Source organism: Convolutriloba macropyga, chromosome 2 (genome assembly GCF_964194025.1).
Source record: "Convolutriloba macropyga chromosome 2, txConMacr16.3, whole genome shotgun sequence".
NCBI lineage: Eukaryota > Metazoa > Xenacoelomorpha > Acoela > Convolutidae > Convolutriloba > Convolutriloba macropyga.
Genome location: NC_134469.1, coordinates 77,916,451 through 78,060,629, shown reverse-complemented (window position 1 = coordinate 78,060,629; position 144,179 = coordinate 77,916,451). Strand labels below are relative to the sequence as shown.

The 144,179-nt window shown below is 34.6% G+C and overlaps 3 protein-coding genes across 4 annotated transcripts; 2 read left to right on the top strand and 1 right to left on the bottom strand.

The window, feature by feature from the left end:
* The first annotated feature begins 32,791 nt into the window (after positions 1 to 32,791).
* Positions 32,792 to 65,698, top strand: LOC142334731 (alpha-mannosidase 2-like). The gene is made up of 13 exons (XM_075382992.1): positions 32,792 to 33,101; positions 40,002 to 40,282; positions 43,899 to 44,442; positions 45,603 to 45,718; positions 46,121 to 46,294; positions 49,149 to 49,422; positions 49,832 to 50,137; positions 50,690 to 50,971; positions 53,987 to 54,260; positions 54,873 to 55,093; positions 57,183 to 57,327; positions 63,823 to 64,136; positions 65,015 to 65,698. Exons 1-13 carry the CDS (start codon positions 32,796 to 32,798, stop codon positions 65,246 to 65,248), a joined length of 3,471 nt encoding a protein of 1,156 aa, XP_075239107.1. The 5' UTR covers positions 32,792 to 32,795; the 3' UTR covers positions 65,249 to 65,698.
* A 283-nt stretch (positions 65,699 to 65,981) lies between these two features.
* Positions 65,982 to 91,235, top strand: LOC142335486 (splicing factor U2AF 50 kDa subunit-like). Of its 2 annotated transcripts, none has more exons than XM_075384012.1 (4): positions 65,982 to 66,304; positions 66,682 to 67,290; positions 90,257 to 90,496; positions 90,657 to 91,235. In XM_075384012.1, exons 1-4 carry the CDS (start codon positions 66,029 to 66,031, stop codon positions 90,990 to 90,992), a joined length of 1,461 nt encoding a protein of 486 aa, XP_075240127.1. In that variant the 5' UTR covers positions 65,982 to 66,028; the 3' UTR covers positions 90,993 to 91,235. The 2 variants fall into 2 exon arrangements, with proteins under 2 accessions (XP_075240127.1, XP_075240128.1); XM_075384013.1 differs by having other exon boundaries at positions 66,191 to 66,304; positions 66,659 to 67,290.
* A 6,318-nt stretch (positions 91,236 to 97,553) lies between these two features.
* LOC142335485 (uncharacterized) lies at positions 97,554 to 143,493 on the bottom strand. Its single transcript, XM_075384011.1, has 2 exons — positions 143,011 to 143,493; positions 97,554 to 98,227 (listed from the first exon to the last, which is right to left on the bottom strand). The coding sequence occupies exons 1-2, from the start codon at positions 143,018 to 143,020 to the stop codon at positions 97,764 to 97,766; spliced, it is 474 nt and encodes a 157-aa protein (XP_075240126.1). The 5' UTR covers positions 143,021 to 143,493; the 3' UTR covers positions 97,554 to 97,763.
* Positions 143,494 to 144,179: the final 686 nt, after the last annotated feature.

The following is a 144,179-nucleotide window of genomic DNA, read 5'->3' as shown; positions in this document are numbered from 1 at the left end:
TCGCTGGTTATTACAGTTTTTACGATAACACTGAACTATTTTGGCACCTTTGAATTCGGGATCCAGAGAATATTTCACTGACGTGTTTATTATTAAAAAAATGATAAATAAATCAATATTAGGTTTTAAATTTTTATTATTGAATAACTACCATAACATGAAAAGAAACTGAAAATATTTTAAGACACTCATTGAGTAATTTGGAGGTTTCAAAACTAATGAAACTATAAAAGCGCCGAAGTCTGAAGTCAGTCTGAAAGCAACATTTGAAACAAGACAGTGCACTCACTGTATAGGCAAATAAGGAGGCTCGGTAAAATGCGTACGCACATAAGGTTCCGACCCCGCTCATCCACATTCCTGATTTAATTGGCTACCAAATGATGAAGAGATAGAAAACTTTTAAAGACATACATATCTTTCGACATAATACCAAAGGAATAGCATAATGCCACCCTAAAGGGCCAATGAACGTTGTTGATAATTGGACTACTAGAAAGGACAATGATAAATATCAAAAAACAAACCTTATTTTCGACCGAAACTCGATGTCTATAAAAATAATGTGTATATGGTGACCTCCGCAACATAGAGTCGCTATACAGTCACCATATACACATTACTCTAATTCCCTTTATATATCCACTACTCTATATTCACTTCTTTTATATTTAAAATCTATCATTTCTTGTCTCACTTAGTGCAAGCCACTAGTACGGAGTTAAGATGGTAATTATCCATTACCAGACGGATAGTTCGGGTTCTATCTCCACCAACTCCGGTGGACGTATCCCAGATACTAGTATAAAACTAGTGAGACCGTTTAACAAACACGTAAAAACAACTTGCGAAAATTGTTGTAACCACTTTGTGGATAACTTGAATAAAAAACCAGCTTAACTCTTTTATAAATTTTAACTTTTTGCTAATATTTTGCGAATCACTCTTTAAGAGCGATTCACTCTTTTCGGGGCAGTTCCTCAGTAGGGAAATCGCTCTTTTTCACTCTTTAAGAGCGAATCACTCTTTCTGATGTTTTTTTTTATTTTTTAATACTTTTATTTCAAATGATCTATACTCTTCAATAAACTTATATTTTCTTTTACTTTTTCTATATTTAACCATTATTAATAAGAAATGATAGAAAATTATATTATTTACACGAAGGACTTTCAGTCTTGTTACACGAACAACTTTCCTCTGTTTGGACAATAACTAAAGGACTTACAGCTCTAAGACTTTGTCTTTTATCTAATAAGCTTCTACTAAATCCTCTAGTTATTTCTACATCTGGTTGTTGTTTCTTTACATGAGCCCGTATCCCATCATATCTCAGAACAGAAGCACAATATGGACAATTAACTTTAGTTGAAGTACAACTTCTACATGTATACTTACTCTCATCAAAATCAGTTAGTGGTTTTACATAATTACATTTATTACAACTTCTAATTAAGACTTCTGGGCTGAGGTTAGGGTTAGGGTTGGGGTTAAAGTTAAGGTTAGGGTTAGGGTTAGGGTCAAGGTTAGGGTTAGGGTTGGGGTTAGGGTTAAGGTTAAGGTTAGGGTTAAGGTTAGGGTTAGGCTCTGAGTTGGAGTTAGAGTCATAGATAGAACCAGAACCAGAACCAGAACTAGAACTAGAGCTAGAGCTAGAACTAGAACTAGAACTAGAGCTAGAACTAGGATTAGAGCTAGAACTAGAACTAGATTCATGTTTTAAAGAACAACCCCATGGAGAAAGATTAATAGCACAAATACCACTTAGTTTTATATTACCACACATACAATTATCAGTTTTATCTTTATGACATGATTCAGGATGATATTTTAAAACAGCAATGTTTCCATAATTATAGTTACACTCTAAACATTTTAAAAGCATTTATAATAGGGTAAACTATAATATTTACCTAATCATTTCACTGATAGGACTTTGTCCATCAGTGGAACTGCTTCGCAGATATTTCACCATCGGTGTAAACGCTTCGCGGATAATACTTAGCTTTGATTTCAGTTAAATCTTTAGTATTATCTTCAGATGTGATACACTCTGCTAAATATTTATTTCCTAACGTATTGAGTGTATTAGTTTTACATCTGTTATCTAAAATAAATTCAAGGTCTAATTCTTTTTTTATCTCTAAGAAAATTTATAATCTTTTCTTTAAATTCTTCATTGTTTCCATATAGTCTGGTTAAAAACGTTGCTCCCTTTCTATTTAAAGTCCCATCCTCGTCGTTTATCTTGTATTGCATTTCGTAGATTGGGCTTTGCCCATGTTTCACTATCAGCAAAGCTACTCAACGAAGTTGTTTTGCAAATTCGCAGATCATTATCCAACTCTTCTCCATATCCAACATTAACCAATGTATTTACTCTACTCAACATTGTGCTTGCTCCCATTGCTACACTCCCAGCATTTCTTGATATTATATCAGGATTAATATAACTAAATATAATTAAACCTGAGCTTATAATTCCACCAATAATTGATAAACTTTTTATACCCTTTCCTATAATCATTTCTTTAGTTAAAACATCATTCTGTATTTTAATATTATTTAATTTAAGAAGTTTATTCAAATAGAATATATAGTTATTGTGATTAATAACATTTCTATCTGTTGCATTTATCATGAGTGGTTTCATATATGCTATAAGTTTATTTATATCTTCTCTTTCTAATTCATCTTTTAAACTAAGAGCTTTTAAATCAAGGAAACCAACTCTTGAATCAAATATCATTGTTCTATTACTATGAATAATAATGAAAGTATTTTCTTTCTTATAATATTTAATTATATCATAACGAAGTTCATATGACATTCCATCTGTACGATTATAATGGTTACTATTAAACCGACTAATTATTTTACTAAAGTCATGTTCACATTTATATATCTCATTAAAGTTTTTAAATAGATCAGGTCCATTATAATTTGTTAGATAAATATATCACAACTCATTCTTGCTGTATTAATTATTTGAGCTGTTTATGTTTATTTGTTTATGACACATTACAATCATTTGAATAATATATTGTCCACCTTCAGTAAAATAATAAGCTATATCCTTATTTAACCTATCACCCATATCATCATGTACTATCACACATTTTTGAAATTTATGCATATTTTTTTTTGTGATAATATTTATATCACTTTTATTAAACCCAGTATAAAACTTATTAGATTCAGGATCAATCCAGTCTCTGTCATCTTTACACACTATAATTAATTTTTTAGCTTGGTCTTGGTTTTGGATTTGGTTTTGGTCTTGGTTTTGGTTTTGGTTTTGGTCTTGGTTTTGGTTTTGGTCTTGGTTTTGGTTTTGGTCTTGTTTTTTGTTTTGTTCCCAGTTTTGGTCTTGGCCTAAGTCTAAATATAATTTTAAGTATTGTCTAGTAAAATATGTTTTGCCTGTACCAGTTCCACTATAAACAATAGTATAAAATGGTGACTTTTCATGTTCAAGTCAACTAGATTCCTATTCATATATCAACCAAAGCTTTGTTTTGGTTGATATATGAATAGGAGTTTTGTATATTTACTCGGTACTGAATCATTTATTATATAACAAATTCCAATTATAATAATAAGAAAAAAAGTATACCACTTTTAACCATTTTTGTATATAAAATATAGACTTGATTTAGACTTAGACTTAGACTTATTAAATTTATTATATAAAAATGCTTATCCTAACTTTCGAGAAATTCAATAATGAATTTAATATTGATAATAGTGCTATGAGTGATATCAGAATAAAAGATATAGGTAAAGATATAAGTCTAACACCAATTGAAATAGTAATGAGAGATGAGACTCCAGATAATATCTGCGAAGCAGGTTCCCTGATTAATGAACCTAACTTCAACATTACTGTCAATCTACACCCAACTGAAGGTACACATTGGGTTTTAGTTATGAGAAGAGAATGTGGTCCTGTGTATTACTTTGATAGTTTTGGTGTAGAAACCCCATCATTATTCCTAGAAGAATATGTTGATCTAGGCTCTAATGAAAGAATAAAACAATATGATGAATCTTATTGTGGGGCTTATTGTTTATATATGATCTATCTTATCGATAGAGGATTTAGAAAAGTGCTTTAAATATTCTAGTTAATCAATGTAAATATCTAGGAATATATACTGAGTGTTTTTGTTTAGGTTCTAATGTTAATGATAATGTTAATGATAATGATAATATAGAAGATAATGATAATGATCTATGAAGTAGCTTTGCTAATAATGTTAATGATAATGATAATGTTAATGATAATGTTAATGATAATGATAATGTTAAGGATAAAGATAATGTTAATGATAATGATCTACAAAATAGCCTTGCTAATAATGTTAATGATAATGATAATTATGATGTTAATGATAATGTTAATGATAATGATAATGATAATGTTAATGATAATGTTATATATCAATTTGATGAAAAACTTGGCTAAGCATGGACGAAGTCCTATCAAAAGGGTAAACCTAAAAACAAAGAATGTCTTAGTAACAATATTTCTATTAACATAAATGAAGATCTACACTAATGACTAATTGATGATTATATAAATACTGAAGCCACATTCCCAGATAACTTTAGATGTATAATATCTGGTCCTAGTGAATGTGGTAAGACATTCTTATTAAAAAACTAATTCTAGCTAGTATATATTTTGATAAGCTATACATCATTGGACCTACTGGTGATCAATACAATGGATTAGAAAGAATAAACCCAAAAGCAATTATAGAATTTATTAAAGATATAAAAGATTTACTATCCCCTGATACACTACCCAAAGACTTAAAGAAACTAATGATAATCGATGATTTTAGAGCCAAAGAACCAGTTGTTAATGAATACTTTTGTAGAGGTAGACATAATAATTGCTGTATCTTTCACTTGTCTGTCTTAATAGGTAAGTGAAAACAATTGTCACGAAATAAGTTAAATAGAGCAACTGATTGCGAGATGCAAAACGAAAAGAACGAAACTGATTACAAAGTGGGTCTGCAGAAGTCACAATAGGTATGAACAAATAATTCCCGATGCGCGAATTAGGATAACAGGCAAAGCGTATAAAATAATGAATGGTAGACAATGAACTTAAGTTGACTTTATAACATGCCCCTCAGGATTAGGTACTATCAACAAAAAAGTACATCGTATCGGAATTTTACTGCACCAAATAAAATGACTATGTATAACATTTCTCCCCCTTTAGCCGATTTTTAGAATTGCATACATTGATATTTCAATAACAATATTGTTTATAATAAAACTTTTCACCGGTTAAATAGTTATCTATATTATATTTACTGGTTATCATAGCTAGTCGTAAATAATAATGTATCGAGTTTCAAGCAATTCAAAATTGAAATTACATATTTTCCTCATCAATATTCAATTCGTCAATGGGGCTCCGATTTGCTGGTCGGACACAAGGATCAGTGGTTGAAACCTTTCCTATGACTGGCGACGTGTACGGATTATGGATTGGTTCTACTTAAGCTGCTGTATTGGCTATAGTCTGTACAACTGAGGGCTGCACAGATTCGATAGCACCAGCTCGGCGTTTGCTGCGGGGCTGTGTTGGGTTTGGCGGGCATGATTTCGTTGATTCCCCAGACAAATCATCATTATCGAATCCAAAATACCTTGGGTTTTTCCGTACCCTCTTTGTAGTTCGTGGAAGTATTTGTTGTAAGGCCTCCATAGGTGCAGAAGTAGAGGTTATCATCAATTCTGCGGTCAGATTTGTGGTTGGGGTTAAATTATTAATTCTGAACTTTCTGGAGCTGAGATTTACGGTGCGGACGTTGGGGCAGATTATATCGCAGTCGCCGGTGGCGGGAAATTCGATGATACTTTCGGCATTCTTACTACCATTGTGCGAGCAATATTCGAACGATTAGACGAGATACCGAGGTGTCCCGTTTTCTGTGTTTCATTTTGCGGTCACCCTTCTGAATTCATGTAAATTCCTTAGTGTGGCTGAGTATCTTAGCCTCTGTCGATTTTTAGAAAATTCTTGGTCTCCTTCTATTGATATACTCTGAGAGCTTTGTTTTACGCTCATCCCTCGTGCCGAATTTCGCGATGTCACCATTTCGAACGGTGACGTCCAAATTGCCTGGTTCGCAAATTACTGATGTGTGCTGGTCCATTTTCCGGACTACCGAGCCAGGGGCTATCACCCCGTACAGAACATCGAGGTTCTTTTTGGAGCGCTTGTTCGGATGTCTATTCTGGCGATGTTTAGTTGGACTGTTGGTTCTCTGAGTGGGGTTGCTTGATGTATCTTTGTCGAGCGAAGGAACCGAAATTCATTGTCATCCACGAGCAGTTCACGTGAGAGAGCTTCTTGTCTTGCCTTGCACATGTTTTTCTCCATTTCCTCATCGCTGCGGTAATTGCCCCAATGATCCTCTGGTAACAGTTCATTGGGTCTTACAATCTGTTCGTCTTCATCGGAACAAAATTTTGAGTAATTGATATCCCAAGGGCCTCGAATAGATCTCTTACCGATAACTGGCTTCAATTCATACTTAACGAACACAAATTCTGCATCTTCAATCCGCCAACCATTGCTTTCTACCGGCGTCTGCATCATTCCAATGATAGGTTTAGGTTCATTAATAAAACTCTTGAGTTCATGTGAAGGTACAGTTGTTAACCATTGTGCAAGTCTAGAATTGTTGATGAATTCAGTGGCAGTTGATTCACTTAAGATGCTGCACACACTCCCGAAGTCAATGAGGAGTCCTACTTTTGTATTTCCGATCTGTAGGATTGTGTTTTTGGGTTCGATTTGTACTGTAGTGCTAGCTATGCTAGCTACCATGTTGTCATCTAAACTGTCATAATCCGATCCACATTCTGGATTATAATTTTTGCTTTGAATCGCAATAACAGATTTTTCGGTTGTACCTTCTTCGATTGAGTTTACTTTAGGTACAGCTGATTTGGAGAAAGTAGATTTTGGTTTACGACATACACATGAGAAATGGTTTTCTAGGCCACAATTATTGCACGTCTTGAATTTTGCAATACTTTTTCCTTGTGATTCGCTGACCATAAAATGCCGCAGTTCCGGCTTAGCTGATTCGTTTTTCGATTGGAGGCTGCAACATTTTGTCGTTAATTCCGTCGCCAAAAAGGCCGTAGTGAAGCTACTGCATTCACCTGTAACTCAGGTTGATTGAAATGTGTAACTGATTCCGCCGTCCGAGTTCCATATTAATGGCTATCGGTAATGGTTGTGTGGGTTCAACAGTTTCTCTGAGCAATTCTCTCCGAATTTCAGGATCCTGCTTGTTGGCAATGAAGATATTTCTGATAGGAGTAACTTCCTGATTTTCAAGGTCGCATTTTTGGACAGCTCCTTTAATTTGAAAAAGAAGTGTTCAATAGATTCCCCTTTTGATTGTTTGGTGGTGAGAAGCTGTCAGAAATATTATTGCGCGGGCAAAAAAATGTGTCTTCCATGATTTTGCAGAGTTCTACAGTTGTTAGTGTATCCATTTTGAGGTGCGGGTTCCTACTAGATATAAGTCGTCTCCCTTCGGTGACCAAACTAAGATACAACATAGAGACAGTTTTGCGATCAGCTTAAATTTATGGTTTATCTCCACACATGACTACTATCTCTATTTGTTTCTGAGCTCAATTCTCCCAGCTCATTTTCAGTTTTGCATTTCTAGGAGGGCGTTCTCGTTCTAAATGGGCTGAAGAACCGGTAATGTATTTTCGTAGATCGGTTCAAGAGGAAGTTGAACAATCTCGGGCTTTGGTTCGAGAAGTGTATTTATTTCGATGCCAAGTGGGGTCCGCTTTTGCGTTGCTGGCTGCGCCATGTCGCAAAAATCAATATTGTGTAATTGTTTCGAGATTCAAATCACTATTAGATTTTTTGTTAAGCTATCTTGTGCGTTGAGTGCACTTGACACAATTTTATATTTGAATTTGCTTAGCGAATCGCCTATCTCTCACTTGTCTGTCTTATTAGGTAAGTGCATACGTTTTTCATGAAATAATTTAAGTTGAGCAACTGATCGCGAGATGAAAAACAAAAAAAGTGGAAACTGATTACAAAGTGGTTCCACAGAATTCAAAATAGGTATGAACAAATAATTCCCAATGCGGGAATTAGGGTAACAGAGAAAACGCATGAAACAATAAACGGTAGACAATAAACTTAAGTTGACTTTATAACATGACCTTCACGATTGGGTACAATCATTAAATAAGTGTATCCTATAGGATGTTTACTGCACCAAATTAAATGTCGATGTACAACAGAGTAGAATAAAATTTCAGCGAAAAGCTGCTTATCAATTCGGCCTCAATGCTGTTTTGCATGAGAACAGTTTGACTTTTTAATTAGTCCCCTTATTCGTAATGAGCTCGTAGTCCTTTTATTTAGTCTCAATAAAGATAACTCTCTAGGCTGTAAAAAAACCCAAACGTTCCATTTAACTACTTTTAACCATTCTAAGTCATGAGAGAGCTTGCGTCCTGTTTCAAGTGAGTAACAATTTAGTCGACATTGCTGTTTTGTCTTTTAAGTAACGCTTTTATGGCTTTTGCACTACGAGTTCTTATACATATACATATATATATATATATATATATATATATATATATATATATATTTACATATATATATATATATATATATATATATATATATATATATATATAAATATAAATTCGATTGTCAACTTTTTTTTGATTTTGGTCATTGCTCCCTTGTGCGATAACCAAAATGACAATCTGCGTATCACACTGATGTCTATGAAACTGTTTTAAAGTTTGTGCAATTGATTTTTTTAATGCTTTTAGTAAATAGATTATAATTTCAAATTATTCTGCATTTTTCCCTAAAATGAATTATTTTATAGCTTTTCTCTTGCCATTGTTTCTTCTTTCTGTAGTTTTCTCTTGAAGGGCAGTTTTAAATGGATTCCCGGAGAGGAATAAATAATGATGTTTTATGTTTTCAGTTGATGGTTTTCAAAAAGTAAAAGCGCATTCTTTATGTCCACTTTTTGTTTTTGTCTACTTGTTATTATTACTAAATAATGACAGGTTCCAAGTTTTTTCTGGTGAAATGTCAATTGGTTTAGTTTAGTTTTTATCTGATGCTATTTTGTTTTTACAATTAATTCTTTTTAAATGAACATTGATGTTTCCTTGTAATTATTGCTTGTTGTTTTATTTAATTTTTTTGTCGTGTATTCTAGTGTATTGAATGACAGGTATCATCGGCCCTCAAATAAGGAACTATTTAGTTTTTTTAGTGGTTTTGTTATTGCAGCAATTTTTAATTGGATTTACCAGTTAGTTTCGAACGATAAATGAATTTTTGAAAAAGTTCTATCTCTTCCTCATTTGGTGGACAATTAAGTCAAAAATGCGGTTGAGCTGGGTGTGACCATTTTGAGCCAACGCAAATTACCGAGCCTCGTTTATTACCTTGTTTATACTTCGCGGAATTATTTTTCTATGATTTAATTCTCTTGATCAGTGTAGTCTACCTATGCGTTCCAAGTGATCATTTTAATGTTATAGAAACAAATTAGAAACAAAGCTAGTTGCGAGTTGCAAAATGATCAAAAAATTAGTGAACTTAGGTTTATTTTTTTTGCATTGACTGATCTTGTACAATTTTTGCGAAAACAAAATTTTGTTAAAATTGACCCATAAAACGAAAAACTACGTCACAACTAAAGCAAACATAGTAAATAAGGTGTCAATGAATTAAATTTCATAAAAACTTTACAGCATTTTATTTGTTTGCTGAGATACAGAAGCAAAGCCTCTAAAATTTACCGTCCTTCAGCAACACCAACCTGACAAAACTGAGATAGTTCGCTGGTTATTACAGTTTTTACGATAACACTGAACTATTTTGGCACCTTTGAATTCGGGATCCAGAGAATCTTTCACTGACGTGTTTATTATTAAAAAAATGATAAATAAATCAATATTAGGTTTTAAATTTTTATTATTGAATAACTACCATAACATGAAAAGAAACTGAAAATTTTTTAAGACACTCATTGAGTAATTTGGAGGTTTCAAAACTAATGAAACTATAAAAGCGCCGAAGTCTGAAGTCAGTCTGAAATCAACATTTGAAACAAGACAGTGCACTCACTGTATAGGCAAACAAGGAGGCTCGGTAAAATGCGTACGCACATAAGGTTCCGACCCCGCTCATCCACATTCCTGATTTAATTGGCTACCAAATGATGAAGAGATAGAAAACTTTTAAAGACATACATATCTTTCGACATAATACCAAAGGAAGACCATAATGCCACCCTAAAGGGCCGATGAACGTTGTTGATAATTGGACTACTAGAAAGGACAATGATAAATACCAAAAAACAAACCTTATTTACGACCAAAACTCGATGTCTATAAAAGTATTGTGTATATGGTGACCTCCGCAACATAGAGTCGCTATACAGTCACCATATACACATTACTCTAATTCCCTTTATATATCCACTACTCTATATTCACTTCTTTTATATTTAAAATCTATCATTTCTTGTCTCACTTAGTGCAAGCCACTAGTACGGAGTTAAGATGGTAATTATCCATTATCAGACGGATAGTTCGGGTTCTATATCCACCAACTCCGGTGGACGTATCCAAGATACTAGTATAATACTAGTGAGACCGTTTAACAAGCACGTAAAACCAACTTGCGAAAATTGTTGTAACCACTTTGTGGATAACTTGAATAAAAAAACCAGCTTAACTCTTTTATAAATTTTAACTTTTTGCTAATATTTTGCGAATCACTTTTTAAGAGCGATTCACTCTTTTCGGGGCAGTTCCTCAGTAGGGAAATTGCTCTTTTTCACTTTTTAAGAGCGAATCACTCTTTTTGATGTTTTTTTATTTTTTTATACTTTTATTTCAAATTATCTATACTCTTCAATAAACTTATATTTTCTTTTACTTTTTCTATATTCAACCATTATTAATAAGAAATGATAGAAAATTATATTATTTACACGAAGGACCTTCAGTCTTGTTACACGAACAACTTTCCTCTGTTTGGACAATAACTAAAGGACTTACGGCTCTAAGACTTTGTCTTTTATCTAATAAGCTTCTACTAAATCCTCTAGTTATTTCTACATCTGGATGTTGTTTCTTTACATGAGCCCGTATCCCATCATATCTCAGAACACAAGCACAATATGGACAATTAACTTTAGTTGAAGTACAACTTCTACATGTATACTTACTCTCATCAAAATCAGTTAGTGGTTTTACATAATTACATTTATTACAACTTCTAATTAAGACTTCTGGGCTGAGGTTAGGGTTAGGGTTGGGGTTAAGGTTAAGGTTAGGGTTAGGGTTAGGGTTAAGGTTAGGGTTGGGGTTGGGGTTAGGGTTAAGGTTAAGGTTAGGGTTAAGGTTAAGGTTAGGGTTAAGGTTAGGGTTAGGGTCTGAGTTGGAGTTAGAGTCATAGATAGAACTAGAACCAGAACCAGAACTAGAACTAGAGCTAGAACTAGAACTAGATTCATGTTTTAAAGAACAACCCCATGGAGAAAGATTAATAGCACAAATACCACTTAGTTTTATATTACCACACATACAATTATCAGTTTTATCTTTATGACATGATTCAGGATGATATTTTAAAACAGCAATGTTTCCATAATTATAGTTACACTCTAAACATTTTAAAAGCATTTATAATAGGGTAAACTATAATATTTACCTAATCATTTCACTGATAGGACTTTGTCCATCAGTGGAACTGCTTCGCAGATATTTCACCATCGGTGTAAACGCTTCGCGGATAATACTTAGCTTTGATTTCAGTTAAATCTTTAGTATTATCTTCAGATGTGATACACTCTGCTAAATATTTATTTCCTAACGTATTGAGTGTATTAGTTTTACATCTGTTATCTAAAATAAATTCAAGGTCTAATTCTTTTTTTATCTCTAAGAAAATTTATAATCTTTTCTTTAAATTCTTCATTGTTTCCATATAGTCTGGTTAAAAACGTTGCTCCCTTTCTATTTAAAGTCCCATCCTCGTCGTTTATCTTGTATTGCATTTCGTAGATTGGGCTTTGCCCATGTTTCACTATCAGCAAAGCTACTCAACGAAGTTGTTTTGCAAATTCGCAGATCATTATCCAACTCTTCTCCATATCCAACATTAACCAATGTATTTACTCTACTCAACATTGTGCTTGCTCCCATTGCTACACTCCCAGCATTTCTTGATATTATATCAGGATTAATATAACTAAATATAATTAAACCTGAGCTTATAATTCCACCAATAATTGATAAACTTTTTATACCCTTTCCTATAATCATTTCTTTAGTTAAAACATCATTCTGTATTTTAATATTATTTAATTTAAGAAGTTTATTCAAATAGAATATATAGTTATTGTGATTAATAACATTTCTATCTGTTGCATTTATCATGAGTGGTTTCATATATGCTATAAATTTATTTGTATCTTCTCTTTCTAATTCATCTTTTAAACTAAGAGCTTTTAAATCAAGGAAACCAACTCTTGAATCATATATCATTGTTCTATTACTATTAATAATAATGAAAGTATTTTCTTTCTTATTATATTTAATTATATCATAACGAAGTTCATATGACATTCCATCTGTACGATTATAATGGTTACAATTAAACCGACTAATTATTTTTACTAAAGTCATGTTCACATTTATATATCTCATTAAAATTTTTAAATAGATCAGGTCCATTATAATTTGTTAGATAAATAGTATCACAACTCATTCTTGCTGTATTAATTATTTGAGCTGTTTATGTTTATTTGTTTATGACACGTTACAATCATTTGAATAATATAATGTCCACCTTCAGTAAAATAATAAGCTATATCCTTATTTAAACTATCACCCATATCATTAAGTACTATTACACATTTTTGAAATTTATGCATACTATTTTTTGTGATCATATTTATATCACTTTTATTAAACCCAGTATAAAACTTTTTAGATTCAGGATCAATCCAGTCTCTGTCATCTTTACACACTATAATTATATTTTTAGCTTGGTCTTGGTTTTGGTTTTGGTTTTGGTCTTGGTTTTGGTTTTGGTCTTGTTTTTTGTTTTGTTCCCAGTTTTGGTCTCGGTCTAAGTCTATATAAAATTTTAAGTATTGTCTAGTAAAATATGTTTTACCTGTACCAGTTCCACCATAAACAATAGTATAAAATGGTGACTTTTCATATTCAAGTCAACTAGACTCCTATTCATATATCCACCAAAGCTTTCTTCTAGTTTTGTATATTTACTCGGTACTGAATCATTTATTATATAACAAATTCCAATTATAATAATAAGAAAAAAAGTATACCACCTTTAACCATTTTTGTATATAAAATATAGACTTGATCTAGACTTAGACTTATTAAATTTATTATATAAAAATGCTTATCCTAACTTTCGAGGAATTCAATAATAAATTTAATATTGATAATAGTGCTATGAGTGATATCAGAATAAAAGATATAGGTAAAGATATAAGTCTAACACCAATTGAAATAGTAATGAGAGAGGAGACTCCAGATAATATCTGCGAAGCAGGTTCCCTGATTATTGAACCTAACTTCAACATTACTGTCAATCTACACCCAACTGAAGGTACAAATTGGGTTTTAGTTATAAGAAGAGAATGTGGTCCTGTGTATTACTTTGATAGTTTTGGTGTAGAAACCCCATCATTATTCCTAGAAGAATATGTTGATCTAGGCTCTAATGAAAGAATACAACAATATGATGAATCTTATTGTGGGGCTTATTGTTTATATATGATCTATCTTATCGATAGAGGATTTAGAAAAGCGCTTTAAATATTCTAGTTAATCAATGTAAATATCTAGGAATATATAATAAGTGTTTTTGTTTAGGTTCTAATGTTAATGATAATGTTAATGATAATGATAATATTAAAGATAATGATAATGATCTATGAAGTAGCTTTGCTAATAATGTTAATGATAATGATAATGTTAATGATAATGTTAATGATAATGATAATGTTAAGGATAAAGATAATGTTAATGATAATGATCTACAAAGTAGCCTTGCTAATAATGTTAATGATAATGATAATTATGATGTTAATGATAATGATAATGATAATGTTAATGATAAGGTTATATATCAATTTGATGAAAAACTTGGCGAAGGATGGACGAAGTCCTATCAAAAGGGTAAACCTAAAAACAAAGAATGTCTTAGTAACAATATTTCTATTAACATAAATGAAGATCTACACTCATGGCTAATTGATGATTATATAATTACTGAAGCCACATTCCCAGATAACTTTAGATGTATAATATCTGGTCCTAGTGAATGTGGTAAGACATTCTTATTAAAAAACTAATTCTAGCTAGTATATAATTTGATAAGCTATACATCATTGGACCTACTGGTGATCAATACAATGGATTAGAAAGAATAAACCCAAAAGCAATTATAGAATTTATTAAAGATATAAAAGATTTACTATCCCCTGATAAACTACCCAAAGACTTAAAGAAACTAATGATATTCGATGATGTTAGAGCCAAAGAACCAGTTGTTAATGAATACTTTTGTAGAGGTAGACATAATAATTGCTATATATGTATATATATATATATATATATATATATATATATATATCGGTATATTATATATATATATATATATATATTGATATATCTTAATCGAAACCTGTTCTCTCTGGATAGGCAGAGTGTTAGAGAGAACTGTAATCTATTTATTTTATTTGAACAGAGAGGTAAAGTCCTAGCATTTATATATCAAGATTTCTTTAATAATGTTGAAACTTAGTTATAATGATTTTGCATATATATGTAATAAGGTATGAAAAGAGCCTTATTAAAGAAAGCCAAAGACTTAAAGAAACTAATGATATTCGATGATGTTAGAGCCAAAGAACCAGTTATTAATGAATACTTTTGTAGAGGTAGACATAATAATTGATATATATATATATATATATATATATATATTTATATATATCGGTATATTATATATATATATATATATATATATATATATATATATATATTGATATATCTTAATCGAAACCTGTTCTCTCTGGATAGGCAGAGTGTTAGAGAGAACTGTAATCTATTTATTTTATTTGAACAGAGAGGTAAAGTCCTACCATTGATATATCAAGATTTCTTTAATAATGTTGAAACTTAGTTATAATGATTTTGCATATAAATGTAATAAGGTATGAAAAGAGCCTTATAATTATAATGTCATTGATATAACTAAAAATTAAAATATTAATGTTAAACTAAGAATTAATTGGGATCGGATAGTTTTGTAGTTTAGTTTAAGTTTAAGTTTATATCTACACCAGATCAACGAAGTTGCTGACTACGTCAGATGTAAAGTGAAACTTAATACATCACCATTAAAGTCTATAGGTCTTCCATACTCATCTTTAATATGAAAATCTATATATTCAATTAGATCTTTAGTTACATTTTGATATAAGATATTAGTTGGTATAAAATTTATTAGATAGCCTGGTGGTTCTGTTAGAGTAAAAGTATGTAGTATGTCTGTGTTATTCCCATTATCTTTAACACCAGATATCACATTAAAATGAGTGTTAATAGTACTAAAACCCATAATATCAACAATTTTCTGAGATGTATATTTACCTTGTTCATACACTATTTTTCTAAAGCCTAGTAATGGGGCTATTGAATTTTCTATGTCAAAGTTAATTGCACCTTGTTTTACTTCCATTAAATTTTCATTGTATTCTTATCAGATTGTATTATAACATTACCATTAGTTTCTTCTTTTATTAATTCTGCTATTTCGAATAATTCATATGCTCCTGTTATAATAGCTAAAATACGGGTATCTGACCGTGTTTCACCCTTGATATCATATATGAATTGATTGTTCCTTCTATTCACATTAAACACCGACTTATAAACAGATAATCTAATTAAACCTAATTTTGATGAGTTAAGTATAGGTTCACTAAAGTTGAACTTTTCTGTTGGTTTTATCAATCTAAAGTTAATTGTATGTTCTTTTTTAGTTTTAGTAAAAGCTTCATGTATATTTTGTAGTCCCCTTAAGATTAAATTGTTTGTCATTTTTTATCTAATAAAAATGGATTTTAATTTGGACACAACTTATGGTTATAATAATGATATACACAAAAGTAAGATTATAAAATATAAACCAAATAATCTAGCAACAATGAATACAATCAACACTAACATTAATATCATACTCAACAGAGAAGAGAATCATTTAAAATCACATGATTCATATCTAGAGATAGAGTTTGTTGTATCAGATGATGTTGGTGGTGTATTTCCTAATGATGCTAATATCAGATTAGTTAATTATAGTATGTTGGCATTGTTTAGTTCAATTAAGCTTGAAACCAGTGGTGGTAGGACTATTGAATATATAGATCATTGTCATCCTAATCTATTGATGTATAAGTTATTAACTAGTATTGGTGATGAATATGAGAGTGGTTTTGTTAGAAATCAAGGCAATAGAGATAGTCAACTTAAAGGTGACCATATTGCTGCACAACGAGGTCATATGTATATGATGATTAAGATGAGTGATCTATTTGGTTTCGTAAATGATTTAGAAAAGATTATATATGGTTTAGGATTTAAACTAATATTAAAAAGAAATAATAATGATAGAGCTCTCTATAGAGTTAATGCTAATCCTGGTGCATTTGTTAATGATGGTAATATAGAAATTAGAGATATATCATGGTGTGTGCCCAGTGTTAATCCTAGTAATGATAATAGAATTATTTTGCAAAAGGTTTTAAGTAAAAAGAATACTGTAGACTTTAGCTATTATGAAAGAAAGACGTTTTGTAAGAATTTACCCAATGCTAATAACTTCTTGTTTGATCTAGGTATGGAAAGTGGATGGAAAGACCACAATATATATGATAGTTGGTTTTGAAAATAATAATGTTAATGAACAAACTCGTGATGCAAGTACATTTGATATAATGAATGTTACTGAATGTTATTGTAAGATTGGTAGCGAGTTTTATCCTGAGGATAAAATGAATATTAATTATGGTACCAATAAATATAATGAGGCTTTTAAGGAGATTGTTTGCTTTAATAAAGGTTATAATGGGTTACCACATAATATAAATCCATATATAAATCATAGAACATTCAAAAGTAGTTGTAAAATATATGTATTCGATACCAGATATCAAAGTGATCATGTAGGTCCACAACCAATACAACTCAATTTTTAATTTATTGCTGCAGTTGCAGATGTTTTATGTCATGCATTAGTATTAACTAGAAAGGTTATTATAGTGTTGGTAACAGTGATGGTAATAAAATGGTTGATATAGTCTCATAATTATAATTATAACTATGGCCCTAGTCATTATTTTAGATATATCTCTAGCTATAATCATCTGCGAAACAGTTCCTGATAATTATAATTATAACTATTTTTTACTTGTCTTAACAAAACCCCCAGCATAAATATTATCTAGTTTCTTTTTAATCTCTAGAGATAAGCCTCCAGCTTCAAGCTTAATCTTAGCCTTGGGCCTAACCTTGGGCTTAGACTTAGGTTTAATAACAACAAAGGAATTATACCTTTTAACTTCCATTATTTTTTATATACAGAAATGAGTCTTTTAAATAAGTTCAAAACTAATTCATATTGTGTTGGTGGTAGACATTATAGTGGTACTAATAATATAAGTGGAGCTATCACTTCAAAACGTACTAAAATGTTAAGAGGATCCTGCACTAAATGTAGAAGGAATAAATCAATGACAGTATCTGATGCAACAATAGAAGCTGAATGATTGAAAGATTTCTTCAAAAGTGTTGGTGAAGCTACAGTTATCTTCGGAAAGAAAGTTGCTAATAATCCAGTGAGAGCATTAGAAATAGCAAGTAAAATAGGAAATGCGGCTGCAAGTAGAAACCCTAGAGCTGCTTTATCAGCCACACCTGATTTAATTAAATTTGCAACTACTGGTGAAGTTATAAAGGTAGTACAAAAAGGAAGAGGGTTATGCTTAGGTACTAAGAAGAGATAACTATTTGATTATGATTATGATTAAATTATGTTATTGATTATGATTATTTTATATTTATGATTAAGATTATGATTATGATTATGATTATATTTATATTATGTTTATGATTATCGATAAGTTTTAATACTAATATTATTATTACTAAACATACTATTATTACTAAACACTATTAATTTAGTTTAAAAAAATACTCAGCTTGTTTTTCTTGTTCTTCTTATAATCCTCATATACATTAACAAATTCATTATTTTCATCATTGACTATTATGTTTTCATTCATTGATTTAGTATATAGTCGAATAAACTTGTCGCTAAACTGTTTACTTAAAATATACATTTGTGAATACTTTATAATTTTATTTCTTGTTTTAGTATTAATTGTTTTTCATAATGAACCACAAACAGTTGCTCTAGCAAAAGCTGTTGGTATAGAATAAGGTAATCCTATACCTGTTTATGCAACTGATGTTGTTGTTGCCGTTGTTGCAATTGATGATAATACAATTTCTGTTATCTCAGCTACGTTAATATGATTTTTATATCTACTTAACTTCTTAATATAGTTATTAGTTTCAGTTTCATAATAATTTCTAATATCTTTATAATGTTAATATTGCTGTTAAATTTATTATTAGCTTGAATCTTTTCATTTATCAGTCTTTCTGATACTGATGACAGATCTGGATATAGTAATCTCTCACTCGGTGCTGTTGGATTGGTCATGGACTCCATCATAGCTTTACTTATTTTCATTAGTAAAATCTTCTATTTCTTTCGTTATATCTTCTTGTTTAAAACCATAATGCTTCTCTAGTCTTTCTTGTTCTTTATTATCGAGTAACGTACTTCGTAAAAGTATAGCAATTATATATTGTACTATTGGCCTTTTATTCTTTAAAAGGGCTTCATCTATAAAAGAATTAGTCTTTTTATTAACTTCTTTAAATTATTTTAGCCCGGTAGTAAACATTTCATCTAGTTGTATGTTAGTGATATTCTGATTAAACTTATTATTATCATCAAATTCTTGTTTTAATTGATTATATTTAGAGATAGTATCAGCAGCAACTTTATTACAAAACTTAACAGTATTTGTGACTTCATTTGCTGATTTAATAAACTCATTAATTACTTCATCATTTACTTGTGTTTCTTTTAGTTGTAATGTTTTAGTTGTGACTTTATCAAATTCACCTTTTCTTAGTTCAGTTATTTTTCTACGTAAATTGTCTATTTTATTAGAAGAGGATAATAAGTTATTGGCACAATACTCTTTATTAACAACATCTTTTTCATCTATCGGAGTATGTTTATTTGTAATTTTATAGGTATCCTTCATATCAATATTATCATTGTCTTCTAGGAATAACCCACGAGCCTTACTTAGTGTTAAGTTGTTTGTTGATGTTGATCATGATCCGAGAAGCGGGTTCCCCGATGGACCTCCGGTCATGCTTCGCCATTGATGTTTAGCTTGATTGAATCTATTTTTTGTCATTGTTGTATTTGTTTACAGAAATTACAGAATTATACCTAATGATTCCAAAACCTTATTATTAGACTCAAAGTCAAGCTCGGATTTTAATAATTCATGTTCGTAATTTTTGCCTTCTATTATCTCTCCATTAATATCTTCTATTTTATATGTTGTTGGTTGGGTTTTTAGAACTTCATTAACTTTAAGCAATTCTCTATTCCAATTAGAAGTGTAACCTTTAGAGAAGATATTACGTTTATCTACGTTTCTAACATAATCTCCAATTTTTAGTTTGGGTGTTGCTTTGGTAGAATTAACATAGTATCTAACTTTATCAGGATTATTAGAACCGTCAACTGGTGTCATATTAATTTTTGAGTGAACGCTTTTGTTATATTTTACAACAGCATCATTTAATATATTTACCAAATTACCATCGCCATTGATGAAAATAGGATTATTTATTATGTGTAATAATGTTCTATTAAATCTCTCTATGAATACAGCCTGTAAACCACTATAAGTAGAATATAGTTTTGTTTCATATTCTTTAGATAAATATTTAAATATTTTATTGTAAAACTCACTACCGCTATCTACCCATAACTTTTCTGGTTCTCTATGTTCAGAGTCACCTTGTAGATGTTCACCTAATACTATTTTAAAACCATTAGTTATAGATAAACCAGATTTATTCTTTAATGGAATAGCCCAAGCATATTTTGTGATTATATCTATAACAGTTAGTATAAATATATAATTATTATTGTGTTTACTTAGAGATGACTTATCAATTAAATCAGCTGACCATGTTTCATCTTTATATAATGGTATTATTCTTTCTCTTCTCAACTTTGTTATTTGAGGACTGAATACTTCTTTAGCTAATAAGTGTGGTTGTTGTTTGTTTTTCCATCCTTATTTATTTACCATATTTAAAAACAAAATTATCTAGTTGCTCTTGATTAATAATATTCATAGATAATAGTTGCTTAGATATATCTAGCATTTCATCATATAATCCATCATGACCAGCTTTTGTTTCTAATAAATCCAGTCTTTCTACTAAACCATTGACGAAGTCTCAGCTACGCTGATTTAAATGGCAACTTCGTTGATTATTTGGGATAGGGTTGCTATTTAAACCACTGCCAAATACATCATCTTTTACTCCCATTAAACGTTTTATTGTTCTATATCTAACGCTTTTCTTATCCCCTTTTCCTAAACCATATCTAATATTCTTTAAAAATCTTTTAACTTTGTTTTCATCTTCCTCAATTTTATCATCATATCTTACATTTGATTTAGTAAGAATGTTAATAAATCCAACTGAAAATTCATATATGTTATCCTAACTAAAAATGCACCCTGCTCTAGGGTTATATCAACATCATTCATTTAATATCTTCTAGTAGGCAAATCTACAAGATTTAATTTTAATTGAGGATTAGTTTGAGCCCTCATGTCATGAAGAAGTTTGGCTGTTTTTGTATCAACATAAACTGGTGCTATATCTTGAGTTTCCTCCACGGCTTCATTGGACAAATCGAGCTTCTTTAAGGCCCAGTTTGCTTTATCATCTTAGTTTGTTTATCTAACTCTTGATTTTGCCAATCAATTGCTCTTAATGTTTGTCCACTTAATGCTAGATTGTGTTCATTGTTTGCATTTAGTGTTTTAGTTAAAGGATCAAATAATTCTTCTATTTCACCATAATATTCTTGTTGTTTTTATTTATCTTCTAATCTCTTCTTTCTGTTTTGTTTTTCTAGATTGTTTAATTCTATGAGTGTTTCTAGTTTAGTCATTTTATAAAAGTAGTTATCACAATTCATTATATAATCTAATAGCGGCTTCAATAAACTTTCTATCATCACTAATTGTTAATTCTTTAATAAACTTATTATAATTAATTATAGATTTACTTCAAAATTATATTTCTTTGCATGTTCTAAGAATCTTTCTTTTGTATGATGAAACCTATATCTATGGAGATTTATGCATAACCTACAATAGAAATGTTTAAATCTATACTGAGAGATGTGTTTATTTACTTTACACATTCTGCATACTAAATATTGATTGGGATTATTAAAGTGCACTTGCAAATGATTATGTCTGTCTCTATATGTTATAATCTTATTACATAAAAAACATTGGAATGTTTACTTTGACACTCATCACAACTCCAACACCAAGGCTTATTTTTACATTTATCACCTTTGGTACTAATCATTTTCATAGTATTGAAAAGGTATATTAATAATATTATTTCAAAATTTGGCATATGAAAATGAATCAACAAGATTATACCGGTTACATTCATTCCACGAGTGAACAAGCTCAATCTCATGGACAAGTCCAATCTGGAGGTGAGCGAGCTCAATCTCATGGCCAAGTCCAAATTGGAAGTGGACAAGTCCAATCTGGAAGTGAGAAAGCTCAATCTAGTTCTACTAGCATGGCGGTCCAAATGTTAAAAAATAAAAACAAACCAAGGGAAAAAATGAAACCAGCAGATAAGAAAAGACAAAATATAGAATTAGAAAAATCTTTAGAATCAATCAGCAGGTTTAATCAAATAAATGAAGAAATAAAAGAATCAGATGATAAACTGGATGCAAAATTAAAACAAAGAGAAAAAGATATGCGTGAGTCATTGCGAAAGGCAGAATCAAAATACTTTCCAGATTTAGATCTGCGAAGCAGTTTCACTGATCAATCTAAAGACTTAGATCAATCTAAAGACTTAGATCAATCTAATGACTTAGATCAATCTAAAGATTCAGATTTAGACTCAGATTCATCTGAGGATTTTGTTTATGTCCAAACGCCTAAAACTAATAGGATTAGATGTGAAGAATTTGATGAAGACACATACAGACATAATTAGATAACAGACACATACAATCACTTAAACAAAAAAAAGAATGAGCGGTTATATAATAGAAATAAAATTATTGAAAGTGCTAATGAGGATGAAATAAAAGTTCCTAATGAAGATATAGAACAAAAATTGGATGAGCAGTATCCTGAACTAGATGGAATAAAGTTTTTTGTGATAGTTGTGATATGTATCTTGATAAAAATACTGCTTTTGATAATCATGTGAAAACATTAAAACATAGGAATAATGTGAGATTGGTTAATGGGGAAATAGTAAAGAAGGGGAGTAAGTTTGATTGTGTAACATGCAAGACTACTCTGAGTCAATATAGTGTGGATCAACATTTAAAAACAAAGATGCATCTAGATAATGTTGAGGGTAAAGATCTGCGAAGCAGTTTAACTGATAAGAATATAGATAAGGATATAACTAATGATAACATGGCCGATGGATATTGTGATGGATGTAATACTAGATATAACAATAAAAAGGAACACAGTGGATCAGATGAACATAAACAAAATGTTAAACAGAAAAAACTTGTTGATAAGAAGTGGATAGATAAAGTTAGTGAGTTAGGATTAGATCATAACATGAAGCATAATCAAATAATAATAACTAGTAGTAATTATAAAGATCCTAAATTCTTGAATATACTGGAGTCATTGCACAATATACATCCCCATATTAAGTTTAACACCTTTGATGTAGTTAAGTATACAAAACCTACAGATGATAAGTTAGAAGAATACGAATTCAGGTTAATGACTAGGCAATTTAATGGTGCACATGACTTGGATTTTTTGAATGGGGAACTTGAGTCGAGAATGCAGGAGCAAGAGATGAAACAATCTGGATGGAGCATGCAACGATTTGGTAAAAGGACAATGTATATTCATAGGTTTTATCCAAGTGGTGGATGTGATACTGAGTTACCATTCACGTCTAGATATATGCTTATTATACATGATACTGATAATAAGTGTTTGCTATAGTAACTAATTGCTTATCTACATCCTGCACCACATAATCCCAGTAGAGTTAGTAAATATAATAAACCAGAATATATTAGTGAGATAAAATTACCAAATGGAGTTACACCTCCATATGATTATTATCATTTAGAGAAAATACAAGAACTAAATAAAGACAAAGTATTATTTAATGTATTTAATCTAAATAAAAATAAAACTATTAATCCTCTATTAATTAATCATAATGATCCGGTTGGGTGAAATATATTATATTGGGATAATCATTACTTCCTATGTAAAAATGTATCATTCCTATTGGGACCGTCAGCTAAACATAAATGTTATCCATGTCTTAAATTTTGTGTATCATTTAGAACAGAAGATGCATTAAATAAACATTTGGATTTATGTAATACACAAAAACATGTTGGAAGAAGAACATTCCATTAAGATAAATATCTAAAGTTTGATAAGTTCCATTATAAAAACAGAGTACCATTTGCTATGTATTTTGATTTTGAATGTATAATAAAAGATGCTAAACACATTCCTATTGCTTGTGGTTTATATATAAAAAGTGACTATCCTGATATACTAGAAGATAAGTATGAATGTAACTGTGGTGATAAAGTAGTTGATTGGTTTGTGTATAGAGTAGATCATTATAATAAATTATTTAAAGATATAATTAGTATAAATATTCCATTGAAAGAAGATAGTATTACTCCATCCGCGAAGCGGCTTCACCGATTATATAGTAGATGTTACTATTGTAATGAGGACTTGGGTGAAGACGTCGTTAGAGATCATGATCATCTAAATGGTAAATTTAGAGGATATGCTCACAATAAATGTAACCTCCAAGCTAAGAGTACATTCGTACCAATATATGCATTTAATTCTTCTAATCATGATAATCATCTATTTATAACTAAACTAGCAAAGAAGATTAGACTTAAAGTATTAACTAAAACTGATGAGAATTATATTAGTATTGATATGGGTTATGCTAATCATTAGATATGTTTAGGTTCTTCCATCCACTTAGCTTAGATGCTATAAGTAAAACATTGAGTAATGAAGAATGTACAACATTAAATAAATATGGCTTAGAAAGACGTAAAGGTATATTCCCATATGAATGGTTTGATAGTATAGATAAAATACATGAAACAACATTACCACCTAAGGAAGCATTCTATTCTAAGTTGAAACAAAGTGTTATTACAGATAAAGAATATAAGCAAGCAATTGATTGTTGGAAAGATACTAAATGTGAGACAATAAAAGATTATATGATGTTATATCTTAAAACAGATGTATTGTTATCAGTTGATGTATTTGAGAAATTTAGAGCTATGTGTTTAGAATGTTATGAGATGGATCCATGTTACACATATTCTACTCCTGGGTTAACCTGGTTGTGTGGGTTGAAATATACTAATGTTAGACTTAAGTATTATAAAAAAAACAGTTAATATTTATGATACAATACAACATGTTATTAGAGGTGGGTTAACTTCAGTATTAGGTGATTGTCATGTAAATTGTATGATTAGTATACGATGAACAGATAGATCCTGAGTATGCTGGGAAAGAGAATTATTTAAAGTATTTAGACTTCAACTCATTGTATGGTTCTGCTATCTCAGTAGACAATTGGGGTTTGCTTTCAAAGCTAACGTCTGCAAATCACTGAGAGGACCTTTTTGTTTTTCTAACACTTCTAATTTCTCGTTACAATGTTTTTCGGAAGTTTTTACAGTCCCATCATTTTTTTTCTAGTGCCCTCCGAAAGGGTACAATAGAAATCAATAGTTGACTGTTGTAACTTGAGCGCAAAATAATGCAGCTTTTTATAAGATTCGTTTTCAGCACCGTTTAATGTTTTTTTTTGTTTCCGTTTTTGTGCCCTTTTGCCATACATGTGATCAAATTGTGCAACGAGCGCAGTCCTATTGGCAGTGTTGAAATAAAATACGAGGTTGATTGGCAGTTTTTCGAAACAAAATATCAAAATATCTCAAATGAAAAGCAGATGGATTCCTAAACGCTATTTTATTATTCAAAAAACATGTATGAACCGATTCTTGATAATCGATTATTTGGGGGTATTTACTTGAAAATTTGATGAATCGAGTCTTTTTTGGCAAGTCCCGACAACAATTCACTATTCCTCTTTCTGGTTGGAATGTTGATACGTAAAAGTTGAGTTAAAATTTGATTATCAAGCACAAAAAGCGGTTTTTCTCTAATCAGTACAACGCTCATTATACTTGGATGAAAACTTTCTATTTGACTTTCTTATATGTCGCCATTATAGCAGTCAATCGTGCACAAAATTTTGTACTTTTAATGAAAGCAGGTTACTAGTTTATGTAATGAAAAAATTGTTAGTTTGTATTAAATTCAATAGAGTGAATAGCTCGTCTGGTGGGATTGGTGCTCACTGTATGAATAAATTTCTCTTTTTTGTCGATTCCAGATATCGGTTCTATCACAGTAGTAAAATAACTTTGCCAACAATAATTTGTCAATTTCCGTTGATTTTTCTCGAAACTCGAGCTGTGTCTAATCAAATGTCTATTTTTTTTCTTGACACCAGCATCCTTGTGTCAGCCATAAATCAGGTAATAAACTAATTTTTATGCTAAACTCATTGACCTTGAAGCCCAAGGTTTTTAATATCTTTTTTTTATACGTGAGATACTTTCCTGTCGACTCTCGACAGCAATTCTCAATTCCTCTTCCTCGTCGCAATGTTGATACGTCCAATTTGAGTTAAAAAAAACAACTTTCAATCACAAAAATTGCTTTTTTGTTTCACTGTATTGCAAAGTAAACTTGGTTGGTGGCTTTCAATTTACGTTTAATCTCTATCGAGAGTAGAACATGTTTTTTTTGTGTGTTAGTTTTTCTATCTTTGCTTTGGACGTAAATTTCAAGAAATGAAAACAAAGTACACGGGATTATAAGTAACTACGGATTGGAGGTATGCAGAGACGTATGCCTGCACCTTCCACGCACTTGTGTAAAAAAATAGCACGTTCGTTCAAAAGTTGCAAATAATATGCATCCAATATGCGGGGGGCAACAAGGGAAAAAGTAGCAGCCACTCGTGCACAATACATTGCTTCTTTAGTTAATAGATTGTAATAATAGTAAAAATACGAGGATAAATTTCAATTAATAAAGAGGTTATACTGATAAATAAATTTTTAAGAGTGAAATAAGTTTCTGTAGAGGGGTTAGTTCGTCTGTTGGGATCGATGTTTACTGTGTGAATTGAATTTTTTATTTGTTTATTACCAAATATCGGTTCTATAACCGTGGTAAAATAAACAATTAAAAAATATGTCAATTTTGTTGATATTGCTGGAAGCCCAAGCTTTGTCTAATCAAAAGTATACTTTGTTTTCTTGGCAACCATCAATTTTGTTTCAGCCATAAATTAGTTACTAAAAAATTTTTAAGCTAACTCTGTGATATTAAATCTCAAGTTTTTTTTGATTTTTTTCCTTTTCTGTCCCCCATTTTAGTGGATGCATATTATTAGCAACCCCTGGTCGCTCGTGCCCAATTATAACGTAATTATTTAGCATGGAACGACAAGTGCTCTGTATTTGGGGGAACATAACGTACTGTGGGGGTACAAGCGCGAAAGAACGGGTTTTTTTTATTACTTTTTGTGTATACGTGTGACACTCACAAATGATCCGTAAAGCATTTAATATGTCTACGGCTGGAATTATTAGCAAGCAGGCATGCTGAAAGCTTAGCTTGTTTTTTGTACTTAATCTTTTCTAACATTTTCTCTCTTTACATTCTGACATCACCATTTTGAGATCTAATTTGTTTCGCCTACTCTGACGAATAAGTTCAGTAGGGCTTGCTGTATTTTTGTCTCCTTAAATACTTGTCCTCCTTTTTGATGTAAAGAGGCCATTCGTCTGCAGGACATGAAAACAAACTACCTGAGATTTTCAATAAATTCCGGAACAAAGATAATAATTTTTCGGTGTATTGAGCGAAAAATATATTGCTAGTGTAATTATACATGTAATTTTTTTGATGATCGCAAAGTTCGAAAATGTTCGTTTTTAAAATTTGCTTAAAAATGACTTTCGTTTGTTTTTAAAATGAATTTTTAATTGAAACACTCTCCGAAAGGGAAACAGTTCCGTTAGGGGAAACAGTCCGATGATAACTAGTTTATTTTCCATGATAGTTGATGTTTCACGAAACATGATTATTCTATTATGGCTTTTATAACATCGTTTACGTCTGTGCAACATCAACCCAAGCTCAGTGAGTGCATACTTTTTGAAACCCGCACCACCCCCCCCCCCAGCGTTGACGACATTTCTTTGTATTTCTACGGTAATTCTGAAATTATCGTAACCCTAAGTATCTCTCCTGGTGATTTTTGCAAAATTCATATTGTCATGCAAAAAACTCTTTTGCCCTGTTCTTTATTTTCCCAAGTGAAATTTATGATTTGAACCAATATTCTAGCGTAAGTTTCGGCCCCAATTTTTATCGCCTGTTAAGTCGCGGCTTTAACTTGCTGATTTATATTGTTTTCGATGGTCATGAGTTTCTCGATTGTACAACTGTCATCTAGATTTTTCCAATCAAAATTATTCTTTGAGCCACAGCTCTCAACCAGATGTTAACCCACCTGTGAATCCTTCTTTTGATGTTCTGATAGCCTAGTGCTAAGATTCCTGCTTGTGCGCCAAAAAAGATGGATCCGCATTCATTAAATTTTTTTCATAAACCACGTAGGAATTCAGGTTTCTATAGAAGGAAAGTTTTAGGGTGGGAATTCATGATCTTAATTTTTGCTTTATGAATTCCACTTGCCAGTCAAATATTTTGTTCTATTTGTCTGTGAAGTGTTATGTAAGTTTGCTTCTGTATTGTAAAAAAATTGTTGTTTTATCATAAATTCCGTTCTTGCTTTTTTGATGCTCTTTTGGTGTTGTCTTCAATTGATCTTCACCGCCAAATATTTTCGTTTCTAGGGTCTGGGCTAACTATTTTTTAGCACCATTAAACTGGATGATGACTTTTGGTTCAGCATGTCTGGTTCTTTCCAAGCACCTGATTGAAGGCCAAGCATTTAGATGTTGCGTTGAAAACCCGGTGAGCCGTCGCTTGAATTGCATTTTTCTAATGCTGAAACAGTGTTCAGCTGCAAAAATTCAGTATTATTTCAGTGTCAGTTGGTTTTTGATACCAATGACAGATGATATTTTTTTCAATACTGGAATTTTATCTTGAATTTACAAATTTAAAAACTTGACCGGGTCACCACGGAAGGTGCAGATGATGTCATCCAATAAGTTGTGAACAATTTCACTTCAACCTTACCCTTTGTCTATTGATTGCAACAATACATACGGATCCAAACAACATCCTCCAAATTGGCGTATTCCTCAATTGTTTTTTTGGCCTTCTGCACGAAACCAGTTGTTGCAAGACTCACATTTTCTCCCTTTTCCTCGGAAACTCACTCCCGGTTGCAATCTTTGTAATTCCCGTTTTGATCAAGAGGTGTTGTTAATTAGCCCTAGATTTTGCAGTGATGCCTTGAAATATTCCACAAATACGTCTTCTAGTAATACAGCCAGTGATATATCTATATCTGGACCATCTGATTGTATATACCAGATCCCGTTACATTTTGCACCCGTGCCTTAGACTGCAGCAGGTCCTGAAAAATATTTTCTTTGCCAATCTGTCGACAGTTAACAATGGCACTGAAGTGGTCTTTGTTCGGTCTCAAGAACGTTGTCAAATCCGGCATGCTGAGGGGTAGGTATTTGTTTGACTTGTGACTTGAGATCATGTTAGTTTTCAGATCGTTCCAAACCAACAAGTCTTTCCAAACCAATCAAATATTATTTCAAACTCTTTTCTCGGTTGCAAATTGAAACTCGTCGAGTAATACTTCTATTAAATATCAGATTAAACTAAAGAATTAACTGATTGGATAGAAACTACGCAATTGATTCTTACGGCAATCTGAATAACTTATTAATTTACAACTTGGAACAAGGTTTACATTATAAGTGAACAACAGCATAAAATTTAACAATTTGGTTTTTGGATTATCAAACATTTTTAAATTCTAAAAAACTCATTTTGTGAATGAAAAAAATACCCAAAATAACATTAGCCATAATAACCATTTAAAGCGTATAGGTTGAAGAAACATACCTAAAAATGCAAATAATCTTTATAAAGTTGAACAAAATTATAAATGTCAAGTTGATTGAGGCAATAAGGAGGCCAATAGTAAATGTCAAACGCCGGAAACTGACATTTAAATCTTGGAACAATTGACCGTGACATTTTAGCACTGGCTAAGCTCAATAGAATGATTTGAGAATAAATAAACTTAGCTTCGTAACTAAATACTACAAAATTTTGCTGAATTTTAGTATTTTCGCATACGCGTTCTTCTCAAAAATTTTTGCCGGATTTTGGTCAACCCAATGATACTGTTGTACAGCTCGTCGCAAATAAAGGTCGAAGAATGCCCCCCCCTTTGCTGCTATCTCCGACTTCACTTTCGAGGTCAAATTTCACTTTGAAGAAAGGGTTAGTGTAACATATGTAAAGAAACAGCACATTTCGGAAAAAAATAACAACTGAAAATAATATCTAATCGGGTGAAGACTACTCATAAATGATAAACACCTAAACACCTAATTGTACCCTGGTCGGAACAAAAATTAGAATAACATAATGAAACAAGTTCTGACCGTAACAGTTCTCGAACCAGTTTTTGGAGTTTGTTCAAGGAGAATCCGGGAACCAATGTCACTCCCCTTAAAAACTGTTTTTTGCTTGAGCATTGGAGACTATTTACAGCTTGGTGCAGCGAGCTGGTAGCCAAAATGTGCATCATCTATGAAAATCAATAGAATGCATACCTGCTAAAACGCTGAGACAGTGAAAAATTCACTGATTATTTTGCCGTTAGCTTTGTTTTCTTAGGCTTTGTTCTCAAACAATTGACAAAGTAAATGATGTAGAAGAAACTAATTTGCCAAATTAAGATCAATTCTGATATTTTAAACAAATTTTTTGGACTTTACGTTCATCGTCAGTCTAAAAAAAATTCACAAATTCTTAAAGAGCCTTTTGAGACTAGCCGTAACTAATGTTCAATTTAAGTTTAGTAAAATATGGCAAACTCAATCGGACGGTTTAGCAATGTGTGCTTCGATGATTGTATTTTTGGAAAATTTGTGGATCAAATCTTTTGAAAAATCCTCAAAGAAACCAAATGAGGGAAGGGAGAACAAAACTCCTGACACAAAGGTGATATGCATTGACTGTAACGGACGCGTTACTTTCCGAGGAAAAGGGGTCGAGTGCGAATCATGCAAAAACTGGTTTCAAGCAAAATGCCAAGATATCACTGACACAGAGTATAAGACCATGCAGGACATTGTTTGGATTTGTTTCAATTGTGCGGAAAAAGGTACAAAAGAGGACACATATGAAATGAAATTATTCAAGAGGTATGTAGATGACATAGTGTTCATGCTCAAGGGGAAATCTCTTGATTATCTTGAGTATGCAAATTCGCTTCACATGAATTTACAATTCACTTTTGAGACACCAAACGGTAGTGGACACCTGGCATTTCTATATCTAAACATAAACGAAAACGAAGATAGGAAAATTAGTTGTTATTGCTATCAAAAATCCACCGATACTGGCGTAATCTTAATTTTTTGTAGCTGTGCTCCGTTACAACATAACAAAAATGTGATTCAAGGTAATGTGCATAGGATTTTTAATGTGACCAATGACTGGCAACCCTTTGATGTAGCTCTCAAGAAAAATGAAGAGATCTGGACTAAAAATCAATATCCAACAGAGTGGTCCTCCAGTATTGTTAGCAAGACGTTGGATAAAATAGTCACGTGCAAAAAGGTCAACGCAAAACCCACCCAAAAAGAACAACATCACAAAAAATTTGAAAGTCTCAACAATGAAGAGCCTAAACCGACTTTTTTTGTACAATACAGAGGAATTATTACTCGAAAGTCTGCAAGTAGACTGAAAAAATTGTGTGATATTCAAATCATTTTCACAACAAGAAAACTAAGAAATTGCTTGCCCACCCTGAAGTCATCTTTTGATAAGAATCTGAAATCCCATGTGGTATAAAAAGTGGTATCCCATGTAATGGATGCATTTCCATCTATTTTGGCCAAACCAGCCGACATGTTACCACTAGAATTTTGGAGCATCAAAAGAAAGATTCCGCAGTCGGACAGCAACTCGTTGAATGTTGTGGTACAGCGCATAATATTGAATGAGAGTTTCTTGATTCATGTCGCAGGGTTGAAAAACTAATGACAATAGAAGCGATCTACATCAAAAAGCTGAAACCGCAATTAAATACGCGCAATGAGTACCGGGGGCGGGAATTGACATTGAAGTATTAGTTCAAATGCAAAAAATTTGACTTTTGAAAATCAAAAATTATTCTGGTACATGTTAATTCGAAATTTTGTCAACCCCAACAAGTAAAAATAAAAACAGATAGATAGGAATGAAAGTAAAAATCCCTTTTCAGGAATAGAAAGCAATATACCCAGCATTTTCAAAAACTCCGGAATAAAAATTCAATTGTTTTTAGTGGAATAAGTGTAAATAAAATGTTGTAAATGTGATTTTAACTGTAAAAGTCTCAAAAATTCGATGTTATTTTAACCCATTTCTTAGAATTAGAGTCAAAGACAAGTTTATATACTTTGTAAATGATTCATTTACTTTTTAAACCTGACGATGAACGCAATGTTCGAAAACGTTCGTTTTTAAACAATTTAGTTTTAATTGACAATTACTTCTTCTCTACATTGATAAAATGAATATTTACGTTTGTCTGAGTCCACTAGCTAAACAATTTAGGAAATCTAAATCTTACAATTTGATTTACTATGACATATTTTTACAAGATGATTTTCTATGTAACGACACGTGCTGTAACGGGGATGCATAACGTACTAGGGGTGGGGGGCACAAACGAAGTTTGTAGCAATTAAATCAAGCCTGTCGGTTTTTTTAATGCCTTGACCGATTTTTCGTCCGATCAATTTGATTTTTTGTCCACAGAAACTGTTTTGGGTGATTTATTCTTATTATGTGAAGGGCGGTTCTAAGAAGTTGACACCCCCCCCCCACACACACACACATATATATACATCGCTATTGATTCATGTCCTGTTTTCATTCACTCTAGTTTTTTCAGAGGCAGGTATGAAACGACGCTGTTTCAGTCGAGCTAAATTTACCCTCTGGGCTATTGCTGTTATAGTTGTTCTCTCATACGTTGGAAAGTTGCAGGATAACAACGAGCAAAACCAAAAACAAATTTCTGCCTTGAAAAAGGTTGTAGCCGATACCCAGTCTATGCTATCACGCGCTGGGCTATCTGTTGTCGAAATGCAAGTTATTATTGAGTCTACAGGTGCAATGGATTTCCTCTCAATGAGTTCCGAGTTGGATAAAGTGGAAGAACGGAGAAAATTAGTTGCACCAAATATTCTTGCTGCAATGGGAAATGTAATTCATCTTTTCTTTTTCGCTTCAAAATAAATGAGTGCATATAAACTAAAAAAATTATTTTTCTGAATTTGTTAATGTTCAAGTTTCGCTCTTGTGTAGCTCATCTTATGTAAATCATTTTTGAGGTTGAATCGTTAGGAATTATCTGTGAAAAAACTGGAAAAAAATGAAATTAAAAATTATCTTAAGTGCGCCTCAATATGGCAAAGCTCATATGGAGTTCAAAATAGTTTCTGAACTCTGCGCTGTTCGATTGCACACATGGGAATGAAGCTTAGTAATAAAATTAAGCTTCTGGTTTGGCATCATTTAAGAAAAGAGCAGATTTTTAAATCTCATAGTCGGCCTGAGAACCGTAATAAAAGGTTACAGGTTTTTATCAAGAATTAAACTTTATTCGTTAAATTCTTGTTTTTGCCATTATAATGAATTCGCTTTATTTTAAATTTTGATTTTAAAAAAAGTAAAATTTTTTTTAGTTTGCTTGGAGGTTTGACGTTGCGTGTTTGTGCGGTTTGGTCAAATGCTATTGCTTTTGAAATATTTATTGAACGAAAATTTAAGGTTTTCTGAGCTTTTAAACTTTGTAATTTCTGTTTGGTCGGTTTTCTTGTGCAGAGTTTTATCTTAGCAAAATTTTTTGATTAGTGGTCCGATGTATTGATTAGTGGTCTGATTGTGTTGTATTATTTTTTGAAAAGTTCTTATAGTTTTTCTGCTTTTGACACATATGGTTGAAAAAATCATTTGAAACATAATATTAATAAAGATTTAATTGTTGTCAGAAACTCATTAAATAGTGATCAGAAGACATGAATTTCTGAACGCGCAGGGGTGCGTTCCATAGACTATCTTGAAGGGCACAGTGATCACACTGCTGGAGAACAGACACTATGAAGAGGGAAAGATCAAAAAAGAAGACGACCAAAAGCCCATGCTGTAAAGTTCAAAAAACTGTGTTGCATGTTATTGTAAGTGTGGAACGTGGCTTCATCAAAATTTTTCAGGGTTCTTGCATCAATTATAACACACATAAGCGAAGTGAAAGGAGCGGCCTGGATATGCGAACCATGTCTTATTGATTCTGACAACGAGAAAAACGGTTTTCCGGCTGGAATACAGTGAATAATCGAGGAAATATCCGAACAGCTTCAAAACCTCACAAAAAGAATGACAACGATGCTCAATAAAAACGATGGTCAACCCGCTACAACTGATATCGACACCGTGCGCCGATTTATTATAGTCAGTGGTCTCCCAGAAAGCAAAGAAACTGACTTTTGCAAACGAAGTAAAGCGCAAGATTTAGGTTTCAACGACATCAAAACAAACGGAATAGTGAGGGCAGGAAAATTTGACGAAAAAGCTACTAAAACAGAATGCTTCTGGTGGAGCTGTCATGTAATATTGAAACTGAGCTTTTAGTGACCAAAGCTATCCCAGACAAGTTGGTAACGACAAAGAAAATATTTATATCGCCTGACTTAACGAAACCTGAACGGGAAAAAGTCTTGAAGCGGCGCGAGTTGATTGCTTGTTGAGCAAACCCGAAGAACTTGAAGGTTAGAAACTTGGTTCTGTATCAAAACGAAGAGCCAGTTAACATCTGACTAGCATCGGCACCGTCGACACTAAAAAATGTCAGAAGTCTGAAAATGAAAAATGGACCTTCAAATCTGTCCACTGACATGGCAACCCTTAAACCAGATCTATGCTTGGTAACAGAAACGTGGCTTGATGATAATGTGGAAAGCATTTCAATTAATGTGCAAAATTACACAGTCTTCCTCAGCAATAAATTTTGCAAAAACAGGCAAAATACGAGCTGGAGGGGTTTGCATATTCGTCAACAAAGTATAATGCCGAGTTTTATGTTGAATACAGCCCGGTGGCTCAGATATGTGAGTTGTTTTTTAAAAGTTACATTTAGCGATCCTCAATTTTTTCTTGGATGTCTACTATCCGCCGGATATCTCGAAGAGTGAACATTTAACGGAATACCTTGACAACATATTCTCTGCCGTTGCTGCTGAGTGCCCAAATAGTCTAATTCTGTTCGGCGGAGATTGTAATCATAATGATTTTAAGCTTTCAACGAGCCTCAGCAATCTATCAGTTATTGAATCTGACGCAACGAGGGGAAAAACACTCGACAGAATTCTAACAAAAAACTTCATCTGTATAATGAAACCGCGGTTGTCAACACTCATTTGAAGTCAGATCGCCATGGCGTTATGTGTTATCCAGAGAAACAATGCCTCCACAGAACAAGATTTGTGTCGAAGCACAAGCAAAGCAAATCGCATACGTTTTGGTTTAGCACTAGATGGAATGGACCTAAGTTTCCTAAACAACTTCAGAGATTCGGGCATTGCGCTGGATTGCTTACTTGAGATGCTGCAAATCGCATCAGACGTGACTTGTCCCAAATTAGTTGAGAATACTAACGAAGATCCGAATTATATCACACCAGAAGTAAAGCTTTCACTGAAGAAAAAGTAGAAAATGAAGAATAAATGCCGGGACACCAGTGGGTTTGAAGGTCAGATTGCGAGGAAAATACAAAAAATTGACTTCAGGCAGAAAAGGAAGCAAAATTTGGTGGAAAGAATCGCATGCCTTACTGCCAGACAAAAAAGAGGAAACATATCTTAGAAAAACCCCAAATTTTTAACGACTACTTTGCACCAATCAACACAACGAAGTGCTATAAGGTCCCGCCAAATGTAGACAGCAGCAACTCAGAAGTGCCATTAGTACCACTGCGACAAGTGTATGAAGAGATCCGAAGAATTAAAAGCACCAGCATAGGACCAGATGGCAATCACTATCGGGTTTGGTCAGAATGCGCACTCTTTGGCAGAACCGACATGGAACTTTTTCAACACTTTGCTTCAGTTGGGTGTTGTACCTGAACAAATGCAAATCGCCCGAGTCGTCCCTCTGCCAAAAGTGAACAATCCAAAGAGCACGAATGACTATAGACCTATATCTGTAATGTCAGTTAAGAAAACAAAAAGTGCGCTTTTGAAGATTCAACACCGTATTTCGAATTGTAGAGAAAGTTGAGCAATATGTCATGCAAAATCGATTTTGGAAAAACCTTTGATCGAACCAAACATTCAAAAATTTTTGATAGTCTGCTGAAAATCGACCCAATGTCAATCGTTATTTTATACGATGAGTGTCTGACTTCCTCAAAGGTCAGAGAATGTACACTGAATGTAATGGAATCCCATTCTCAATTGAAACAATCAACCAAGGCGTCCCCCAAGGTTCAGTATTGGGAGCTGTATTTTCAATATTGCAACCGATCTCAATGCCTCCAACATGCCTAGCACTTACGTGAAGAAGTTTGCTGACGATGCTACTTTCATTGATCGTGGAGTTAATGAAACAGACAATAACGAAGAAGTTCTTCGTGATGTTAGAGAATGGTGCCTTATTAATCAAAGTGTTCTCAATGAAGATAAAACGAAGATTTTGACAATACCGCTCAACGATAACTCAAACATCGGCGAAACACAATACGACGAGGAAGCCCTGAAAGTACTGGGACTGACACTTGACAAGAAATATATATTTAGTAAGCATGTCATGACAGTAACGAAGAAAATGACGAGAGAAATAACAAATGTCTACCTCGTCAACCGCCTTAAGATTTTTGGAATGGTCAAAACAGATCTCTCATATGTTTACAATACACTAGTGAAAACACAATTTGAGTATGCCGTTTCCGCTTGGGCTAGTACTAATGAGCAATACCTTGTTACCATCGGCAGCATACAAAAACTATCAGTCAGACTGAGCAATTTTGACGAATTCGAAACAGTCAAAGACATTATGCGAACAAGAGATAAAAAAACTGCTAAGCAAATTGCAAAATTTTCCTCACTCTATATGATATGGTCAATTAAAGCAGCAGACAGTTACGCAGACGAAAAATTACGCCACAGACGTGTCTTACCTCTCAAAAAATATGAAGCAACCTTGAAACTTTTCCCCTTACGAGTGTTTAGAATAAACCATTTTTAATATCTAAATACTTTTCAAGATCTTTCTGTACATCATTAAGTTTGTTTGATTGATTCTTTCGTTATTTTAAAAGCAGAAATCTCGAGGGTTCTTAGAAACTCAGTGTTAGATGTTCACGGTTTTTTTCCACTTATTACTACATCTTACAAATATTTCTCCAGGAACATGACATATTCTCATCGCATTTTTTGTGGAATTCCAGAAAGTAGATCAAGTAGAGATCAAGAGTTTATTCTTGTGGTCTTGTTCAAAGGGAATTTCATGTTTCGAAATAATCCTTTAATACGTTTGCCAACCTACAAGCTGGCATTCAAAAATTGGACTCGCATTTCTGGGAACCAAAATTTTAGCTATCAAAAAATCGAGTTGTCTGCGTACTTGTTCCCAATTTCCGTAGCTGACGTATGTCAAATTTTCTAGGTAGTATGTCGGCAAACAGTAGGATGACGTTTAACTCTTGATAAAGCAATTTTGGTAAAACCTATGCTACTGCTTTCCTCTGCACGCTCTCAATTATGGTAAAATCCGCTTCGTTTGGTTTCCATAACTGAAAAGAGGCACAATTTAGCTCCTATAGAATTTTTTCTTAAGGTTGTGTTTACCCAAAATGCGTTTAATGAATTTCGCTTCTTTGCATGCTTTGACAAGGCTAGGTTTTCTGAAACAGAGACCGAAGTCCTTCATGAAAGATGTGCCGTCAAATAAAAAGTCGTGAACTTTCAGTCAGTTCCTTTCAGCTAGATTTACTTTGTTCTCGCAAAACTTTGGGTCATGAAGTTGCTATCACACCGTTTGATAATTTCTCTTAGGTTTAGTCCAATAGTAATGGGATCCATTCCAATCAGTTTGAAATCGTACTCATATCCGTATTTATCTGACATCATGCAGCCTGGCAAATCATTTGTAAAAAAATAAACAGTAGGGGCCCTAAAGTCGAACATTGTGGTACTCCATTTAATACTGTCCTCTTGATATAGTGTCCTCAATTCTAAGAGTTTGTCTTCTGTTGTTCAAATAACTTTGCATTAGTTTATGGCAGTTCCCTCCAAATCCGTTCTGAGTTAGTTTCTCCAATATTACCGATTGATTAACGTTATCAAAAGCCTGAATGTCAACAGAGCTACCGGGCATTGATATATAGCAGAAAGCCGATATATAGCAGATGGAGGCCTATCAGAAAGCCGATATATAGCAGATGGAGGCCTCTATAAAATTAGTGACGGTTTAGTGTCTTCTGTGGAAGCTGAGTTGTCGAAGAGAGAAACGTGGACTTTCTTTAAAAAACTCACTTTAATCTTTTCTTCTTTGCTTGAGAAGACTGACTTAAAGTATCGGTTGAAATGGTGAGCCTTCTCATCGTCCGTCCTCGCTGTAGGATCTTCTAGAAAGACTTCACTTGGTATGTAGTTGTTATAACTTGAACGCGGTAAGTCAATATCGCGTGCTCTTCAACACAAGGCTTTTGGTTAGTGTACACCTCTTTTTATTGAGTACTGTATGTCAGAAAGTGGCAGATATTGAGCAAGTTTCTGGCAACAGATTTTTGGACCCGTAAGGCAAGCTTCTTGTTACCATTTAAGGGAAAAGATGTTCTAATTAAGTTTTAAGCAATTATTGTAAACTTGTATGCAAGGTTTTGCAATTTTCTTGAACTTATCACTCACTTAAGTAATTTGACTTCTCGAGCTCTCAGCTTCATGGTTAACATCTCATTCTGCTGCTCAGTAGACCGCGGTTTTGAACCCCAATTAGATTGGAAAGTTTGTCACCCTTTAAATTCTATATATTGTTCCAAATGTTTTTGACTTTTCAATTAGGCCAAGCGCCTGTCGTTCGAGAACAATTTGTCCGAAGGTTGTCGGTTTGTTTTTGCGAGATGGCCCTACTCCGGAACTTATCTGGGGTACTCCATATTGTGAGTGCTTCCATTTATGGTTATTCGTTTCAAAGAGAATTAGAAGAAATAAAATGTTTGTTTTTAGCCAGAGCTGTTTTGTCAAAATCGGTAAACAAAATACCTCAAAGCAGCACATCTAGGACCTTAATAAGTTAGCAATTAGTTCGTCAAATTTTTCGGAAATTCGAGCTCGGCCTACATTCTTTCCAAAACTCTAATCTTACAAATTCAGACGTCATTAGTATAAATGCTGTTTTAAATACTAATTTTATAATAAGAATACCTCATGTTTACCTTATCCTACTAAAATTGTGCCTTTTAGGATACCTTTGGCACCTCGATGTTTCCGCAAGTTCGATGCGAAGTTTGCAAAGGAAGTAGGCTGTTCCTTTCCCCTTTTCAGTACGAGTTAATGGTATAGGGTTAAAAGTTTGGCCGTGAGGCGGCAATTCTCATCTATTTTTGCTCGCTCTGAATTATCTGATCTTGCCTCATCTTTGCGCTTGTCGAGCGTCTTATCTTCTCAATTTTGGAAACGCTGAAGATTTGGATCATTTTTAAAAATCATGTTGAACATTTCTGATGAATCTTTTAAAATTGGCATCAATTACTTTTTGTTTGTTTTAACAGTATTGGCAGTTGATAGTATGTCAGAAGACAGGAGAAAGCTGGGACAAGAGCTCAACTTAGGCAGATAAAGATGAACAAGAAACTGTGAATTGAGTAAATTTTTCAGACAAAGCAATATGAAATGAGAAATCATCTTCGTCATTTGAGAAATAAGTACTCTTATGCAGGACGAAATGTTTCAGCCGAGTCTGTTTAATTTTCTGAACTTTGTTATAGATCAAAGTGCGTGCATCGAAAACAATCGTCCACGTGTTTTGCGTTACGTTTCAGTAAATGCAACCTGTTGAAATTTCTATTTTTGTTTTTAATTTTTGAAGAACTATTTATTTCCACAGGAAGAGTGTCTTTCCGGCAGCACGGGAAATGGGGCCGATATCCAAATGGTGGACTTGTATTCGGATATGACTATAAAAAAAGTGAAGACGGGAGAGTGGATGGACGGTGTGATAAATTGGACATACCCTGAAGAGTCATACAAGGGTCAGCCTCTGGAAGTTATCTTGATGCCTCACTCACACAATGATCCGGGATGGCTCAAGACATTCGAGCAGTATTTTGAGCAGGACACGAATGCTATCCTTAACAATGTGGTGGAGTTTCTGGAGCAGAATAAAAAGTATGTCTGCATTCCGTGTATAAATCTACGAAAAATTGGGACCTCGAATTTTAACTCAGATTGACCGTACCGGATGTATTGAGTATCGATTTGATCTTAATAGGTTAATAAACCTTAGTAAAATTTAGGTAATCCGGAGGAAGAACTTTGTAAGAAGGCGTCACACACTCAATAACCATGACCGTTGCCTTCGTTGCTTGTTCTAAGTTCTTAAAGGCTGAAAAAAGTGGAAAACCATTCATTATCTGACTCAATATGAGCCAGTAGATACACTATTTGATGAATTTAATAAAGTACCACTGTCTACGGCCCATTCCAGAGCAATTGGATTGATAAAAAACTCAAAGAAACGATGAAAAAGCAAGACAAATTGTTTCAAAATTGGATCAACCGTCTGCTATAACACACCAAGCTTACAAAATAATTAATTTGGTTACTAGAACATTTATAAATATAACAAAATTGCGTGCTATGAAAACCGAGTAAGGGATACAAACGGGAAGACTTTGTTCAATAAATTTAGCCACTTCTCAAAAGCAGAAAAAGCTGATGATAACTGGTGTGAATGCTTTTAATAATTTTTTCTCTAGCATGGGTCAGATTTTTCTTTAATGAGAGTAATAGAAAGCAAGTAAGGATATTTAAACTAACAATTATTCAAAATAGTTGTTTTTGCTAGTGGTTTTTGTTCACATGCGATATTTTGACTTTGATTTTCTGTTTTTTTGTTCAATTTTTTACCTGATTTTCTGGGGAAATGGTTTTGCCAATTCACTCATAGTCCGTTTTAGGTCTAGTTTTTTGTTTAGTCAAAGAAAATTCTTTGAATTGTACGCCAGGACTTGTCCTGCTATGTTTTTTTTTCGTTTCGTCGTCTGACGCTTTTTCCTTTTACATTTGTTTACACAGCAAAGCTGAAAAAGTCAAGTTTTCTTAATTACTTCTTCCTCTCACTAATGGCATTTGCGCGAATGACGTCATTTCTCACTACCTTGGGCCAACGTCTTGAGCTCATTTGCGTGATTGAATTTGGATCTTACGTGACTTAACTCACTCAATAAAATGACTTTTGCACTTTAAAACTGAAGTTCAATTTGAATTAGTTTAAGGTCAAAGGAACCCATATGGGCAATGAATTGTACCAAGCTTGAGTAATTTATCGCTGACTGTTTTTTACATAGTCTTTTGAGCGGCGTCGATAACTTTTTCAATTTTATCTGTATCTGTTTCTCTCTATTATACGGCACTCAAGTCTATTCTTTCGCACTTATTCTGGCATTCTGCTGGCTATGTTTGAGATGTTAGCTCATTTTTAGTTCTGGTTCTGAAGAAAACTGTTTTCTGAAGCAACTCATACTTGCGAAAATAGGCAGCAAAATTCTATTAGATGAACTAAACAATTAATATTTTTGCGGTAACTTTGGAGAATTTTTCAATAGTTATTTGACAATTAGAGTTCAATATATCTCTTAGAATGAACAACAATAAAACTAAAAACTTGTTCTTTTTGTGCAACTCCACGTTCTTTTAGGATCTTCGTTGTTTCCCCTTCACTTCAATCTTCATGGATTCTGAATGACCATCAATAACAATATAATTCACTTACCATCAATCCAAAAAGGAATTGCAGTATCCATTGGAAATCCAATATAACAAAAATTATTTTTAAGATATGAAAATATTGATAGTGATCGAATCAAAACCTAAATTTTATAATTTAGAACTACCCAAGCCTTACGTTGTTGCTTACAGTGCTCAATTTTTTTTCGCAAGGCAAGAAATGCCGATTTTATAATAATTTATTGAATCATGCTTCTCAGCACGGAAATGCTTAATAACATGCCGTTTAGATATCCAAAAAGTTCAAAAGCGCAAAATTTGATAGAAACTATTAAAAAGTTTTCAGCAATGATTTGAGTCCTGTCAGTCTTTTGTCATACGATTTTTGCTTTTTTGTCTGGCCGTTATTCGTCCTCAAAAACTGGATAAATAGTTAAAGTGCAGAGTGCATTCGTGATGATTATAATTCAAACCACAGTTATCATTGAAAGCGCAACCTCTAATAGCTTTTCATTAATCAGTTTAAATTAGCATCAAAAGATAGCGCAAACAAGAGTTAGCGCCCTAGAGTTTTAATCATGATTGATTGCTCATGTTAATCTTTACTGATGATCCGAGTTAATGTTCAGTTTTCGAGTTTAAGTGTTCTGTAAATTCACAGATTTTTCTGAAAAAGTGAAAATACATTGTTGAAGAGTTTTTTTGTGGTTATGATTCACTTTTTTGTGCAGTTTTTGGACACTATATTGGCTTTTTTCCTCAAATTAAAACCCCGCTCTCATTGACAGTCCAGAGCGCCGGTTAATTCAGAGAAATTTGTCTGATATAAACTAGATGTGTTTTCATCTTTTTAATCAGCCAAAAATTTGCTTATTCTATTCATTGGAAAGACGCCCCTGTTATTTCTCTACTCTAGTATTTAGAGAGAAATAATGTTTGTATGTGAGTAGTTTAGCTTTTTGGCGAGGAAAATTCGCACTGAGACCACATTGGCAAGGAAAGTACTTTTTTAGACCATATGGAAATCTCCCATAAGCGAAAAAAAGTTTGAGCATGCCTTAGTCCACAGAATTTTTCTTTGTAGGGAAAATTCGATTTTTCTCCCTCACAAATTTAGTAATTTTACATGAAAGTTTGACCACAAGACACATTGTCATTCAGGAAAATTTGAACCTATTTTTTTCGTTTTTCCCTTAGTGAGGTGATTACTACTGGCAAATAAAAACAATTGAATGACAAAATCTGTCTAATAATTTTCCATCGAAATATTCCTCATTCTGTAAAAGTTTTTTGAATGGTGAGGTGTTCAAGCTGCTGTTTATAGATTTAAAAAAGCACTTTTCAGGCCGATAATAGTGTCATTGATGAAGTAGGTGCTATTTGGTTAATTTAAAAGTGATAGAATTATTTTTTATTTGATATATTCAAAAAATCACATTTATACCGACGTGCTCGGACTTGTTAATGTCAGAGGAACAAACCATAACGATGCGAAGTTTTTAATTGTTCTTGAACGTAGTTAATAGCAATTATTGTAAACGTGTGTGTCTTTTTTATGCAAAATTTTTGCTTGACAATTTTGACTTTTCGAGTGACTTTTGCGCCCTTGACTTTTTGCATTTCGCGTGATCTAAAATTCCCTCTCAATCACAATTTCAAGCAGCTGAACTCAATTGGCGGCAATTTAATACTAAAAGTCAAATGAAAAGTGCGCCGAAACTGGTGTCATTTTTTACTTTAAATCTTAATAGTGGTATATGTTAACCTCTAATGTGGTTATTTGAAGCCCACTATAGAACTTCTTAGTCCCATTTAGGCTCCCCCCCCGACTGAAGCAGGCTGCAATTGATTAGAGCTCCCACTAGTCGTTCAAGAGCAATTCTTCCGACGTTTAGTCGGTTATGTTTAGTTGGTGGTACTATTATGATAGAGCTTGATTTTTTTAATCGTTAGCAGAACTTAGCAAGTAATGATTGTGAGCATATAAGTCATGAGATTATCTCATGACTAGGCAAGGACCCGGATTAGAAGTTTTAAGAGTAAGGTGTTGTTTCAGGCGGAAATTTGTGTGGGCCGAGATATCATTCTTTTCCGTGTGGTGGGAACGAGCTTCGAGCAGTATGAGAAATCGAATGAAGGCTCTTGTTGATGAAGGTCGAGTGGAGTTTGTGACTGCTGGATGGGTAATGGAGGATGAGGCTAACACGTACCTCTATGCGATGGTCGATCAAATAATAGAGGGAAACCATTTCATCAAAAACAACTTGGGAGCTATGGCCAAGGCAGCCTGGTCTATTGACCCGTTTGGGCAAAGCTCAACTGTGGCATATTTGAGAAAGAGAATGGGGTTTAAGAACATGATAGTCCAAAGGACGCATTATTTGGTGAAGAAGTATCTGGCCAATCATAGGAGTCTGGAGTTCAACTGGAGACAGAATTGGGATTTGGCTGGTTCAACTGACATGTTCACTCACATGTTAACCTTTAACTCGTACTGTACGCTGGACCAGTGTGGACCTGATAAGCAAGTGTGCTGCCAGTTTGATTTTGCCAGACTTAATACTGGACAGGCATGGGGGTGCTATGGCAAGCGACCAATAGTAAGCATAGCCTTAAAGATGGCAGAAAGTTGATCAACTTCGAAAATGAGGGATCTCCGTGTGCCCCCCCCCCCCCCCCCACTACATTATGCGCCCCCCAGATACAGAGCCCGTACCATTACATAGTAAATCATTTTGTAAATATATGGTATTTGCGTCTGGGGTGCAAATAATATGCGCCCACTAAGCTGGGGGAACAAACGGAAAAGATCCAAAATGAGACGAGATCAGAAATCTCTGGACCAATTTTTGCGAACAGAAATCTGTTTGCGATGGCTGGCTGATTTGAGCAACAGCCTGGGATTTTTTTGAAAAACATTTTTGAATGTCTGAAGTCTTTTGGATTCATGATAGACTTGCAAAAATTGAGTATGAATCGAGGAACGAATTATCATTGTGTACTTTTGTGAAAAAACGCATTTATCAGCGCTTGACTGGTTATTCAGACTGTTCTTAACACAAAACAAAATTTTTGTCAAACTTTTTCATTACTGATACTAACTTGAATTGATCTATCTATCTGAAATTACAAGAATTGAAGCTTAATTTGACTAGCGTTGACGTAAGCTAACAAATGTTGACTTGATCTATTAATGATTTACGTATATTTAATCTATTCTTCTTTCAGTGACTGAGAAATCTCTACCGTAAGTTGCAATGTGTGCGCTTTTATTCTGTTTTGACTGTTGTTGTGTTTCCTGCTCTTAACATCAAAAATACTGACTGTTTTCATTGTTACCAATACCTCAAATATTTTCAGTTCAGTAAAGATTGAAATGCTTGTCACGCAAACTCGCAAGCTATTAATGATCACCACTGTACTGTACACGAAACACGAGTAATTGTCATAAGTTTTCTCAGTTTGAATGAATTCAGTGATCTATTATAGCCTTTATGCCCATAATTGGAAACCCCTTGTGAAATGTAACACCACCCCCCCTCCCCCCCTTATATCCATAATTGGAAACTCTTGTTAAATGTAACCCCCTCCCCTCACCTACCTCGCCCGACTTGTCCTTTTAGAGAAACTACGCAAATATTAGTCAGTTGTGTTTGATTTTAAGGTGTTGTTTATTACTGTGTAGTTTTCTTGGTGTTAACAATTGTTAAAAACAATTGATGTACTGTTATTAAATGAGGGTAATGATATTCTTTCCTAGGTGGTGACGACTGAGAATGTGAGGGAGAGAGCAACCAGTGTAGTGAGTCAGTACAAAAAGAAGGCCAGCATCTACAAGTCCAATGTCATCCTCGTCGCCATAGGACAAGACTTCTCGTAAGAATGCATAATCCTGGAAATTGTCAATTCTTGTATCCGTGGAACCATAGCGAAGTTACCGTTTTATGAACCAAACAGAATCAGTTTTTTATTGGACTTTATTGATTTGATATGACAGAATCTCATTTTCATGACGTATGCTTCCATTGTCTTGGGGAGTTTTAAATATCTTTGCCGTTATGTCAAGTTTTTTGAGGATTTAAACATTCAACTTGACCCTTATCGATTTTATTTGAACCCACCCACCTTTAAGGTTTAGCAAGACAATAATACATCAGAATGTTAATAGTATAACAAACATAGTTAGGAATTGATTTGGATCTGAGAGCAACAGACCCTATGAAACTTTCAGCGTCTTGAGTCTGCTATCACGTCTTAAGTGGATGTGGGTTATTTCAGCTATCGATTATCATCCGAATGTCGATCTGTGTTCGAGAACAATGAGAAGATAATGGAGTATGTGAATTCGCACCCCGAGTTCAACACCCACATTCGTTGGGGAACTCTAAGTGAATACTTCCAATTGGCACATGATCGACTGCAGCAATCATCGCAAAAGATATCTACTTTGAGGTTCCAAACATTTTCTATTTTCCTTCAATATATATTTTGATCGTGCTTAGTTGTTGTTCATCTTTGGCGAGCGTGGGACGTGTGGGTTATTTAGCATGCACTGTCCTCGTCCTTCGATGCTAGTTATAGCTGAGCTGAGCGTAGCAATGTTGCGGTCTTCTTTTTAATAGCTCCGAAGCAATAGTGAGGCTATTTTGATTTGATCGTAGTTTTTAATAGCCGCCCTCATCTTCTCAGCCGGCTATTATAGCGCTCCTATTTTTTTTTTACAAAATCAAAGAATTTGAATTGTATTGGGGCGCTGTCTTTTTTTTTCAAGATCTGTTCACACATTTTCATGATTTTTGAAGTCAAATTGGAGTAGTGATTTTGGTCACGCCCAAAACAGGAATTAGAGCGAAAAAGCGCGTGGTTTTGCGGCGTGAAATTTTTGCGCTCCAATTTTAAAGTAGTGAGAAAACAGTGTTTGAACAAAAATTCGCTTTCTCACTAGTGGTTTTTTGTTCACATGCGGCAATTTCACTTTGATTTTTACTTTTTTCGATTTTTTGGATCGGATTTTTTTCTAAATGGTTTTCCCAATCCATTCATAGTCCGTTCTATGTCTAAATTTCTGTTCTAGTTTAGAAAATTCTTTGAACTGTACGTCAGGACTTGTCCTGCTATGTTTTTTTACTTCATCGAACAAAAAAATGTTTCGCTTTACCTCATTTTGCCGCTTTTTCAACATTTTGCGTGAAATCTTTTTGACTTCTCTAGGCTAGTTTCTCTCTTCTCTCACTTTGCTAAAAATGATTTTCATCATCAGTTGCTCAGCGAAGCAATTCAAAATGAACAGAGTCAGTATAAAAAATTGAAGTCAGATATAGAAACGGGATAAATCCATAAAGCCCAATTTTAGATGCCCGCTGTTTGAACGTCGTTCCTATAAGTCTTAGTTACCATCTCTTATACTTATTGGTATTGATAGTAGCCCCTGTAGCCTCTCTCTATGAAACAGAAGTATGTTCAACGACGAAATGCCATCAAAATAAATTGGACTTAAAAAATGTCTTTGTACAAAAATCTTTTTTTTAAAAAATCTTTATTCTTTCAATCCCAATCATGCTTAATGGAATCAATGGCGGCTATTTTCCGGCAATCTGCCGGGTATGTTTTTTTTCTAAGTCAGAGGATTTGAATTGTATTGGAGCGCTGTCTTTTTAAGATCTGTTTATACGTTTTCATGATTTTTGAAGTCAAATCCGACTAGTCATTTTGCGAATAAACTGGGACGAAAAAGCGAATGGTTTTGAATCTTAAAACTCGTGTACTCTTATTTTAAAGTAGTGAGAAAACGGCGTTTGAGCAGAAATTCGCTTTCTTCGTTGTGATTTCTTTCACGTGGGGAAATTTGACTTATTTTTACGGTTTTTTGAATTTTATCGTTTTTTAAATGCTTTTTGAAATCATCTCCTAGTCATTTTAAGGTGTAGTTTTTTAGTTAGTCAATGAAAATCCTTAAAATTGTGGCTCAATTTTTTCAACTGCTCTCGAACGAAGTTTGTACCAATTATATTTGTCCTGTGGTCTTTTATGCGATTTTTCGCTTGGCCAATTTTGCCCTGACCCGTTTTCGTTCTCGAATGCGGGATCAACAGGTGAAGCCTAAAGGGCTTTAAGTGGCTGAGCATTTCTTTTGGTGCCTTATGCATTAACTAGTCTCTAAGTATGTCATTCACCGAAACTGGTTGAGGCGTCAAATTCATGGTGCCAAGGGCGTTGCCTAATCTTGAACTTTGACCCCCCTTCAGTCAGCACCCCCCTCCCCCAACTCGCCCCTCTCTAGACCTGCCAATTTGAAACCCATGTCGTTCAGCCCTATTTCCACCATCACTCTACTCCGCCCATCCACCCTCGTATTACTAAAATCCCTAAGCCCCAGCTGGCTGCTTCCGAAGTCAACCGCTCGCCGGTCTTTTGAGAGCAATTCGTCCCCACGTTAGTTGGTTGTTTTTGGTTTGATTTTGCGCATATAGGATCATGTGCTTTGTTGACTGTCATAGTTTGATGTTGTAGCACGATGGAAAAAAGTTGATTCTAAGGTCATTAGTTTTGGACCTACCGCACTAGAAAAAGTGAATTTCTGCTTTCAGTTAATGAACTGCAAATTTTGAAAGCGTTTCCTAATTAAAGATCAATATGGTACATCTAAAGTGTACCAAAAATCTTAAGTGCTCAAATTTTGAGGATGAGAGTTTTGGAACTTTTCATCTCAGATATACAATTTTTAAAGTGCTGTTCTTATGGAGTTTTTTACTACCTGTGTCATATAACAACCTCCGAATCTGTCCTTTAGAATTCTCAAAAATACTTGGTGATCAATTTAGCTCTCTTTGTTCTTTGCTTTTTTTTCAATTCCAATGCAGCTCAAAGAGGTCTATCGCGGCTATTTTCCGCGCGGCTAGGTCTTACGCTCATCTTTTTATTTGTTTCACTTAGAGAAATTGAATAAGTTCAGTTTAATTTCGAGGGGAAAATGTGAGGAGAAATGATTTGTTATTCTTGTCTCTTATAGAGGTTTCTGCGGAATTAAACTGATTGAGCCATACCAATTAATCGTTGAAAATGTTAATAGTTAAAGGTTAAAAAGTTTTTAGGTGGTGCGAATAGTTCATCGAATCATTTCTGTATCTGTTTCTATCTCTATTGCACGGCACGCTAGTCTATTTCGCAGCTTTTCCGACAATCTGCCGGCTATATTTGTCTAAGTCAACATTCACATGTGTCTCATCCGTTCTTTTCTCTTCGTTTTTCTGTATTATTTCCAGCCTGCTCCTAATATATCAATTTGAAGTTTGATCTTTGTTTTCAGTGGCGATTTCTTCACCTATTCCGATCGAAATGACGACTACTGGTCTGGATACTTTACATCAAGAGCGTTCTACAAGAAACTCGATCGAATCTTGGAAGCCAGGCTGAGGTCCGCTGAAGTTATCTTTTCAATGGCAAACTTTCTTATTGATGAAAGCCATCAGTATGCATCAAGATGGAAGCGAACAGCTACGGAACTGTTTAAAAAGTTAACAGAGTCCAGGCGAAATCTAGGTGTCTTTCAACATCACGATGGCATAACTGGAACTGCCAAGGTACGCTGAAGACTTAGTTTTGTTTTTAATGATTCGTTTCTCTAAATATTTAATAAGAATGCGTGAAGAAACTAACGCGGGGTTGGTTGGAAGCGAGGTACAAATACGCGAACCTCAGTTCCGTAAATTTATTGCGTTTTGAAATCATTATTTATGTCTTAAACGTTGTGCCCTTAGGAAAGGTGCTACGAAATCCTAACCCTGTGAAAACCAACAAATAATCATTCAACAACCTACAACAGTTCTTTTTAATCGCTATCGGACGAAGTCTGAAGCAATTAGTGTAATCGTTTTGGTCTTTCGTTATGCAAAATTTTCACTTGACGGTTTTGTTCTGGAACATTCTTTCGATTTCACTTGAGTGACTTTTTGACGCTTGACTTCTTGATTTGCAATTGAATCTGTTTAGGATCATGTAGTGACGGACTACTCGAACAAACTTTTCAATGCTCTCCGCAATGCCAATGAAGTGATTGCAAGTAGTGGCGAGTATTTGATCTCCTCAAGCAATTCTTTGACCAAAACTTCGATCTCTGATTTCAATTCCCTCGTGGTTGACGATTCCAAAAGTGTTCCTGAATTGAACTTGGGTCCTAAATTTATCCCGATCAAGGGTTTAATTTATGATGAGAAGAGAGTGATTGTGTTCTACAATTCTCTGGGCTATCAACGACAGCAGATTGTCTCTGTCATTGTGGATTCTGCCGATGTTGAGGTACAGCAATTTGTTAATGTGATAACCAATAATGTTTGTATTTCAGAGGTTGTGTGATTCTTCGTAGTTCTGTTACCCAGTGATTCCAATTTTTAATCGTGCAACTTATAATCTCGTGTACTATAAAATAAAATTCAATTCTTCTGTTATCTTTCGAAGTTAAAGTCTGGAGTGTATAATCTTATGAGCTAATTAATTTTGCCAGAACTTTGTTAGATATTAAATGATAAAATTTCCAAATCACTGTGTGCATTTCTTGTTATATTGGAAAACTTCAATGGGAAGCTAATGAATCAATTTCATTTTTTAACTTCAAGTTTGTCTATCGATAATCTGACGGAAAAGCTCTTCCGCAAGTCACTCTCTGTTTAGAAGCCATAGGGTTTTTTTTTACCTAGTTCGTATTGTGTTGAAGGTGTCGCTGGTACTTGTCAATAAAGAACAATTATGTTTTTTGACCAAATGAGTTTTCCGTTTCAAACTCCTAACCGGGCCTGATGATATAAGGTATCTGACAGATTCAAAATCTGTCGAAATCGCGTAATTTGTTAGGTGCAATGTGCGGCGGGCAATAAGATTCATGCTCAAATTGCTCCCAAGTGGTTGACAGATGTAGGGACCCTTCAAATGGAGGCGAATGTGTTCGAACTGTTCTTCACAATCAACATGGCGCCTCTATCCTTAAACAAATACTTTATTGTCCACAAGAAACAAGTTGATTCGAAAGTGACTGCTAGGACAGCTGTTTACGCTATGCGAGTTCAGGATTCTGTGGATGGTCGGTTCCCTCAGAGTGGCTTCAAAATTGTCAATACAGATCCTCGAGATTTTAAGGTAATGTCTGCTGTTATGATGTGATAATGTTAAATAATTAAACAAGAAAACAAAATAGTTGAATTCAGACCCTTAAACAGGCTTAGAGAGCATATAAATTTGCATGTTGTAGGTGTGAAGTATTGGTCACTGAGAAATGTCTACAAATAATATGATACAATGGGAGACAAGTTAAGAGTGGGAAACAATTAATGAAAGTCAAATTCTGCGCTCATTCAGCTGTGTAATGAGATTGCTCTTGACCCTAAGGCTACCGCAATATAAACTCATCCAACATAAGGATAGAATTAAGTCACAATAAGAAGTGCTTATTAATCAATAAAAGAACTTTAATATATGATTTGCGAGCTCCACCAGGAGCGAACTGAAAATCCTAAAATAGATCGAGCTGCATTGGTATCTTCTGACGCTAAAAGCAAAAGAACACAATATCCCAGTTAATATTTTAAGCTTTCAGGTGAGTGTCCTGTAACGTTCTAAGCTTATTAATTGTTCTCAAACGATGTTTATAGCAATTTTATTAGTCCTGTCGGTCTTTTTTAATGCGATTTTTTTTTCTTGACCGATTTTTCGTGTGACCCGTCCTCAAAAACGGGATAAACAGGTAGCGCCCAGCGGGCATTAAGTGCTCTTAGAGACTTTCACCTTTGTTTCAGCTCAAACCGTTTTGGAGACTTGGTTGAAGACACCCCCACAGGTTGAAGACACCCCCACTGTTGTTGACCCCCCAGTATTGCCACCCCCCCCCCCCCCCACCGCGCTGTTGCCCTCCACCCCCACTGTTGCCCCCCATCAGCCCGCGGGTGCACCCCCATCCCCCGCGGCTAGCTACTGACAACAACCGCTTGCTAAAAACACGCGTTTTTATACTATTTTGCAATTTTCAACCTTTTTAATAGCCGCACAGCGATAGCTGGGGCTATTATTGGCCTTCTCTTGGTTTTTTTTATTTCGTCGTCGCGATTTTTGTTACGACCATATGACGTCACAACCACTTCAAAACTGCTTTTTATTCATTCGTTCATGCAATTTCAACTGAAGTGCATGTGTGACGTCATTTTCCGCTCTTAGTGGAGCGAGTTTTTGCGTTCATTCGCGTGATTAAATATTTGGTCACACTTGACCTTCCTCACTCACAAAAATGACTTCCTCACTTTGAAATTGACTTTTATTTACTTTAATTCAAAGAGATCAGGTCAAATGGGTGTGCGTCACTCTAAATGAAGGTTTTTTGAGAGCAGCTAATAGAGGCAGCAAAAACTTATGCAGATTTTAAATCAAAATATAACAAATCATCCTTCAATGAAAAGACGAATTTCTTTGGTCTGTCTTTTTTGAGACTGCAGTTCTACGAAGCTATTGCGGCTATTTTCTGGCAATCTGCCTGCTATTTTTGAAAATTTTTGACTTTTTTTGAGTTATTTTAGCCCTAGGTGTTAAGGAACCTCCTCTAGGGTTTTATAGTAGGTTACTGCATAGTTTCTAGTGGTAGTGGAATGGTTTCAGCATTTTAACATCACGAATTTTAGCAATCCTTTGACAAAACGTGCAATTTTCGATTTATTTTTCATTATGCACGTCTTTCCAGACGCAGGGGCCGAAAAACCTCCTTAGCGTTTAATAATAAGTTAAGGGGGAAATTTTTATATGCTATGAAATTTTTTTAACTTAATATTACAAATTATAGCAATTTTTTCCTCAAATTTTTTGGAAAATTTTTGTCATTTTTTAAGTTTTTCCAGCCTCAAGAGCCAAGGAACCTCCTCTAGGGTTTGTCAATAGGTTACTGCATATTTTCTAGATGTAATGGAATGTTTTTTCAAGATTTTGATATCACGAATTTTAGGATTTTTTTTTCTACAAATGGTGTATTTTTAAATTTTTTTTTTGGCTTTTATTGTTATTCGGGTTTTTTCAGCCTCTGTAGTCAGAAAACTTCCGTAAAGATTTGTTAATGAGTTACTTCTGATTTTTTTCTAAATTCGGGCTTAGATTACTTTTTAAATTTTTATCACAAACTTCAGCAATTTTTTGATAAACTTTGCATTTTTTTTGAAATTTTTTAGGTTTCTCAAGCCTTAAAAGCCACATAACTTTTGTAGTTTTTAGATGTAATAGAATGTTCTTCAAGATTTTAATATCATTGATTTAGGCGATTTTTAAAATATTTGCGTTTTTAAGTTTTTTTAATCTTTTTGAATTTTTTTTGGCACGAGGTTCCTAGGGACCCCCTCCAAGGTATGATAAGCTGTTGCATAGTTTTTGGAATGGTTATCAATACTTAATGACTCCAGCTTTAGCAGTTTTTTGATAAATTTAATTTTTTCAAATTTTTAGAAAATTATTATGTTGCAAGTTTATGGATCTTTATGAGCCAGTGAAACTATTTAAAGCTTGACATAGGGATACTGGATAGTCTCTTGAGACAATGAAATTGTAGTTTCTAAGATTTTAATATGTTGAATTTTAGCAAGATTTTGTTAAATTTTACGATTGTTTTCAAGATTTTCTAAGATTTTAATATGTTGAATTTTAGCAAGATTTTGTTAAATTTTACGATTGTTTTCAATATTTTTCAATATTTTTGTCCTTTTCTGAGGTCAACGATCATTACTGGCCAACAAAATTTTTCAAGTCTTGCAGATTGGTTACTTGCCAGAACTCCAGAGACAAAAAATTGGTTTTGAATTTTCGCTGTGAAATATGGAAACTTTTCTTTTTAATTTTGCAATATTTTTCATTTTTTTTAAAATATCAGATTTTTTGTATTTGATTTATTAACTAATCAGGCTAGAAAACTAAAAGTTGCAGAGTCGAATCAAGCTAAAGCTAGCCTCAGTAAACCGTGGCTAGCTACTGACAAAGCCGGCCGCTCGCCAGTCGTTTAAGAGCAATTCGCCCGACGTTAGTCGGTTAAGTTTATATATTGCATTCGGGAGGTCAGAAACTTAATTTATTGGCTTCGGTGTCGACAAAGTACCTTTATTAGATTATGAATTGATTGTTTCATTTTAGCTATCGAATTACCACTACATCTTGTCTTTCGGAGATAACGGACTTCTCATGTCAATTGAAGACAGAAATACTGACAAAGTGATGAGGGTTGGCTTAAGCTTTGCAGCCTACCAAGTGAAGAGAGGTGGCGCTTATCTGTTCTACCCTGGAGGACCACCGACTCCCCTTCCATCTCTAGCACCCCCAATGGTTGTTGAAAGGGGACCTCTGTTCAGTAGGGTCACAGTCAAACTGGATAACATGCTCCATTCTATCAGACTTCATAACTCCCCGGGTAAGGTGTTACCTTCAGAGTTTAGTCAGTTGAGACAACATTGAAATGTATCAATCACAGCGAGCAAATCAAACGCCCGAAATTTCCGGGTCTCATTGGCACTTATAAAACACTCATAGTGTAGTCATACCATCATAGCACCCCCAGCTTAGTAGTCATAAAACTGTACTCTGTATTTACCAAAAAGGGGGAATAGTTTGGCGGCGGGGGGGGGGGGGGGGGTTTAAAGACGCAAAGTTTCAGTCGGGGCTCCCCCCCCCCCCCCCCGCTAGAATATCCAAATACAATTGATTTTTTACGCCTTTTCTATGTCTATGTTATATGTAAATTGTAATGATTCGAAACGCCTCTTTTAAATCTTGACAAACCACTGAAGGCAAAAGCACGTCTAGGTTTGTCACATTGGCTTGAGAAAGCAAAATTTGTCGACTGCGTAAAATGAAACATTCCAAAAAAACGAGATTGATCCTATATGTATGAAGGTTGGAGTTTGTTCATATGAAGTTAAAATTTGAGCGCTACATCGGAAATAGTTTTGGATACAATAGATGTAGCGTGAAGGAGAGCCTACTAATTTTTTTTATTCGTGACATCAGAACTAATTTTGTTTAGGTTTGGACGGTTATTCGATCATGGTTTCGAATCTTGTGGATGTGAGACCACTCTCCAATCGGGAACTTGCCATGAGGATTGATGGGACAGAACTTATGAGACAGAGCAACGGGGTCCTCAACAAACGTTTCTTCACTGACTTGAATGGTTTTCAAATGCAAGGAAGACAATTTCTTCCTGACCTGCCACTTCAAGCTAGCTTCTTCCCTATGCCGTCTCAGGTATGAACAAGGTTTTATGATCTGAGCTGCGGAAAGAATTGATCCAATATATTTATAGCTGCGAAGCTGTAAGCTGAGCGGAGCTATATTGCGGTGCTCTTGGTTTTTTACAATTCAAAGAATTTGAATTGTATTGGGGCGCTGTCTTTTTTTATTACGACTCGAAGAGGAGTATTGGAGAAGTCCTTTTTTAAATCAATTTTATTGGAGTGATTTTTGAAGCGGGAAACGAAACGCGTGAAGAAATTTGGAGTGATTTTGGTGCAGAACAAAAGTGAAGAGCGGAGCAAAAAGAGAGTGGTTTTTGTTCATACCGCTGTTTTTGAGAGAGCGAGAAATTGATGTGTGAAAAAATTTTCTCTAAGCGAGCGAAATTTTTTTTGTTCACGTGCGGCTTATAAAACTTTTTGAAACTTTTGAAACTTTTGATGGTTATGAGGTTTGATTATGATATTGTATTAATTTCAGGCTTGTTTTGATAGGAATTGAAGGTTTCAAGTAGTTAATTTTGAGTTTAATGCTCATTTGGAGGTTTTCGATCAGTTTTGCTGATTTTTAGAAGAAATTTAATGATTTTTTGCCTGTTTTTTGTTTTAATGCTCTAAGTGGGATTTGAATAGAAGCTTGTAACATAAGGAACTTTCAGCTACCAACTGGATAAAGTTTTATTGATGTAACTCATTTTTTTCTTAGGAAAATTGACAGAAAAATTGAGAAATTTTAAATCATTTTTCTTATTTTTTTGCAGTTTCTTTTTTCTTAGTCTTAGACAAGTTTCTTAGCCTATTATGACTTGCCCATTTGTTTGCGAGCTTTTCATTGCCCTAATTGGAAAGGAATTTTACTCGGCTTTATGTTTCCTTGCACTATTAAAAAAAACTCATTAAATTTTTCCAATTTTTTTAAATCAATTTGTTTTTGAATGCCGTTTCTTTTCTTCCTTAAATTTTTTAGGGCGTTTGTGGAGGCTCAAGATTCACACAATTGTCCTAGTTGTTTAGTCATAAGTGTGGGCAATTTTCTCCTTCGAGTCGTTTCCGGAATTCTTCCGGCTATGTTTTTGAAGATCTGTTCACACATTTTCATGATTTCTGAAGTCAAATTGGATTAGTGATTTTGGTCACGCCGAAACGGGAAATGGAGCGAAAAAGCAAGTGAGTTTGCGGCGTGAAATTTTTTTGCTCTAAATTTAAAACAGAGTGAGAAAACGGTGTTTGAACAAAAATTCGCTTTCTCGCTAGCGGTTTTTTGTTCACATGCGGAAATTTCGCTTTGATTTTTTCTGTTTTTTCGATTTTCTGGATCGGATTTTTTTCTAAATAGTTTTCCCAATTCATTCATAGTCCGTTCTAGGTCTAGTTTTCTGTTTAGTCAATGAAAATTCTTTGAATTGTACGTCAGGACTTGTCCTGCTATTTTTTTTTGTTTCGTCGTCTGACGCTCTTTTTCTGAATGACATCTTCCTCTCACCAACGGCGTTTGCGCGCGTGACGTCATTTCTCGCTCTCTTTAGCAAAAGTTTTTGCGTGATTAGATTTTGATCACAATTGACTTGCCTCACTCAATTAAATGACTTTTGCACTTTAAAACTTAAGTTTAATTTGAATTTTTTTTAAGGTCAAAGGAATTCATATGTGCAGTAAAGGTCCCTAATAAGAGGCTTCTACGGGATGAATTTTAACAAGCTTTATTAATTTATCGTTGAATGTTTTTTCCTAGCTTTTTGAGTGGCGTCGATTTTTTTTTTCAATTTAGATCTGTCTCTGTTTCTATCTCTATCATACGACACGCAGGTCTATTCTTTCGCAGCTATTCCGGCAATCTGCCGACTATGTTATTACGTGGGCGGCAGATTACATTGTATTTCTGATTATGGAAAAACGGCCTTTCAGAACTTTTTTAATAAAGAAATTTTAAGCAAAGGAAGTAGGTCGTTATCGTTCGTTTACTACTCATTGATCAATAAGAGGATTTTTTAAATGTTTTTGTTCAAATGTGATATTATGTATTTAGAGTTATTCTCACGGCCATAAACACTAAATATACAAACTTAGAACAAAATGCAGTGATGCATTTTGTAAAATTTCAGATGATAATAAACAGTGTTAGCGGAGCTTCTCGACTGTCAGTGCATTCCGCTCAATCTGCTGGTGCAGGAATTGGTCCAGATGGAATGATCGACATCATTCTGGACAGACGACTTAATCAGGACGACTCAAGAGGAGTTGGACAAGGTAAACACTCAATGCACCTGTGCTTAGTGTCGCATAATGTTGCCAATCGGAATTAAATTGACTGAATGTTTGCTCTGCCATGTATTAGTTTACTATGATGTAGTAAGAGTGGTCGAATTGAGCTCCTTGTAAAATCAGCTCGCAGAAAATGAAAGGATGCTAATTGATGGCAGTTGAAGTATTTTGTCGCTTATTTGAGTCAGACAATGCTATTAATTTGCCAGTATAAAGATGTAAACCTAAAAAGTATGGAGGGGCATATTCTTCTGAGTGAGGTGGCTTCAAAGAAGCTTAAAAGCTATAATTGGTGTCGTCATTTTGTGCAGATTTGAAAAGTTAACCAGCTTTTTGCTCCTTTTCCACATTTTCCTGAAAAATTGACCCGAAAATGGTTTCAGAAACTATCTCGAATTTGGAAAATCAATGTATGGCCATTTAATTTCTGTGTGCACTGTTTTTTTGTTTTGATCGATTTTTTGCTCATTGTCAAAGCTCATTTTCTAGTCGTTTCGGGGCGTGATTTATTATTATTCAGGACATGTTCTGCAATTTTTCTTGACTCCGTAGATCAGTAGTTTGTTTCGATTTACCAGCTTTGCAACACCTGTCGTGGAATCTTTGAATTGTATTGAGTAATTTTATTCTTCGCTCACTTTGCTTAATTTGAGTCTAAAATAGCAGTTGCTCAGCTCAGCAATCTAAGTTAAACTGATTTTGTCATAAACTGTGGTCTCTGGTGAGTTAATTGTTCAATACCAGAGAATTTTTATGACATTAGTTATTATAAATTGAATTTTGTTCATTATTGAAGCCTGATATCGAAATAGTTTGGTTAAACAAAGTAAATTACAAAGTCAACCAGGCCCTTTAGTTAATCATGAAGACAATTGTTCGCCTACAATTAGTGAATCCTGGTGATAAATGCCGTCTGTTTCAAATCAAGGGGCCTTGAAAATAAAGCACGATTGTTCTCTCACTTATAATGATTGGATTGCTCTCCTTGTAACAGAGATGAGTCGCAGTCGTTCAGGTGGTAAAAATATTTAGAAAGTTAGTTGCTCCTTTAAAAAATATTTTTGTCGCTCAATTGGTTGACAGGAAACAGACGAATTGTTCTCAAAAGATGTCAGAATTGCTCAACACTCATTCTGCGACTGCATCTTTTTTGGCAATTTTGTACCATGTAGCTAACATAAGTGTGGAAGTGAAAACTCTTGAAGCTAGGGTCATTGATTTTTTTTGGCGAATTTGGCATTGGACGTATTGTCAGGTGCGGGCTGAGGGAATGTTTTTAGATTGATTTTGAATAGTCCAGTCAGGCTGAAGGAGCTGAGGAGCAGAGAGAAGAGAGACTGATTTTATCTTCATAGCGGTTTTCGCGAGAGAGCAAAAGTAGTTGAACATTTTTTCGTTGAGCAGTGCTTTTTCGAAGCAGTTCTTTTAGTTTTTGATTAACAACCGCAAAGCGATAAATGAGGCTGTTATTGGCCTTCTCTTATTTTTTTTTATTTTGTCAACTTTTTATTTTGTCAACTCTTGGAGTTTTTCTTACGACCATATGACGTCACAGTCACCTTCAAATCTGCTTTTTGTTCATTCGTTCATGCAACTTCAACTGAATTGCGTGCGTGACGTCATTTTTCACTGTTAGTGAAGATTAATTTTTTTATTCGCGTGATTAAATTTTTGGTCACATGCGATTTGCCTCACACTCAAAAATGTATTCCTCACTCTGAAATTGATTTTTCTTTGCTTTAATTCAATTAGTTAAGGTCAAATGATTGTGTGTCACTCTAACTGTAGGGTATTTAAGGGCAGCTAATAGAATCAGTAATACGTTATTTTAAAAATACAACAGCTCAGCATTTTACAAAAGCTTCTTTTTTGGTCAGTTTCTTTTACCATCTTTTTGAGACTGCAGATCTACGGAGCTTTTGCGGTTATTTTTAAGACATATTAAGGGGTTACTATACGTTTAGGAACATTTTTGACTATCTGAATCATAATTTAGAGTTTTATATGAAATGTTGAGCTCTTTTTGTGATTACGACGGTTTTTGACTTGTTATTCCGTTTTTCTGCCTTCCTGAATAATTTGTTCATTTTCAATTGTTTATTTAGATTTGTTGGTAGTGTTATTAATAGCCGCCGTCAGCCTCTCAAACGGCTATTATTTAGGCGCTCTCCTTTTTTTCAATTCGCTTTACCTTTTGATCACGTTTTTCGTTTACATAAGTCAAAATTTTCACGTTTGACTTCTGACTTGCCTCACTCACTGTTTCAACTGAATGGATTCTAAATTCTTTTACGCATTGAATTACGCAATGTAGTGAATACGGCCAATGTAAAAAGAGCAAAATCAAAACATATGGGATAGTACGATAAAGCCCACTCAGCACAGTGCATTAGGTTATAAAAGTTTATTAGAGCGATTGCTAGCTGACATTAGTATTAAGCTTAGTAGCTCTCACTTTAGAGGCGGAAGTATGGTTTTAGAATCTAACTGAAAATGCACGACGAATTGGAACAAGTTTTGAAACTTCAAAATTTTTTGTCAATTTTAATCTTTTTAATAGCCGCCCTCATCTTCTCAGCCTGCTATTATAGCGCTCCTATTTTTTTTACTTCGTCGAATAAAAAAAATGTTTCGCTTTACCTCATTTTGCCGCTTTTTCAACATTTTGCGTGATATCTTTTTGACTTCTCTAGGCTAGTTTCTCTCTTCTCTCATTCTGCTAGAAGTGATTTTGAACATCAGTTGCTCAGCAAAGCAATTCAAAATGAACAGAGTCAGTATAAAAATTGAAGTCAGAAGTAGAAACGGGATAAACCCATAAAGCCCAATTTTAGATGCCCGCTATTTGAACGTCGTTCCTATAAGTCTTAGTTACCATCTCTAATACTTATTGGTATTGATAGTAGGCCATGTAGCCTCTCTCTAAGAAACAGAAGTACGTTATGTTCAACTACGAAATGCCATCAAAATAAATCGGACTTAAAAAATGTTTTTGTACGAAAATCTTTTTTTTTCAATGTCTTCTATTCTTTCAATCCCAATCATGCTGATTGGAATCAACGGCGGCATTCTTCTGGCAGTCTGCCGGGTATGTTTTTCTTTCAATCACGATGTGCGTCTAGCACGTCAACGGCTGCTATTTGCCGACAATCTGCGGGCTATGTTTGTCACTAAGTGGGTACAATTATATGTTTAATAGCGCTTATTTCATAAAGTATATTAATCATTTTTCAAGTTTTGGTTCTACTTCTTGATCGTGTTCATGTTTTTTTTTTCAGTGCATTTTAGTGCCGCGTGGTCAATAAAATAGCAGGAACTGTTTGTTGACTTGTGTTTGGAATAGTTATTGAGACTTCTCAATTTTCATAGAAAATTTAAAATAATTAACAGGTTTTTTAGTCTTTTTAAGTGAATTGTTAGTTACGCTAATCGAATCATGATTGTCATATTTTGAAAACAGTTGAATTATGCAGGACGATCTTTCTTGTACAATACTTTCAGAGTAGCAAGTTATGAAAATTTTCCAGGAAAATGTTTTTTCTTTGCTTTTCCCCTGATAATTTATTTCTTGTTTGTCGGTTCCAATTGAATTTTATAATGAAGTTAGTTTTATCAGTTAGTAATTGGCCATATTGTGAATTAATTTTTGCTTCGAGTTGATTCTGGAGTCTTTCGGCTGTTTTTTTGTTTCGTCTTAATCTATGTTATATTTGTTCACACAGCAACCCTGAAAATTTTTCTAAATGACTTCGTCCTCTCACTAACGGCGTTAAGTCGTTTCTGTCTTTATAGCAAAATTTTATTGTCATTGGGTGATTATATTTTGATCATACGTGATTTTAATCTGAATTAGTTTTAGGTAAAAGGAATTCGTTTGTAAAATAGAGATTCCTAATGAAAGGGCTCCTGCGGAATGATTTTTAACAAGCTTTATTTATTGCTAAATGTTTTTTAAATAGTTTGTCGTGCGGCGGCAAGAACTTTACCAACTCATATCTTTATCTGTCTTTATCTCTATTATGCGGCAGGCAAGTCTATTTCGCAGCTATTCCTACAATCTGTATGCTAAATGGTAAACAGTTAAGCCGAACTGAGAATCACGCATAGTTTACTATCCGATTATTTTAAATCTTGGTCCTGTTTAACAACTTAGTGTCATTTATACACTCAAAGTTTAAATAAACATTAACGCATGTTACTTTCTCGATCCTGACGTTTTTAATTGCTCTCAAACGAAGTTTGTAGCAATCGTATTAGCCCTGTCGGTCTTTTTTATGCGATTTTTCGCTTGACCGGATTTTCGTCTGAGGCTTTTGACTTCTCGCCCTCAAAAACGGGATAAACAAGTGGCGCCCAGCGGGCATTAAGTAATCTTAGAGCCTTTCAGCTCTGTTTCGGCTCAAACTGTTTTGGAGACTTATACTTATGGCGTGAAGAGTTGTTCTTAGAGGTTGAGACCCCTCCACTGTTGACCCCCCGCCACTATTGCCCCACCCCCGCGCTGTTACCCACCTCACTGTTGTCCCACTCCCCCATCAGCCCTCGGTGCCCCCCCCCCCCCCTGTTTCTAGCTACTGACCAACAACCGCTCGCTAAAAACACGCAATTTTATAGTTTTTTGCACAATTTTCAAGCTTTTTGAAATTTTTTGACAGTTTTTTATTTTTTAGCCCTAGTTGTCAAAGAACCTCCTCTAGGTTTTAATAATAGGTTACTGCATAGTTGCTAGTGTAATGGAATGGTTTTAACATTTTGACATCACGAATTTTAGCATTTATTTTGACAAAACGTGGAATTTTTTCAAATATTTGACATTTATTTTTCCTTATTCAGCTCCTTCTAGACCCAGGGCCGGAAAACTTCCTAAGCGGTTTGATTATAAGTTACTGACTATTTTTTGTTGGCCATGGAATAATTTTTCAAATTTTTAATGTCACGTTATTTTCAAGTTTGAAAGTTTGTCGTTTATTAGGTTTTTTTCAGCCTCAAGAGCCAAGGAACCTCCTTTAGGAGTTGGAAAAAGTTACTGTATAATTTCTAGGTGTAATGGAATGCCTTGCAAGATTTTAACATCACAAATTTTAGCATTTTTTTTTTTTACTTTTTCTGCTTTTTTTTTAAATTTTTTGACTTTTATAGTCATTATTCAGTTTATGGATGTAATGGAATGTTTTCAAGATTTTAATATCACGAATTTTAGCAATTATTAAATTATTTGCAATTTTTTATGGTTTTGTTTTTCCAGAACCAGGTGCCCTAGGACCTCCCCCAAGGTTTATTAATAATCTGCTATATAGTTTGAAAAGTTAATGGAATGTTGATCAGTATTTTTTATGGCTACAGTTTTAGAAAGTTTTGGATAAAATCTTGAATTTTAGTAAGATTTTGTTAAAATTGGCAATTGTTTCCAAAATTTTTCAGTTTTTTTTCCTTTTCTTAGTTTAACGACCATTACTGGCCAACGAAACTTTTTAAATCTTGGAGATGAGTAACCTGACAGAATTTTTTAGACAAAAAATGGTTTTGAACTTTTTACCACGAAGTTGAAAACTTCTGTTTTTAAATTTGCCCCTTTCAGTATTTCTATTTGATGTATTCACTAACAAGGCTAGAAAACTAGAAGTTGCAGGTTCGAATCCCCTCTCGGAAAACGTTCCTATCTCTATATCGTTCTCTGTCTGTTAGGGTTTCCTCCCTTCGTTTTCTTGTTCACGTTTTATTTCTCTCTCTCTCTCTCTCTCTCTCTCTCTCTCTTTGTTGATGCCGCACTTCAGCTGCTGTTTTGTGGCGTAATGTCCTCATCTCTGATCCTCATTAACAATGAGTTATTTATGGAAATGTTTTTTATCATAAATTACTCAACAGGCACTTTTCAGGAAACCATTGTTAATTGCTCTCAAAAGCAATTTGTAGCAGTAGCAAATATATTCATCCTCTTTTATAAAATTTTTTGCTCCGCCGATTTCTCGTCTGACCCATTTGAATTTCGTCTTCAGAAACGGGATAAAGAGGTAGCGCTTAGTTTGCATAAAGTTCTATTAGATCCGTTCAGCTGGTCCTCAAGTAGTCTTCAAGTATGCGATTAACAGAAACTGTTTTACTTATACTTATGGTGTGAAGGGCGGTTCTTAGAAATTGATCGCACTCCCCCAATCCACTTTTACACCCCTTTAGTGGTACACCCCCGCTGCTTTCACCTTACGCCCGTTCAATTAATCTAAAGCTAGCCTCATTAAACCGTGGCTAGCTATGGACGAAGCCAACTGCTCGCCGGTCGTTCGAGAGCAATTCGCCCGACGTTAGTCGGTTATATTCATTATTTTGACCTCCCCGCACATTGAGTTAGTTAGAACGATCAAGAAAGGGTGTCGAACAAATGCCCCCCCCCCTCAATGGGGACAACGTTTATTAAATTGCTCCCCCATCATTTGCGTAGGTTTATTAAATTGCTTCCCAACAAATTATAGTAATGTTGTTTAGGTGTACGTGATAATAAGCTTACGCCGAATGACTTCTGGATTGTGCCTGAATTCTTCACAACGGTTCCTGACGTGCCTACAGATGCCTCAAATTACGCAATCAGGCCAACTTTATTGTCCCAGCAGGCCAACTTAGCTCTCAACAACCCTTTAATTCCGCTTGTCCCTTCAGAGCATCAGAATGGTGGCAACATGTTGATGTCGCAAGGATATGCACCTCTCTCGATTAGACATCTGCCTTGTGATGTTCATCTTCTGAATTTCCGAACTATGAGTTTGGAGCCCAAGGAAGCGCTGATGATTTTCCATCGATTTGTTAGTAATACCAGTTGGGCTGTCTCTAAACGTTGACCATTGTTTAACGTAACTGATAGACATGAATGTTATGCGACATGTTTTATTCATGTCACGGAGTGTGGGGATAGTGGTCTTTAATAAGCACTGATACGGCAAATCGGTGACTACAATCACCCCCCCCCCCCCCCCCCCCCCAGGGGTTGAAGTAATCAAAATTGAGGCCTTGCCTGTCGTTGTCGCCTACATTAGTACATGTGTTGAAAAATTTTTTTGACAATGTTTGATTATTACCAGCTTTAATCCACTTTTGATTTGGAATTAAGTTACAAAAGCAGACAGGCTAAACTGAGCTGATCAGATAGAAATTGAGACTATTTCTCTAAATTGATACTAAAGTTTCATCTCAAGAGGTAATTCAAAACTAATTTTTTCGAAAATTATTAAAATTTTAAACATGTTTTTGGGGTTCTTTTGTGTTCTCCATTCTCTCTATTTTTTGTATTACTTACTGTAAACCAAATCAATAATTTGCAAGGGGTGTCATAAACTCCAACGCCGAATTCCACCGATTGTACTCATCAGGAGGGCTTACTTGTTTGCTACGTTTTTATTTTGAAGTTATTACCAAATCTTGTACTCATTGGCACAACGTTATAAAAACGATAATATCTCTATATATTTCTATATTAATCTCATTAGTAGCTCTGGTCTGTTTTTCAACTCGGTTCATTGTTGTTACAGTCTTTTTACGAGGTGGCAACCAAATACTACTTCTGCTACTCCTGAATTTTTTATAGCGGGCCTTTAAATATTAATAACCATTTTTGACCCAAGTTTTGCTGGCGTTCTGATTTTTAATTGCTTACAGTCTATGCTAATCGTAATGAATATTTTAGGGTCATTCGTGTCGAGTTGCATCGTCAGGAAACCTGGCGCCTACTAACTGCTCTTTAACTGATGGTGAGGTCAAGTTAGACAAATTTCTGAAGCCTGCTACCGACCACGAGCGTCTGAAGTTTACAGAGTACACGCTGAACGGGATTCAGAGGATCTCAGAAACATTCGAAGAGAGAATTCAGATAAAGCCATTTGAGATCAATACCTACTTGGTGGAAAAAGAGCAATCTTAGATCTTTAAAAATTCGCCTTCAAGCTTAATTTAGGGTGCCTTGATCTTTGCTGCGAAATCAAGCTAATTGTCATTCGCATTTTTTGATGTGGTTATAGGGTGACATATTTCAGTGTACCAAAAAAGACGTACTGAAAAAATAACAACCTTGCATGAAATACAAAGATTATTGCTATTTTTTTGCATTATACAAAGTAATTGTGTAATCTTTGTCTTGTGGTTTCATTTTTAATAGTCTATATCATCGTATCATTTCATACTGCGAATAATATTGTAAACGAGATGATGAGAAAGTGTATGAGAGTGAGTTATGTATATAGTGTACTTGTAACATATCTTGTCTGTGCACTTGTGCATGGAATTATTTCTTTGTATTTAATGGGAAGTTTGTACGAGGGTGGCTCATTTTGAAGTTAATTTGTATAACATTGAAATAAAATTTTACCTCCGCCGGTTTTTGATTACTTAGTCGTTATCATATGAATAGAAGCGTATTATTTTGGCAGATAGCAAACGTATTTTTGGATAAAAGATTCTTCGTAAATTCAGCCCGCGATGTCCAGTATTGTTTCGGAAATAGGCGCGCTGTACGTCTTAATGAAATCGAGCATAATGGTTCGTTCAATTAATCGAAATTCTATTTTGCTTTCATCCAAAAATTGGGGTTCATTTAGGTGGGTGAGGGGATTTGCGTTTGGGTGATTTTATGCTATTTCATGAGTTATTTCTTTGATTCCTTTCAGCATATTTGTATCTTCAGATATAACGTTTTCCTTTCAAAATGATGAAAGAAGAGCCAGACTTTAGGGAGACTGAACGGCCAGATGAGCGGAATCGCCACGAAAGACGTCGCAAGTCCAGTCGCTCACCATCTTCCAGAAAGCGCCACTCTTCACGCGAGAGACGCCACAGATCGAGGTCAGGTTCTCGAGATAGAGGAGGTGGAGGGGGAGGGGGAGGAGAGAGGAGGGAACGAGAGAATAATGCTCCCAGGAATAAGCATGGTAGAATTAGCAAGCGAAGGAAGCCATCCATCTATTGGGATGTGGCGCCAGAGGTTAGTGGGAATTAGTCTTTGGGTAGCAGATGGTCAGAACTCATAGTAGTTAATTGGTTTTCTGATAAAGAATTCTTATCTAAATTAAACTTGAAGTATAGATGGAATTGGTGAAACGGAGAATTGAAGAAATGTCAATAGCGTTTACTGCAGCTGCCTGAATCATTGGTGTCTTTATATGCTTCACTGTCTCAAAGCTTTTTGGTTTTAAAAATTTGTAATGTTTTGGACTGGTCATGCTCTCTAGCAAGACCGTCATCTCGTTGTCTGATAAGACACTTAAAAGTCCTCGAGAAAGGCTCGAAGATCGTGTAATTTTATAGTACCATTGACTTACGTGTTTTTGTTTTTCAGTAATGACGATCGAGAGATTTTAGGGTTTCGAGCATATGACGCCTATGCAGTACAAAGCTCTTACAGCTTCTGGACAGTTGCCGGCTTCTACATTTGCACCGGGTACTCTGGGTCCCAGTCTGGATGGTGGATATGTCAGTATGCAGAGCCGACGAATCTACATTGGAGGAATCCCCTTTGGAATCGCCGGAGACCAAATGGTCGATTTTTTCAATCAAAAGATGCATGAGCAAGGACTGGCTGTTGGGCCTGGAAATCCTGTCCTTGCATGCCAGATCAACATCGACAAAAATTTCGCGTTTTTGGAGTTCAGAACTCATGAGGAGACTACGGCGGCATTGGCTTTTGACGGGATCATCTTGATGGGGCAGCCATTGAAGCTGAGGCGTCCAAAGGACTATGTTCCCACCACAGCCGGAGAGGTTGGACTGGCACCCGGAAGTCTAAGTGGAGGGATAGCCCCATGTGTTACTGACTCTATCAACAAGATCTTCATTGGTGGGCTGCCTAACTATCTGACCGATGATCAAGTGAAAGAGCTGTTGCAAACTTTTGGGCAGCTCAAGTCCTTCAGCTATGTCAAAGATCCAGCAACGAATTTGAGCAAGGGCTACGCCTTCTGTGAATATTTGGTAAGTTGTCAGTGCTATGCTCATCATGAATGTACTACTCATTTTTTTGCTCTGGCCCTGATGGCCTGTTTAAGGCTCGAAAAGACGTACTGGTTTCCTTCAAGTTGCAAGGAAGAGATTTAAACAACTTAATGAGACGTTTTCTACATGCCTAATTGCTCTCGAACGAAGTGTAAAGGAATTTTTGTTGTATTTGTGTCTGTTTATGCAAAATTTTATCTTGACAGTTTGAAATTTGCGAGCGACTCCTACGTCTGTGCGAATTTAAAGTGATCTAATTAATTGCTCTCGAAGAGAAGCAATTATTGTAAACGTATGTGTCTTTTTAATGCAAAATTTTCTCTTGACAGTTTCTTGACTTTTGGAGTGGCTTTTACGCCCTTGATTTTCTGCGGTTTGCGTGATCTAAAGTTTTCTCTCGTTCACGATTTCAAGTAGTTGAACTCAGTTGGCGGCAATTTATTAATAAAAGTCAAATGAATAGTACGCCGAAACTGGTGCCATTTTTAATAGCCGCGTCCTCAATTCCAGGCGGCTATTATAGCGCTCCTATTTTTTACAATTCAAAGAATTTGAATTGTATTGGTGCGCTGTGTTTTTTTTTTTAAGATGTGTTCACACATTTTTCAATGACTTTGATCGTTCAAAACGGGATAAACAGGTAAAGCCCAGCGGGCATTAAGTTTCATTAGAGGCCCAAAGTGGGCTTTAGTTGTCCTTCAAGTGCTAATAGTGGTGCAGCTGCTGGGATGGCCTTAATTTAAGGTTAAAAGGTCATTTTTAGGAGTTTTTGTGCTCAAAATGGTGCAATTTTTCATGTTTTTGTGATTTTTTTGAGTTTCTTTGTTTGATTAGTGTTAGGTTGAAGTTTTTAAGAGTTGATTTAGGTCGCTTGCGACACAAAATTGCTTGTTATGACCATTTTCTGAGCTATAAGTTTTGGTACTACAAACACAAACTCGCGAAAGGATACTAATTTTTGCAATTTTTTTCAGGTTTTTTGAAAATTTTTGTCATTTTTTGAGTTTTTTTAGCCCTAGGTGCCAAGAAACCTCCTCTAGAGTTTGATAAAGGGTTTGATAATAGATTAGTGCATAGTTTCTAGTGGTAATGGAATGGTTTTCAACTTTTTGCCATCATGAATTTTAGCATTTTTTGACAAAGCTTGCAATTTTTTCATATTTTTTTGACATTTATTGTCATTATTCAAGTTTTTTGAAACCCAGGGGCCATAAAACCTCAATAGCGGTTGGATGATAAGTTACTGGAATTTTTTTAGTTGCCATGGAATAGGTTTCCATTTTCGAATATCACTAATTTAAGCAATTTTTTTGACAAAATTCGCATTTTCAGGTTTTTGAAATTTCTCGTCTTTTTTCAGTTTTTCCAGCTTCAAGGACCAGGCAATCTCCTTTGAGGTTTGTTAATAGGGCACTTCATAGTTTCTAGTAACAATGGAATGGTTCTTAACATTTAAGTGTCTCGAATTTTAGCATTTTTTTTTTGATAAAATCTGCAATTTTTTATGGTTTCCTTAAGTTTTTTGTCAGTTTTTGATATTCGTCCATTCTCAATTGCGAGAAAACCTATTCTACGTTCTGATAAAATTTACTGCATGATTTTTAGTTTCAATGGATTAGTTTTCAACAATTTAACCTTTCGACTTTTGGAAGTTTTTTGATAAAATTTGCAATTTTTTTCAAGTTTTTTCAAAACGTTTGTATTTTATTTTTTTTCTTGTCTCAGTAGACAGTTAACCTGATCCAGTGTTTGATAGTATGTTTTTAAATAATTATAATGCTAGGGGGCAATTGAATGGCTTTCAACATTTTAATAGAACGAAATTCTTTTTTTTTGAAATTATTGTAGAAATTATTGCCTATCGGTCTATGAGCCAATGAGTTTTTTAAAGCTTGGAATTGGGTTACTGGATAGCCTCTAGAGATATAGAAGTGATTCTGAAGATATTTGTATCACGATTTTCAGCAACATTTTCTGATAATTTGCAATTGATTTCTTTTTTTTCTTACATTTTTTGGTCATTTTCGAGTTAATCATCGATCTTTAAGGGCCAATTAATATTTTTCAGGTCTTGCAGATATAATACTGGACCGATTTCAGAAACAAAATTTGATTTTGAACATATTTTTGAAATAGGTATTTTTAAAGGGAAAAAATTTTGCCTTAGGTTTGAAAGCTTCGAGTTTTAGCAATGAGTACATTTTGTTTAGTTTTGATTCTTTTAATTTCATTTTTTTGAGATGTTTTTGTTTGTGTTCTGGCTGGAATTGTTCAATTGATCTGCTTTTCAGGTAGAGTACGTCTGAGTTTTTCATTCAATTCTTTGAATTGTACTTCAGGACTTGTCCTGCTATGTTTTTTACTTCGTCTAACAGATTTTTGTTTTGTCTTACCCTGACTTCTTGGAATTGACTTTTTCAATGACTTACCTCACTCAAAAAATGACTTCTGAACTCACTTATGGAACTTTAAATTTTATGATCATTTACTTGTTAAAGGTCAATAGTGTGCATCTAAGTAGTGTCAAACATATATGCCCTAATTCTTGATTATTAGAGTCTTGAGTTTTTGATTTTGAATATTAATTTTGGGATCTTCTCCGTTTTTGCCCCCAGTACGATATGCGCCCCCCAGTTACAGAGCACGTGCCATTACACAGTAAGTCATTGTGTAAAAAATATTGCACGTGGAACTGAGGGGTGCAAATAATATGCGCCCACTAAGCTGAGGGGGCACAAACGGAAAAGATCATAATTTTGAAAAGCCCTATTAGGGATTTCTCGTTATAGAGCTTATGTGTCTCATAAAAATGACAGTCCAAAGCTAACCCAGAAAGTCTAGTGGTCTATTAAAGGACTGGTGGTCGATCTGTCTATCTAATATCTTTAGTTGTTTTAATTCATGGAAGGCCCCAAGCGGCTATTTTCCGGCAATCTGCCGGCTATTTTTCACTTCAATTTTAGGGGAATATATTAATTTCTAATGAGGTTATTTGAAGCACCTTGGTGATTTTTTAGTCCCATTCTGGCTACATCCCCCGACTGAAATAGGCTGCAATTGATTAAAGCTCCCACTAGTTGTACTAGAGCATTTCTTCCGACGTTATTCGGTTGTTTTTCTGGTTAACAATTTTAAGCAATTGTGAGTTGGGGACAGTTTACTAAAAGTCAAAAAGTGCTCTCTTTTTTTAATTACTCACGATCAAAGTTTGAAGCAGTTATTGTAAGCGCGCGTGTTTTTGCTTGACGATTCTCACGGAGGCTGCAATGGAATCAACCCCCGATAGTCGTTCAAGAGCCATTCTGCTGTTGTTTTTTGTAAGGCCAAGATAGTAAGTGGTTTGTAATTGCTCAAACGACGTTTTTGTCTTCGAACGTTGTTTGCTTTATAAGAACGCTGGCTTCTTTTATGAGTTAGGTGGCTTTTTTCGTAGCGCACACTGACAAAGCAAGAAGTAGAGATGTAAACTTTTTTGGTAAAGAATTATTTTATGTGCGGACTAATCTCAATTCATTTGATAGAAACTATGAACATGACAGCTGAGTGACCTCTCATTGGCCATCCTTTGTTTTTTTAATAGTTTTTGTAAGGAGGTTTACTGAGGTTAAATTTTTATCATCCTTTTGGTTGTACAAATATACCTCATTTTGTGAACTCATTTACCGTACTTCAATTGGAGGTTTGATGTCAACGGAGGGCGTCTCACTCTTGTTGGATCTATGCAAGACTGAGATAGTGCATTTTACATTGTTTTCTAATCAACTCAACCCACCCCGTCTAAAAGACTGAAATTTTTTTTCTCTCAATTCATTTTTAAATTTTTGTGCTTGAGAAACCTCTTTTTTTTAAGGAAATTTGGTGCAAAGTTGAACAGACCGCTTGATAAATTTGTAAGGTCTGGCCTATCTTAGCAAATTGATTCTTCTCTGGCTAACTGAAAACTGAATTGAAACGCAAGGCCCTTATATTGGCAAATACAAAGGTTTTCTCAGTTTCTGCTTTTTAGGTGTTTTTTTATTAGCCGCGAAGCGATAGCGGCTAATATTGGGGACATCGTTGTTTTTTATTCGTCGTCTCCATTAATAATTCTAACGACCTGACGTATGGGAATTTAATTTTTCAATGACTTCAGTTTCTTTTAGTGCTTTGCAGTTATAATTTGTGTGCGTGACGTCATTTCTGCTTCTGGGTCAATTGCGTGACTTACCTTACTAAAAAATGACTTGTGAAATCACTTATGGAACTTTCAATTTCATGAACATTACTTAGTTAAAGATCAGTAGTGTGCATCTAAGTACTGCCTAACTTATATACCCTAATTCATGAGTATTAGTCTTGAGTTTTTGATTTCGAATATCAATTTTGACAAAGATTTTTTAGGGCTTTTTCCTTATTGACGGTATGTGCCATAAAATTGGCAATCCGAATCTAACCCAAAAAGTCTAGTGGTCTATTGAAGGACTGTTGGTCAATCTGTCTATCTTATTTCTTTAAATCTTAAATTCATGGAAGGCCACAGGCGTCTATCGCGAGTATTTTCTGGCAATCTGCAGGCTGTGTTTATTTTTTTGTTTATTTTTTATTACTGACAATAGTCCTGAGAGTTTTCGCAGATGGTTATTTGAGTCCGGACGCGCAGGGGTGAATTAGTTGTCGCTTTATTTGAACCTGGAGCATGTTACTGGCTTCTTTTTGGTTCAGTACATGAGGCGTTTACTTATGCGAGCGCTTTGTTGCTTATTTATTGTCCTTTATGATTTTTTTCTGAGTTCTTTTTCTGTTTTTAAGATTTGATGGAATACTCTATCTCCTTCGGTTGTATGTTCTGCTTAATTCTGATTAACATAATTAAAGTATCTACACACTTTTTTATGTTTTCGAGGGATCAGACTTTTTGTTATCAGATGGTGGTACTATTTTTGCTACTTGTATGTGATCTTACCTAGACATGAACGCTCCTCTGCATATATGAAAAACAAAAAAACTTCATTAAAATCATGAAATTGTGTGAATTTAAATATGGCATTGAAGTATAACATAATTACCATTCATACAATCAATATTATTCATACACTCAATTTTACAGAATCACGAAAAAAAACTGAGGAATCGTGTTTCCTGATGTACTTAACTGCGCATCTAGAAGTGGGCATTGATGTTCGAAAAGAAAAAGAACCGACTTTCAGAAAAGAAAAGAACCGACTTTTGATTTGCTTTTAATCTAAGAAGCCCGACAACATACAGCTATCATTATGTTGGCTTCTGTGATGTAGCTCCATAAAGTTCGTGCAAAAGAACAGCAACATTTGCACTAAAAGTATTACAATTCTAAAGTTCCTGCTAGCACCTTTGCACTGTTTCATATATTGTTATGAGAATTTGCGCCAATTAATCATATCGGTCATTATATAAGGTGGATTGAAAATCGCTAATTGTTAGTCCCCTACACAACCTGAAAAAACTCTGATAGTAGCAAAAAGAAGTACCAACATTTGATAATATTAAGTAACCCTAGAAAACTTATAATAGCGTTAAATAGGTTAAAGAAAATCGAGTAGAACATATAAGATTGAAAGGAAAAATTAAAATCGAGTAGAACATATAAGATTGAAAATCGAGTAGAACAAATAAGATTGAAAGGAAAAACAAAAAGACTGAAAGGAAAAAATAAATCCCGAAAAAATTGGAAACGAAGGTATTTTTGTATTTTAGTCTTATAGCCTCAGCTCAGTGTTGCTATTCCAAGTTCTTGCTAAAATATTGCTTCAGTTCACTTTTCCTTTATCCAGAGTTGAATCAGTTCGCTAATTGAGGCCAGGCCTGACAAATGTATCGAGCGTTCTGTTCAACGTTTTACCGAAAATTTTCTGAACAAAATTAAAGAGGTTTCTCTAGCGCTAAAATTTTAAAATGGATTGAGCGAACAAGAAATTTTTGTATTTTAGTCTTATAGCCTCAGCTCAGTGTTGCTATTCCAAGTTCTTGCTAAAATATTGCTTCAGTTCACTTTTCCTTTATCCAGAGTTGAATCATTTTGCTAATTGAGGCCAGGCCTGACAAATGTATCGAGCGTTCTGTTCAACGTTTTACCGAAAATTTTCTGAACAAAATTAAAGAGGTTTCTCTAGCGCTGAAATTTTAAAATTGATTGAGCGAACAAGAAATTCAGTCCATTAAATGGGATGAATTAGGTTGATGAGAAATCTAAATCATGGACTGCCTCAGTCTTGAAAAGATCCAACAAGAGTCAGTCAGTTGACATCAAACCTCCAATTGAAATACGAAAAATGAGCTCACAGAATGGGGTAAGTTGTAGGACCAAAGTAATGGTTAAAATTGAGCCTCAATAAATCGCTGTAATCAGAAACCTCGAAAAACCAAAAGATGACCAACGTCTGGTCACTCAGCTGTCACTTTCATAGTTTTTATTAAATGAACTGAGATTTGTTTTGTCATTTATTCTGAAAGGCGAATAAGTTAAAATGTTCAATTAGCAAAGTTCAATTCGTCGTCTCCATTAGTTAAAATTTGTGCGCGTGACATCTTTTCTGCTTTTAGGTCAATTGCGTGACTTACCTCACTTAAAAAAATTACTGAATTCACTTATGGAACGTTTAACCTTCATGAACGTTTACTAGTTAAAGATCATTAGTGTGCATCTAAGTAGTGCCTAACATATTTGCCCTAATTCTTAAGTATTTGTTTTGAGTTTTTGATTTTTAATATCAATTTTGAAAAAGATATTTTAGGGTTTTTTCCTTATAGACGGTATGTGCCATAAAATTGACAATCCGAATCTAACCGAAAAATCTGGTGGTCTATTAAAGGACTGGTGGTCGATCTGTCTATCTTATTTCTGTAGTTGTTTCATTTCATGGAAGGCCACAAACATCTATCGCAGTTTTTATCCGGCAATCTGCCGGCTACGTTTAATTTTTTGTTTAATTTTTTATTACCGACGATAGTAGAAGTTGAAAAGATTAGTTAGCAAAATTACATAATGACTCTCGGAGCAATAGCCCAATAAAAACAAAGGTAAAGTTTGATCAAAGTTCTGAAGGATCAAGAACATCTTCAACAGAATACTACTCTTGGTCAATAAAAGTTCTTTTTAACATAGAATTTGGTTGGCTTCAATTTTTCTGTTGTACTTTTACCGAAGAAGAGTAGTATTCTGTTGAAACTTTTTTTCTAATCAACTCAAACCAGATCGTCTAAAGGAATGAAATTCTTGATCTCTCAATTCGTTTTTTCTCCTCAATTGTGCGCTAGAGAAACCTCTTTTTAAGGAAATTTTTGGTACAAAGTTGAACAGAAAGCTTTGTACATTTGTCAGGCCTGGCCTATATTAGCGTATTGATTGTTGTCTGGCTAGCTGAAAACTGAATTGAAGTAATATTTTAGCTGGAAATCCCCACGAGTCAAGGCCCCTATTTTGGCAATTACAAAGTTTTCTCAGTTTCTGCTTTTTTTGGTGGTTTCTTTTTAATTTTTCTGTTCAATTTTTTAGTTCATACGATAGTCCTGAGAGTTTTCGTAGATAGTTGTTTGAGTCCCTCTGACGCACAGAGATGACTTAGTTGTTTTCTTTTTCTCAATTGAAGTGATTTCATTTTTAATGAGTTTTGGCTATGTCCTGAGAGTCATTGTAATTTTGCTGATTGAACTTTTTAACTTCTTCGCCTTGCAGATTAAATCACGAAAAATTATCAGTTCATATAATAGAAACTATGAGAGTGGCAGCTGAGTACAACAGAAGAATTTGGGCCAACCAAATTTAGTGTTAAACCAAACTTAAATGAATTAAGTTTGAGTGATCTCGATAACAAGATCTCAATTGTCAAGTGAGGCACGAGAAAAACCAAGCTATCTATCCTTCAGGAAATTCTGCTGGCACTGACAAACACGGGCATAATCTGTAGTAACTGGAAAAAAACTTTTTTCGAACTTTAAAATTCCTTTGATGTCGTTTTATTGCGGAGTTTAACGTTCATAATTATAAGGAAAAATTCGCCTTACACCTAACTGATATATCACTGATACTAGCAAAAATAGTACCAACATCTGATAACAATAAATCTGACCCCTCAAGAACATGAAAGTGTGTATATACTCCTTTAATTAGGTTAATCAGAATCAAGCAAAACGTATAACCGAAGGAGATAGATTGTTCCATCAATTTTGAGCTTTCTGTTTTGAAAAGATTTAACTTAGTTTCTAAGATTTATCTGCCGTTTGCTTTCGCGATCTTTTTCAGATTAGAATCATTAATTATTTGAGGGCAATTGATAACTTTGTCAGCTTTTTCAGTCTATCACTTTTTTGACCTCTTTAATTTTTTCGGTTTTTTTAACGTTACCAAACGTTTTCAATGATGTAAAGTTTTTTCTGCATTTTGTTTCTCTTTGTGACAGTGATTTAAGTTTCACCAATTTTTAGAGCAGACCTGGAGAAGTAGTGAGTTAATGGTTTCATACAAAAGGTTGTGGCTTCCGCTGCAATTACGGTTTTGTTAGTGAAGTTTTGACGCTTCGAGTCGCTTCCGGAATTCTTCCGGCTATGTTTTTTTATTTCGTCGTCATGATTTTTGTAACGACCATATGACGTCACAGCCACTGTTTGTTCTTTTTTTCATGCAATTTCAACTGAATTGCATCTGTGACGTAATTTTTCGCTCTTAGTGGAGCGAGTTCTTTTGTTCATGTGCGTGATTAAATTTTTGGTCACACTCGACTTACCTCACTCTCAAAAATGACTTCCTCAATTTGAAATTGAATTTTATTTACTTTAATTCAAAGAGATAAGGTCAAATGGGTGTGTGTCACTCTAAATGAAGGTTATTTGAGATCAGCTAATAGAGGCAGTAACAACTTATACAGATTTTTAATCAAAATATAACAGATCAGCCTTCAATGAAAAGTCGATTTTTTTGTCTGTCTTACTGTTTTTTTTAGACTGTCGATCTACGAATGTATTGCGGCTATTTTCTGGCAATCTGCCAGCTATGTTAGTTTTATTAGGCTGTTTTATCGTTTTTCTCTTCTCCTATATCTTAATTTTAGATTGGGATAGGCTATGATTACATTGCACGAGCAGTTTTCGTTTAACAGTCCCTCCTCCCTATCCAAACTACATACACTCTCCTCATCACCTACCACTTCCCCCGCCACATTCCAAAACTCCCACCGACTACCCCCTCCCACCCACCAAACTGCCCCCACCTACCTACCCTAAACATCCCTTTCTCTCCACCTACCTATCCCCGGCCCGACACCAAACCCTTGACCTAAAAATTAAGTACTATTGTTTAAAAACAATTTCTATAGTTTTGTTAGGCAGTTAATTTTTGTTAGTTTTTTAGGTGAGTAAGTTTACAGATTATATTGCAGGACCCTTGGAGTCGTTTCCGGTACTCTACCGGCTATATTTTGTTCGATTTGTCTGACTATGACTTTTCGTCTAATAGTGCGTAAGTCTGACCACTCGACATTTCGTCCTCAAAAACGGGATAGGAGGCTATTAAATCTCGTGGCAGTTTTACGTCTTACCAGTCTCAAAATTTTCGATTTACAGAAACTGTTAAGGGCATATAAATTCATGGTGGTTCCCTCACTCCGTTAAAACGATTCATTTGAATGCTGGATAACTCTCAGAATTGCGCACAACAATAATGGAGGCTTCTAGTTTTAACAATGGAACGCTAATATGCTGAATAGGATGAACTTTAGTTCAGTTAAGGTAGACTTGTCTCCGATTATTATTTTTTTTAGGTTGCCAGAGAGAACACAATTGCACTCTTTGAGTTCTTGGGCTCGATTAGTTTGACCCATCAATAGTCTTTGTACTAGTCTTTTAACTGCCTTGTACCTTCTTGAAACTCGGTAGATCGTATCTTTGTAAGTAATCTGGAACCAGCGAGAGCTAACCAAGTTTTTTGCTGCCAAACCTTGGTATTTTTGTGCCATATATCACATCAAGTGGCAACGTTATGAGGAACGTATTTCTTCCAGGGATGGCACGAATTGCTCAATTTTAAGATCCCGAAAACTGTTGTTTTGAGTTCCGTAAATGGGTTGCTTAAATAATGTTTGAGGTGTAATCGTCTTTTGCGATTTTAAATGCTCTCCAACGACGTTTGAAGCAATTATTGTAAACATGTGTGGATTTTATGCAAAATTTTTGCTTGACTGTTTTCCCCTTTTGTTCTAGAACATTCTTTGACTTCTTGAGTGACTTTTGACTTTTTCACGCTTGAGTTCTTCATTTTTGAGTTATCCAAATTGCTCCTTCTGAAGTAAAGTTTGTTTCTAATATAAAAGCGATTGTGAGCGACAGAAGGTCAAAGGCATTGTAGCTGAGTCGTCACTATGGCAACCTGGAGGTTGAGGGTTCGAAGCCCTGTGGGGTTGTTTATACCCAATAAAACATTTCTAAGGTACGCTTCCTCTAAATAAATGGCCCCCGCATGTCGTTCGAGAGCTTTTCATTGCAGTTATGAATATTCTTTTTATAGCTGCGAAGCTGTAAGCTGAGCGAAGCTATATTGCGGTGCTCTTGGTTTTTTTTGCAATTTAAAGCATTTGAATTGTATTGGGGAGCTGTCTTTTTTTAAAGTTCTGTTAACACATTTTCATTATTTTTGAAGTCAAATTGAAGTAGTGATTCTGGTCACGCCGAAACAGGAAATGCAGCGAAAAAGCGAGTGGTTTTGCGACGTGAATTTTATTCGCTCTAATTTTAAAGTAGAGTGTTTGAACAAAAATTCGGTTTCTCGGTAGTGGTTTTTTGTTCACATGCGGCAATTTCACTCTGATTTTTACTGTTTTTTCGATTTTTTGGATTGGATTTTTTCTAAGTGGTTTTCCCAATCCATTCACAGCTCATTCTAGGCCTAGTTTTTTGTTTGAATTAAATTTTCATTTCTTGCTAGTGGTTTTTTTGTTCACATGTGGCATTTTGACATTGATTTTGTTTTTTTTTCTTATTTTTTGATCTGATTTTTTGAAAATGGTTTTCTCAATTCACTCATAATCCATTCTAGGTTTAGTTTTTCTGTTTAGTAATGAAAATTCTTTGAATTTTACGTCAGGACTTGTCCTGCTATGTTTTTTTGTTTCGTGGTCTGACGCTCTTTTTTCGTTTTACATTTGTTCACACAGCAAAGCTGAAAAAGTCAAATTTTCTGAATGAATTCTTCCTCTCACTAACGGCATTTGCGCGCGTGACGTCATTTCTCACTCGCTTTAGCGAAAATTTTTAGGTTATTTGCGTGATTAGATTTTGATTATAAGTGACTTACCTCACTCAATAAAAATGACTTTTGCACTTTAAAACTTAAGTTTAATTTGAATTTGTTTAAGGTCAAAGGAACTCATATGTGCAGTAAAGGTCCCTAATAAGAGGCTTCTGTGGAATGAATTTTAACAAGCTTTATTATTTTATCGCTGAATGTTTTTAGCCGAGTTTTTTGAGCGGCGTCGATTTTTGTTTGTTTAGATTTGTATCTGTTTCTCTATTATATGGCACGCAGGTCTATTCTTTCGCAGCTATTCCGGCAATCTGTCGGCTATGTTTATCAATTGTTTGCATCGTTACTTTTTCAACATGATCATTTTTTACTGACAACGGAGCATTATGATTTGGTCATTATATTTAAGCTAAATAGAGTTTTGCTCAAAAAAATTGGAAATGGTTTTTGGGTTTCCTGTTTTACCGAAGTATTTGATTTCAGAACAAACAATTATTGTCAAATATAGATTCACGTCTTTTAACGATTTTTGTCTTTCTTGGGTTTGCAGGTTATGTGCTTTTATTATGAAACAGGCTTTTCGTCAGCACATTGAAAGGTGAAATTAATTGTAGTTGCATCTTGATCATAATCCAACAGGTGCTTTTTCTAAATTTAGAATTTTGTCATCGCAATTGAGTAAAAAAGAATAAATTTTTCAGCATGTCGAACATCGACATTCTACCAGAATTCTTTGTCTTGGGTCATCTTTTCTCCTCAAATCAGATTTAACGTTACAGGCTATTTGTAATGATACTAATTAATGATAACAACCATGTTTCTCGGCCGGGGTGCTTTTTGGTGTTGTTTTCCGGAACACCAATAAATTCCTCTAAAATTTTGTAGTGCAAAACGCTCTTAAAAACTTTCTGACATCGGACTTTTTAATTGCTCTTAAACGAAGTTTGTAGCAATTATATTTGTCCAGTCGGTCTCAAAAACGGGATAAACAGGTAGCGCCCAGCGGGCATTAAGTGCTCTTAGAGCCTTTCAGCTCAAACTGTTTTGGAGGCTTATACTTTTACTTATGGTGTGAAGGGCGGTTCTTAGAGGTTGAAGACACCCCACCCCCACTGTTGACCCCCCCATTGCCCCCTACCCCCACTATTGCCCCCACACCCCCCCACCGCGCTAATGCCCCCCACCCCAGTGATCCCCCAATAAACCCCCGGTGACCCCCACCCCCCCTTCCGTGGCTAGCTACTGGCAAACAACCGCTTGCTAAAAACGCAATTTTTTACTATTTTTCAATTTTTTCTGATTTTTATCAGCTCTAGGTGTCAAAAAACCTCCTCTAGGGTTCGATAATAGGTTACTGCATTGTTTCTAGTTGTAATGGAATGGTTTCAACATCTTAACATCACGAATTTTAGCAATTTTTGACAAAACGTGCAGTTTTTTCAATTTTTTTTGCAATTTTTCGCTATTCAGATCTTTCCAGATCCAGGGGCCAGGAAACATCCTAAGGGGTTCGATAATAAGTTTCTGACATTTTTTTAATGGCCTTGGAATAGTTTTTTAAGTTTTTAACATCACGAATTTTAGCATATTTTTGATACTTTTTGCCATTTTTCAAATTTTGACATTTATGGTCGTTATTCAGATTTCTTGAGCCTCAAGGGTCGGAAAACCTACGTTAGGATTTGGTAATAAGTTACTGGAATATTTTTGTTTGTCATGGATTAATTTTCAACTTTTCAATTATACAAATTTTAGCAATTTTTTTTTGTAAAACTTGCAACTTCTAAAATTTTTTGAATATTGTCATTTTTAGGTGTCTCTCAAGGGCCACAGAACTTCCTCTAGTGTTTGATAATAAATTACTGCATTATTTATACATGTAATGGAATGTTCTTCAAGATTTTAATACCACAATTTTTTAAAATATTTGCAATATCATGTTTTTGAATTTTTGCCGGCACAAGAGGCCCTGGGACCTCGTCCAAGGTTTGATAATAAGCTGTTCTGTAGTTTCTAGAGTTATTGGGACGGTGATCAACTTTTTTAGGACTCCAATTTTAGTAATTTTTGGATAAAAGTTTAATTTTTCAATTTTTTGGAAAATTTTCATATTCCAAGTGTATGGATCTTTATGAGCCAGTGAAAACTTTTCAGGCTTGAAGCAGTGATACTGGATAGTCTTCTGAGACAATGAAATGGTTTGTAAGATATTAATGTCTTGAATTTTAGTAAGATTTTGTTAAAATCTGCAATTGTTTCCTTAACTTTTTAATATTTTTTGTCCTTTTCTGAGTTTAAGGACCATTACTGGCCAACAAGTTTTTTCAAGTCTCGCTGACAGGTTACTTGACAGAACTTTTGAGCCAAAAAATGGATTTAATTTTTTTTATTGAGGTTGAAAAATTTTTTAAATTTTGCTTTTTTCAGTTGTTTTTTATGATTTCTTTTTTAACAAGGTTAAAAAACTAGAAGTTGCATTGTCGAATCCAATCATGGAAGATATTCTTCTCTTTCTCTCTCTCTCTCTCGGTTAGGCTTCCCTTTCTTCTTTTTCTCGTTCACGTTTTATCTCTTTCTCACACACACTCTTTGTTGATGCTGCACTTCAGCTGCTGTTATGTAGCGTAATGTCACCATCTTTGATCCTCATTAGCAATGAATTTTAGTTGAAATGTTTTTTATCATAAATGATCTAACAGGCACTTTTCAGGGAACCATTTTTAATTGCTCTTAAAATCAAATCGTAGCAAATATATCAATCCTGTTTGTCTTTGATGCAATTTTTCGCTTGGCCGATTTTTCGTCTGACCGATTTGAATTTTCTATTCAGAAACGGGATAAACAGGTAGAGCCCAGCGGGCATTAAGTGTTTTGGAGACTTATACTTAAACTTATGGTGTGAAAGGCGGATCTTAGAGGTTGAAGACACCCCACCCCCACTGTTGACCCCCCATTGCCCCCTACCCCCACTATTGCCCCCACACCCCCCCACCGCGCTAATGCCCCCACCCCAGTGGTCCCCCAATAAACCCCGGTGACCCCCACCCCCCCCATTCCGTGGCTAGCTACTGGCAAACAACCGCTTGCTAAAAACGCAATTTTTTACTGTTTTTCAATTTTTTCTGATTTTTATCAGCCCTAGGTGTCAAAAAACCTCCTCTAGGGTTCGATAATAGGTTACTGCATTGTTTCTAGTTGTAATGGAATGGTTTCAACATTTTAACATAACGAATGTTATCAATTTTTTGACAACACGTGCAATTTTTTCAAATTTTTTTGCAATTTTTTCCCTATTCAGGTCCTTCCAGACCCAGGGGCCTGGAAACATTCGATAATAATTTACTGACAAGTTTTTAATGGCCAAGGAATAGTTTTTCAACTTTTTAACATCACGAATTTTAGCATATTTTTGATACTTTTTGCCCTTTTTCAATTTTTGACATTTATGGTCATTATTCAGATTTCTTGAGCCTCAAGGGTCGGAAAACCTACGTTAGGATTTGGTAATAAGTTACTGGAATATTTTTGTTTGTCATGGATTAATTTTCAACTTTTTAATATTACAAATTTTAGCAATTTTTTTTGTAAAACTTGCAATTTCTAAAGTTTTTTGAATATTGTCATTTTTAGGTGTCCCTCAAGGGCCACAGAACTTCCTCTAGTGTTTGATAATAAATTACTGCATTATTTATACATGTAATGGAATGTTCTTCAAGATTTTAATACCACAATTTTTTTAAATATTTGCAATATCATGTTTTTGAATTTTTGGCCGGCACAAGAGGCCCTGGGACCTTGTCCAAGGTTTGATAATAAGCTGTTCTGTAGTTTCTAGAGTTATTGGGACGGTGATCAACTTTTTTTAGGACTCCAATTTTAGTAAATTTTGGATAAAAGTTTAATTTTTCAATTTTTTGGAAAATTTTCATATTCCAGGTGTATGGATCTTTATGAGCCAGTGAAAACTTTTCAGGCTTGAAGCAGGGATACTGGATAGTCTTCTGAGACAATGAAATGGTTTGTAAGATATTAATGTCTTGAATTTTAGCAAGATTTTGTTAAAATCTGCAATTGTTTCCTTAACTTTTTAATATTTTTTGTCCTTTTCTGAGTTTAAGGACCATTACTGGCCAACAAGTTTTTTCAAGTCTCGCTGACAGGTTACTTGACAGAACTTTTGAGCCAAAAAATGAATTTGATTTTTTTTATTGAGGTTGAAAAATTTTTTAAATTTTGCTTTTTTCAGTTATTTTTTATGATTTATTTTTTAACAAGGTTAAAAAACTAGAAGTTGCATTGTCGAATCCAATCATGGAAGATATTCTTCTCTTTCTCTCTCTCTCTCGGTTAGGCTTCCATTTCTTCTTTTTCTCGTTCACGTTTTATCTCTTTCTCACACACACTCTTTGTTGATGCTGCACTTCAGCTGCCGTTATGTAGCGTAATGTCACCATCTTTGATCCTCATTAGCAATGAATTTTAGTTGAAATGTTTTTTATCATAAATGATCTAACAGGCACTTTTCAGGGAACCATTTTTAATTGCTCTGAAAATCAAATCGTAGCAAATATATCAATCCTGTTTGTCTTTGATGCAATTTTTCGCTTGGCCGATTTTTCGTCTGACCGATTTGAATTTTCTATTCAGAAACGGGATAAACAGGTAGAGCCCAGCGGGCATTAAGTGCTCTTGGAGCCTTTCAGCTCTGTTTCAGCTCAAACTGTTTTGGAGACTTATACTTAACTTATGGTGTGAAAGGCGGATCTTAGAGGTTGAAGACACCCTCACTGTTGACCCCAATTGCCTCCCCCACCGCGCTATTGCCTCCCACCCCAGTGATGCCCCCAATCAACCCTCGTTGACCCCCCCCCCCCCCCCCCCCCCATGGCTAGCTACCGCTCGCTAAAAACGCAATTTTTTTTTTACTAATTTGCAATTTCAAGCTTTTTGAAAATGTTTGGACATTTTTTGATATTTATCAGCCCTAGGTGTCAAAGAACCTCCTCTAGGGTTCGATAATAGGTTACTGCATTGTTTCTAGTTGTAATGGAATGGTTTCAACATTTTAACATAACGAATGTTATCAATTTTTTGACAACACGTGCAATTTTTTCAAATTTTTTTGCAATTTTTTCCCTATTCAGGTCCTTCCAGACCCAGGGGCCTGGAAACATTCGATAATAATTTACTGACAAGTCTTTACTGGCCAAGGAATAGTTTTTCAACTTTTTAATGTCACAAATTTTAGCAATTTTTTTGATAAAACTTGCTTTTTTTCGAGTTTTTTTGAAATTTGTTGGTTTTAGAATTTTTCGGACTCAAGAGCGAAGGAACCTCCTCTAGGGTTTGAAAATAGTTTACGGAATAGTTTCTTGATTAAATGTAATGTGTTGCAAGATTTTAACATCACGAATTTTGGCATATTTTCGATACTTTTTGCCATTTTCCCAATTTTTTGACCTTTATAGTTAGTGTTCAGATTTCCTGAGCCTCAAGGATCGGAAAACCTACGTTAGGGTTTGATAATAATTTACTGGAAATTTTTTTTGTCGTGGATTAATTTTCAACTTTTTAATATTACGAGTTTTAGCAATTTTTTTTGTAAAATTTGCATTTTAAGTTTTCTGTATATTGTCATTTTTATGTGTCTCTAGCCTCAAGGGCCACGGAACTTCCTCTAGTGTTTGATAATAAATTACGGCATAGTTTATACATGTAATGGAATGTTCTTCAAAATTTTAATATCACAATTTTTTAAAATATTTGCAATTTTTTCTTTTTTTTTGAATTTTTCCGACACAAGAGGCCCTGGGACCTCGTCCAAGGTTTGATAATAAGGTTAGTTTCTAGAGTTTTTCGGATGGTGATCAACCTTTTTTTAGCTCTCCAGTTATAGTATTTTTGGGATAAAAGTTTATTCAATTCTCGCTAATATTCAAAATTTTGAATTTTAGCGAGATTTTGTTAAAATCTGCAATTGTTTCCTAAATTTTTCAATATTTTTTGTACTTTTCTGAGTTTAACGACCATTACTGGCCAACAAGTTTTTTCAAGTCTCGCAGACAGGTTACTTGAAAGAACTTTCGAGACAAAAAGTGGATTTGTGTTTTTATTGCGAAGTTGAAACGTTTTTTTAATTTTGCCTTTTTCAGTTATTTTCTATATGGTTTTTTTATTAATCAGGTTAAAAAACTAGAAGTTGCAGTGTCGAATCCAATCATGGAAGATATTTCTTTCTCTTTCTCTCCCTTTTGGTTAGGGTTCCCTTCCTTCTCTTTCTCGGTCATGTTTTATCTCTCTCACACACACACACTCTCTCTTTGTTGATGCCGCACTTCAGCTGCTGTTATGTAGCGTAATGTCATCTTCTCTGATCTTCATTATCAAAGAACAATAGTTGAAATATTTTTTATCGTAAATGGTCTAACAGGCACTTTTCAGGAAACCATTGTTAATTGCTCTCAAAAACAAATCGTAATAAATATATTATTCATGTTTTTCTTTTATGCAATTTTTCGCTTGACCGATTATTCGTCTGACCGATTTGACTTCTGAATTGTCATTATTCAGTTTTTTTGAGCCTCAAGGGTCAGAAAACCTACGTTAGGGTTTGATAATAATTTACTGGAAATTTTTTGTTTGTCATGGATTAATTTTCGACTTTACAATTTTACGAGTTTTAGCAATTTTTTTTGTAAAACTTCAATTTTTTTTTTAGTTTTTTTTTAATATTGTCATTTTTATGCGTCTCTAGCCTCAAGGGCCACGGAACTTCCTCTAGTGTTTTATAATATATTACTGCGTAGTTTATAGATGTAATGTGGAATGTTCTTCAAGATTTTATTATCACAATTTTAATCAGTTTTTAAAATATTTGCAATTTTCATATTTTTGAATTTTTTCCGGCACAAGAGGCCCTGGGACCTCGTCCAAGGTTTGCTAATAAGCGTCTCTGTTGATGCCGCACTTCAGCTGCTCTTGTGTAGCGTAATGTCATCATCTCATCCTCATTATCAATGAGTTATAGTTGAAATATTTTTTATCATAAATGATCTAACAGGCACTTTTTAGGAAACCATTGTTTTTTTCTCTCAAAAGCAAATCGAAAATATAATAATCCTGTTTGTCTTTTATGCAATTTTTCGTCTGACCCATTTGACTTTCGTCTTCAGAAACGGGATAAAGAGGTAGTGCCCTGAGGTCACTAAACCGTGGCTAGCTGTTGACGAAGCCAACCGCTCGCCGGTCGTTTGAGAGCAATTCGCCCGACGTTAGTCAGTTATGTTTTTTATTTTGCTTCATATTTCAAAGCAGAAGGCAGACAAAAAATGATAATGTTTCTTCTGCTGTCGAAAAAATGTTTTCGGGCAGATCTAACTGATGCTGGGATCGGAGAGGTGACTTCTGCAGCGTAAAGAAATGGTGAGCCTTCTGGTTAACTGTACATTGGAAACTTTTTAGCAAATGTTACTTTTGGTGCCGTGTTTCTGAAACCTAGTTTCATCTGCTAACGTCTGATAACCAGTATACTTGATTCGACAGAATTCTACTTTTTGAGGGTTTGTTAGATTCGTTTTTTTCCAATAAGGCTCTGTCTCTGGTGAGATTGCTTGTGGCTTGATTTTAACCACCTCGCAATTGGTAGAAACTTGTATGATGTGGTGCTTTGCCTTTTGTTTTGGGTCTGGTGCCCTCATTGTTGAAATAATCTTATCCCAAGGTGTTTTTGCCCCAAACGTATGGCATCTTTTCACGAGGACAGCTGAATTTTACCCTAGAGGACAAAAAGTTCCCTGTTTTTATTTGGCGTTTTAAAACCATGCACTAAAATCTTATTGTTGCTAGATCATTTGATCATACATGAGGTCATTAAAGTAGTGATTTTTATAGATAGCTCAGATGGAGTTTTTAAATAGATCGCTTGCTTCTAACATTTTTTTCTCTATGAGAGGGCTCATTGCGAAATGAATACAAAACTATTTTAAAGTTTGTTGATGTCATGAGACAATCAGGTTTTGCTTGCTTACATTATTCAATTCCGTCATACCGTTTTCATCAGATTATTTGCTCTCAAGCGAAAATTGTGGTTATTATATTAGTCTTGTTGTCTTTTTATGCGGTTTTTCGCTTGACTGATTGTTCGTCTGACCCATTTAACTTCGTCCTCAAAAACGGGTTAAAAACAGGTCAGGTTGCGCCCGGAAGGCATTAAGTGGCCGAGCAGCTCTCTTAGAGCCTTAATAGTCTCTAAGTATGCGATTGACCCCTCCCCCAGCCGACCAACCGTCCAGCCTCCTCCAGCTGGATATGACCCCCCCCCCCGCCCCCCGTCAGTCCGCCCACCCCCATCGTTTCTCGATCTTTGCATTTTTTGTGACAAGCGTATGACTTTTTTGGGTTTCTTCCTCGATGTCCTAGTTTGTAGATTTTACAATACTACAAATCTGAGCTCGAATAATTAGCCTTTATCTTGTTAATTGCCCTCGATAGAAGAAGTGTAATTTGTCTTTTTAATTCAGCCTTCTCTCGAACGAAGTAAAGTTGTTCGTTATTTTATGCAACACTTTTGTTGGACTGTTTTTGTCCCCTGTTCAGAATAATGAACTGCGCAGTTTGGTTTTTCGACAAAACAAATCGGTTAGAGTGGTAGAGCCCGAGGGTATTAAGCGCTTGTGTAGCTTTCTCGGAGCCTTCCTAGGCTCTAAATGTAGTGTTCATCCTCATGCTTTTAAGGACAATTTTGTTTGGACCCCCTGTTGTGGAAGAGCATTGCGTCCGACGATAGTTGGTTATCTTTATTGTTTTTGATCAGCACAATGCGGTAATTATACCGGTTGTCAAATATATTGCGGTTAAAGGTACGTTTGAGCCATTTTCTGCTAATGGTTATTTACCTTTTGTGCATGATGAAACCCAGTAATCACTCGGCATCTCTCAGAATATCCCACTGGACACTCGGGATCTCGGATCACTCTTTCGTGGTTATCCGAGGTTTCTGCTTTTGCGAATTCCTTAAATTCCTGCTAATCTATTTTTGATCATAATGTTCAAATATTAGATATTCTGATCTCAAATTCATAGATTGATAAATTTTGATGTGCTTTAATAGTCAACAATTTTATGTCAATTTTTGTAGATTTTTTAGTTTGTTTTTTTTTTGTTTTTGTCAACCATTTTATCGCTCAAGTCATGAGCAACCCTCTGACTGACTCATGCCTCTCTGCAGATGAGTTTGTGCGCGCGACATCTGTTGCTGCAGCTTGTTTCCTTTTCAATCGTGCCATGAGTTTTTGAGGATAAATGACATCTTCACCTATTAAATCTAAATTGAGAATGTGAATTTTTTGATAGCCGCCGTCAGCTTCTCAGCGGCTATTATTTTGGTTCTCTAGTTTTTTTTACAATTCAAAGAATTTGATTTGTATTAGGGCGCTGTCTTTTTACGACTCGAAAAGGAGTTTTGGAGAAGCCTTTTTTAATTGCTCTCGAAGAGAAGCAATTTTAAACGTGTCTTTTTTATGCAAAATTTCGCTTCACCGATTTTTGACTTTTCGAGTGACTTTTACGCCCTTGAATTTCTGCGTTTTGAGTGATCTAATGTTCTCTCTCACTCACAATTGCAAGCAGCGGAGCTCAATAGGCGGCTATTTATTATTAAAAGTCAAATGATAAGTCACCATTTTCGCCGAAAATGGTGCCATTTTTTCACTTTGTCTTAATAGTGGTATATATTCCCCTTTATTGAGGTTATTTAAAGCCCCCAGTAAATTTTTTTCGCATTCGGGCTACCCCACCCCCACTGAAGCAGGATACAATGGATTAGAGCTCATTACTAATTACTAATTTGAGTGAATTTTAAAGCAGGAAATGAAAAACGTGAAAAACTTAAGAAGTGGTTTGGGTGCTGAGCAAAATTGAAGGATGAAGCGAAATAAGAGTAGTTAATTGCTCTCAAACGAAGTTTGTAGCATAGTCCTGTCGGTCGTTTTTTAATGCGATTTTTTGTCTGACCCATTTTGATTTTGCGTCCCCAGGACAACCAGGCAGCGCACAGCGGGCATTAAGTGCCCTTAGAGCTTTTCAGCTGACTAGTCTCCAAGTATGCAAAACTGTTTCGGAGATTTATACTTATGGTGTGAGGGGGTGGTCCATAGAAGTTGACCCCCCCCCCTCACTTCAACCCCCCCCCCCCCATCCCCACCCCTGCATATCGTTCAGGCCGTAAGGGCCCATGCAGCCAAAAAAACCCCTTCCACCGTTGCCCCCGCACTGTTGCCCCCCCTGCGCTTGCCCCCATCACCCCCATCCTCCACGGTTTACCCCCACTCGCTGCGATCACCTCACGCCCCTTCAATTATGCTGAAGTTAATCTCACTAAACCGTGGCTACCTACTGACGAAGCCAACGGCTAGCCGGTCGTTTGAAAGCAATTCCTTCAACGTAAGTCGATTATGTTACAGAAGTTTAATTATAACGTTGTTTTATTTTAAGGGTTTTCCGATAGTGATTTGAGGGTTTTTGGTAATTAATATGAATTTTATGCCAATTTAGATGTTCTCCAGCTATTTTTTAATGGTTGTTTTGTTTTGCTGCCTTTAGTGGTATTTGAAAAGACGCCTATTACTTACAGGGATTTTAGATACCAAGTGAGTGCAGTTTCTGAATGGGTTCTTTTGTTTTGTTTCTAGTCGTTTCTGGAATTATTTCTTCTATGCTTTTTAAGATCTGTTCACACTTTTTGAAGTGAAATTGAAGCGATGATTTTGGTCTTGCGGAAACAGGATTATTACTTTTTTCGATGTTTTGATCCGATTTTTTTTCCAAATGGTTTTCCCAATACATTCACAGTCCTTTCTAGGTGTAATTTTTTGTTCTGTCAATGAAAATTCTTTGAATTGTAGGTCAGGACTTGCCCTGCTATGTTTTTTAAATTCGCGTTACCTTTTGATCACGTTTTTCGTTTTACATAAATCACGATGTTCTTGCTTTTACTCGTGACTCACTTCACTCACCGCTTCAACTGAATATTTAAAAGCTGAATTAAAGTTGAGTTTAAAAGCTGAATTAAGTATAGTTTTGGAATCTAAATGGAACTGAAAGAATTAGAAAACTTTTTTTGACACTTCAAAAATTTTCAATTTCAATCTCTTTTTCCGTTTCAATCCCAATGTGCGTCAACGGAAGCTATTTTCCGGCAATTTGCCAGCTGTGTTAATCGATAAGGGTACCAAAATAGATCATTATAAAACTTTTTTGCTTGGAAGAGTTTAGTGTTTGAAGTTTGATTGAAAATAAGGATGGATTGTGATGTTTCGTGGCTATTGTCCGGCAATCGGCCGGCTATGTTGTTAGAATGCATATTTTGCAACTGTTGTTTCAAAGTTACTGACAAGAGATTCGAAAGATAACTTTACCGTCTGAGTGTTCAAATTTAAAACCTCTGTATTGCCACTTGTGGTTTCGCATCAACTGAGCAATTTTTGATAACTAGACCGATAGTTAAATAATAGGATGTCCAGCTTTTTCACCACTTTGTTGAACTCACCATTTTTCACCCCGTTTTTAATCCTTTTTACATAGTACAAGAAATAGTACATTGGTATTATTTAGCAATAGATACAATAAAGGGCTTAATAATAAGGTACAGTAATAGATAGATGATTAAAGCAAAGTTAGTAAATTTGAATGTGTTATCAGGATGGCAATATCACAGACGAGGCGTGTGCAGCCTTGAATGGAATGCAGTTGGGTGAGAAGAGGCTGGTGGTTCAGCGTGCGAGTGTGGGTGCTAAGACACAACAAGTCTCCAGCCAACAGATTAACAATGTGCCTGTGGTACCTCAGCTGCCAGGCATGGATGCACAGAAAGTGGCCACAGGTGCCATCAATCCCTTCAAAATGGGCAAGCCAACCGAGGTGCTCTGTCTCATGAATATGGTACGCAACCTTGTTTTGTTATGACACCCTCTTTTTGTCTATGTTTGTATAATGAGGTTTCTAGTTAATTCTGATTCCTGTGAAAATAAGAAACGTTGGCGACGAAGCGTACCTTAGCGATGTATTAGTTTGTCTAGTGACTTGATCTGTTTTTGCCTAGGTTGTTCCGGAGGACCTTATGGACGATGACGAGTACGAAGACATTCTTGAGGACATTAAGGAGGAGTGTAGTAAGTATGGACACGTGAGGTCCATAGAGATCCCTCGACCCATGAAGAACCCATCTGCTGGTATGACCATGAAACAAGAGGACGGATCCGAACGAACAGAGCCCAATTTTGTAATGGGCCCTGGAGTGGGCAAAGTATTTGTAGAGTTCACAAATGTGGGCGACTGTCAACGAGCAATGAGTACACTGACGGGCCGTAAATTCCAGAGCAGAACTGTTGTAACACAGTTTATAGATGTTGACAGTTACCACAGACGAGAATTTTAAACTGCACGTTTAGAAACTTGAGTTAATATAGGGTTATGAAATTTTTCAAGTAGTTGGCTGCTCCGATGGTGGCGTTTAACAAGCAAGCCATGGATTTTGTCGGAGATACTTGCGCAGTGGAATGTATTGCAAAAATTGTAAACCAGACAAATAAATAAGACAGCATCTGTCCCCCAAATTTGACCTGTCCGTGTTCTTTATTTGATAGTGATATACGTGTTTTGAATTAATTGTTTGAGAAGGCTTTTTACAAGTTGCAAGATTTTAATGCCCGGAATTATTGGTTGAGATACTATTGTGAAACTGCTGAGTGATCCCTGTTCAGTCGTCATCGCAAGTAGGCTTGATGCGTTTTTATTGTTCTTGAACGAAGTTCACAGCAATTATTGTAAACGTGTGTGTCTTTTTTACGCAAAATTTTCGCTTGACGGTTTTGACTTTTCGAGTGACTTTTACGCCCTTGGCTTTTTGCGTTTCGCGTGATCTATTCTCTCTCAATCACAATTTCAAGCAGCTGAATTCAATTGGCGGCAATTTAATACTAAAAGGCAAATGAAAAGTGCGCCGAAACTGGTGCCATTTTTCACTTTAAATCTTAATAGTGGTATATGTTAACCTCTAATGTGGTTATTTGAAGCCCACTATTGAACTTTTTAGTCCAATTTAGACTCCCCCACCCACTGAAGCAGGCTGCAATTGATTAGAGCTCCCACTAGTCGATCGACAGCAATTCTTCCGACATTTAGTCGGTTATGTTTAATTGCTCTCTAACGAATTGTGTAGCAATTGAAGTAGTCTTGTTGGTCTTACTGCGACTTTTATTCTAAGCAATTTTTCCTCTGATCATTTGAATTTCGTTCTCAAAATTTGTATAACAGGTTAAGACTGGAGGGTATTTAGTTCCTGGGCCGTTAACTTACAGCTTTGCTAGTCTCTGAATGTTCAAATGATCCAAGCTGCTTATAGGACATGAGTGAGTGAGCATTTTTCAGTTTTAGACCCTCGCTCCCCCACCCTCACCTTCAAAAGTCTTGTCCTCAAAAAATTGAACGTTTCAGGTGAATTTAAAATGAATCTGCTAATTGTATGCAAGCTTAATTCAATTGAATATTTATTAAAAAAAATTGTAAAACAGCGATGCGCGGAGTTGAAAAGTTGAGACTCGATTTGGAAAGGCTTCCCAAATTTGCTGTTAGAAAAGCAAATTCTTAGTTTCGCAGTCTGCCTCTCAAAGGCTATTATTAAGGTGCTCTCCTTTTTTACATTTTGAAACAAAGTATTTAGATTGTCTCGGTGAACTCTTTTTAAGATCTGTTCACTCTTTCAACTTTTTGATCGATTGTGAGCACTCCGGAGTAGTAAAAAAGCGAAAACGCTACATTTTTCAAAGTTTGAATTTTTTGCAAGTATTTAAACGAGTGAGAAATTGCTGTTTCAACAAATTTTGTTTCTTTTTCAATTGCAGGAGTTTAACGTCTGCTTGCGCTGTTTTAATCTAATTAATTGCTCTCAAACGAAGTTTAGCAATTATATTAGTCCTGTCAGTCTTTTTTATGCAATTTTTCGCTTGAACGATTTTTCGTCCTCAAAAACGGGATAAACAGGTAGCGGGCATTAAGTGCGCTTAGAGCCTTTCTGCTCTGTTTCCGCTCAAACTGTTTTGGAGACCTATACTTATGACGTGAAGGGCGGTTCTTAGAGGTTGGAGACAGCCCCGCTGTTAAACCACCCTACTAATGCCTCTTCTGGGGTTTGATTATAGGTTAGTGCATAGCTTTCAGATGTAATGGAATGTTTTTCAAGATTTTAATATCAGCAATTTTTAAAAAATATTTGCAATTTTTTCAAGTTTTTTTAATCTTTTTGAATTATTTATCTTTTTTCCAGCACCAGTGTCCTAGGGACCTCCTGCAAGTCTTGATGATAAGCTGTTGCATAGTTTCTAGAGTTAATGGAATGGTTGTCAATATTTTAATGACTCCAGCTTTAGCAATTTTTTGATAAAATATATTTTCAAATTTTTGGAAAATTTTTTATCATGTTCGAAGTTTATGGATCTTTACGAGCCAGTGAAAGGATAATGGTTGGTCTCTTGAGACCATGAAATATTCTTGAAGATTTTAGTATCTTGAATATTTGCTGGATTTTGTTAAAATATGCGATTGTTTTCAAATTTTGTTTAACGATCATTACTGTCCAATGAAGCTTTTCAAGTCTTGCAGATTGGTTACTTGACAAATCTCGCGAGACAAAAACTAGTTTTGAACTTTTTCACTGCGAAATCTGGAAGCTTTTCTTTTAAATTTTGCAATATTTTGCAAATGTTTTAATTACCAGTTTATTTGATTTATTCACAAGGCTAGAAAACTAAAAGTTACAGAGTTGAATCAAGCTAAAGCTAGCCTCACTAAACCTTGGATAGCTACTGGCGAAGTAATCTGCTAGCCGGTCATTTGAGAGCATTTCGCTCGAAATTATTCGGTTATGTTTAATAGCCGCACAGCGATAGCTGGGGCTATTATTGGTCTTCTCTTGGTTTTTTACAATTCAAAGAATTTGAATTGTATTGGGGTGCTGTCTTTTTTTAAAGATCTGTTCCCATATTTTTGTTCAACATCTGTACACACGAGAAAACGGCGTTTGAACAAAAATTCGCTTTCTCGCTAGTGGTTTTTTGTTCACATGCGGCAATTTCACCTTGATTTTTACAGTTTTTGATTTTTTGGATCGGTTTTTTTTCTTAATGGTTTTCCCAATCCATTCATAGTCCGTTTTGGTCTAGTTTTCTGTTTAGTCAATGAAAATTCTATGACTGGTACGTCAGGACTTGTCCTGCTATGTTTTTTGATTTCGCGATTTTTGTTACGACCATATGACATCACAACCACTTCAAATCTGCTTTTTGTTCATTGGTTCATGCAATTTCAGTTAAAGTGCGTGCGTGACGTCATTTTTCGTTCTTAGTGGAGCGAGTTTTTTGTACATTCGCGTGATTAAAGTTTTGGTTACCCTTGACTTACCTCGCTATCAAAATTGACTTCCTCACGTTGAAATTGACTTTTATTTTCTTTAATTCAAAGAGATAAGGTCAAACGGGTGTGTGTCACTCTAAATGAAGGTTATTTGAGAACAGCTAATAGAGGCAGCAAAAACTTATGCAGATTTTTAATCAAACTATAGCATATCAGCCTTCACTGAGAAGACGAATTTTTTTGGTCTGTCTTTTTTACTGTTTTTTTGAGACTTCTTATGCACGAAGCTATTGCGGCTGTTTTCTGGCGATATACCAGCTATGTTGTTTGTGTAGTTCTTTTTTATTTCTTTTTGTAGTCCGGTTTCTTATTCTCAGTAATGACCGGTCCGATTGGCTATGTTGAAGCGTAATAGAAGCCCACGCAATTTCATTGGACGTCTAAAATTTTTTATTTTGTCTCAACTTGTTTTCAAGAGATTTTCTTGTTATTCAAGAGAGTTATTCTGGAGTCTTTAAAATTTTTGTTCTAGGGTGTTTTATTGCTTACTCTCATTAATAAAAATTCTCACCTTGCGCTAATGAGGCATAAATAAATCTAAGTAATTTTTTGAGATCAGGTAATTTTCATGACTTAGAAACTATTTGATCGAAAAACTGTTTAATAGCCGCACAGCGATAGCTGGGGCTATTATTGGCCTTCTCTTGGTTTTTACATTTCAAAGAATTTGAATTGTATTGGGGGGCTGTCTTTTTTTTAAGATCTGTTCACACATTTTCATGATTTTTGAAGTCAAATTGGAGTAGTGATTTTGGTCACGCCGAAACAGGAAGTGGAGCGAAAAAGCGAGTGGTTTTGCGGCGTGAAATTTTTTCGCTCTAAATTTAAAGTAGAGTGAGAAAACGGGGTTTGAACAAAAATTCGCTTTCTCGCTAATGGTTTTTTGTTCACATGCGGCAATTTCACTTTGATTTTTACAGTTTTTTCGATTTTTTGGATCGGATTTTTTTCTGAATGGTTTTCCCAATCCATTCATAGTCCGTTCTTGGTCTAGTTTTCTGTTTAGTCAATGAAAATTCTTTGAATTGTACGTCAGGACTTGTCCTGCTATGTTTTTTATTTCGTCATCATGATTTTTGTTACGACCATATGACGTCACAGCCTCTTTTTGTTCATTCGTTCATGCAATTTCAACTGAATTGCATGTGTGACCTTATTTTTCTCTCTAAGTGGAGCGAGTTTTTTTGTTCATGCGCGTGATTAAATTTTTGGTCACACTTGACTTACCTCACTCTCAAAAATGACTTCCTCAAATTGAAATTGACTTTTATTTACTTTAATTCAAAGAGATAAGGTCAAATGGGTGTGTGTCACTCTAAATGAAGGTTATTTGAGATCAGCTAATAGAGGGAGCAATAACTTATACAGATTTTAAATCAAAATATAACAGATCAGCCTTCAATGAAAAGACGAATTTTTTTGGTCTGTCTTTTTTACTGTTTTTTTAGACTGCCGCTCTACGTCTGGTATTAATTTTCACATTTTTTTGTGATGTGTACTCAATCTACGAACGCGTAATGTCAATATTTATATAAATTGTTGTTCTCGCTGATTGTGGTTTTTCCTGTGCTTTGTGTAATGTCGTTGCTTTAATTTGCTAGTAAAGTTTTGATTGTATGGTCTTAGGCTAATTCAATTCTCCAGATTATAATTCGAGAATTGCCCTGCTGTTTTTAATTCCTTTTACCTTTCTGTTTCACATAAATCGCCAATTTTATGTTTGATTATTCACTTACCTCAATCCGTTTCAACTGAATAGAATTTACACTTTTTTGCAATTTACGTGATTACGTTCAAGATCAAAATGCGAAAACAATAGAAACGAGATAAACGAAAAGCCAGGGCAATAAAACATTATATTTAAAGATAGTGCATTAAATCATCAAAGTTCTTTAGAGCGTGCTGCTTGTTGTTTTATTTTACGCTTATAGTCCTCCATTTTAGGCTGAAGACACCACATTTATCGAATATACTGAACCCGGACCAAACCAGAATACTATGCATCAATTTGGAACACTTTTGTACCCTTTGAAAGAATTTTAAGGTCGTCAATTTTCATGGTTTAAATCTAACGTAGTGCAGTAGGGTCAACAGCGGCTTTTTTCCGGCAACTTGCAGGCTATGTTTATAGTAGTACTAGAGTACCGGTTATGTTTACATGTACTACTAATCTGAGGCTTCGGGTGCCTTGAAAAACCTTTTCGTTAAGTAACAAAACCTTCACTTAATAATAGGGATTATTATTAGTGTAGAAACTGGTATCATTTTGTTCACACACGGCATTGGGAAAATATTCTCTTCACTCAAGAAATTTACCGTTTTCATTTACTGTTTTTTTTGTTTTTGAATTTTGTAGTCTCCAGTTTTTATGTAGGAGTGGCGAATCCTTCCTGTACCAACCGAACTCTGACCTGTAACTATGAAACCCAAACCCAATCCTACTGTACCCAAATTGTTCCTTCCGGATTACCTCCTGAACAACCCATTACCGTAATGCCAGCAGCTGGAAAAAATAATGTAGCCCCAGAAGAGAAGGAAGGAAATTAAATGAACTTGGCAAAAGCTGAGTTCGGCTAGGAATTTGCTGATGAAATGGATTAGATTCGACTGGCGGTAAAGACTTTACTTTAGCTTCTTTTCCAGCCGCACTTTATTTATTGAGTGTCACCATGGGAGTGGAAATCCGAGCTTAATTATTTAACTACGCCTTTCACTTTAAAAGATTTGCATATTTTTTTTACTTAAAGAGGAAGCATTAGAGGAAAACAAGCGCCAATCAAGAAGAATCATGACACTAAAACGCTGTTAATCAGAAATCATGACGTTTGTTTTTGTGATCCAATTTTGTACAATATAATTTCTGCACCTCTAATTGTACGTAACTATATGACCTTTAAATCACTGTTTTAGGAAATTTTTTTATAGCCGCGTCAGCAATTCCAGGCGGCTATTATTGCGCTCCTAATTTTTTACCGTCTAACAGATTTTTGTTTCGTCTCACCCTGACTTCTTGGAAGTGACTTTTTCATACTTTTTCAATGACTTCAGTGACTTCTACTGGTTTGCAGTTAAAATTTGTTCGTGACGTCATTTCTGCTTTAAGGGCAATTGCGTGATTTACCTCACTGAAAAATGACTTCTGAACTCACTTATGGAACTTTAAATTTTATGAACATTTAATAAGTAAAGATCAATAGTGTGCATCTAAGTAGTGCCAAACTTATATGCCCTAATTCCTGAGTAATAGAGTCTTGAGTTATAATATCGAATGTTAGTTTTGAAAAAAGCTCCATTAGGGTTTTTTCCTTGTAGAGCAAATGTGTCTCATAAAAATGACAGTCCGAATCTAACCCGAAAGGTCTAGTGGTATATTAAAAAGCTGGTAGTCGATCTGTCAATCTTATTTCTTTAGTTGTTTCAATTCATGGTAGGCCACAAGCGTCTATGGTGGCTATTTTCCGGCAATCTACCGGTTATGTTTAGATTGTTTGCAACCTATTGGCTCTCTGCGTGAAGTCAGGTTTGCAAATAAGATATAAATAGAATATTAATGCTTTCGGAGACGAAGAACATAAAATGTGATCAATTTGCAACTGTTATTTTTGCAACGAGTATTTACGAACCGCAGCGCTCAGTGGTGTTAACATTGTAAATAAACCAGGCAAACACTCTCAGTTCAGTTAATGAATTAATTAACATTGATAACAAATTATATGCACGTGAAATGTTAAGTTTCTCATCACTTGGTCCTGAAAATACCCCGGACTCCTGGAGAGCCTCCTTGGTCGCCTTGAGTTGCTGCGGATGCCGCAATTGGGTCTCTGTTGTAGACCTTGTCCAGACTAACGTGCCCAGACATTACCCCATTGTAGAGAAACCAGTGTGGACCAGTTGCACAGTCGATTTGGATCATGTAGGAATTATGAGTGTTGACGTCTATATACATCTTTTCAATGTAATTCCTCTCAGGACAGTCGTATTTGCGCAGGTAGACAAACGTCTGGGGGTTGATTAGTTTCATGTCACGTTCCAAGGAAGAGTAGCTAAGTTTGGGTCCCATGAGTCTCCGTGCATCTACCCATTTGTGTTCACGCCTCAGCATCGATTGGTCAGCACCAGGAAATTGCCACGCGTGGATTAAGTGTGACGTCAGCAGGAGTAGGAAGGAAGCGGGAACTGCCATTGAAGCTTTGACTCCCATTCCTTGAAACATAATTCGAATACTGAACATGCAAATAAAAAGCAGTTAAAAGACTAAATTGTTATTTACAGATGTGAGTGAATTTTTATTGCTTTAACTTAACAGTACCACGAGCAAAACTGGTCAACGATACCGCCGAAAAAGTCAAAACTCCAATAAAAACAGCTACTTATACGTTGACTGGTAAATTATAGGTAGTATTATAGGATAGCTGAAGTAAATTTTTTGATGTAAATGAATAGGGCTGACTACTGTTTTGGACACCCGTTATTAATAGTTTCACCCGGCCTTTGACCTCAATTCGATCCATTAATAGATCCATACGTGGGAAAGCGGTAGTCTAATACACACTTAGGTATCTTTTCCGTTCGTGCCATTTGAGCTTATAGGGTTCATATTATTGCAACCCCCGGGTTGCCTGGTTGTATTGGCACAATAATTTACGATGCAATCCAAGGGCCATTGTACTTATTTCTAGGGGCAGCGTCGTATCGGACGGGGGGATTTTTAACATAAACGAACTTTAACGTCAGAACATTTTTAGATAAACTCAAGCATTTCTTCAACTATTTGCGATATGCTATTTTCTCTCAAACAGCACAGTAATTCACCCACAGTTAACATAGAAATAATGGTTGATGTGCAGTAATTGAGGACAAATGACTTGTTCACTCTAATATAAGCCTTGTTTTCATTGTGAAGTAGAGTTTCCCAATTTTTTTAAAGGTTTGATGCAATAGTCCTGTTCTCGAAATTTTACATCAAAAAGTTACGCAACTTTTTCAAAAGTGCGGGAAAATATATGCGCATCTCAGCGAATCTGGCATGAAGTCTACGGTCTGGAAAATCTGATCAGGGTGGCAGCCATCTACTATTTTTTATCAAACAAGGCAAGTAGACTTTAAAGAATAAAAAACGCAATCTCGCGAAGTGCAAAAGAGCTGAAATTGTCGTAGTTTCTTATTTCTTGAACAAAACTCATCATTTTTTGACCAGAGCTGAGCTTCTACGACGATGAATCTAAAAACAGTAGACTACAAGCTAAAATTGCGACTGTCCGAATTAAAATAAATCGTGTTTCAAATCTGTCAATAAAAATGTAGCAGACAAATATACAGCATTTAGCATGTTTGGTTGCAATAATACATTCTAATGCAATGCTTTCATTTCAAAACCCACAGGCCACTAAGGCATGACAATGATTTGCAAGGTAAAGACATGTTCCATATGCTAAGTTTCAGCAAAGGGGAAGAGATAGTAATTTAATTTTCGATCTGATGTCCCTGTGCTTTATTATCCGGTTTCATTGATAAGATTGCGCTATGTTTATGCTCCACTCTTTATCTCTCTAAGTCTCAAAGAACATCACCAGTTCTTGAACAGTTTCTTTTTATGTATCAGGGTTGCGCAATTCTCGTAAGCAATTCAATTGGGTCTAGACAATTATTTCTTGACTCAGTCGTGCCTGCTACTATCAAAGTGCAAAGCAAGTGGGTCTAATCACAGCTTTTTTGGGTCACGCACCTCTAACTGAGCTCATGTTTTGTTCGAAAATTTTTAAGAGTATGTATTTATGTTTTGTTCAAAAAGAAGGGCTTCGAAATCTGTTTTTTTTAAAAAAAACACTAAATAGTTCAGAAACCAGATTTTAGATGATTTGGAAGTTATAGAGACATCAAAGAAGATGCTGTCATTAAAATCCGCTCAAACTACACACCGTCAGCGATCTTTATCTTTTTTTTTCGTTTTCATCAGTTCTCAAAAAGTTTTTTTAAAAGAATCAAAGCTACGATCTACAGGCAAAAATGACGCGCTCTTACGACGGTTCATGGAAGGTGGTTTTGATTATTTAAAAAAAATTGACGAAGAAATGATGAAAACGAAAAAAGAAGATCGATGACGTTTGTTGAGGAAAATCATTGAGACTAATAATTTTGCTGCGTTTTAAGTAAATCTTGACTCGCTTGAAATTTTTCACCGCAAAATCTGAAAATAGAACGGTCGAGACTTGCAGATTGTAGACGCCAATTATTTATTGCTTGCAATCTGCGCAATTTTCAAGGTTGTTTTCATTTTTAGTTCTAAAAAGATTAAAATTGATATCGATCTACATCAAAACCGTCGTTGTTTGATTTCTTGAATATAATTGTCTTTATTCTTTGACAAAGCTTCTTGGACGATGGATCGAAAAACAACAAAGTGAAAGCTAAAACTGCGAAAATGTCCAAATTATTATAAACCATGTTTCATATCGGCCAATCAAATTGAAGCAGTCACATATATTACAGCGTTTAGCATGTTTGGCTATTACATATATTCCATTGTGATGGAATCTTATCAGATCCCACAGGCCACCAAGGCATGACAGTGACTTGCAAAGCAAAGCCAGATGCCGTTATGTAATGACTGCTCACAGATATCGCTTAGTTTCTGCGAATGTGAACAGAGAGTAATTTTTGATCGGATTTCCTTGTGATTTATTATCTGGTTACCTTGACCAGACTTACCTATCTTCATTATCCAATGTGTATTTTCCTAGGTCTTAAAAAGATAGGGCTAGAAAACAGCGCCATAGTTCTTGAACGGTTTCCATTTGTTAATGTATCAGGGTTGCGCAGTTCTCGTACGCAATTCAATTGTGTCTAGACAATTTTTACTTGACGTAGTCGTGCCTGCTACTATCGTTGTGCAACGCAAGTGTGTCTAATCACAGCTTTTATGGGCCACGAACTTCTGACTGAGCTCATGTTTTGTTCGAAAATTTTTAAGAGTATGTATTTATGTTTTATTTAAAAAGAAGGGCACTGAAATCTGTTTTTTCTTTGAAAAACAACACTAAATAGTTCAGAAAACGGATTTAGATTAATTTTGAAGTTATAGAGACAACAGAGAAGATGCTTTCATTAACATCCGCTCAAACGACACACTGTCATCGATCTTTTTTTCGTTTTCATCAGTTCTCAAAAAGTTTTTTTTAAAAGAATCAAAGCTACGATCTACAGGCAAAAAATGACGCACTCTTACGACGGTTCATGGAAGGTGGTTTTGATTATTTAAAAAAAAATTGACGAAGAAATGATGAAAACGAAAAAAGAAGACCGATGACGTTTGTTGAGGAAAATCATTGAGACTAATAATTTTGCTGCGTTTTAAGTAAATCTTGACTCGCTTGAAATTTTTCACCGCAAAATCTGAAAATAGAACGGTCGAGACTTGCAGATTGTAGACGCCAATTATTTATTGCTTGCAATCTGCGCAATTTTCTAGGTTGTTTTCATTTTTAGTTCTAAAAAGATTAAAATTGATATCGATCTACATCAAAACCGTCGTTGTTTGATTTCTTGAATATAATTGTCTTTATTCTTTGACAAAGCTTCTTGGACGATGGATCGAAAAACAACAAAGTGAAAGCTAAAACTGCGAAAATGTCCAAATTATTATAAACCATGTTTCATATCGGCCAATCAAATTGAAGCAGTCACATATATTACAGCGTTTAGCATGTTTGGCTATTACATATATTCCATTGTGATGGAATCTTATCAAATCCCACAGGCCACCAAGGCATGACAGTGACTTGCAAAGCAAAGCCAGATGCCGTTATGTAATGACTGCTCACAGATATCGCTTAGTTTCTGCAAATGTGAACAGAGAGTAATTTTTGATCGGATTTCCTTGTGATTTATTATCTGGTTACCTTGGCCAGACTTACCTATCTTCATGGTCCAAGGTGTATTTTCCTAGGTCTTAAAAAAATAGGGCTAGAAAACAGCGCCATTGTTCTTGAACGGTTTCCATTTGTTAATGTATCAGGGTTGTGCAGTTCTCGTACGCAATTCAATTGGGTCTAGACAATTTTTACTTGACGTAGTCGTGCCTGCTACTATCGTTGTGCAACGCAAGTGTGTCTAATCACAGCTTTTATGGGCCACGAACTTCTGACTGAGCTCATGTTTTGTTCGAAAATTTTTAAGAGTATGTATTTGTTTTATTTAAAAAAAAGGGCACCGAAATCTGTTTTTTTTTCTTTGAAAAACAACACTAAATAGTTCAGAAAACGGATTTAGATTAATTTTGAAGTTATAGAGACAACAAAGAAGATGCCATCATTAACATCCGCTTAAACGACACACCGTCATCGATCTTTTTTTTTCGTTTTTATCAGTTCTCAAAAAGTTTTTTTTATAAGAATCAAAGCTACGATCTACAGGCAAAAAATGACGCACTCTTACGACGGTTCATGGAAGGTAGTTTTGATTATTTAAGAAAAATTGACGAAGAACTGATGAAAACGAAAAAGTAAGATCGATGATGTTTGTTGAGGAAAATCATTGAGACTAATAATTTTGCTGAGTTTTAAGTAAATCTTGACTCGCTCGAAATTTTTCACCGCAAAATCTGAAAATAGAACGGTCGAGACTTGCAGGTTGTAGACGCCAATTATTTATTGCTTGCAATCTACGCAATTTTCAAGGTTGTTTTCATTTTTAGTTCAAAAAAGATTAAAATTGATATCGATCTACATCAAAACCGTCGTTGTTTGATTTCTTGATAATAATTGTCTTTATTCTTTGACAAAGCTTCTTGGACGATGGATCGAAAAACAACAAAGTGAAAGCTAAAACTGCGAAAATGTCCAAATTATTATAAACCATGTTTCATATCGGCCAATCAAATTGAAGCAGTCACATATATTACAGCGTTTAGCATGTTTGGCTATTACATATATTCCATTGTGATGGAATCTTATCAAATCCCACAGGCCACCAAGGCATGACAGTGACTTGCAAAGCAAAGCCAGATGCCGTTATGTAATGACTGCTCACAGATATCGCTTAGTTTCTGCAAATGTGAACAGAGAGTAATTTTTGATCGGATTTCCTTGTGATTTATTATCTGGTTACCTTGGCCAGACTTACCTATCTTCATGATCCAAGGTGTATTTTCCTAGGTTTTAAAAAAATAGGGCTAGAAAACAGCGCCATTGTTCTTGAACGGTTTCCATTTGTTAATGTATCAGGGTTGTGCAGTTCTCGTACGCAATTCAATTGGGTCTAGACAATTTTTACTTGACGTAGTCGTGCCTGCTACTATCGTTGTGCAACGCAAGTGTGTCTAATCACAGCTTTTATGGGCCACGAACTTCTGACTGAGCTCATGTTTTGTTCGAAAATTTTTAAGAGTATGTATTTGTTTTATTTAAAAAAAAGGGCACCGAAATCTGTTTTTTTTTCTTTGAAAAACAACACTAAATAGTTCAGAAAACGGATTTAGATTAATTTTGAAGTTATAGAGACAACAAAGAAGATGCCTTCATTAACATCCGCTTAAACGACACACCGTCATCGATCTTTTTTTTCGTTTTTATCAGTTCTCAAAAAGTTTTTTTTATAAGAATCAAAGCTACGATCTACAGGCAAAAAATGACGCACTCTTACGACGGTTCATGGAAGGTAGTTTTGATTATTTAAGAAAAATTGACGAAGAACTGATGAAAACGAAAAAGTAATATCGATGATGTTTGTTGAGGAAAATCTTTGAGACTAATAATTTTGCTGCGTTTTAAGTAAATCTTGACTCGCTCGAAATTTTTCACCGCAAAATCTGAAAATAGAACGGTCGAGACTTGCAGGTTGTAGACGCCAATTATTTATTGCTTGCAATCTACGCAATTTTCAAGGTTGTTTTCATTTTTAGTTCAAAAAAGATTAAAATTGATATCAATCTACATCAAAACCGTCGTTGTTTGATTTCTTGATAATAATTGTCTTTATTCTTTGACAAAGCTTCTTGGACGATGGATCGAAAAACAACAAAGTGAAAGCTAAAACTGCGAAAATGTCCAAATTATTATAAACCATGTTTCATATCGGCCAATCAAATTGAAGCAGTCACATATATTACAGCGTTTAGTATGTTTGGCTATTACATATATTCCATTGTAATGGAATCATATCAAATTCCACAGGCCACCATGGCATGACAGTGACTTGCAAAGCAAAATCAGATGCCTTTATATAATGACTGCTCACAGATATCGCTTAGTTTCTGCGAATGTGAACAGAGAGTATTTTTTGATCGGATTTCCTTGTGATTTATTATCTGCTTACCTTGGCCAGACTTACCTATCTTCATGATCCAATGTGTATTTTCCTAGGTCTTAAAAAGATAGGGCTAGAAAACAGCGCCATAGTTCTTGAACAGTTTCCATTTGTTAATGTATCAGGGTTGCGCAGTTCTTGTACGCAATTCAATTGAGTCTAGACATTTTTTACTTGACGTAGTCGTGCCTGCTACTATCGTTGTGTAACGCAAGTGTGTCTAATCACAGCTTTTATGGGCCACGGACCTCTGACTGAGCTCAAGTTTTGTTCGAAAAGTTTTAAGAGTATGTATTTATGTTTTATTTAAAAAGAAGGGCACCGAAATCTGTTTTTTTTGAAAAACAACACTAAATAGTTCAGAAAACAGATTTAAATTAATTTTGAAGTTATAGAGACAACAAAGAAGATGCTTTCATTAACATCCGCTCAAACGACACACCGTCATCGATCTTTTTTTCGTTTTCATCAGTTCTGAAAAAGTTTTTTTAAAAGAATCAAAGCTACGATCTACAGGCAAAAAATGACGCACTCCTACGACGGTTCATGGAAGGTAGTTTTGATTATTTAAAAAAATTTGACGAAGAACTGATGAAAACGAAAAAGTAAGATAGATGATGTTTGTTGAGGAAAATCATTGAGACTAATAATTTTGCTATCTTCCAAGTAAATCTTGACTCGCTTGAAATTTTTCGCCGCAAAATCTGAAAATAGAACGTTCGAGACATGCAATCTGTAGACGCCAAATATTTACTTCTTGCACTCTGCGCCATTTTTAAAGTTATTTTCATGTTTAGTTCAAAAATGATTAAAATTGATATCGATCTACATTAAAACCGTCGTTGTTTGATTTCTTGATAATAATTGTCACTTTTCTTTGGCTAGAGCTGAGCTTCTAGGACGATGGATCGAAAAACAACAGATTTGAAGCTAAAACTACAAAAATGTCCAAATTAAGATAAATCATGTTTCATATCTGCCAATCAAATTGAAGCAGTCACATATAATACAACATTTAGCATGTTTGGTTAATACATATATTCCATTGTGATGGATTCATATCAAATCCCACTGGCCATAAAGGCATGGCAGTGACTTGCAAGGCAAAGCCAGGTGCCTTTATATCAGGACTGCTCACAGATAACGCTTAGTTTCTGCGAATGGGAACAGATAGTAATTTTCGATCGGGTTTCCTTGTGATTTATTATCTGGTTACCTTGGCCGGACTTCCCTATTTTCATGCTTCAGTTTTATTTTTCTAGGTCTTAAAAAATAAGGCTAGAAAACAGCGCCATAGTTCTTGAACGGTTACCATATGTTAATGTATCAGGGTTGCGCAGTTCTCGTACGCTATTCAATTGGGTCTAGACAATTTTTACTTGACGCGCCTGCTACTATCGTTGTGAAACGCAAGTAGGTCTAATCACAGCTTTTTTGGGCCACGCACCTATGACTGAGCTCATGTTTTGTTCGAAAAATTTTTAAGAGTATGTATTTATGTTTTGTTTGAAAAGAAGAGCTTCGAAATTTGTTTTTTTTTAAAAAAAAAACAATACTAAATATTTCAGAAAACAGAATTAAGGTAATTTTGAAGTTATAGAGACGTCCAAAAGATGCTGTCATTACAATCCGCTCCAACTACACGCCGTCAGCGATCTTTTTTTCCGTTTTCATCAGTTCTTCAAAAAAAAATTAAAGAATCAAAGCTACATTCTACGAGCAAGAAATGACGCGCCGTTACGGCGGCTCGTGGAATGTAGTTTTGATTATTTAAGTAGAAAAAAATTGACATAGAGCTGATGAAAACGAAAAAAGAAGATCGATGACGAATGTGTAGATTGAGCGGATTTTATTGACAGCAGCTTCTTTTATATCTCTAACTTCAAAATTACTTGTGATCTGTATTTCAAACCTTTTAGTGTTTAGTTTTTCAAAACATCAGATTGTTAAGCTCTTCTTTTCAAACAATTCATACATACGTATCTTTTAAAATTATTTCGAACAAAACATGAACTCAATCAGAGGTGTATGACCCAGAAAACTCTGATCAGACCCACTTGAGTCGCAGAACGATGGTAACAGACACAACTGCTTCGTGACATTTTTGTCGAGACCCAATTGAGTTGCGCTAGTGAACTGCCAAACTCTGATACATTTACAAATGGAAACAGTTCAAGAAGTATGGCGCTGTTTTCTAGCCCTATGTTCCTTGAGACCTAGAATATAAAATTTGGAACATGAACCTAGGGAAGTCCGGCCAAGGTAACCAGATAATAAATCACAAGGAAATCCGATCTAAAATTACTCTGTTCCCAATTGCTGGAACTAAGCGTTATCTGTGAGCAGTCATGATATAATGGCATCTGGCGTTGCCTTGCAAGTCGTTGCCATGCCTTTGTCGCCTGTGGGATTTGATATGAATCCATCACAATGGAATATATGTAATAATAAAACATGCTAAACTTTGTATTATATGTGACTGCTTCAATTTGATTGGCAGATATGAAAATGGTTTATTTTAATTTGGACATATTGTTTTAATTTTAGCTTTCAATTTGTTGTTTTTCGATCCATCGTCCTAGAAGCTGTGGCCAAAGAATAATTACAATTATTATCAAGAAATCATAAACATCGACGGCTTTTATGTAGATATATATCAATTTTAATCATTTTGGAACTAAAAATGAAAACAACCTTGAATATGGCGCAGAGTGCGTGCAATAATGAGTTGGCGTCTACAGTCTGCAAGTCTCGAACGTTCTATTTTCAGATTTTGCGATGAAAAATTTCAAGCGAGTCAAGATTTACTTGAAACGCAGCAAAATTATTAGTCTCAATGATTTTCCTCAATAAACGTCTTATTGAACAAACCTCAGACTCTGTATGGTATAGTCCTGACTCATCACTAGCTTGTTGTTTTAATAAAAAACAACAACTGTATAGCAAATTGTGGACCCAAAAAGATCATTTCGATGCAAATTTTTGCCTTTTTTTGCACTTCTCGAGATTGCGTTTTGTATTTTTTAGAGCGAGCAAAAATATTTGCGCCATTTGATAAAAAAAGATAGTAGCATGAGATACATGCCGCCCTGATCAGAATTTCTAGTTCCTAGACTTCATGCTAGATTCTGTCGCTAAGATGCGCCTTAACCCTCCTCCCCCACCCTGACAACCCCTATCCAGAACGCAGTTTAGTCTGATTAGAGCTGGCATGGGTCGCGCCCTTCAATCTGAGAAAACAAACAGATGAATATTTAAAAACAACAAGAAATAACGAATACGACAAAATAACCAAGAGAATTAGACTTCTGTGTTCATTTACTGCCTAAATTTGAGCTTCCGTCAAAAAAGGAAAGTTGAAAATGTGGAGAGTTATTTTCCCCTAGCGTGCTCCATTTTCCTGGCCCTATAACTGTCTACCGCTGATGTCTGGTTGTAAGCTCAAGGTGTTTTTTGTTCAACCAAGTGCTTTAGACTCTACACTTGACAGATAAAAATGTCTGGCGAGAAGAATTGTATTATTTATGATGTCATCAACCAAGGAGAATTTAAATTAGGAGTATAAGTCTGGCACTCAAAATCAATTTTATTGGTTTGAATTCTATACAAAAATGAAATAAGCAGGAATGTTTAATTTCAAAATAAAATTTGACAATTTTGGTGTGGAATTTTTTCAAACGTCTGTAATTTGTGAATCAACTTAAAAATGTTCCTGAAATGTTCTTATAATCCAACAGATTAATTATACAATCAAAGGAGTATTTGTTATCACTTGAAAGCAGCGTTATGAAAATAATCTTTTAAGACATACTTTTCAACATGTGTGGAAAAATAAAATGGACTAATGAAAATTGGTTCATTACACTGTTGATCTGCTGTTATGAAAAACGTAGTCATGGTAACCAAGTTAATTGTTAATTCAAGCTTCAGTCATTGAAAAAGAGAAAAATATTTTTAAATGAATTTTGGTATCAAGCATTAATGCTTGATTTTTATCTGTGAGGACTTGAACCACCTCCGCCCTACGAATGCAATGCCAAACGCAAGACATTTGATCAAAATTTGTCAGAATACCAACGCAAACTTTGCTCAAATGCAAGTACCTTGTTTGGTTTAAATTTATGGTAAAAAAGGGCTCAGAAATGTGCGTTTGCATATAATGTTCCGGCCCAGCCCTACAACGTTTTTGACTTTACTGTCCACCAAATGGCGAAGAGATAATAAAGTTTCAACAAATCGCTAATTATTCGATAATTGATATATCCAATTAAAAATTCGCTTTGAAGCCTAAACCAATATACAATTAAAACAAAAACATTAGATGGCCGATATCTGCCACTATGGACACTAAGAGACAAGACCAAGAACATAATAAAAAACCAAGAAGCAAACGACCAAAAATCAGTGTCTAACTATTCTTGTAATTTAATCAAAAAATCAAAATAGCATCAGATAGAAACTTTGATGAACCAAATGACTTGTACTAGACCACAAAAAATGAGACATGTTATTGAGGATAACTAACAAACAGACGGACAAGAAGAAGAAACGTTTACACCTTTTGAAAACAATTAAATTCAAAGTTATCAAAGCCATTAGTTATCAACTGAAATAGTTCAATGGCTTCTTTTATACTTTCATGCAAAACCAGTGAGCAATACTTGTCAGTATCCAGAAAGTTATATGACTACAAAAAACATTCTGGAAAAAACCAAAATGCCACTTCAACTTTGCGAGGAAACAGTGTCTAAGCCCGTAAAAGCACAACCTATTCACTAAAAATGTTGAATATCATCAATTGCGCCTTCTGTCTACGCCATAAAAATAATATGCCAATTGTTTTTAATGTGCCGTTAATCTGATGGTCGGACAAGACAGCAAACCTCAAAGGAGGAAATTGTCAAAAAGTGTGAAAAACAAAATGTATGTAGTACAGAAACCAAAAGTGTTGGGTCCAAAGATTTAAAAAATAACACAGCCAAAGTGTAGTTTTAAACATGCACAGAGAATTGTAGTTCAGCAAAAATTAAGTTTTCTGTTTTACCGCAGGTGACTTTGGGATCGGATCTTTATAAGAAATAATCAGGAGGTCTATTTTGGGTATATTATTCTGAAGTTATTTTGTGATTGACGGTAAAATCAGGTATATACATTTCGACATGACCCAAATATTTCGAGTTCTCGTATCCAAGTTGCATGATTCTTGCCACGAAAATCTCGCCTAACTTTGGGAAGCGTCAACGTTTTTTTTTCATGATGTTGATGCTCTGAAAAGATGTTTTTATGTAGACAGCTCGTGATATTAATGTGTCAAAATTGTCAAAAAGATGTTACGCTAAAATAAGGGACTATCTGGAATCAGTTTTAAATCAAAGATACTTTTTGACTGGAAAAAAATAAAATCTGAAGTGAATTGAAGCCTGAGAGAACTCGTTGCTCATAATATTCTTTCAATATAATATTACTTCTCCTTTAATATTCTTTCTCATATTATACATCCTTCTAATATTCAATTGAAACTTTCGGAATAACGAATGGGTTCTAAGGACAAAGTTTGGCAGATAGCGATTTATTTGTTGAAAAACAAGCGTCTGAATTTTCACCACACTACACGCAAACATTTGAAACTGTAACTTCGCGGGCCCTATCGGCCTGAAATTTTAACTGAATACTCTTTTGATAATTATGAAGCAATGAAAAAATCTGTTATAATCCTTTTGTTAAATAAGTGAAAGAAACGATAGCTGAAAAAATTGCAATCTCAAGAAGGAAACAAATCTTTTATCGCAAACCTTGTCCCTAACAAAAAAAACTTGCTCCCAATGGAACTGGGCGGTATATATTTAAGGAACTCTTAACGTTGATTAAAACCCTGCAAAAAACTTGAGATTTTTCACGAAATTCCTTATCATTATTGTTTTTAGAAAATTAGTTTAAAATGAATCCAAAAAGGAAAGCATAGTTGCATTCTAACGGCATAAAAAAGTATATGTAGAAAAAAAAACAGACGAGTTTATCTAACTATGAAACAAAAGAGAGGAAAAGAAGCAAGTAAATTTAAAAAGATTATCGAGCATGAAACAAGAATTTTGACGAATCTTGAAGTAATAACAACGAGTTAACTACAGATCTTTGGTATTGTGGTAAATTTTGAGCAAACAACTTCTTAAGATGTGCTGCTAATCGTAACCAACCTTTCACACGCCGTTTTGTTTTTATGTACCTGAGTTCATGATGATCTTGGTTAGAGACACGTAACCAATTGCTGATATCGATTTATTAAATTGGATACCCGTAGGCACGCGAAAAACTATCAGCACTAGAGAAAACGAGCATAAAAGAGCCAGAAAACTCTAGTGGAGAAGTTAATTTTAATTGCAGTGAGTGCGACTGCGGTGTTAATTGAAATTGTTGATTGAGAGAATGATGAATTTCAGATCAGTAAAAGAGCTACTGGGAGGCAGGAATTTTAAAATGAACTTTGGTTAGGAAGTCAACTGATTGGTTCTTTTTCGTTGGTATGTCGATTGAATTAGCTTTAGTTATTGTGGACTATTAAGGAGTTTTGGTAGGAATACCTGAAGTACACTCCAAGCAAGTAAGCTATTTATCAAAAAAATTTGTTAATTTCCGTAGCGTTTTGGGCGCTGCCCTCCCTATTGCAGAAATCTGTTGGATTCTGACAGATAGATGGTTATCGTCCAAAATTTGGCAGAAAAACGATAATTTTGCAAGATTCCGCCATAAAACGGTTTATCTGACCGAATCTGCCGTAAAAAAGATTATCTGTCAGAGTCAAGCAGAAGAATGGCTATCGTGCAAGATTCTTCCAAAAAAATGGTTGTCTTTCAAGATACTGGCTAACCTGAAAGAGTTCAGAGTTCATTACGTTTGAGCTGCATTTTTATCTGTTCATAATATCTACTCTGCTCAAATTATCTTCTCGGAAAATTATTTCCAGTACAGTTGTCGTGTTGATCTGATAAAAGAGCACGAAAAACTTTAAAAAAACATTAAACAGTGCTTGATAATTACTTGCCTGATATGTTGCTTTACTGAGTTACTTTTCCACATTTTTTGGTTTATATTTCACGTAGAGTACATGATATTTTGCGCCTTAATGAAATACAAATAATTACAACAGAAGCATTTTCTTATTTCATCAGTTTTTCAAATATTTGAATTAATTAATGCGAGAACACATTACAAGTTCAATTAGCGTTATGTTGTTGCACAGTAACATTACATAAAAGAATTATCAGAAGATTTAGTTTTGAATGTATTCCCAAAAAATTATTGATATTGTAGGAACCTTACAGAAAATTGTTAGCTTTGGTTGATCGGACAGAAATTAGTTTTCTTGCAATACATACCCATTCTCAAAAATGGTCATATTGTTGTAATTTGGCAAAAAAGTGGTTAACTTGAAGGAATCTGACCAAAAAATGGTTATCTTGTAGGAATCTGGCAGAATCTGGTTTTGTTTTCTTTCTTCTTTACGGCGCCCGAAATCAATTTCTTATTGAAGAAAAAAACAAGCTCAAATAATTTCACAATTCAGGCATCAATTATATTTCACCACTTTAGAATTATAAATTTCTTAGAATGTTTTTTCTTTTCACCTGTGTTTTGTTAATTTTTTACAATATAAAATATAAACATGTAAATAAGTAATTTTTTAACAGCGAAAGACTTTTTTATAGAGAATACGGATATCCGTTATAAACTGATATTACATTTTTATAAATACACATGGAAGCTTTTCTCTTTTAATTATTCAGTCATGTCGCCTTTTTCTTCAGGTAAACAATAAATTTCACAAAGAACGTACAGTAAACTGTTCAGACATGCATTATTTGTCCATGGACGTTTTTCTTCTTTGGATAGAGGCGCATGAACAAATAAGGTAGCTTGTTAATATAAGGTTTGTTCCATTGTTAATTGACCCGACCAATGGATTCTTTTCAGGTCATCTGTCGTGCAGTTTATCTGACCAATATAGCCTAGCGTGGGCGTGTTTTGAAATACCAACACTGCTTTGTAATCTTAATTCGTCTTAAGCTCAAAATGCGGCAAGCAGACACACAATGTTTCTTTCTCTCATCTTATATTGGGGTTGGGGTGGGGGGGGGAGGGAGGGAGAGGGGTATGGAAAGCTGCATGCTATGGTAGTGCTGGAGGATGTGGCGGCTGATTAGGTGGTAATAAGACATTAGTGCCAGTTTAGTCTGGCTAGGGACTTGAAATGTGGTCTAATCTTATTAAGGGAAGCTTTCAGCCCCGCTTGAAGTTAGGTTTATAATTGAACGTGAATTCCTTCAGGGATTTCGCTTTCTCATATCGGCTTTCCAACCAAATATGCAAAGAAACATTACAAAGATAAAGATTTGCGCTTTTTTCGATTCTAAATAATCGCCAGCTGAAATAAAGATTAAAGCAACATTAACCTGGTTGAAATGCGTCTCAATGTGACGCAGTTTGAAAGGTGATCCGATTAATCAAGCATTTCACTCGATCGCAATAGCTCTGAGGCATAATTAATAATCAAAATTCCCCATCTTTTGTTTGTTATTTGCTCTCTTTGTTTGTGTGAAACGCCTCTGTCTGGCACAGAATATTAATGCTGGGTGACTTCCAGAAACACCCAACTGGCCAGACAACCCTTCGTCCCTTAAAAGGCCGGGCTCTTCAGAAGAGCACCGAAATAATTTTTGTACTCTCAATCGCTCAAAAATGGGAGTTTCGAGAGAACCGTTTGTCGAGTTCATTTTTTAAAAGTACCTAACGCAGTCACTCTAATTAGAAAATGAGCTGATAAATTTTAGCTGAGGGAATTTTCATGACTTTGCACATTACGCCGCAGAGGTATACTCAAATCGTCAAGGGCAATTTTGCCCGATCTGCGTATCTCTTTTTCGTTTCTCCTAAATTAATACAATGAAAAGGCAACAATATTGCGAAAAATAGATACTTTCGCCAAAACAGGCAAAATTCAAGGGAATTGCGCAACCCGTGTTCGCAAAAAAGTCCAAAATTTAAACGCGAATTTGAGATACAAGCTGTGTATCCTATTTTTCACGCGCTACGTATCACGAATCTGCTCAATTTATGTATTTTATTTTCGCACGCAAGGTAACTCTACTTCGCACTAATTGTACCTAATTTTTGCAATGAATGCATCTGTAATCTGGAATTAAGCCTAATTTAAAGCGCGCTTATTAATTCATAGCAATTAAGCGATTAAAAGTGAGTGGTTTACAGGTTAAAAATATTCCATATAGAGCTCAGGCTCAAATTTATCATAATGTTTTTATTTGATGTCAGTTGTAGGTCAGTAAATGGAATTGGCATCACCCTAAGCCTTCACAAATAAGCTTATTTCTTGATTGTCGCCTCATTATTTCTTGATGGTTTTTTTCAGGTTTTTATTTGTATTCAGGCATCATTGTTTTGAGATAAACTTTTGAAAGTTTGACAAATACTATAATTTCTGAAAAATCTATCAATTTAATTTTTTTTCTATTTTATGCTCTATGGTTGATTTGGCTATATCGTCAAAAACCTATCATTTAGGTAAAATTTTCTATCTATGAAATGAAGGTTTGTCCTCCAGCAACCTACAGATTCCTCTTATTTGTCTATAACAAGATAAAATTGGACAGAGGGAAATTTCGCTTAAGAAAACGCATGTGAATTGATTACTGTTTGTTTTTTGCTAAATGTGATTTAATGAGTGATTTGAATCTGAATTGTTAATTTGTGTTTTTTCAAAATTTTGGCGTCTCTTTGCAGTTTTACAGGTGTCTCGCATTTTTTCTTCTGAAAAATCCCTCAATTCTGCGTCTGTTTTGGATGTCTTCTTTTTTTTCTGAATAATCCTTCCATTCTTCTACCACCTTTTGCGTGTTTTTACAGTTTTACAAAGGTCTATTAATTTTTGAATCAACGTTTTATTGCGCCTGTTTACAGTTTCATAGCTATCTTTTTTTAAAATTTCTACATACAAGTTTACAGGTGTTTAATATTTTTTTCCGGAAAAACTCCTCCATTCTGCTCTCTCTATAACTAAATCTCATAAAAATGAAATTCAGAAGCAAGATGTACAAATGCAATTTTTCAATGGCTGTTTTTTAACACTAACACTTCAACAAAAACATTACAATGCCAGTTTTATTTGATATTCTGTTATTAAAATTAAAGTAAAACGTTTAACTAGTTCTTTGTTTGTTCATGAATTGTCTTTCCTTTAGGCATGTCTTTAAGATTCCGTCCTGGCGTTTTATCAGCTGCAATGGTACTGGAAAGCAAAAGAGTGAAATGACTGCCACTACAACGACAAAAAAAGAAAACTCCAAACAAATATTTTTTGTCGCGTCATTATTTCTATCTTTAAATCACTTTAAAAGCTCCAAATCACTTTTGCATGCTCAATTAATAAGGCTTTACATTACTTTTGTATGATAAAAAGCGCGCTTATTATTAGGCTCAATTGCGAAATAGAGATAAATTTATTGCAAAAAATAGATACCTAAAATGAGCGGAAACGAGCTACAAGAGTTTTCATGTAATTGACAATTTTAAAGTATCTCATTTTCGCAAAAATTGTGCAAATTCTTTTGCAAAAATAAAATACAACGCTCGTCTCCTAATTTTGTTAATTGTATGTATCTATTTTGCGCGCCATTTTTACTAAGGAGGAATTTTTGCGGTATACTTTTGCTTCGTAGTGCAGAATTGCGCTGAAATTGACTTATAAATGAGTTGAAAAACCGCTGAAATTTGCAAAATCACCGCATTCAGCAGAAATTTGACCAAATCTCGAGGCAATTAGCACATTTTTTAAATAATTATTTGCTCAAATATGCTGACACCTTGACCCGGAGAGCGTTCAATTATTCGAAAACACGAAAAAAACGACGAAAGCAGACGAAGAAGGCTATAATTATCGACTGACTTCAATCATCAGTGATAAAAATCTGCATAGAAATAAATGAACTTCATTTATCTGTTTATCCAGAATTTTATTACAGTGGACCGCATGTCTCATAGTTGTACATGTTTACTATAGTAAGATTCTATTAAGGGTAATATTCTGTTCAAATAAAAAAAGCATTGCAATTCACTAAATGAAAGAAAGAAGAAAAAATTGAAATGGCAAACAATAATAAAGAGAAAGTTCTGAGCGAGCGACAGTTCCTCTGATTATTTCGACATTTGACAGATAAAAAAAATTGTTTTTCCTATTACAAACTGTTTTTTTTCTATCAAAAAATGATTAAAACAGTGTTGTTATTGTGACCAACGCGGTATTAACCGTTGTTTTTTTCTCTAATAGAAAAAAAACTGACAGAAGCTCAACATTCGCACAGAAAGTCCCGAAATGTTTGCAATGGAATATCTAAAAGAATGATCACAAATAGAAAGTTTTAGAAAATGGTTAAGAAATGGGTTGAAGAGAGAATAAATATTTCTAGTAAAAAATTAAAAGGCTTTGGTTTTAACGTTGACCAATGCAAGAAAACGTTGCTTTAATGCTTTGATTAGCTCTAATTGCAACAGCCATTAGATTAGATGAAAGAAGAAAAAGAGCGATCATTGTCGCTCTGTTTCAAAACGAAAACAAGGTTTCGACCTAGATTCACTCCCACAACAATAAAGATTTCAAGTTTTTGGAACACGTCCAAAAAAATATCAGCTTCCAATGAAAAAACTAATGGGACCTTTTAATAGATGACACTTAGAGTTCAAAATTTATAGGATCCTTAAATATGGTCTTTTAAATACACTATGGTACCAAAAAGCTACGTACAGCATGATTTCTGCTTTCGAAGCATGATTCGTGCTTCATAAGCATGATTTGCGCTAAGGCGTGAAAAAAAGTGTGAAATTTAGAAGTTTTAAGAGAAATTTCTTTCTCACTTTTTCCGCTTAAACACAAAAGATGGTTAAATCGCTTTGTTCTTTTACCGTTTGCCAAGTTGTAACGCTAAGAGATATCGGATTTTCATGGTCTAAAATACAAAAGCAACTCAAATTAAAATAAAGGTCCAGTGCACAGTATGCATACAACCGTTACCTGAAAAACAACAGTTTCGAGGCCCAAAAATCGAGCGGAAGACCCCCCAAATTGTCAAAAAAATCGGAAAAAAAGTTAGTTGCCGATGTTTTGAAAGATCCAAAACCTCACTGGAGCGAATTCGTGTGGCTCATAACGCTTTCTCTTGCTACGATACAATTTCTAGAGGTACAGTTAGACGAATGCTCAAAAAATATGGCTTTTTTTCAAGAAATGCTGCAAAAAAAGTCAGTTTGAAGAATAAAATCAAGTGTTTTCGTTCAAAATGGTGTATCAATATGCTCAAGAAGCCGTTCTAGTTCTGGCAGAATGTGGTTTTTACTGATGAAACAAGGGTGCGCATCTCCAGCGACGGAATTGTTAGAGTTTTTCGAAGAAATGGAACGAGATTTCAACACAAAAAAAAATTGAGTTCGGACAAACGATCACTTATGTTTTGTGGTGCAATACAATCAGATGGACGGAAATTGCTTTTTAAGTGTCCAAACAAGCTAAACACTGTCGGTTATTTGGAAATTTTGAAAATTTACGAAGAAAAAATGCAATTCCTGGACCTTATTTTTCAGCAAGATAACGCTCCTGTGCATAAATCAAAGATTATCGGCAATTTCTTTCAAGAAAACGAGTGGGAGGTACTAGAATGGCCAGCATACAGTCCAGATGTAAATCCTATTGAAAATTTATGGGCGATTTTGAAGCAGCGATCACGAAAACAGACAGTTTTTTGGGAAAATTTAGAAGAAAAAGTGTATGAAATTTGGAATGAAATTGACGCAGACGTCGTGAGAAACCTGTATGAAAACTATACAAACCGTCTACTAGACGTTAGAAAAGCTAAAGGTGTAATGTCGCGTTATTAGAGAACTAATTTGTACTCAAAATGTTATATTATTTGTTGTTTCTATTGCTTTTTTAAAAATCTTTAGGTGTACGTAGCTTTTTGGTACCATAGTGTAAGTAGAGGAGCTCGGCAATTCAATGCACAGTAGGTGTTCCAACCCAACCTATAAAATAACCTTTTTTATCACCCAGCGTAGAGGCATGAGGAGAAACGTATGAGTGGAAAATAGACAGGTTCAATTGTTATAAATTTTATAAACCAGAATGCAGAGCTGAAAAAAAATACTATCAGAGGGTCACAAAAACCGCCGGAAAAAGTTTTCGTCTATGTCTCCTCAAGCGACAACAATGCCATAACTAACAATGCCATATTAGTTACTTTGAATCCTTTATGTTTAAATTTTTATAATCCGAATGAAAACTGTTGCTAAAAGTTTTAAAAAACACTTAATAAAAGTTCGTGTTTTCTAAGTTTAAAAAACTACAGAAAATAGTCTGATAATTTTGGACATGTTTATTCAAGTTAATTTTTGGGAAAAAATTTTTTTAAAGGGAACTTGATTCTTTTTATCCAGAACAGCGATTTTTTTTCTATCAAAAAACCAACAAAATGCCGAAAAACACATCCGATGGATTTTTTTGGCCCAAATTAAGATTTAACGCAGCACAGAAAAAGTGGAGCACGTTAATGTTTGCTAGTGAACAATTATGCAAAGTACTCGTGCTTTGATTGGATTTCTTAATTTCGCATACATGCTTACTCATGTCTCTTAATGCGAGGACAGAGGGTCGAATGCTAATAATAATTAGCATGAGACTTGTTAACAGCATTGTCTAGAGAAAATTTGACGTAAGGGAAATTTGAATTAACAATTAACTTGGATACCATGACTAGGTTTATAAAACAGGAGATCACCAGTTTAACAAATCAATTTTCAACAGTTCATTTCAGTTTCCAGATATAAAATATATGTTTCTATTCTCCCCACTTTGGTCAGGTAATAATAAAAACTCAGGTATAATAATAATTAATTTAACTTAATCAATCGTGTTTTCATTTGGAATAGTAAAACCCACACAATCGGGTTTTCAACTAGGCGGGTAGTCTAATCGGGTTTTAAGGGTAGTCTAAAATTGGGTTTATTGGTTTATTGGCTTTCTCCGTTTGATTTTTGATTTCGTTTTGTGACAGCATCTCTGTTTTTTCTGGGCTGCTTTGTTGAGCAACAGCTCTTTATGTGCTGGTATAATGCTGGTTTATATATGCTGGTTCAAAATTATATAATGGAAACTGAAACTAGCCCAGAGAACTCATAGAGTTCAAAGCAGGACGTCTGAAAAATCTGTCTCAGATGATGCAATTGTTTGCTAAAATTTTACCATGGTTTACATGGGAAATTGAACATCCTGAGAACAAAAGTAGTCAATATTTTCTCAAGAAATATGCAATTGGTCAGAAATTTGTTCTGTTGCAGACAATCATCATTACTCTAAAATTGTTTTCAGTTAGCAGATGTCAAACATCATTTTCTGTGATATAAAGTGAAATCAAGTGTACCAAACAATTAATTGTTCTGTTCTTTTCGAAAAAGCTTACTGAACGCACCTCAAAATTGTTGCAGTTGACTCGGATATATCTGAAATTTTGCTTCAAGTACAAATGAATGGAATCGCAAAATGTTTTTGCCTCAACTTACTGACACTCTAATAGATGGCGAAGACTTATAAACAAAAAAAATCTGGTACTTTAAAAAATTTTTAAACAATTTTGGCTCAAAAAAGTATGTTTTAGCTAGCCATTCCATTTTTTTTTACATTTGATGCTTGATAATTAAGTAACTTCTATTAGCAACTTGACGTGATTCAAGTGTCCAATATCTTGAGCCCCGATGTTTGCTCGAGTAATGAAGAATTTAAAAAGTCTCTGCAAAGATCCTATCTATTTTTGCAGCAACTTTTCAATGGTGCCATATTTGTATCTCTCCGCAAAAGATATCGGTCGACCAAAAGTGGCCTGTCAAAAAAACCAATGGCGGCTTAAAGTGTTCCTAGCCTCGAAAAAAAAATTGAGGGTTGAAACTTTAAATAAAATAGACTTGTAGCAAGAGCAACTACTCTACAATTTTTTACCTCAAAACTTTTATTGTAGCTCGCCGTAATTTTGTGCTTCATAAAACTTTGTTCAGACGAATAGCACCAACGAAAACTTAAAAAATATGCCGACTTTTAAAAGCCCCGCTGACTCCTATAAAGCTAATTTCAATAGCCGTCCATTGAAGATAGTACACTGATGAAACAGTGTAAAATGATACAATTTGAGCTCTAACCGAAATATACCTATCGAACAAAATGAACTCAATAAAAAAATTGCTGAGATATTTTTACCCCTCTCGATTAATGGGGTCCTAAAAAAGTTTTGGTGGCCTGCAGAAGTTCTCTATTTGTCTTCAGGTGGTTTGATTGGAATAGTCAGCCGTCAGAGATACTGCTAAACGTTTTTCCATGTCTCTGAAAATTATTCTAGACCACTCATGATAATATTTCTCAAGTGTTACTTTTCAAGAGAAAGAGAATTATTCCGACCATAAGCTCTGATTGAAGAAAAAAAGAGAAAGAAGACCTATTCATTAATACAAAAAATGCGACCGGTGTTGGTAGGTGTTGTCTTTCTAATCCTCTTCCCCTATGTGGTTATAAAATTGATGATTACGATTACCCATTTCTCCTTAGTTCTAACCCCCCCCCCCCGCCCCACCCCCTCCCTCCGCACCACCGAAGATGACCTCACTCTGTTGTTCTTTTTGTTTGCAGGATGAGGATTTGAGAAGGATTATTTAACTCCAATCTCTAGCAATAATTTCAGACCTATTTGGAAAAAAACTTTTCACCTTTTTGTTATAAACTGTAACAAGGCAGCTCGTTAATGTGCGTTCGCACATCATGTTCCCACCCGAGCTCATCTACATTTTGGACTAAATTGTCAACCAAATGAAGAGATAACAAAAATAGATGTTTGAGTTTAAAACAATCATTACACAACCTATCTACTAATTGAATTACATAATGCCATGTCTCATTACAGCGCCAACGTGATCTGACATTAAAGCGACTAAGAGACAAAAAGAACAAACAACAAAAGTAGCACATACAAAAATTTCATGGCAAAAACTAATTATCTAAGTTTAAAAGCACCTAGTAACAACGTCAAAATGCAGTCAGATTAAACCTTTACTACACAAGTTTACTTTTTCTTAACAATACAGCAGATGGAAAGTTTTCTTAATGAGACTAGGTAACAAGTCGACAAAAAGAACGAACAGTGAGGCGAAAATTAAAAATTAATCAACATTTAGCTTTTAACTAAAAAATGCCTGATAAACTACCAAAAAGTTATTACAAAATCAAAAGGTTCTGTCTTTGGTCAGACTAAGCCATAGAAACGAACTAAAGAGAAACTCAAAAAATTATAAACGATTTGCAAAAACACAAGTTATAGCTACCATTCAAATAATTAGCTATCATCTGAATATTATGTAATTTTTATTCAATTGTTACTTCTACTAATTCAGCTGAAGGGTTTATAGTGAGAGATTAAATAAGTTTACTTGGGCCACATTTGAAAACCATTGGGATCTGTTATTGCGAGGTTGTTCTGAAAGAAGAGAAAAACAAACACCAAAATTGGCCACTCAATAAACGTCCAGAAAAACATATATTGTCCAACAAAAAAAATTAGATATTTTATCTCTTGAAATGCAAGAAATGGGGACCTCTCATTGATGGACATAAGTTACAATTTGACGAAAAGAACAACAAAAACTGAAAAATTTGAAAATTATTTCGAATAGTTTATCAAAAGTTTCCAGACTATTCACTTTAAACTAACTTATTAGGGTAACATCAAACATTCATTCCTCAATTACAAACCTATGAGACCTGTCGGCAATTTACGGTTACCTAAAGAACAAAAACAGCAAACTCAAGAAAAAATTGAGCGAGAAAAGTGTCGAAGGCATTAAAAAATGAACTTTTCACTGAAAACTCTTCTATTTTTAATTATTTTTTAAGAGCAATGGGATTTCTCTTTATCATCAATGTAAATTCAAAAAATCAACAGATATGAACAAATACATTTGAACCACGAAATTTTTGAGAAAACACGTATTATTTAACGCCATTAAATTCATTAGCTTTCAACGGAAGACAGTAAACACGCTAAATTCTGCCTCGATGGGATAACAAGTTTGTTGGCCAATCATATTTCATCAATAAGACCTTACATCAAGTTTTGGACTACGAAAACAACAATAGAGACAGGCAAAAACCGAAAATTCAGTAGAAAAGTGCCAGAAGAAGATGTCGAAGCAATTCAAATCATTAGCTCTTCTCTGAAAACTTTATCTATGATCCGTTGAACTTCTTCTCTGATCTGTTGTAGATGATCAGCAGTAGGATGATTTGATAAGATTTCAAAAGGATCCAAAATTAAAAGTACCCGAAAACTTAAAAAAAATTATGAAATCTCGTGGCATTGTTTTAAGTTTTAAATCTAATAGGTAGAAGATAAAATCGCTAACCAGATTAATTTTGGCTGCAGTAGGATGGAAAGGGATTATGTTAGCACTGACCGTGACCAATAGATCACGAAAAAAACTTCAGGATTGGTTAATGTTCAGAAAAAAATTTTTGGAGAAAAACTTTTGAACTCTTAACAGCCATTAAACACCAAATCTTTCAACGGAGCTTAATAAGTACGCTCGGATAAAACCCGATGGGAGGATAAGAATGTTTGTCATGCATAGATAATTAACAAGACATCACAATAAGTCTTATGACTGTGAAAACAATAACAAAAACAGGCAAAAACCAAAAATCAGAAGAAGAATGCGAGAAGAAAGTGTCGAAGCCAGTTAAACCAATAGCATTTCTCTGAAAACTTTATCTGTGATCCACTGAAAGTCCTCTCTAAGTTAATGGGATTAGAATAAGATTTTGATAATGTGTATAATGTAAGGATAACGTGATAAGGGTTCAAAAGTAACCAATAATACAAAAATATCCAAAAAAAATTTAAAAAAAAATTGAATTCTAGTGTCATTGAAGTCATATAACCAATAGTTAGAAGATAAACCTGCTAACCAGATTCATGTTAGTTTCAGTAGAAAGCAAGTGGGTCCCTCCAACACTGACACTGACTAACTGTTCTCGAAAAAGTTTCAGACTTGTTAATTTCAAAAAAAAAGTTTTCGAAAAATTATTTTTAATTTCTTAACAGCTTTCCTAATAGCTTTCAACTGAAGTCAACAAATACGCTCAAAGATGCCTCGATGGGTGTAAAATTTTGTTTGTCGTGCATAAGTAATCAATAAGACATCAAAATAAGTCTTATGACTACTAAAACAACAGCCAAAACAGACAAAAACCAAAAATTGAATAGAAAAGTGCGAGAAGAACGTGTCGAAGCCATTTAAACCATAAATTTTTCTATGAAATTGTTATCTGTGATCCACTGAACATCTTCTTTAAGCCAATGGGAGCTATCAATTTTTGGATAATGTGGTAAGATTTCAAAAGTAACCAATAATACGAAAATGTCCAAAAATTTTTTTTTAATTTTTTGAAATCTTGTGTCATTGAAGTCATATAATCAATAGTTAGAAGGTAAAACCCCTAACTAGATTAACTTTTGTTGAAAAAAGACGGAAGAGGGTTCTGTCATTTCTGGACTGACTTACAATTTACGATAAAAAGCTTATGATTCTTTATTGTTCAAAAAAATTCGAAATTTTTTTTTAAGTCTTAACAGCCATTAGCTGTCCCCTTAAAGCACTAGATATGTTCACTTAATACTCATTATGGATCATATTGCACTGTTAGTCAAGGAGTCTATGCCATACAACTCTAAAAAATTAGTAACACCTCAAACGAAATTCAAAATTTCCTTTATATTCACGAAAACTCAGAATCGAAGACAAAAAAACATGAGCAATTCCTTGAAAACGATGTTTTGTGTTCATTGGGCTTCAATCGACTGTAAATGAGGTTTGCATTAATAGAACTTCGCTATAAAAAAGTGACTTGTCTTTAGGTGCGTTAAAAAAGCAAAAAAGAGAAAAGTTTTATAAAAAAAGAGCTCCCAAATAGCATTCGATTTTTTTTATAGTGAGCTTCCCTATGAGATCAGAACTGGTCTTTTTTATCGCCTTTAGTCTATTAAGAACACAAAGTTGGTCCATGTTTTGGGGTCAAATTTAATTTTGAAATACTATTTGTACAGAAAACATTTTAATATGTAGAAAAACTAGACTAAAAGTGAACAAATATCCAGTATTCACACAAAACTTCAATCCCCGCTAACTCCTCGAAAAAAACGAAAATGAAAAAACATCTTTTTAATTTTGAGTTCTACGCTGGACTAGCTTTTTATAGCATACTATTCAAATTTCTCTACGAAGAATATATCGATCGGCCAAAATTGACTAAACAAAAAAAAAACCCATTTGAATATATAGTTCCTCCCCCCACATGTGGGGTCGGAACAATAAATTTTATGAGTTATTAGCATGCGTTTTATTGACTTCGATATGATCATGAATTTATATATATTTATTTATATATATATATATATATATATATATATATATATATATATATATATATATATGAAATATATATATATATATATTTATATATATATATATATATATATATATATTTATTTTTTTATATATAAATTTATATTTATATAAACATTTATTTATATATATAAATGGGCATATATATATATATATACATATATATATATATATATATATATATATATATACATATACATATATTTATATATGAATATATATATGTATATATATATATATGTATATATAATAAATATACGTATATTTATAGAATAAAATAAACATATTTAAATATATATATATATATATGTATAATATATATATATATATATATATATATATTATATATATATATATTCGTATACATATATATATATATAATATAAATATATGTTGTATATATACATATATATATATATATATATATATATATATATATATAAATAAATTTATATATATAATTATACTGAAGACAGTGGGTAATTATTAAATGATTCGAAATTTGCACATCTTACACTTCAAATGTATATATAGATTTAGATAAACATATTTTAATATATATATATATATATATATATATATATATATATCTATATATAAAAAAAATATACATATATATGTATATATATATATATATATATATATATATATATATTGTATATATATATATATATATATATATGTATATATATATATATATATATATATATATATATATAAATATACTTATATATATTTACACTGAAAACAGTGGGTAAATATTAAAGTAATCGAATTTTGCATATCTTACACTTCAAATGCTGCAAAAGTCTTCAAATGATCTTGAAACACGTGAGAGATCCTAAAATTAGATTTTAGGTCTCGCAGAAAATATTTCATTAATTTCCCTCTTTTAAATGTAAAATTTGGAGAATAGGCTCTTTATCACAAAGTGTTGCAATTGATTTGACGGTACTTGAATTTCGATAAACGCTTCCTACAACTATTGGCTAGCAGTTTAACGCCATTTTATCATTTTATCGAATCGGTTATATGTTGAGCATATTTGTGTGGCTCTAGAATGTGAGCAGGGCAATGTTAATGTTCTGAGGGCGAATTCAAATAAAAAGAATTTTAGTTGTTCTCAAGTATTTACCTTAGCCTGATCAAACTTGGCACGGGGTAAATACAAACCTTGGGGCAAGCTTATACGTTGGCAGTTTTGAGGAATTGGTTTTTTACTTACAGTGGGGGAATTTAAACTTCCAAAAAGGTTAATTTTCCGAGATGAGTGATTTACCGATTGATTGATTGGTAGCTTCAGAAGTCTAAAATTGCTTTTTATAGTTTGAACAGCCCGAAAAGAATTCAGCAAATTACATAAAAAAGCGTTCATGTCATTTGATTGTGTTTTGAAGTCATAGGAAACTTCACATGAGAAAGACTTTTATAAAGTGGTCAATAGTTACGACGTGAACGAAACCTTTTGTTTGGCTTTATTGTACGTTGTTGCTTGATAGGTAACTAACAAGCAAAACCATAACATTACTATTAGAGTACCATAACAGAGTTTCAGCATAGGAGTAGACCTGTAGAAATGTTGTAAAAGTAATAACATTGTTGAGGGAGGTGGAATAACTTAGCAAAACTAGAACACCGGGGAACCGAGATCAAGCGGCTGAATTGATATTTTTTTGAAAAGATTTTTTACTAGAGACAATAAACAGTAGCCCTCAACTTTGTGAACTTGTTTACAAAGATAGAATTGTGAACCAACCTCTGTAAAAGAAACTCTTGTTGAATTTCGTTTTTTTTGTAATCTTGTACGATTCAATTTCACCAGTTCAAAATTATTTGATTAATTGCATAATTTGATTATCTCAACTTGATTTTCTAACGGCCGACAACACTATAAAAGAGCAGTGTGGGGCAATTCAGCCGTCCAACAGATCTCTCAGAGCAATCAAACTGACCTTTCAATTTGTTAAAATTTGTGAGTCAGTACGTTCCACGCTAGTCAGCCTAAGCAAAGTACAAAACTCTACAGTGGCGCTCCTGGGAAGGCTCTCAAGAACTTCTTTTGACAGATGGGGTAGTCGCGGTTGAGGCAGCGACTGTGGTGTTTGCAGTGGAACGTTGGACTTTGAAAGAGTAGCGAAGAAGAAAACGAGAAAAAGATACGACTTGTGCAAAAACGAGAGAAGAAAGAGAAATCTTTGGATAGAGTCAAGTTGGGGCTTGGTTTAGAGAGAGAGAGAGAGAGGTTGTGATTGTTTGTGCTGAAGTGTGTGCGAAGCAGTCTCACAGTTGAGTTGAAGCTCTACAATTGATATTGTTCTCATTGAGCTGTTCTTCAGTAGAGAAGATAGAGCGAGGAAAGACTAAGCCAAGAGCAAATGTTAAGCGGAGCTGAATTAAGACAGGGAGTCAGAGCAGCGTATGAGCTTTGTAATTGAGAAGACTTAACCATAGGACGTTGGCGAAGACCAATAGAGTTTACAGGCAAGGTAGAGAAGGTAGAAAGAAGTGAGAGTTAGACATAGATAGAGTAAGAAGAAAAGCTGAGTGAAATCAAGATAGATTAGTAATTGTCTTTCTTGGAGAAAAAGGACAGTTTATAGTATCGAGAGCTTAGAACAAGAAGTCGGTAGGCTGATACTTGGCATGTCACTGTTTTGAAAGTAGGGCAAGTAAAGTGATATAGAGAAATTGAAAGAAATAGGAAGAGAGAAAGACGGAAGGTAGTTTCTAAAATTTTTGCTTTTCTTCCAAGCTAGAAAAAACGAGTTGGAGATTTTGAAGTTGAGGGAGAGAGCAGGGAGAGGTTTGCAAAAGGCTATTTTTTTGTCAAACTGCAGCAAATAGAAGGTGTTTGCTATCAAAGAGTCAGCGAAGTCCAAAGGCCGATAGTTGTTGAGAGAGAATTTTATTAGGCTGTGAAGGCAAGTACTAGCAGCACGTGAGGATAGCGCTAAAGAACACGCAAAATAGAATTGATGGTGGAAAAAGATAGAAACTATGGACTGGAGTTCGTTCCCATTTGTTGAACATTTTACGTCAGACAAACTCCCGAAACGGGAGGATTGGAAAATGGGTTGCTTTGAAGTTAAAGATATATTGCAAATGAGTGGTGTACAAGCAATGGGATCAATGCTCTGCTTACTTAGAGGTTGGGCTTTGGACGCAGTATTTTACACGGTATTTGGAGAGCAGCATCAGGCAGGGCGGCAATTACTATTGAAGAATACCTTAGTTTGTTCGACAAACAGTTTTCATCAGTAGTTGAAACGGACTGTTATGGATTGCAGGAAAATGGGCGGAGCCCTCGTAGTTTAACAGAACTATCACTTAAGGAGAACAACAAAATAGTACAGTAAATTAAACGAAATTGGGCGTGAGAATTCAGACGGCAATATTGAGACCAGTGAATTTGGAAAACAGTTGGTGGAGGCGTGTTGTTGTAAAATCAGGGATGAAAGGCTTTAGGCAAGGTGTGGGGTTACTACAGGTGAACGATGAGCAAGCAGAACAGTTGAAGTGGAGTTTGTTATGAGAGATAAGCAAAGATGAAAAAGTAGGCATATAGTATAGGGTTGGTGGGACAATTGGACAGGAAATAATTGTTCTCCCAGGTGAATGGCTGACCACAGATAGCAAAATTACCGTGAAAGAGGGAGTGAAAACCTGTGGTTCAAACGATTTCTGAACAACTGGTTCAGGAAATTAATTTTGGATGGGAAGCAGCCAATATCAACTGCAGGGGAAGAGGCGAAGATAGAGAGATCCTGTCAAAATTTAAGGAAGAGGAACAAGAGCGCTTTGACAACTTGTTACAAGTTGGATCTGAAGGTCGAGAACAATTAAAGCTTTCGGATGGCAAAAATTTTTTTTGTCAAAGCAGGAGAAAATAATTACTCCTGAACGTTTTGAGTACTATGTAGACCATTCATCAGCAGCTAACGGGGAATCTGACTTTTTTTCATGAGTGATTCCGAATAAAAGAGTTCACATTATGCAGATGAGGAGTACAAGTAGTGGGTTAAACGTACACAGGAGACAAAAAAATGACGTCAATTTTTGGGAAACTGAAAATAAACTTTGAACAAGTGAGTCTGTGGTAATGGACTTTTTCATTGAGAAGGAGTCTTGTGTAGGTGAGAGAAGAGGTCGTTTTTCTAATACTGTCGAAAGAAACTTGTTGGAAGCAGATGATTGCTTGGCTGAAAAAGCTGACGGATGCGTTAGTACTGCAGTTAAAAAAGCTCAGCCGAAAAGTCTTTGAGAATCAGATGTGGTTAGGGATAATAAATATGTTCAAAACCTTCAATGGAGCAATAATTGGGCTGCCATGAATCGAATTGAGGCTACTCTTTGTCTTGTCGAACTGCAAGTGGATCAGACGACAAAGAGGTTTTTGGTCCAGACAGAGAACAAAAAAATCTGAAAACCAAAACATGTATGGAATGCAGGAACGAAGTCAAAATCGATCATGGTAAGAGACGTGATTCGATCAAAGTACAAACAAGAAGTTTTGGGGATGATGTAATTTGGTTTGTAACTGAACTGCTCGTAATACGCAATTCAAGTAAATAAACGGTTGATTGGTAGACAAACTAGAAGACTGCTTATCGATGAAGGAGCTCGAGAGATGTGGAATTAAAAAGTAAAAAATTATAAATAGTTCTATCATTGGCTAGACTTGAATGTTTTCATGAAGCGTTGGAGCAATGCCTACCCAAAACAACGGATTGAATAATCGTTGAGCAGCTTCTACCAGTTGTTCCGTGTGAGGAGAAAAGAAGGGCTGTAAATGAGTATGAGGCAGTTGTAATACAAAGGCAAGATGAAGTGTTGAGCAGAAATTGTGATGCACTTATGGTGTGGATTAATTTTTTTTAATTTTGCAAAATGTTTGAGTCCATTCGTCCGTCGGCAAAAATAAATACAGTGAAGTGGTAGAGACTGTTAGTAGAGTTAATTGCGTGGAACTGGGGAGATAAAGAATGTTGGAAGAGCCGAAAAAGAAGTTGGAGACTGCAAGCAGGCTTCCGCGTTGTACAAGTTCGCTTAGAAGTGAATGCAAATTCGATCGATCAATTTCGATTGTCCCGTGTAATCAGAGAGTGAGTTTGTTTTTGAGGTTTGAAGCAGTGCAAGAATTTATGCTAGCAGGGGAAAAATTACGTGATGTGGTGGAGAGGTTGGTGAGCAAACGATGTTCGGAATTTTTTAGACTGCAAAGTCTGAGCTTTGGAGGGAGATATACAAAAGATACCCGTTGAAATTGAGGAAGTTTGAGAATCTAGAGAAAATAGTTACTCCTGGACAAGCTGAGGGGATAGTACTTCACATTGTGGACGAATCGCTTGACAGCAGAGATGTAGACAGATGGTCCGACTTGGTGAAAAAGTTCTGTCTCGACACAACTGAAGACTCGAACCATGCGCGGGAGATTAGAGCTTGGAGTTCTTTGAAAGTCTTGGAATTCATTCAGGACAATACTGGGGGAAATACGACGAACGGTTTTTGATAGTCAACTGCTCTGAAGAACTGGGAGGGAAATTGAGGTTGAGATGGTTAAGAAAGGAAGTGTCAGGGACAACGATGTGTTGATGGAGAAACGAGAACCGAGTGATAAAGTTTTCTACTGGGGCAGCGTATCACTCTGTCAACCAGAGTCGAAGTTCATGTGCCAGCTGTTGTGCCTTGTGCTTTGAGTCGTCAACCTCCGATGGAATCAGAAGGGTGGAAATATGTTCAACTTCAGATTTGTGGTCCCTGCTGATTTAGGGGCGGAGTCTACAACTGAAAGAAGAAGTTCACTCAGCGATCTTTTCGGGGTTGTGTGAGGGTGACAATTTCGATGGTCTGAAAAGATGGTCTGGAGTAGGATGGCTGCAGACAATTAAAAAGTGAGATGGCGCTGGAAGAGAAGACCACCAGATTTGACGTGGCGGTCTGGTCAAAAGGTTTGAGGTTATTTTTTCAAGCACTGGAGGAAGAAAGATGTGAAGAATTGACGAGGAAGTTTGAGTCGATAAGTAGAATCGATTTCAGCTAACACTTTTATCAATGACGCCTTCTATACACTCTAGTATCATTTTTCTCGGTTCCATACAAATTCTTGTAAAAAATGACTGGTGCTCGATATGTTATAGCAGGTTTTTAATGAGCTGATTTGTGTATGATTAATCTTAATATAAAAAACGAAGTATTAGAAATTTTTTGTTGCAACATGATTCCACCGACGGATGTTGGGGAATGAATGAGTACGAATACTTGTATACAGGATATAGTTCCTGTTATTTGTTTCATATACTACGCAGAACCACATGGTCATTGTTTTCATAAGTTCTAAATTTGTATTACTCTTAGATAGGTAAATTGAACCAAAATAGTTGATTTTATAACAGTTGGATAATATTTATGCGTAGTTTTTGATGAGATAGCCGGGGGAAACGAAAGGTTTTGTTGGTGCAACTGACCAAATTGGTCTTGCGAAATACCAAAAGCGGCGTCGAGTTGTTTCTTTACTTTTGTGTTCAGTACTTTATAATTTTTGTGTGATAGGTACTTTATATCATTTTAATAAAGAATTTTTTTTTCGCGTAATCATTCTTTAGGGTAGTGGCTAGATTTTTAAATTCGATTTCTCCTGCTGTAAATTGAAGTTCGCTGTGGTAGTTGTCTGATGTACTAATTATGATCATTTGTAGTTAGCGATGTTTCACAAAAATGTCCGATGGATGAAGAACTAGAGGGCAGGAGGTATAATTTTGTGTCTATGACTTAAAAATGCATTAGTAAAAAGTGCATGAAACGCGACTATCTTGTGACAGGGAACTGACTGTTTGAAACTGAAAGGCTCTTTATCACAAACTGTCGCTTTCGAAATTGACCGAACTGGAACTTCGAAAACCGCTTCCCTACAAACAGTTAGTAGGACTATTGGCTTGCAATTTAACGCCATCTGGTGAATCTGTTATATGTGGAACATGTTAGTGTGGCTCTAGAAGATGAGCAGGGGCAATATTGATCTTCTGAGAGGGATCAAATTTAAAAATTTTAGTTATTCTCAAGTATTGACCTTAGCCTGATCAAAGGTAGTAAGTACATACCTTGGGGCAAGCTTCTTCGTTAACAGTTTTGGGGCATTTGTTTTATAGATACCAAGGGTGGATTTTAAATTCCAAAAGGCTAGTTTTCTGATTTCAGTGATTGATCAATTGATTAATTGGTAGCGTCAGAAGTCTGATATTGCTTTTGTTTTAGTTTGAGTAGGTTGAATAGAAGAGTCAGCAATATATAAAGAAGGTGTCAGGGAATTTGATTGCACGTTTGAAGTCTTAGCAAACTTTACGTGACGAAGACTTAAATAAATCAGACGACAGTTGCGACCTTAGCAGAAACTTTTAGTGGCCCTTATTGTAGGTTTTTGCTTGATAAGTAACTAGCGAGTAGAACCATGACATTACCATTAAATTATCATAACGGAGCTGTTGCTTAGGAGTAGACCTGTAGAAAAAATGTTAAAGTAAAAACATTGTTGAGGAAGTTGGATATTTTTGAAAAAAATTGAAGGCAGGAAAACCACGGTTAGACCAGGTGGCTGAATTGAGAGTTAACTGTAGAGATAAAGAACAGAAGCCCTCAACTTAGTGAAATCAGTGAAGAAGATAGAATTATAAAGCATCCTTTGTAGAAAACTCTTTGAATTTCTGTTTCTATCTGTAATCTTGTTCGTTTCATATTTACCAATTGGATGTTATTTAATTGCTTGAATCAATTCATTAGCTCAAATTGAGTTTCTTTCGGCCCACAACAGTATAGAAGAGCTGTGTGCGGACAAATCAGCCCTACAACAGACCTCTCAGGGCTATCAAACCCACCTTTCTTTGTTAGGATTTTGGGCGCTAGCCCGTCCCCAGCTAGTCAGCCTAAGCAAGGTACAAAATTTTACATTAAAAATGCTGGCTGGTGAAAAATATGTTTAATGATCAAAACTTCTAACCAAACCCATCTGATATTTCCGACTTAAAGAAGAGCATAAGAAATGTTTTTGACTGATAATTTCTGGGAAGAACGCTCGAAGCGCTCATGCTTTTTGATGAGTATGATCGTTTTTCATCGTTTTTAAGAGTAGCAAATGGAGATTTTTCACATGAGTTGTACACTTATGCAGGTTGGGGTCACAGACCCGAGAGGCCTCTGATCAAAACATCCTCAAGCGCACACTGTGCATTTTACGCTGGAGGTATACAAGTACGGAAACGTCTTCCACGCCAAAAAATGTCTAGACAATGGTCTCCAAATGGTCTGATGAGAGGCCACTTTTCTCAGGGGGGGGGGGGGTTATCAATCGTTATGTCGCTATGCATCATTATGGATAATAAAATGGCGATAAATTTTGAAAAGTATATTAACATCAAAGATAGATTCATGATTTAGCGTAGACATTTTGGCAAAAAGATCAATCATGTCATTTTGCAGAGTGCCCTCTAAACATCATGAAAATTTTATACAAAAACTTTTAATCTCAAAGGCCGCAAAGAGGTATTGAGCCATTCATACTTAAAGAGATTGCTTTTAAACCGCTTAAGTTGGTTCAGCTGCCCACGTTAAAATTGTTCAACTGAGTTATACAGGTACCATCTTTTTTGTCACGCGGCACAAAATTGTTTGCTGAAAAAGCAGAAATGACATAAAATATGTGTGCACAATCTAGTCAATAGGATGTCACTCATATCCGCATAAAATTTCCCTTAAAAGTGAACGTAAATTACTATACAGAGAGACGAAAAAAACAGCAATAAATATTTAGCTCAAATAGGCTAAAACAATCAGTGTAGGTCAAATATTTCAAATCATGTTAACTCACCTCACCTCATCTCCCCTCCCCACCCCTCCCCCTCCACTCTATCCCCCAAGGTTTAATTAAAGATTGAAAGCACGCCCTATTTGACTACCATAACATTGAGAGAAGAAAATCAGGTCTTGACTGCAAGTTGAGTTCTAAAGAGGATGAACTTGAATTGTGACCTCTATTTTTTGCAAGACTTGTCAAAGACAAAAGATCACGTGAAGTACTAGATATATTTCGCTACAATCGACGGTCGAATTCTAGGTTACCTCAAAACTGTTAAACAGCGAAGACAGTTTCGCTTTTTTAACTTCAACTCTTCAATGAATCCGCCCCTCTAACACTGCTTTCTAATTGAAACGTAACAAGGCCCAGTTTTATATTTGAACTGAGATATTCTGCTTACATTATTTTCAGCTAATAAAAAAAATTATAAGAAATTGCTTCTTTAGAAAACAGGCAATTGAATCTAAAAACTTTATTACCTCAATATCTTTTAAGAAATGCTATTCAACATCAATTGAGTAGGACCAACAGGGGCCCCTATAAGTGGGCTATGGTTTTATTGCAGATTGGCTCACACGGTAATAATTAATTTTGATTGTTCCAACACTTCTTTCAAAAGACAGCTGAACAATGTTTTTACTGAAAAAATAGAAAGACAAAGATACAAAAGTATCACAAAATTTTGCTCGAAATTATTTTCATTCACTCTATTATAGTTTTTATATCAATTTCAGCTTGAAAATAAGATAAATATGATGTAAAATCACCTCCATAACTTTTTGTTAAAATTTTCCTATTTTGCTAAATTCCTAATTTGCTAGATTTTTTGGAAATAATTCAAGTTAAACCATAAGAAAGCAACATCGATACATTGTTTTTTACCAAAAAATGGCTTACTGGTAAAATATTGTTCCTAACGTTCCAGATTTTTTCATTTGTGATTCCCGGCTCTTGTACCTTATGAAACTAACCCCATGATTGAGAATACGTGCCATTAGACTGTAAAAAATTAGGTTATAAAAAGGCTAGACCATTCAAGTGGTGCAAATCATACGCACCCAGTAAGCTCGGGGATGACAAAAAGGGAAAAGATCCAATGTTTCTTCTTCCTATTAGTTGCGAGTGTTGGAAATTTAAGTGCCGCGCTCAGATTCAAACATCTCCTCTCGTTATTATTGTATTATTGGCAACTGTTTAGAAGGAGGGGTCTCTCCTGCCCCCCAGGTGGTTTATGAAAGTTTTATGCCCACTAAATGGGGGAGCTGAAACAACACAGATTCAAAAAGACATCAAAAACACAAACTTTGAAAAAAACCACTGAGATAGTTATTTCACACAAATATAGGCCAACAAAAAATTCTCTGGAAAAGAGGAAAGCCAGACCACAGCGTTTTTGTATGTGACGAGTTTCAAGTAAGAGAGTAGTCAAAATCGACAACAGATTTAATTGAGGCATAAGATGTATCAATCTTCTCGGTTAATCGCTCAATTCCCAATATACACCCGGCCGCAAATCTTGTGGATAATTTTTAGCCCTATCCTATTATATCACAATGGATGGCTATAAAATCATGCGGGCAGGGGTCTATTATGGGAAACATCCGATCAATCGATCGTCGGATCTATCTGCCCCCGCCCTCATTGTTTTTACGCCCCCCCCCCTCAACTGTTACAAATATGTGATGTTAAAAAGCACGTTGGTATGTAAGAAAAAGCGCATGGGTGCGTAAAAGATTTATGTCCTCTAAGCTTGGGTGTCAGAATAGATCGCGATATTCAGCTGCGTGTGAGTAACCGAATAGATACCGATTTTCGGATCTATTCTGTTTCCGCTCCCCCAGCTTAGTGGGCTTATATTTTTTAGGCCCCCAGGCGCACGTGCAATTTTCCTGCAGTAACGTTCTATATAACAACATATAATTTGTAACTGGGGGGCGTAAAGCACACTGGGGGGGGGGGGTCGTAAAGCACACTGGGGGGGGGGGGGGCGAAACAGAATAGATCCCGATTTTCAAACAATGAAAATGAAAAAAACTCCGCAAAAATAGAAACGCACACAAACGCAAAAAACATAAGAAGAATACCGGAAACGACTCAAAAAGGCGTGCAATTATAATCTATAACTCACAAAAATCAAAGAGAAAGAGCCTGTCTTTTCCATTATAACCCCAATGAAATTATAGCCGCCCTGTTATATTATAATTACCATGATTGGAGGGCAATAGCTCATCTGACCACTAAGCTGGAGGTGGGCTATAATGGAGCGGAAGACGGGGTAGGGCTAGATAGGTAGGAGTGTAGAGCACTTCTCAAAATGACCTTTCGACCGTGAACTTTACCAGCAGTACGTAATCACTATGTATTACTAAATCAGCTACTGACAAATTCCATTGTTTGAAAATAGATGTCAACGTTGTGAAACCGAAGCCATTGTTTGAAAACAAAATTAAAAAGTACAAGTCATGAACAAACTTGCTGCAGCTAAAAAAACCTGAAGAATCCCAACACTCTCTTCGGGTCGTAAAATATTGTAGAATCCTAATACTCCTCTTCGAGTTGTAAGAAAAAACAAAACTTGATAACAATCGCAAATAATTCAAGTAATTGAAAATAAAGTCTTCAACACAACTGAAAATAAAATCTTCAGCTGACTTAATTGAAAAACAATTTTAGGGTCTTTGCCATTATAGCACCCCACGAAATTATAGCCTTCCCCCATTATGGTATAATTACGATGATTGGGAGGGGCTATAGGTTATCTGACCACAAAGCGGGGGGGGGGTCTATAATGGGAAAGACCGAAATTTTATTTCATATTTTAACGTGGGGAAATTAATTATTGCAAAATCTTATTTAAACCATGCAAGGAATTTCTTTTTGCATCCCGTACATCAACCGTCAACCTCGATCAACACAATACATTTTAGGCTCGTTTCTGTTTGTAACTCCCCCCCCCACCAGTACGTTATGCACCCCCAGGTAAGGTGCCATTACATAGTGAATCATTATTTAAAAAATATTACACATCCTGTTGGGGGTGCAAATTATATGCACCCACTAAGCTTGGGGGGGCAAACTGAAAAGATTCCTTTTTCAATTATTTATAAAATCGCATCCCGAAGCCTCCACCAAATTGCTGTTAAATTTTACAATTTAATTGACTGAAAAATAAATACACTAGTGACAAATTTGATCAAATGTTAGCGGTAGACAAGATTATACTAATAGCTGAAGGATTCACTTTATTTTCCGTTTCAATTTTTTATTCTTTGATTGAGGCAGATCCTTTCAATTCATTCATTTGTTCACATTGTTTATTTGGTTCACATCAATAAGCTCTCGGAATTTTTATTTCATATCTAATTTCGTTCATCAATATTTTTGATTTGTTCAAAAATTCTCTGCGTTTGAAGTAATTTCTTCAGGCGATGATGAATGAATTTTGATATAAAGTGTATTGTAAAGTATATATAAAGTATCTAAAGTGTATATGAAGTTTTTTAGAAAGCAGGATATTGACAGATTTATAAAATATACAGACATATTAGAGTCCACTCGAAGACAACTATGAACGGTTTAGAATTTTAGTGATAATGGGCGATAAGAACATTTTAAGTTCTCCAAGGGTGATTCTAAACAGTTTGTAGTTCTCTTTGAGTGCACTCTAATATTTCTGTTTAGTTGTTAATCTGTCTATAATCTGTTCTCTGTGACCTAATAAAAAGAAACTTGGTACACTTGATAAGGAACATACTCAAGATCTTACCAAGTTGTTCCAAGGTGCTCCAAGAAACGGATCTTTTCAACAATTGCCCCCCCTTTTGCAAAAGGGGTCTATTCTTGAATAGAATTTAAGCGAGCAATTTTTTAACTAATCAGAGACGACTAATAACTTTCCGTGTATGCTCATACTGTGTTAAACTGGATAGAATAAAATGCGCCATGCTAGGGCAATTAGCCGAATTGGAATACCAAGCGAAAAGAGTTTCCGACTGGCATGGCCGTGAACAGCGGATCTGTAATTGCGCTTAAACTGATATTCGGCTCTCTAAACTGTAGACCAAGTAATATCGTGGTAAAGTATAGCACAAAAGGGGTGGCGATTCTCTACTAGGTACGAAAGGGGGCAATTGTCGAAAAAATCCCAAGAAACTTGTCTATCAAGATCTTGGCAAGATGTTTCAAGTTTTGCATTTACAGTTGTCAAAATCTTGCATAACATGAAAAGGTGGCAACATTGCCGTCATCAAGTTTCATTTCACTGGGAAACAATTTCAAGCCATTATAGTTATTATTCAATAGTCGCTTCTCAAAAAACGGTCGAACGCGTCACTTCTCCTTCGAAACGGTCCAAACGACAATGCTCAGGTTAAAAAACAGTCAAATTCTACCGGTTTTCCAGAACCCAAAAAACCCAACGACTACTTGCGCCCTTGATTAAATGGTTCTTGAACCCAAAAAACCCAACGAAAGAGCAATAATAATGATCAAATCAAATCAAAGTGGCTGTTTTTGGACAAAACTTGAATCATGATACAAACTAAAAACCATGCTCTGTTTTCCCAGATAGATTCCTCGATACAGAAAGGATTACCTATTTTTCTTTATTCATTTTACTTGAAATGAGAATGATTTATGATGATTTGAAGCTTTCCAGGGGAACCATGATCTAAAAAACATTTTAATTATCAAGAAGTATGTAAGGGTAGTGTGAAGTGAGCATAACGGAAATTAATTACAATTGTTCAAACCATTAGGGAGACAAAAGGCATAAAACCAAGCACAAAAAAAATCATTTATTCACGGATCATTATTTAAGATATTATCAAAGTTGAAAATTTTGAATTAATGGTATTGTGAAAATAACTTTTGACCCTACAAAACTCCCGTGTTCAAAAAAACTTGGTCTGCATCCTGTGATCAATTCTGTCTCAATTTCACTGCGACTTGAAAGCAATGAATTTTGATGTCAATTTGAATCTCTATCACTACCATTATCGAAAAAACTCTGCAAAGAATTGAAACTTGAGGAGCATCTATCATAAAATGTTTCATCAGTTACTAAAGTTCTGATGTAACTTTGGTATGCCACATGCTCTTATGATCCAAAAAGAGGTCATCAACTCAAAATATGACTTTAATGATAGACGTGAGTCGAAGTTATGTTACTATGATTTTCTGCTATCTGATTACGGGCACATCTCTTTTTCCATTCATCAATGAGTCGTTTATCTTTATTTCATTTGTTTTGTGTTTAAATGAGATTCTCGCCATATCGTGATTATAACGTTTGTGTTGATTTTTCGTTGAAATATTGGTAAGTCAAGGTAATGATGACTTCTATTTGTTTCCCCGAATAAAACCCCGTCCATCCTTTTCAGACTTCTTCTAATCAAGATAAAAAAAGTGGTAAATGTTTCTACTAGAGAGGCCAATCCAAAAATTTTGGTCTAACTATCGATTTCTAGGAATAATTAACATCATCATCAATAGCTCGCTAATACTCTTAAAAAGTATACTAATACTCTTATAGGATTCTTTTTGTAATGCTGAATAAAAAAGCACATACATCCAACCGCAAGTTTGGAGTCTTTCTTAAGTACCAAGACAAAGTATTTTCTAAATCGAAAAGTTTAGCAACAAAAATATTGACAAGAAAAAGTATTTTAGTTTGGATTGATCATACACAATGTCATTTTTCATTGCTTTTCTTCGATTTCAATTCCATGTAAAGTTATTACACGAGACTGTGTTAAAAATATTGACAAAAAACGCAAAAAAAACCATTGAAAAAGGAGTTGTTTCTCGAACTAACAATAAGTAAAGGTAAATACCTCAGAACAAAGAGTCTACTTGTTGTTCTTTTGGTGTTTAAATGATTTAAGAAAACTTCACCGCGTGATCTATCAAATCAATTGACTCTAAAATTCTTGAAATTCACTCATGGGCTTCATCTGAGAGAGCAGCTCAAACGAAACAAAGCGAAAACGAAATTACTTCAGAAAAAAAGCTTTGTGAGGAAAAGTATCGAAGTGAACGTCAAGTGTATTGAGATGTAATATTCAATAGCAAAAACGTCCTTAAGTAAAGATGTGAGTTGCAATATTGTGAGTTGAAAAGATTGAAAACAAAAAAATAAATTGCAATGACATTTAAAATTTTGAACTGATTTCCCTCCCCCCCCCCCCCCCGGTACAGTGCGACCACCCTGGTAACGGAATTTTTTTCACGTTGTTGTTGTTAATATACACAATGTATACGTTTACTTAAATTCTTCCTTTTTATAGCTTTTTAATAAAAAATTTTTTTTTATTGTTGAACGGGATGCAAAACAAAATTTTTGAGCACTGTTGTTTTCAATCATCTCTTACTACTTCGTTGTATTTTAATTCTTAATATTTGCTACTATCTACTCTTCTATTATCCTAAATCTTACCATATTTTTCATTAAAACTATAAAAAACAAAGAAAAAATGAAGAAAATAATTAAATTTGTTAATGAAGAAAGATCAGAACTGAACCTTCAAAGCTAAAAAGAAAAATTTTTTGTGTATTTTTCAGTACATAAATCTACAATTGTAACAACTCTACAACTCTGGCAATGCAACAGATCAGTGAATTTTTGAGACAATCTGACAATTAGCTCAACAAAGAGAGTAAGGACAAATTTTCGTGCGACACGTCACAATCAACTAATATTTTTTTTAATTACCCCCATATTTTTGTGCGGTTATGAAGATATGATGACAAAAAATGCAAAAAGATTTTGGGGAAAAATTGAAAAAATAAAATGGTTTTGCAGTCTTTTTTTTATTCATCTCATATTCATAACTAATTTTAGAAACTTTTTGTGTGCCAACAGCAGGTTGTAAAAACAAATTCAAAGCACAATAATGCGTAAAAACATCTAAAACAATTATCAGAGCACAGAACAGATGGTAGAATACAGGTCATTTGAATCGATTTTTTTGGAACCATTTTGGTCTGAACCCCAGGAAAAATACTTCAGAAAGTCTGCAAATGTCATCACTTATTAAACTTTTCACACATTTCACGGAAATAAAAAACGGTACGCAAAAGTAATGACTGAAATGGACGCATAGAATGATGTAATTACCAAAACTGCTAGACCCTTTCTTTTTTATTGTGAAAATCTCTCGAATAATGTATTGAACTTTGTAGTTCACAGAAGAAGAAAAGTGGATTAACTTGCATTTTTAATTCTCGTTTATATTTGGCACAGTTTTTTATTTTTAAAGGTTTTGAAAAGGAAAAAGTGATCTCTGAAGCTGGGATGAGCTTTTCAACAATTTTTCTCTCTAAACAATGCTGATAACTAAAAAGCGTTTCAACAAAGAGTTTCAACAAAGCTTTCAATAATCATAATCACATTTCGTAAAAATTACAAAACAATTATAAATATTTAAGTAAAATTAATTAAGATGCAAGATGGAATAGATGTTTTCTCAAATGCTTGCACTGTTCACTTAAAAATTCACTGTTTTCAGTTATAGTGTTAGTGAGATTTTTTTTCTTCGAATACTTAGTTTTTTTACGACAAATTTAGGAAAAATTAAATTGAAAAAAATATGTCGACAAATTAAATGAGCTACGTCAAAATCAACAAAAATAATTAGTCATTATTCTATTTCTTTTTTTCTATGTCTTCAAAATGTAAAAACAAAAATTCAAAGTATCATAATTCATAATGGATGTCAAAAATTTGAGAGCGATCAATAATATTAATAATATTACGTAAATATTCAGAATAATTATCAATACTTGACTAGAAATTGAGGCGACGTAGCAAAAAGAAAAAAAGTTTTTAAAATTTTAGCAACCCCTGCTCAAAAGACGGATGTATTGAATTGAAAAAAATTAGAACTTCCAAACCGTTTTAGAACTTCCAAATTAGAACGGTTTTAGAACTTCCAAATAGTTTTTAAAAAGCAGAGTTTTTAAACAAAAACAGAAAATAGAAACTTGTCAAATTGCATAAGAGTTATCTTTTTAAAATTATTTCAATATTCTGTTTCAAAACCTCCAAACAGCCTTGTCAAAGAATTTTGAATTCGTTTAGCAGCTTTAGAATATAGTCTATCGTTCCCTCACTGGCAGAAAAACAAGAGAAATCAGAAAATGGCTGATGACAATATGAGGAAAAAAGCAAGCTTTAAATTATGCTGCTTGTTTTGTTGTTGAAATTCTTTAAAAAATTGTTGAAACAACTTAGGTGTCAAGAGCAGTGACCAGTTTCACTTGTGCAGGGCCTTTAAGACAACTGTTTCAAGAAATGTTGAGGATAAATTTTACTTGTTTATTTGTTTAAGGTAAAATTTGTTTAAAGTAAAATAAACAAGTAAAAGCTTGTTTACTTTTGGTCATTGTTAGATGTAGCGCTGAGCAGACAAATGGTAAAACTTAGAATCTGGTTAAGGGGGAGCTAGGGAAATTAGGAAGAATGTTCATTAGGATATTTAAATATATAAGATGTTAATTTTTTTGAAAAGCAAAGGGCGCTATCTAAAGCTCGGAGGAATGTAGCAAAGAAGTTTCTCGCTAAACTATGCTGAAAACTTAAAAAAAGCAAGCATACAGAGCGATCCAAAGCAAACTAATTACATTTGCGGCTCTTTAGACTTATTAATTCTTTGCAGCAAATTTTCAAACAGAACTGATGTCAGTTGTCTGAATTTTTTAAATAACCATAATCACTCTTCATAAAAAATTACACAATATATATCAACATTTGATTAAAAATCAAGACAACTATGAAAAATGGAAGAGGAGTTTTTTCAAATGATTGCAGTGCTCACATAAATATTCTTTGTTATTTGTTTAAGAGTTGTTGATACTTAATTTTTCGAGTACTTAATTTTTTTGCGACAATTTTAAAATTAAGCGTATCAAATTACATTGAAAATTAGGGATTAGATTGTTTGCTCGACTGTGCTATGAAAACTTTTCATCTAAAGATCTGATGTTAAAAATGAACTAAAGGTTTCTTCATTATTCTAATTCTTATTCATTTTCATTGATAAAGATAAGATGGCAAAATTATTCAATCTTCATGTTTCTAAAACACAAATGAAATTCGAAGCACCATTATTCAAATAAAGAACTGAAAATAACCTATCAAATTGCAGAACAGATGGGGAAAACGAAATTCCTGTATTGATTTTCGTTGCCAAATTTGGTATGAGCCAAATTTCGAAAGTTTGAAAGAATTAAAAAAAAACATAGCAAGTTCTATTGCTGTTTATGATATAAGTTTCAATTTTCGAAGTCTTTCAAATAAAAAATTGATATTCCGAATACAAAAAAAATTCACTTGCAAAGTTTTTTGCATTTTTAATCGGTTTCGCATTTTTTGCTAAACCTTTCTGTATCTTCTGAAATGCAGAAAATGGTCTCTGAGATTGTTGGGCTTGACCCAATTTTGTTTTTTCAGTAAATCTTGTTGGTAGCTAAAATTGTTCAAACAAAGTGAAACACAAACCAAGGCAAATGAAAAACGTTCTCCCTCTTTGTGGAGCTAGATGAACGTCCTATGCAACACAGTTTAATAGAAAGTTGATAAGAAACAATTTTTCTTAAAATTACAAAAAATATCAATAGAAATTGATGTCACGTAGCAAGAGAAAAAATTAGATATTTGCAGTGCTTGTTTATAATATCACTGTATTTATTTGCAGAAGTTTTGCAAACAATTTTCTGCGAGGACATTTTTTTCAAAACTACCCAGACCCAATTACACACTAGAAAAAAGCTATATCAAAAATTGCAATTTGCTTTAAAAGAGCAGAGTTTTTGAACGAACACAGATTATAGAAACTTATCATTTTACACCTCTCTCCATTTTTCATAAAATTATCCTTTAATTTAAATATTCTGTTTTAACAACTCAAAATAAAGTTTCAAAATATACTGAAACCATTAGAAGCTTAAGAAAATTGTCAATTTTTCTCAGCGATAGGAAATCGCGAGAAATCAGAAAATCGCTGAGGAAAATCCGAGGATAAAGCATGCTTTAAATTCTGTTTCTTGTTTTCTTGTTTTAAAAAAATTTGAACAACTTAGGTGTCAATAACAATGAGCAGTTTCACTTGCGCAAGGGAAATATGTAAGACAAATGTTTCAAGAATATTTTCAGGATAAATTTGCTGTTGCGGACGATTCCTTGAGCAAAACAACAAAAGATGTACTCAAATTTCCCTGTACAATGAACTCCAATTTTCCCAAAAACAATTCTATGGAAGTGAAATAAATAAGGGAAAAGGCTGTTTACCTTTGGTCATTGTTAGATGTAGCGCTGAATAGACAATTGGTAAACTTATAAAGCCGGTTTATGGAAAAAGAATAATGCTCCCTAATTTGGAAGGTTTAAATCGAGTTAGAGAAATTATGAAAATGGTCTTTTAAGATAAGCGGAGGCTATTGTGTTAGTCACGGTGGTACTTGTGGCTAAAATGGCGTGGGTGAGCTTTTAAGGCGCATTAAGGGATTGGTACTTTACTTTTGTGTCGGGAAGATTGTAAAAGAAAAGGCAATAAACGTCACTCTAAGCAGATTTGGGGGGTGTCTCGATCTAGAATCAATAAAAACAAATCATCTCAATTAGGCAGACCTCCTTTGCGGAACAAGACGCCACTTTTACGCGAAAGGGAAACCAACTGCGATAGGAAACGGTTATCAGAGGTTGGAGAAATTGAGCAATGAACAAGTTAAAAGAGCATCAATCAAGCGCGGCAGTAAAAGGCAACCAGATAAAAAAGAAATCGCCACGCATACCTGATCACATTTTCTGAATGTGAAATAATAACCGTTCAACCAATCAGAAAGCAGCCAGCAAATCAGTCTGTTTATATAGCAATCAAAATATACCAACAAACTATTTTATAATCGTAAACAACGAAAAATAATTTTTTGTTCCACATTTTGTTCGAATATCAAAAAATTTGCTATGTAGTTTAAATGGAAACCGCTACCCAAAGAACGCATTAAAATTCCAACGGTTGCTTGTAAAAATAATCGAATAATAAATTGGTCACGGCTATCGCATTTGATCCGGTTTTTAATATGATAAATCATAATTTTCAAATAAACAGTCACACACCGAAATCTACGTTGAATAAAATACAAAACCAAAAAATTACAAACATGATTTTTTTCGAGTTCCAAGTTATCAGATAATTCAAAAATATCGTAACTGAAAGCATCCTCAATTTTAAGCAGGCATTTTGAAAAAACTTACATAAATGGACCAGTAAAAAGTCAAAAAACCCCAAAAGACATTGTAAATTGCTACATTTCAAGATTTTCAAAACAGAGACGTCCAAAAAGTGGTGATTTAAAAAATGGCGGTACCCACCCCTGTTTTATTTGATCCAGTTAAAATTCAAAAAAATATAATTTGTTTAGTAACAAAGGTTGAAGAATTATTTCTAAAAATTTTAT

What these genes read in the sequence shown, in the direction of transcription:
- LOC142334731 (XM_075382992.1), top strand. Translation starts at nt 32,796, where the DNA reads ATGAAACGACGCTGTTTCAGTCGAGCTAAATTTACCCTCTGGGCTATT. An exon ending in CTCAAGAGGAGTTGGACAAG is followed by an intron (nt 57,328 to 63,822) that starts GTAAACACTCAA and finishes AATGTTGTTTAG; the next exon opens with GTGTACGTGATAATAAGCTT. An exon ending in TGATGATTTTCCATCGATTT is followed by an intron (nt 64,137 to 65,014) that starts GTTAGTAATACC and finishes TGAATATTTTAG; the next exon opens with GGTCATTCGTGTCGAGTTGC.
- LOC142335486 (XM_075384012.1), top strand. Translation starts at nt 66,029, where the DNA reads ATGATGAAAGAAGAGCCAGACTTTAGGGAGACTGAACGGCCAGATGAG. An exon ending in ACGCCTTCTGTGAATATTTG is followed by an intron (nt 67,291 to 90,256) that starts GTAAGTTGTCAG and finishes ATGTGTTATCAG; the next exon opens with GATGGCAATATCACAGACGA. An exon ending in TGCTCTGTCTCATGAATATG is followed by an intron (nt 90,497 to 90,656) that starts GTACGCAACCTT and finishes GTTTTTGCCTAG; the next exon opens with GTTGTTCCGGAGGACCTTAT.